At 48.3% G+C, this 117,499-nt stretch overlaps 5 protein-coding genes across 7 annotated transcripts in view; 3 read left to right on the top strand and 2 right to left on the bottom strand.

Annotated features, from left to right (window-relative positions):
* Window positions 1-3,461: 3,461 nt before the first annotated feature.
* On the bottom strand, window positions 3,462-25,547 carry LOC130159638 (radial spoke head protein 9 homolog). The gene is made up of 2 exons (XM_056361454.1): window positions 24,642-25,547; window positions 3,462-3,622 (listed from the first exon to the last, which is right to left on the bottom strand). The coding sequence occupies exons 1-2, from the start codon at window positions 24,856-24,858 to the stop codon at window positions 3,462-3,464; spliced, it is 378 nt and encodes a 125-aa protein (XP_056217429.1). The 5' UTR covers window positions 24,859-25,547.
* An 18,281-nt stretch (window positions 25,548-43,828) lies between these two features.
* LOC130159630 (epoxide hydrolase 1-like) lies at window positions 43,829-50,995 on the top strand. 3 transcript variants are annotated; one of them, XM_056361444.1, is made up of 7 exons: window positions 43,829-43,945; window positions 45,252-45,275; window positions 46,175-46,388; window positions 47,055-47,340; window positions 48,109-48,339; window positions 48,688-48,817; window positions 50,011-50,993. In XM_056361444.1, the coding sequence occupies exons 1-7, from the start codon at window positions 43,917-43,919 to the stop codon at window positions 50,258-50,260; spliced, it is 1,164 nt and encodes a 387-aa protein (XP_056217419.1). In that variant the 5' UTR covers window positions 43,829-43,916; the 3' UTR covers window positions 50,261-50,993. The 3 variants fall into 3 exon arrangements, with proteins under 3 accessions (XP_056217419.1, XP_056217421.1, XP_056217420.1); XM_056361446.1 differs by having other exon boundaries at window positions 47,160-47,340; window positions 50,011-50,991; XM_056361445.1 differs by lacking the exon at window positions 45,252-45,275 and having other exon boundaries at window positions 43,830-43,945; window positions 50,011-50,995.
* Window positions 50,996-57,049: 6,054 nt separating this feature from the next.
* On the top strand, window positions 57,050-61,092 carry LOC130159869 (heat shock factor protein 5-like). Its single transcript, XM_056361899.1, has 4 exons — window positions 57,050-57,193; window positions 57,292-57,485; window positions 60,322-60,696; window positions 61,088-61,092. The coding sequence occupies exons 1-4, from the start codon at window positions 57,180-57,182 to the stop codon at window positions 61,090-61,092; spliced, it is 588 nt and encodes a 195-aa protein (XP_056217874.1). The 5' UTR covers window positions 57,050-57,179.
* Window positions 61,093-103,183: 42,091 nt separating this feature from the next.
* Window positions 103,184-107,865, top strand: LOC130159636 (ankyrin repeat domain-containing protein 26-like). Its single transcript, XM_056361451.1, has 3 exons — window positions 103,184-103,318; window positions 105,263-105,476; window positions 107,651-107,865. Exons 1-3 carry the CDS (start codon window positions 103,192-103,194, stop codon window positions 107,841-107,843), a joined length of 534 nt encoding a protein of 177 aa, XP_056217426.1. The 5' UTR covers window positions 103,184-103,191; the 3' UTR covers window positions 107,844-107,865.
* A 6,899-nt stretch (window positions 107,866-114,764) lies between these two features.
* Window positions 114,765-117,499, bottom strand: part of LOC130159868 (vigilin-like) — a 13,845-nt gene continuing 11,110 nt past the window's right edge. Inside the window, exons 6-11 of the mRNA XM_056361898.1 lie at window positions 117,294-117,499; window positions 116,978-117,079; window positions 116,306-116,353; window positions 115,572-115,658; window positions 115,277-115,408; window positions 114,765-114,974 (exon numbers count right to left, since the gene is read on the bottom strand). The exon at window positions 117,294-117,499 is cut by the window's right edge and continues 1 nt beyond it. Of these exons, the coding sequence (XP_056217873.1) occupies window positions 114,765-114,974; window positions 115,277-115,408; window positions 115,572-115,658; window positions 116,306-116,353; window positions 116,978-117,079; window positions 117,294-117,499 (785 nt within the window). The remainder of the gene's footprint in view (window positions 114,975-115,276; window positions 115,409-115,571; window positions 115,659-116,305; window positions 116,354-116,977; window positions 117,080-117,293) is intronic.

The following is a 117,499-nucleotide window of genomic DNA, read 5'->3' as shown; positions in this document are numbered from 1 at the left end:
TCGATACCTTTTCCCAGATCCCTCCTGCTGTTGCTTCTAGGTGTTTAGTTAACTAACATAAACTTCTCAAAGCAAAAGCAAAGCCTTTTGGAAGTGGCTTCGTTTCAGTAGCAGGTACTTCCAAATATGATTCTTTTTTCAATTTGTGCTGTTCAGGATTGCTGAGGAAGAAAAGTGCTAGGAAAACGGGCTTGCTGTTACATAGTCTGCGGCTGCCTGGCATAGCAAGCTTGCTTTGTAGTTCTCAGGAATGTGCCAAATGCCTTCAAACAAATGCACTACATGGTCTCTGTCCAAAGTTCCTAATATCTCAAATTTGCATGATGCAAAATAGAAGGTAACAAAGCTGTTTGGGGAGAGGATGACTGACTGAGGTTACATTAAGACCATGGGATTACTCAACCAGAGGCATGCAAACATTGCTGGACAAAGTTTATCAGTCGGTTCCAAATTCTAATTTGTTAGAGCATTGTTTGTGCAGATTATGCTAGGGTTTTACTTTGGATCTTTATTGTCTGAAAAGACTCCTCTTTCTCTAAGGACCTCTCTTCCCCTCTCTACTGATACAAAAGATTTAAAGCCTAACAAAACTCTGGGCCACCCAGCCACAGGGTAAGATTTCCAGTAACTGATTCTGGATCTGAAATCCCCTGCCTGTTTGCAAAGCCAAGCCTAAAACTTCAAATGGTAAAAAACAGAGGATATTTGCCAGACATTGCTCTTCACAGAGATTTGTAGTTTTGTGATGATAATTCCATTCTAGTACCTCTTACACTGTAGGTTCTGACTTCCCGCACCAGCAAGCTGCAGTAGTATTGTACAGAGAACACTAAAGCAAAGCTGAATGCATGAAAATACAAGACTAGGCCAGAAACCCATCACATGCAGAAGAAATAACCGATTATCCACCAGAAGTAAACTAACCCTTTTTTAGAGACTTTATTTCTCACAGAGTTTAGCCTTTGTAATTCGTTTACCTTATTGAGGCCAGCTGTTGAAATAGCACCTCCCATAGAGGCTGGATGCATTCAGTCGTGGGCTTAGTTGCAATGAAGGGGTTTGGCACTCCAGTTTCACTACAGGTGGACAACTTGCCAGCAGCCTGGAGACTACACCTGATTTGTAAGACTGGAAGTCAAGCAGGTGCCAGGGGGTTCAGTGCAGAGGTGCAGCTCAGAAGTTCCAAAACAAAGAAAGATTCCTTTCCAGTGGCCCCTTCTGAATTGAGGGGGCTCTGCTCATGGTTATTCCTTTTATAAAGAGGCATGTGCGGAGGCAAAGGCTACAGTGCCTGCTCCTGCTTCAGTTGGAACCTCTTCTCTGTGATCACTCTCAAGCTGAAATGCATTTGTGTTTTTTTGACAGGTATCTGACCCGCTGGTCCGTCAGATCTGCAAAGCTTATCTGGAAGAGGGGCCCTAAGTGGTGCAAAAAACCTCTGCCAGCCCTTTGCTGAAGGATAATGTCAAACATACACACAAGCCTCTCTGTTTAAACCAGTAATGGACAGAACTGGCATAGTCAGTAAGCACAGCTGTTCCCCACTGCTCTGCTTTTTTTGCAAGGTTGTCAGTATCCCCAATTTTCTTACGCCAAAACTGTCATTAGTACTCTATACTGTCTCCAGTGAATGAGCTGCAACCTGCTCCTCTAGCAGAATACAAGATTTAGCAAAGCAAAGTCCAGTGTGCAGAATGATTTGGAGAAAGGAGGGGCAAAGACTTTTACCTCAAAGCTGGAAAGGATCTGAAGGCTTTTGTTTCATCGTGGTTCACGACTGGGTTTGGAAAAGCATGTTTCCCGCTTTTTCCAACAATGAATGGTGATTCCCCATTAACCTGTGTTTCAACTCAGATCTGCCTCATTTGGGCTTTTATACCTGTGACACTAATGGAAGAAAAAGTCTCCTGCAGAACTGTATTTCCTTGGCAGTAACAGAAATTGTTATGGCTACCGAAATTAATTTTTTTAATTATCTGTCCTATCCATAATTTGCAGCAGAACACCTATGGCAGTGGTAAACAGACGTGTGTATCTTACACGTCCCCTTAAGGATTTCTGGCTCGTGCTTCACTCCTGGATCTAGGAAATACAGAATGTTGACATCCTTGATGACTTGGCCTGTGATTTTTTCCCCATGGAAATACATTTGCCTTAAGTCGTCCATATCGGTGGTACGGCTGCTTCCTGGGATAGTTTGGGCCTGATGGATGCGCGTAATTTTCCACGCTCTAACTAAAAGGTGGCACCATTTCTCTCCTTGTATAGTAGTACATGCATGTACCTTGCACCTACTGACCACTGCTACTTGAGACGTGCTACTTATGGGCCTGGTATGAAAAGGTCATTACATTTATCAGGGTCATTATGGCTTTGGCTCCGTTTCTTTGATATTTGTCTGGGGGCTACAGATCAACACAGCTTATTTATATACGACTATGCCACTTAACCTTGTACTGCTTTCATCAGAATCATCTGCATGGACCTATCAGCATGGACAGGAACAGAGAGTACGGATAAACACGTTTTACCCAGGAAACCAAGTTATAATGCCTCTTCTTAGCCTTACTTTGTGAAATGGAAGCCCTACATTCAGCCCCTTGAGCTGGCCAAGATCTTTTTTCTTTGGGAGGCAGAGCTAAGACTTCATTAACTATACTGAGATAAAATCTCTGGCTGACCGTCTATTTTATGAAGCTTTGAAACCTACAGGCCTTCAGAAGGGAAAAGATTTTTCTTTCTTCTCCTGCATACGGAAGTTACTATGTCTTCTAGCCTAGGTAGCTCTGCTCAATGAGCTTTACTAATGGAAAAGTCACTGGATTAAACCACTGCCTTGAGATGAACCTGAATGAGCACATTTTGCAAAAGACCGGGTGATGCCCACAGTTAATGTTTTCTACAGTTTAGTGCCATGAGCTGGAAAGCCCTCTCTAATTTTCATGAAACCTAACATTTGAAAAACAAAATACTTTCTTCAATATGCCTTTCTTGAGCTCAGGGTTTAGTACAGATCCCTTACAGTATGCATGAGCTTTCTACTCTGAGTGCAGCCCTGTTCTGTTTGTCGTTCATGGGTGATAGTAGGCATTCATTCATGCTGTCTCCAAATTAGTTTTTGTGTAAGCATGGTGTCAAGGAAGTGTCATGGTTGTGTAAGCACGTGTAACCAGATGGCCTAGGTTTGATTTCTAACCTGGGGCTTCACCCATCGTGGAAGAAAATGCCATCTGTCAGTATCTAAAGGATCTTCAGTGACACATAACAGGGAATTCAACCTGGAGCTGAAAGAGGATCGCACACAGCAAAGTCCTAAGAAAAGAACTGGGGCCAGAATCCAGGCACAAAAGAATCTTGCTCAAAGTGCAGAGGTTTCACATATTTATTAGAACAAGCGGTAAACAAAAGTCTCCTAAGTATAAAATCTAAATGTTCTCGAGCCCTCATCCCAGACAGGCGAGTCACAGCATGAAGGGCAGATCCAAGTTCTTCTCGCCAGTGCCGAAGCAGACATAGCCGTACTGCTCGGTCATTGGGACGTGGTAGAACATCAGTCCCAGCCGCAGCAGGCTCCGCAGCACCACCACAGTGCCTCCCTTCTCTAGCTGGACAGTCCAGGAGCCTGTGCAAGAAAATGCCATTTGTCAGTATGTCACAAGTGCAGTCCCTGGAAGGGAGAAAGAGGCAGCATTCCTGGAGCAAGCTGTCCCTAAGCTGAGAGGGGGGCTGCAGTGCGTTCTGCCTGACCAGTTAACAGTGCACAAGGCTGCACTGGAGTTTGTGACACCTGAGAAAAGGGAAGTGAGGGAGACCAGAAACCTTGATACCTTTTTATCTTTTGTCAGTTCAGCGTTACAGGCTGCCCTCAATTCCAGATGTCTGTGTCTAGCTTCACAGAGTAGCATATTCCATGGCTATGATAGTAACGCCATATGCGCCACAGGAAGGGACCCCTGGAGCTCCAGACTTGTATACTTGATCCCTAGGAGAGGCTAGAGCTATTCTTGGATGCTTCTGAGCGGGCAGCAGTTACTCTACCAAGCTGCCACCTACTTGGTCTAGCTACTAGCTATAGAGAGCCAAGACTAGCTATAGCAATCCTGCATAGTATGGAATTTATTTTTAAAATAAACTTGTAGCATTAGTAGTGAGAAGAGGAAGAAGACACTTCAGCTCCAGAGAAGACTGGTTTCCCTGATGCAGCAACTGGGAAAGAGGAAGAGAGCACGAAAAGCAGGGTATTTCTTAGCTCAGAGAATTTTGCAGAAAAGGTTAATTCTCTTCAGTCTTTCCTGGCTCCATCATTGAAGAGGATGTGCGTGGTAGGGGCAAAGGGATTAGTTTCCGCATTGATTTTGCTTTGGCTCTGCGGAGGAGGTTCAGAGCCAGTGTGAAAATGCAATTTCTCCTGGATGCAAGGAGCTCTGAGCCACTGAGTGTTTGTTTTGCATCTGACACAACAGCCTGGGAACAACACAGGAGGGGAGGGGGCTGGAGCATCAGCCTGGATTCAATGCCAGAGGGCAAGGAGCTGCCAAAAGAAGAAAATACCAGCTTCAGCACCAAATCAGTAACGCCTAGAGGCTACAATGTAAGGAAGAAGGTTCCTGCTGAATCTTCATCTAAAAGCAAAAGCAGCAGGCCCAAATAAAAAAGTGCAGTTGGAGCTGTCATACTACTACGGGCCTGGAGTCAAGCGGTCAGGCTGTCTGCACCCAAAGTCAAAATCTGCCAATTCCAGAGTAAGCAGAAAGCCCATAATGTGTTGGGACAGTTAGACGGTATTCATCCTTGTAGATAATTTTAGGCTCATCAATTTATGCTGTGACTCATGCTTACTTATGTCATGGTTAGCCTGGGGAAGGGCTTCTGTGATTGCTGTCAGCTGCCAGTCCTCCCCTTCCCACTCACTTCTGACTCTTGGCCAATTTTAGTGGCATCCGACAAAGGGTTGAAGTGTTTTAACACCACAGGTTCCTACAACAGGTCTCCACAGGACACGGCCCAAGGGTCGCCTGCAGCTCCTGAAGCTATTTGTTTATCTGCCAGCAGCTGTGGGGAAGCACAGGCTGTTTGGCTCGCCCGGCAGCAGCTATCTGGGCAATCAGTGCTTGTAGCTTTGGGCTCTTGCACACTCACTTGCGGTACATGTAGTCTCTGAAGCAGTTCATGGCAAACTGCAGTAGTTGAGGGCTCGATGTGGGGGGGGGGGGAGGTTGAGAGGAAACAATATATATGGTGGCTGCAGAATCAGAAAGGAACACCGCAATTCAAAGCCCTGTAAAACCAGGTGTCGTGAGTTCTGCTGCTCACCTGTTACCTCCCTCTTCTCTTTGTATTTCTGTACTTTTCAAAAGTTTCTTGGGCACCACTGTTTCCCCTGTCTCCTTCAGTAGCAAGTTCCACAGGTTGGTTATATCATAATATGCACCGTGTCGTCTTTGATCTGTTACCTTTCAAAGTACCCTCTTCAGTTACGTGCAAACATGGAACTAAATGGACAGCAACACCTGCCTTCCATGGCAGTCACTGAACTTTCTAACAAAGTGACTCTGGCTGCAGGATAGAAGTACAAAAGAGACATTCACATTCTTTTAAGGACTCGGGAGATTTCCATACCGGAGAGCTTACTTCTGACTCACTCAGCTCCATGTTGCCACTAAAGAGAAACAGCTGGAATCTCGGTAAAGCAAAGCGCTACTTCATACAGAGCAGGATCAGTACAGGTGTGTGCCATCTTCCTTGCACTGTGACATTCCTTGCACACGTCCTAGTTAGAGCATGAGCTAGTGTCTTCACACACAGTGGTTTCACAGACAAGGCAACCCCAGTCTCCCATGCAGTCTCTCCAGTGCTACTCATGTGGACACAAACTGAACTGGACCTTGGTCATAGCTGGAGTAAAACCACATATTAATGGTTCAGCCACTGGGATTACAAATTCTAACTGACTGGGTCTCTGACAAAATCTGCATGTTCTTAAGAAACTTCACTACTTGGATAGCATGGAAACCCAGGTGAAGAACGTTTCATGACGAGCCAGATCATCCAGTGGCTGAAGCACTACAGCCATCTGCTGTCAAAGGACAAGCTTTCAAACAGTTTATTGAACTTTGCCTCTAAAAATTTTCACCATTTGCTCGTGGCGGTAGCTAGACTATGCATAGGGGAGTTGAGCAACAAGTGGCAAGCAAATAGGTCTGAATATGTGACAAATAACTTCTTCCATTTCTCCTTTGAACACCGACTCTGCTTTCAGTGCAGGGTTCTTGCAGCTTGCGCTTGCAGAAATGATCTGCAAGCCCTTTATCACGTACTGGTGGTTCTTGCTGCGGCTTTACACATTGGTTTGCAGGGGGGTGACTGTAAACTTTTGAAAGAGTTTCTCTGACAAAAAGCTAATGGAACGAGGAACTCTCATTGTCTTTGATTTAGGACCAGTCCTCTGAGAAGCAAGTCTGTCACGAATAGGACTGTGCCTTGCCTTGCTGGGTGGTGAGAGCCTCTAGGGATTATCTGGTTTGCTAAATGTCTCCCAACATACTGGAAGCATCCAGCAGCCTGGGTTGTGTGTGTGTGTGTGTATATATATGTTCATGTACACAGATGAATCCTCTGCCCAAAACTATTTACAAAGAACAAAAAGAAATGCCTGGAGCATGACAAGTGGGAAAGGTGAGAAGGAAAACATGTATATTAATGCTCTCATGAACTATATCTGGATTCAGACTCCTTTTTGCTGGACAAATTCAGAGAAAAGCTAGAGTAAATACAGTTCAACTTGATTTAATCCCCTTATCTATGCTCTGGGGCAATACAGTACGTGGATCCATAGTGTCACACAGGCTTATCTATCTCTGCAGAGTATTCATCAGCAGTTAACTCTGCTGATCAAAGGAACATCCCATGTACCTTCACACCTGGCAGAAATGGACAGAAGTAATTGAAGACAGCTCCATTCACTTTTATGCTTGATCTCCAAAGGCTGTGATGTGCAGCTGTTTCATTTCCCCACTGTCTGTCCAAGCTGCAAACTCCCAAAGGGCTCAGATTTGTCATTTCATAAATGTGAGACCTTTGGGGAATATTAAATTGTTACAGCTTTCTAGCTCTTCTCTGATACTTGATTCTGCATCTAATTCTATGCAAATAGGGACAATAAAGTTTTGCTGATGCTGCATAAGTCTTCCTGTGAAATAAGGACCTAAACAAAACAAGCAGGTTACTTCAGGGCAATCCCACCTGGACTGACACAACACTCGTTGAAGACAGGAAAAAAATTACATGAAACTGTCTGAAACTGTAATGTCATTTTCACTCAGATCCTGTTTTCAGCAAGAATTAGTCATAGAGCTGCTCTTTATTCTGCAGAGCCAAAAAAGCAGCAGCCATGCCACCTTCTACCTTTTACTAACCACATCACTGGGGACATATTTCTAACACAGCAATCAAAGGTGATCTATTCAGTATACTTTTCCAGGCTGGACCTTTGCAACAGACAAAATCAATTCAGAAACTGCACTGATACACAGTGCTGGTGTTTGCCTTCTAAGGAGGCAGCACATTAAAGTTGTGAAACCTAACCACTTATTTTGGTCCTTTTAGAGCCCATTATCTCAGTGTTTTTTCCCATACCTCACCACGTTAGCAGCATTTGAGGAGATGGTCCAGAAGACAAAATTATTTGAACTCATGAGACACGGAGCAAGTTATTCTCCTTGAAAGCTTCAAGACAATTGTGTTCTCTTCCATCACAGCTCAAATCTCACTATATTAATAAAAAATGCTTTTTCAGGCCCACCTTTCTTGTAGGAGTTTGAAATAATGATGTCATAAACCACTCTAAAAGTACTTTAATCAGAAGCTAATGAACAGCACGAAATAATAGCTTAAAATGAATATGCCTTCTTTCCTCCTTCAAGAAAATGCCTTAGAAATGCATTTCATAATAAAATATAAAAAGAGCTGAGAACTGCAAAAATGAAATGCTGTTTTTATCCTTTTTTTTTTCTTTTATCCTTTTTCTTTTCTTTTAAACCTCCCTGCTATTACAAATGGTTCTTGGAGTAAAATCATTGCATAGGTAGCTGTAGGTCTCTATTACTATAAAAATGCAGGAGTGGGATGCTGGGTTCAAATCCTTTCTAATATTGGCTCAGAATACCCCATGGCAGTCCCCGTACTGTTCATTGCCCCTGTGTCAGACAACATGTCTCTTGCTGGGAGGCTGAGAAACTCAGAGTATCAGTCTGTAAGGTACACCAAGACTCCTAGATAAAAGTTGTCAGGAAAAAAAATTTACGAACTATTATTTGCATTGGAGGGAATACAAATAGAACTAAGAGACAGCAAGTAAAAGCTGGCTTTCCTAGAGTTAAATACTGATTTTTACTTGCATCTACGTGTGAGCTGTAGCCTATGTTATCCCTAAATCAGACAGCAGAGTTAACTTCACTCATCATGCTTGCTAAGGTACAGGGAACCAGAGGTCATTGCTCTCACACCAGAGATTTCTAACAGTAACACCGCTCTGGTAAGATTTCCATTCTTCAAAATACATTTTTTTAAAAGAGCAAATTAATTCTGAAGCTGCACCCAGCAAACCTAAGGAAGCCAAGCACTGTCTGTGTTGAAACTATTGCCTGTTGCTGCTCCAGAAGGGAAGGGAGGGAGCTGCTGTGTGGGAGGAAAGAGCATGGGAAAAATATCCGCTGGATGAAGATCTGGAGCTTCCTATTCCCTCTTTAGAGCAGGCTGCAGCCTCCACCCCTCCAAACGCAGACAGGAATTCTGAGGAGTTCCTTACATCTTTCCCAAACAGGAAAGTGCTTTGAAGATTCTGATGCTCACCCAGTGTTAAACCACTGCCTTTTTTATGGCACTTCAACAGCTGCCAGGACACCAGAGCTGAATTTCAAAAGTCAGCCTACTTCTCAGCTTCTTCTTCCTTTCCAGTTGCCAATAGAAATCCCTGTCTCATCCCCCATGTCTGTCTCAGCTATGGGCTGAATCTTCTAACTCACAGAGGCAACAGTGTGCGTGAGACATTAGCTTTTAAACAAAAGCCTTTTAAGAAGGTTGTTTGCAGAACTTTCCTGTGGGAACTGGTCCACTTTCAGTATGACCTCTCATAACATTGCTGCTTCGGAGGTGATTCAGCAATGCCTCGTTTCAGTACAAGCTTGAGAAGAAACAGCTTTAAGAGCTAGACAGGCTGATAGAGAGGCTCCATGTCGCAAAAGCTCACAGAGGGTCATAAAAGTGACATTATCAATTCCTCTTCAAAGGAGAAAATGTCTCAAGGGAAAAGCAGCGTCAGCATGGTTGCTCTTACCATTAACGCAATATGCTGCCACATGAGCAGGTTATAACCTACCTTGCTGCAGTTCAGTTCTGAGTGAGGGTGAAGTATGGAGTTATAGCACAAATATTAACACCCACAGAGGGGTAACATAACCGCTTCCCTTTGCAAAAGCAGCCACTGCTTGGCTGCGTGACCCCAGGCACTTAGCTCTGACAAAGCTACACTACACCCATGGGATTTAGCTTCCATTTCCCTCCAACAGAAAATCTAGCACTGCAAAGAGCTTCCTACTTCTAATTTGCTGTCGATAGGAAACAAAGACAAATTGCAAAGCAGAGCAGCTGTAAGGAAATTTTGCTGCACAGACATTTGAGGCACAGCCTACCAGCCATAAGGACACACATCCAAACGCTCTTATATGTGGGGCTCAGACTCCTTCATGCCACTTACTGGCTACAAACTAAATCTCTTTCATTTGCTTGACACACCACTTGCACCCCATACGTTAACACTGCTGTCAATATTTCCAATTCCCCATATAACTATTTCATAATAATTAAACAAAAACACAGACTGGTTGCAGGTTCGGTACTATTTTTAAAAGCCTCCAGAGCCAGGAAAGCACAGTTTACAAACAGTCAGATGCTTCCAAGTGGCTCTTGCGTGGTCCTAATGCCTGCCACATCTTTGACACACAAATACAACCATGCCCAAACCTCAAAGTAAAATGGTCTCGCTTCAGAGGGTTTTTCTCTCCATTATCCTCCCCCACTGGGGATGCCTCTGCAGCACAAATGATTAAGACAGCCCTGGGCCTTCCATTTACGCACAAAGTACCTGTTTCCTGCTGACAAGGAAGACCCAGGCATTGCAATGTTGTCCCAGGAGCACAGTATTCAGAAGCCTCCAAGTACTGGCTGAAATGAGGCCGTACTTAGACATCTGACAACAGTGCTGCTTAATCCGGTTAAGCAGGCTCTGCCCCCAAACCCTTATTCCCCTCCTCATCACTCTTCCATCACAGAGACCACAAAAGTGTTTATTTACTGCTCAGTGAACCAGGTCAGGGAACGATCTGGCTGAAAAATAGTTTAGCCAAAAATAAAGTTATTTTTCCAGCTGAAATCTGGCTGCACAGCCAGCAATGCCAACACAAAAGAAGGGACAATACACAGACATAAATGAGCAGCAAAGGATGGGAAAGACTGAAAAAGCTAGCACAGAAGTAACACACATCAAATTACAGCCTCCCTTATAGCCCAGTTAGTTTGCCCTTAAGTCCTAAATCCACCTGATAATTAGAATAGAGCTAGAATCCTTTTAACTTTTGTTGTTGTCCTTGAGAAAAAGATGCAGACTTTGCACAGAAAGCATCCAGAACAAAGATTTGGAACAGGGCTGTGCACTAGAGGAAACAGCAAGACAATATACAATCAAAACTTAGGAGTAGAAAAACTGGTTAAAATCTGTGCTATTTGGATTCTGACAACTGTAATACTGATCATTGTATCTTGGGTCTTCTGTAGTAAATTTACAAATCTCTCAGAGAGGCAAAGCACCCTCCTTCCAAAGCACAAGTTTATGCTGGATCTTGTCACACTCTGTATTTCTTGTTCAGCTGGTCGCTGTGGAATCGTTTTTGGAGCGTGGCATGAGTCACGTAGCATCTACCTGGGGAGCCCCTGCATTAATCCGTCACCTTCGTGGGCTTCTGTGAGCCCATTGGTTGGTAGGAAGAAAAAGAAGGACTCTCGCCCCTCCCTGCTCTGAATGAAAGACGCTTCCTCTAAATCTTGCTACAGGATTTCAGGCTCAATTCAGCTTCTTTGGGGCTTTTGTCACCAAACAAATGTGATGTCTTTGAAAGAAAGATTAACAGTTTGATGAAAGGATGCAATGGACAGCTTTGTTCTAGCCTGCTTCCCCCTAGAGCTTTCAGTCACTGTCACTTTCTTACCCACGGAGAGTATCTGTCTGACTCTCAGAGGAGATTATGGCCACCTTGTAAGATTTTGCCTCTCCTGATAACAAAGCACTGGCCACTTTGAGGAGGTGATAATGATGAACGGGGGCTGGATTAGGGGCAAAGAACCTCACATCGATCTCTGAATTCTGAGAGAACACAAAGCAGTCGATGCTGGGATTCAAAACCCATCGAATGCTTAGAGGACATCCAATTCTCTCTCCTGCAGGAGGGGCAAGGCTACAAGCCCTGTCAGTCCCCCAGTTGTACTTCTTACCTCATCATCAAATTAGCAGGACTAGTTAAAAGGGCTTAGGGTGAGGAACAGATGGCATGGATTATTAACTGTTGATATTCTCATACTAAACTAGATACTAAATTCTGGCCCGAATTACCTGAAGAGCTTACCAGTTTCTGAGAAGACTGTCACACTGAGCGTATCCACACAGCACAGTGCAGTTGTGTTGATATTCAAGCTAATTCTGAACACTAAAGATGGCTAAGCGTCTTCTAATGCCTGGGATATCTTAGCTGTCTCTGCACAGCACAACCTGCACAGCACAACTGCCATACAAATATACCCATAGATGAACTGTCTCATCCTTTTCCCTCTACACACAGCCACGCACCCATTCAGCATGCAGAATTTCAATCTATATGACATTTGCATACAGTAAAGCAAGACAACGCCCATTACTTCCTTCCTGCAAATGTTCTATGGCCAAAGGGGCAGCAAACAGCAAAGCAAAGCTATAAACAGGGCTGGCACCAATGCCAGCTGCTGCACAGGCAGGAGCTGCCACTCAGAAATAGATCACTCCTAGCAAAAGCTGACCTTGTTGTGACTTCAGTGACATACAGACTGCCCTGGGCTTTCCCCTGCAAGTAATTTTTCATCATTCCCTAGAGAAAGGGCTAGGCCAAGGCTGACCGATGTGGTGATAAAACTACAACTTCTGGTTCTAAGAGGCTTCACCTGCATTTCCCATCAGTTCAGCAAGAAGTTCATCTCCTTTTCATGTCCAATGAACCAGGAGCTGAAATGGAGACAGGGTGGGCCATGATTTCTTTTACTGAGAAGGAAAAAACTCAAATACAGTCCCTGGAAAGTTGCTACGGAAGACTCTGCTTCTGTCCTCCTCCTTTCACTGCAGCAGTCAGGAGAGTGAAGGATTCCACCACAGCTCTCGGTTGATGGGCAGCCCTGCTCCAGTATAAACTCATCCAAGGTCTCTGACTAAGCAAGACCCCTGCGGTGATACAGACCTAGGACCCAAAAGCAGTGAATGCACGGCTTTATTACCCATGGACACAGAGCCCAAGGAAAACAGACTCCTTTCCAGAAATCAAAGCAGACCACAGACAGCCAGTCAAAAGCTATAATACCAGCTGGCTCTGGAGTCCTCACGTGGCAACATAGCAGGAGAGGTTCCAGTCTGATCTTGAACTCCTGAGCTGGCAGCACCCCAGCTTGTAAGAGGGACAGCATCTTGTATTGCTCCCAGGCAATGCTCTTGGGTCGCTGCAGGCGTAGCCTTAACAGCCTTTAAAGGCTCCTCAGTCCAAAAACATGAAGAGTGTCTGTTGCGACGGAGGGAAGACGCAGTCACTCAATATGAGTGATCAGCAGACTTCGTTTATTGTCTCTTACAGTCACCTTTTATGCCTTCTTATAATTAGCTCATACATATTACAAAAGTTAAGCTCATTATTGGTTAGTTGCCTAAATACCAAGCCCACCCCTAGTTTCTCTTCTGTAGTTTTCTGTTCCCACCTGCAACATTCTTTTCCCACCAAAATCTTCCTGTTATTGTGTAACAAGGACAGCCAAAGACAGTGTATTTTGCTTTACTTCAGATAAGCTGAGAGCGATGTGCATTTTTGTCCAGCCAGCTGGACTATGCCTATGTGAACTTTTTCAGCTAGCCAGTTATCCACAATTCCCCCGTTTTTATTTTGGGCGACATAGGCTTGGTTGACAATCTTCAATAACAGCGTTTTAACACAAGAAAACTACATATCTAAGCACTACTAAAACTATTACCATAATGATCAAAAAAAAGAATAATAATAATCCCGTTTGCTATGAGATTGTATCTTTGCTGTCAAAAGTTCGAGTTTTTCATGCATGGTCCTCTGTGTGTGGGATTGGAACAGATGTCGAATAGATTCCAGAACAGGGCCCATCGCAAAGTGCTGGCAAAGCAGCGTTCTCGCATCGAGCTCCTCCAGCGTGCTCTACAGCAGGTTTTACCCAACGGCTGGGAACCCAAATAGTGCCTGAATTGGTAGAAATACAGACATAACCACGCCCCACATAAATCACCTCCACAGGACCTACCCATTGTCCTGTTTTTGCATCCTTATACAGTACTTTCATGTGTGGTGGCCTGGGGGGTTCTGAGCCAGCGTGGTGCCTTATTATAGGCGGCTCATTACTGTCCCCAAACACACACAAATGATTAAGCACAAAAAGGGCTTTCACCACCCTTTCTCTTACATCCTGAATCTCTTTGAACTTTTCTATATAGCGTTTTAGCGTCCCGTTAGCCCGCTCTACAATTGCTTGTCCAGTTGGAGAATGAGGGATTGCAGTAACATGTTTAATATTCCACATTTGCATAAAGCGTTTGAGTAGTCTGCTACCATATGCAGGACCGTTATCAGTTTTAATAGTAATAGGCACCCCTAAAACAGCAAAGCAACTAGTTAAATGCCGGCGCACGTCCCGGACCTTTTCCCCGGGCTGTGGTGTGGCCCATAACATATGGCTATAGGTGTCTATAGTAACATGCACATATTTCAATCGACCGAATGCAGGAACATGAGTAACATCCATCTGCCAAACATCATTAGACTGTAGTCCTCGCGGGTTGACCCCGCAACCGAGCCCTAAGCCTGAGTTATGGTGACTACATATAGGGCAAGCCTTCACAATGGCCCGAGCCTCCTCCATAGACAGTTTGTAGGCTCGTGCCAATCCCTTCGCATTTTGATGGAAGATCGAATGGGCTTCTCGGGCTCGACAATGTGGTGCTAATGGGGGTTCAGTAGTGATTGCGACGAGACGATCAGCTCGAGCATTGCCCTCTCCGAGGCCTTCTTCCCACTGGTGGCTTCGGATATGGATCACCGCATACGATTCCGATCTCTGTGCGATTGCAAGCTGCAAGCTCACAAGTAGTTCTGTCAAGCGTTGATTCTTTAATTCACGCACGCTTGCATCTTCAATCCAGCTGACTATGCCGGCAACATAGAGAGAATCTGTGACTACATTCAGTGGGACATCTCTCCATCTAATAAATGTCCAGACCACTGCATAGAGTTCTAGCGTCTGTAGAGAATCCTTTGGCTGCGCTTGTAGAATTTGGTGTTGCCACCCTTGCTCATCTTTCCATGTTATGGCAGCGGTCCTAGAGCGTCGACCCGCATCAGTAAAGGCCGTGAGAGCGTGTGGGATAGGCTGGCTGGATCGCTTCGGCTTAACAATCCAGCCCATGTTCTCCATCCACGACAGGATGGGCGATGGGAGTGGTTTCACTATTATTGCTGCTCCATCGTGGAGTAATGCAGCCTGCAGTTCCTCGGAGTTCTGCAAGTACCACTCCAAGTCGATCTGTCTCATCGGCACCCATATCGTGCCAGGAGGAGTGCCATCCACCTGTAAAATACGACAGCGACCTTTCTTGATCAGCTCCGTCAGCGTCGAGATCTTGTCTTGTATTGTGCGTCGTGGTTGCAGTGGGGGAGCTATCCATTCCAATACGATGGTGGAGTACTCCCCTTTCTCCCCCGTTTTTATTTTTTGCTGTGTTAGAGCACCCATGAGGTACTGAGTGCCACACAAGATAGTCAAATCGATGGGTAACCCTACAACACGCCGATGCGTGGAGCGCGCAGTCACCATTGAAGCTATTTGTTGTAACGTTTGTTCTTGCTGTTCAGTAAGCTGTACTGGGGTTGAAGGATCTGTCCCTCTCAACAGGGGGCGTAGTTGATTTAACAGTTCATTGGGGATGCCCACTACAGGCCGGAGCCATTGCAGATCACCGAGCAGTCGTTGGGCGTCGTGAAGGGTTTGGATATCCAAGTGGAGTGACAACTTTTGAGGCTGAATTGTTGTATCAGTGATGCGCCACCCCAGATACTTCCAGGGGCTTGATTCTTGCACCTTTTCGGGTGCTACTACCAATCCCCTAAGCTTGAGTTGTTCAATTAAAACCTGTTTTTGTCGTAAAGAGAAGGGTGTTGGCTGGGCTAACAAGATGTCATCCATATAATGGTAGATTAAAGTCTTAGCCCAGTGTTGTCGCAAAGGTTGTAGTGTGGCAGCAACATAGAGTTGACACAAGGTGGGCGAATTTCTCATTCCTTGCGGGAGGACCGTCCATTCAAAGCGTTGGTCCGGTCCCTCCCGGTTGATCGCGGGTAAGGTAAAGGCAAATCTGCGCTGATCATCTTCATGTAAAGCAATTGTGAAAAAGCAGTCTTTCAAATCTACAATGAGTAAAAGCCACCCTTCCGGTATCATAGCTGGGTTGGGTAATCCAGGTTGTAAGGCCCCCATATCATGCATCTGTTTGTTTACCGCTCGCAGATCATGAAGCAATCGATATTTTCCAGACTTTTTCTTGATAACAAAGATGGGGGTATTCCAGGGGCTCGTTGACAGACGCAAATGACCTTGTTGATACTGCTCTTTAACCAGTTCATGCGCCTGTTCTAGACTTTCCCTTTTTAACGGCCACTGCTCTATCCACACTGGTTCCTCTGTCTTCCATCGGAGTGGGATCGGGAAAGTCCAAGCAATGGCCGCCCCTAGAAAGGGAGGTCTGAAGTGAGGACCATCCCCATTTGGGCCAAGATATCGCGGCCAATCAAAGCATGCACCCCCTCAGGCAATGGAATAATTGAGACACAACAGTTTATAACTTTGTCAGCTATAGTCCATCGCAGAAGGGGGGATTTGCGAGCGAGGGTCAATCCCCCCACTCCTGCAACTGTAGCATTGGTCGTACAGGTTGGCCAATGCGCCGGCCATTTGTGTGCACTGATTATAGAGACATCAGCGCCAGTATCCAACAGCGCAGTAATCGAGAGAGTCTGGTCTCCATACTGCACTGTGACCGATCGCCGTGGTCGTTGTTGCAAGCCAATAGTCAATAAAGCCATTTGCCCTGTAGACCCAAAGTTACCTTGTCCTCGAGGTTGTTCTTGCAGTGGTTGGAGGGTGCCTGCAAGATGCGGTAGTGGAATCAGCTGGGCTATCTTGGTCCCTTTAGGTATAAAGAGTGGGGGAAATAGCGTCTGAGCCATAATATGAATTTCTCCGTGAAAGTCCTTATCAATCAGTCCCACCAAAACATTGAGTCCCAACATGGTGGCTGATGAACGCCCGATGAGTAATGCTCCAACAGCTTGTCCGCGTATACAAACTGGGCCTTGTATGCCAGTAGCAAGTTTTGTAGGCTTTGAGTCCAAGAGGGTACAATCTACTGTTGTTGCCAGGTCCAAGCCGAGGCTTCCGCTGGTTGCAGGTCGGAGAGGAAAGGATTTTGTGCTGCTGGGCAGGCAGCCGCTTTTTGTGTCAGCGCGGGGCGGCTCTTCCCGCTGGGTTGCCCGTTTCCCGATCGACGACAAGCAGCTTCATTGTGAGTGTCCGAGCGGCAGTTTCGGCACCATACGGAGTTGGCATTGCAGTCCCGTCTCACGTGTCCGGTGGCACCGCAACGGAAGCACCGTAGACGAGATGGGCCGCGGTCATTTGATCGCCCAGCAAAGGCTTGCAAAGGAGCAAGGGCTGCTAAGACCTGACTCTGGGTAGACTGCGCCTGCTCTTTTAAAGCACTCCCTAGTTCTTTTATTGCCTCGACTAACATAGCCTGGGGCCCGACTGGCACTTGTGCCATTCTTTCCAAAGCTTCTTCTATGGTCCATGTCCCTGGTAGCATAGCTAGGATGTTACGTGTGGCTGGGTTACAATTCTGTATGGCACACTGCTTTAAAATGGAGCCTTTGAGATAGTCTTGCACCCCAGCCGCCTGTATGGCGTTTGCTACCCGATCAATAAATAACCCAAATGGCTCCTCTCTTCCCTGTTTGATTCCCATATAGGAAGGGATTCCCCCGGGCTCCTTTATACGGTCAAGCGCTAGTCTAGCTAGCCTCATCGCTTCCTTTGCCTTATCCGGTCCCATCAGTGCCTGCGCTTCGGTTCTAAAATAGGGTCCTAAACCCATCAGCTCCTGTAAAGTAACCCCATGCAGTGGGTCCCCTGGCTGTCTAACCACTGCTACCGATTCCTGACAAGCAGCCTGCCAATGAGCGTTAAACAGAAGCTGCTGATGTTGGCTCAAGATTAACTTCATTATACTGCGTATGTCACTCGGGAGTAAGATATTAGTTCCCCAAAGATAATCTAACATTTGCCTGGTGGGTTCCCCTTTTAAACCTGACTCACTCACCGTAGCCCGTAGCTGAGTTAATAATTTCCAATCTAGGTTAGTGAGAGAAACCGTGATATTCCCCTGCGCATCTGGCTGTGAATACGTGACCGGGAAAGCCTCATGCACGATTCCCGCGGCAAAATCGCGTTCACCCTCAAGCATAGCACTGTCTGCTATCTGCTTCCAGACCTTTTGCCTATTTTGGGCAACCTGAAGGCATTCTGCAGAAGGATTCGTACATTCCCTACTCTCTACGGGGTTTTTACGGTCTAGCTCCTCGCTTACGTCATCATTCCCCGACGGGGGCGGGGCTGAGGGATTCAACGAGGGCGGCGACGGGAAGGGCGACTGGTCCCAGCTTGCCGCAGCCCCCTGCTGAACCGTCAGCGTACGCACCGAGGGAGGCAGCGGGCAATCGGGGGGGGAAGCCGATTCCCCCTGCCGTGCGGCTACTGCAGTCCCGCTTGCAACTCCCAGCCGCCCAGAGGCAGCAGCAGCCGCTCTCTGTTCGGCTCGATGTTGCAAAAGGGCATTAGTGACAGCCTGCCACGGTTTCATCAGTTTTTTGGCAGTTTTATTGTCGGCTATTACTTCGGCAAACAGCGTGTCCCCATAATTACGCCACTCTGCATGCTCGAAAACCGTATCTGGATTCCCAAAATGACCCCTCGCTACCCCATAAGCTAATAACCCTGGTAATTCCTTTTTACAATCTATGCCCCGAATGCTCCGCTTTTCTAAAAAGCCTTTGAGCAAATCATACGTCGCTTGTCTCTCCATGCCGTGGTCAGCGCTGTTGCAGCCTTTGCGAGACTTCGGCGACGCGTGGCCGGCGGGACCCTCTGTAGGTGCTCCCGGGCGCGGGGACTGTGCCCTTCCGCCTCCTGCGCTGCGTTCAGGACCGGTACCCGAATCTCCGTCGAACCGTGGCTCGCAGGTTCAGCCCTCTCTAGGGTCCCTGTTCGGGCGCCATTTGTCGCGACGGAGGGAAGACGCAGTCGCTCAATATGAGTGATCAGCAGACTTCGTTTATTGTCTCTTACAGTCACCTTTTATGCCTTCTTATAATTAGCTCATACATATTACAAAAGTTAAGCTCATTATTGGTTAGTTGCCTAAATACCAAGCCCGCCCCTAGTTTCTCTTCTGTAGTTTTCTGTTCCCACCTGCAACATTCTTTTCCCACCAAAATCTTCCTGTTATTGTGTAACAAGGACAGCCAAAGACAGTGTATTTTGCTTTACTTCAGATAAGCTGAGAGCGATGTGCATTTTTGTCCAGCCAGCTGGACTATGTCTATGTGAACTTTTTCAGCTAGCCAGTTATCCACAAGTGTCTCTACTTTTGAAGGATGTAGGAGACATGCTTACATATTTGTGTACATCCATTGCATGCCTGTAATCACTAAGGGTGCGAAGAAAGCTATTGAAAAGCCCCAGGACCATTCCAGAAATTGCCTAAGCTTGGAAGGGACAGAGTAGCTTCTCCATACCTACAGTTCAGAAGGTCAATATACCACACACAGCCTGGAAACTCAGGCCATACCTTCTCCTCAATTTGATGCTGCTCTCGGTGCTTTTCTTTCTCGTTTTGCTGTTCTATAGTTTCCTTTTCTGTGCTCAGCACTGACAACGCCTGGACCACAGTGCGCCCTGCTGGAAAGCAGCAGCTACGGCCAGCCTGGAACTATTTCTAGGGATGGATGACTTCAGTTTTAACAGAGAACTTCAGGTACCAATGCTTTAAGTAATAGCCCGCTGAGCTAACTGGTTCGATTTTTACATCCAAAAGCCGACTGTTCTGATGCACGCTAATCTGTTTTACTCCTTCTGTACTACTGTGTTATGAAGTTTGTCAAAAACACTTCTATAAATGTCAGGTAACTCCATGGGATGCTGTAGCTCAGTTTCACACATTTACCAGACATACAGATCACCTCTCCTAACCAGGAATGAGGATAGCTGTGAGCCACACTAGGAGTTTTGTTCTATGTTTTGGCTACCTCTTTTTATCCTTGCTAATATGAAGCACTACCCTCTCATTCATTATGGGTCTTTTAGTTTGAATTTCAGCCAGACAGCTTGAAAAGCCTTGTCCCCGTGTGGCTCTTGGCAGGCTAAGAAGTAAAGTGCTTTTGCTCTCAGTTTTCACAGAGCTGGGGAGGTGCTGCTTATTGTTAAGCAATGAAAGGGGAGGGCTCAGGTCACATCTGTGAAATGTTAGCGGAGAAGGGAGGCTGGGTGAAAGTAGGTGGCCAGCACAGCATAGCACTGCTGGATTTTGCAAGGCCACTGGGGAGATAGCCATTTGCCTTAGAGCCCTGATAACGGGCAGGCTTGCTCTCTGCTAGCTAGCTGGGGGTTGTAAATACCTCTGCAGACACAGACTCTTCAAATGGCTGGAGACTAGGCTGATAGAGGATTAATCGCCTGGAGGGTGGGTCGAAAGGGAGTTAATTAGCTGTGTTAATGCATGGAGATAAAGCAGGTTCGTGCCTCCTGGCCGCCTTACTTCCAGCACCTGGACTTTTGGGGCAACCAAGATGGAGCTACCAAAATGGGCCTTGAGAGTGGCCAAAGGAAATTATCTCCCACTTAGAAACGCAGCCTCTCTATCTTCAAGGGCCCATTAAGCACCAGCTGTTGCTAAACCGGTAAAAAGCGTGCCAATGAAGCTCAGAGAACAGGAGGTTATGAGTGTTCTAACCCAGGCTACTGTTCAGCAAGTTTGCAGAAAGGCTAGTGCCCAAAGTATTCAGCCAAGGAAACAGCCACAAATCCCATTGTCTGCAATGCTGTGTAAGGAATGCCTCAAAATCACTGCACTTTCAGGTGAAGAAACGGAGCTACAGACTGAGTGGCTGTCACTTCTTCCGCAGTCAAAATGGTAAACGATCTTCTCTCTAGGCACTTCTCTGGCTGAATCATGAAACAGCAACTAGACAAGACCCACTATGATCCACCCTGCCACTGTATACCCGTTTAGAATGACGCTACGAAATCCCAGCATAACAGAGCCAGAGCAATTACATCTGAGAGGTCTCAGCTCCCCAGTCTACCCTACACAATGCATGGCAATGTCAGGAATCTCCTCAGTCCTCTTTTGAGCCTTCGTGTGTCATAGCTCAGAGTGTAAAGCCAGCTGTACTGAGAGTCCTGTGCTTAGAGTCGCTGTCTCAGGAGCACATTGCCACCTTTGCGTTAATGTCACTGACAATGAAGAAGCCCAAACTAAAAATCACCCTCTATGGCTGTCATCAAGTTTACAGCCAGGCATATCAGGAAATCACCTGTTCTGTACTCCTACATTAAACTTAACTCAGTTACTCATGTCTGGGACTAGCAACTTAGATTTGCCTTTGGCTAAAACACAATTCCCAGGAAGACATCCGGAATGATGCTAAGATACCAAGAGACACGAATTCCTCCATTATCCTTGTTAGCCGGTAGTAATTTTACTGTTAAAATTTGTACCTAGTTTCTCATTTTCATTTTTCTGGCTATAATATTCAGCTGCTGATTCCTGTTACGCCTGTCTCTGCTATACTAAATAGATCTTCAATAATCAATACTTAAACTCCATGGAGTATTTACACAGTGTAATACAGTCATTCTCATGTTCTTTCCTGCAAGATAAACAGATTGAACTGTTTATGTCTCTCACCAGCCCTTGAATCCTTTTGTGGCTCTTTTCTGTAACTCTCCAGTTTTGCCATGTGCAGTAATCCAGTCCTGATTCCACTAACAGCATGCGCAGAAAAAAAATCACCTCCCTGTTCCTATTTGCTACACCCTTGTTTATAAATCTACAGATCAAATTAGCCTTTTAAGTTTCAGGATCAGACTGGGAGCTGATGTTCAGTGGGTTGTGCCTGGATTTCCTTTCAGAGCCACAGCTTCCAGAATACAACTCACAGTCTGGCTTCCAGTCCCTGCTCTTAGGTCTGTGACTTTGCAAGTAGCTACATCAAAATGTACTTTCTTTAAGCAAGCCCAGTTTACCAGATCTCTGTAGCTGTCCTGCCCTTGTCATTATTTGCCTCTCCACCAATTCTTTACTCCTAGATCATTTATAAATAAGTTGAAGAATACCAGTACTGGCACTAGTCCCAGCTGAATCCCCTTCTGACCCTCTCCAGAAATATGCCCATTCAGTGATTTCTAAATCACAACTACTAATTAAGATAAGTTTAGGAGAATATTTCTGCAATGCTGGGATTTATTAAAGGTTAACATCGTAAGTATGCCACAAGTCTCCTGAGATAATGATTTCAGCAGCAACTTACCTGGCTCAGCCATTTTCATTTTTTGACACACAGTAAAGGTTGTCTAACTACCCTCCCATAGCAAACAGTCTGAAAACTGTCTGAAAGAGTATTTTATTGTCTTCATTTCATGTGAGTCCTTATTCTTCCCCAAAACAAACCAGAAAAAAAAATTGAGCATTTCTGCTCTTCCACATTTCTTATCAGCCTTTTTACCTTCACCATTTAGTGACAGTTTCCAGTACCATTACTATGCTTTCTTCTCCTATCAATATAGTTGAAAAAGTCCTCCTTATAGTTGTCAGGGACTACTGCAGGTTATCCTGGCTTCCTTGTCATTTTCTACTCAATATAAATTCCAAATTATATCAATCATTAATTGTTCCCAACTTTCTGTATTTCTTTTATATTGCTTTTTAAATTCTAATTCCTACCCTTATTCCACCAGTGAACTGTGGTAGGCTTTCAGCCAGAAGCAGCTCTTTATTGACTGGGAGTCATGACTTGTGAATAAAGTCTTCTTTTATAAATCCTGTTTCCACTCATAACTTTTCCTATCCACATTTTTCTTTTCCTTTGCCTCCAACATACCTCCCCTCCCACATCAGTTTTTAACTGCATCAGTTTTTTAACCTGTTGGTGTCCCTTATCTCCATATCAAAGTGATCTGAGTCAGCAATCTGTAACAAAACTCAGAGTCAATTTATTGCTTTTCTGAACTGTACTTTGAAAGCACCAAAGACCTGAATTCTGCATCCCCTGTTTTAGTTCCTCCCAAGCTTTCCAGTCTATGCTAGTACCTTAGGCTTTCTCCCATCCCCTTTCATTTGTCCTTGCAGAATGTAGCATAGCCTGATCTGATACTATGGTGACAGTAAAATCATCCTTCCCCCTCCATTTTCACTTTTCCCATCATGTCAATGCTTGACAGGTGACCATTATTTCATACCTATGCAACATTAGGTCATCAAGTGAAAATGCTGTAGGCATGCTAGGAATTTCTGCTATTTTTTCACCATTCCATTACCTACAAGCACATGTAAAACTGCCACAACTCTAGATCCTGACATGCTACCACCCAGGGTGCCAAACTCCACGCAACAGAAAGGACCACACTGGCAATCTGCCAGCAGCTGAAAGGCTATATCTAATTGTGCATAAAGTTGAGCAGATTGTCTGCTTAGACTAGAGCAAACAAGCTTATCTTTAATGCAGACATATGGCCAGCAAAACCTACAGATCCCAGCATGCAACATTATGGCCAGCTGGCCACTTGGATCAGAAAGAAGCATTACATGATCTGATACTGTGGTGACAGATCAGTATCACAACCCCTCCATGTTCAAAAATCATGAGTCAGGCCACTCAAATTCATGAGTTTGGCTCAGAGAGCTGGCGACTTTAGAGGGGATAAGCCAATTGAATTTGCTTTTGAGACAGGGTTTGCATTCTCCCACTTTTCTCTACAATCATTTACAAAAATGTATTTTTAAAGTAAAATCTAATTTACACAGTCACTTGTCTCTGGGAGCTGAGACACCAAGAAAAACCAGACAGACTCACAGTATGATTAGGGGAGGAGCAGCAACATAGTCTGAACTCTTGAAGTGCACAAATAACCCAATAGACAGACACACGGACAGAATCTGGAACCTGCAATCACCACAGATATCACTGATAAAGATGAGGGTGGCAGACAGTTTTGTTACAAAACTCCAGGTTCCTCAATCTTGCACTAAACTCTCTGCTTTTACCGTTGTTTCCTTTATTCAGTCTGGTTTAACTTCCTTTCTTCCCACCCCACAGCTGTCATATAAAATGTTCTCTCTGCCTCCAATTTTCCATTCTGTAAGACACCTCTGCTCTCCTATTATGACACCCCATACATTTGATGACAGTTACACCCTTGACAGCCACCACAGATGTTCAGTTTCCAATTAATCAAGAAAACTATTCCAAAAGAGTTGTTACTTTTAGACAGGTTAAAATCAGCCCTTAATCTCTCAGTCCTGTTCTTTAGGTCTTTTAAGGGAGAATCCTAATGCACGCTGGGAGCATCACTCACATGTTACTCAACCCGGTCAATTTTTTGTGTATTTATTGAGGGCAGAGATGATTTTGGCTTCGGTCACAATTCTAGAGTCAATAGATTTGGGAATTCCTACTTCTGCTCTGACAATAACTGTTCAAGAGTGGATCTAGCCAAGAAAGACAAGAAAAGCTTCGGGTCAAAATGAGGGGATTGGCCAGAGCTATGAACAACATGTCAGGAAATAGAAAGAGCACTGTCTGCGCTGGGTCAGGACCAACATGAACTGGCAGAATTGAAAGAGGGTAATTCAAGACCCAGAGTTTGAGTACCTTGCAACCTGGAGTGAGGGACATTGGCAGAGCCGTGCAGATAAAGTCAGCAGAAAGCCTGTGTCTACCTCCTGTTCTTTTTTTTCCCCCTACATTCTCACAAGCAACCAGTACTTCAGGCAACCTGAATGCTTGTTAAAGGGGGGTGGATTGATCTTTCTTTAATGTCAGAGCTCCTATCTGCATGTGATAGAGTGCAATTAGAGAGGCTACATGCCTTGCTGATCCTGTAACCTCAGCATTTCCCAGACTACTCAAGACTGCCTTCCCTTTCATTGCATCTGTTGATTCTTCTACCTTTACCTTGTGGGATATCATGCTCCAGAGAGTCTAGAAAGTCAGTGGATGGGTCGAGGTCAGCCTTTTCCAGCAGGGTTTTATTCTTCAGGTTAACAGGCTCAGTGAAATGGAAATAGGAACTTAACTTTTTTGCCTCCATCAAAGAAAGACCTGCAAACAGCCATTGATGACCATTAATAGAGTGAGCTAGGCTAACGTTCGTCACACCATAGAGTATCATATCATTTCTCTAATGCCCACAACATAGGAAAAAATCACAATCTTTCTTCAGTGGACTCCACAGAAGACCAAAGACTTGCCGGAAATGGGTGGCATCAGTCATCAATGATGTGCATTGCACGCCATGCTAAGTGCAGTCCTAGCTGAGCAATGGGCACTGAGTTGAGACCAACCCTCTGTGCCCATTTGGTTACACCCTATATCTAGAGAACTCACTGCAGCTATAAGTGCTAACCGCTGACATAAACTATGCGCAGCAATGGCGGGTCCCACCTTCCCGGTGGCGCCGGCGGGCGCAGGCGGCCGGTGTGCCGGGGCTGAGGGCCCGGGCGGGCCGGGAACCACGCGGGGCCGGTGTACCTCAGTGCCTGGCGTGAGGCGGCAGCCGTTCCCACGCGGTGCGGGGCTGAGGGGAGCGGGGTGGCCGCGGCCCGGAGGCCGTGCGCAGGCCTGGGGCACTGCGGGCTTCCTGGGCAGGCAGGGCAGGCTGTGCCGGGCCTGTGGGGAGCCAGCCCCGGCCCTGAGGGGCAGCAGCCCGCTCGGGATGCGGTTAGGGGTGGCTGCCCTGCCTAGGTCAATGGCCTCCATTTCAAGAGGCCCAAATCCAAATGTACGTCCAAAAGCAGGAGGGCATACAATTACACCAGAAAGGATACCACAAAGGGCTCCACCTTCCTCATTTGTTACATGAACGGCAGCAAAAAAAAAAAAAAATTAAAAAATCCAAACCTCTGAATCTCACTACTTGCGGTGTCTTTTTTTACAGTTCTTACCTAGCTCGTGTACTTCTATAATCAAGTGGCTTGTTTATAAACAGCAGCACTCTGTGCTTTCACTCTTTGTGATTGTCACTCTTTGGGAGCTCATTTTGCTGAATCCCATACAGACAGCCATGAAACAGTCCCTGCCCCTGCAATCTGACTTAATACAAAATGCAATAAATAATGAGATTGTGTGGCTGTTTAAACAAACAGAATTTGTTTGACATCTTCAGGAAGTTGAAGCTTTTATATGTGTGCATTATATAAATAAATATATGTGTATGCACTTACATTTAAATCCATTGTCACATCATAAATTCTTGGGTTTCTTTTTCATATGTTTCCTGTTCATTTCTAAGGAAAACAGTGATCCTGGAACTGCTGCCTGTAACAATCGTCACCTGCTGATCTGTCACGTGAAATCTTTAATGAGCTGTGCAGCACACAATCTGACCCATTAGTTTTATGTACGCCACACAAAAAGTGACTCAGATTCCTGAAGATTAACCACCTCTCCTAGACACGAATCAGGCAGAACATGTAGGAGTGACTGCAAACTTTTTGTCCATGCTGTCACCTACCACTGTGCCATAGTCTGATTTTCTCTATGGGAATTGGCATTTTCAGGCTTTGTGAGCTCATTTAATCACTGATGTCTCTAGAATCACATGTTAATATGCTATGGCTATCTGGCTAGTAAACAGAACTGCAAACCAGTCAGAGTCAACCTGAGATCTTAAGTGATTTTCTGCCACTGTCAACCACAGCTGGATTCAAACCAGCTGCTAACAGCTGAGAGGCTCTTTAGCCTGTTATGGATCTTCTAAGCCACCCAGTGTCTAGTTTTTGCCAGTCCTGATTGAAGATTATCAAAAAGGAAATCTATAGCTTAAGGAAATTCTTCCTGGTTCAGTGAAGTCTGGTGGGTAACTGTACTCTGCTTTGCTTTGTCTTGACCCCAATTACTAAACACTGATAAGGATCAGGAAGTAAGTGGTTGCATTATTTAACAAATGAAAGGTCAAAAGTGCTGCTATTCACTAAGGTCAAAGGTTACCATCACTGTTATTAAACAGTTTGAAAGCAGTTTCTCCCATCCGTTGCCATCCCAGGCTGGAGCAGCACTCGGGCAGCCAGGAGGGGAGAGAGGCACCAGGCATCATTCAGCCGGCTGCTGGCTAGGCAGCTTTGCGTGGACACCTGCTTCAGGGAGGGAAGGTGCCATGCTCCAGCAATGCCCAGCAGCTCCAGTCAGAGGACTGAGCTCTCCTGCCTTTGCACAGAACATGTGTGTACCTGTGTGCCAAACAGCTTTAGCTCCTCCCAGCTCCACTCATTTAGAGCTGGCATCATTTTGGGTGAGAAATCAAACTCAGGTTCCCTTCCGCTCATCTTGAGCAAGGTACTGAAGCTCACAGAACTGTTTACAGCATCAGAGTTAAAAATCCTGAAGTACCTGTAAGTTAATGCTGAGTGCACAGTGACTCCTGTATGCTTGCACAGCTTTATAAAACATTTGAAAAAACTTTCAGTGATTTAGGAGGAAGCTAGCTCACCTTCCTTTGCATTCTGTAGTATACCTGATCTCAAGAGAAAGAAAAATAGTTATTAATCCATGTCAGCATTTCTGCTGGTACAGATTAAGAAGGCTACCCTCAAAATACTCTTGCAGGACAAACTGTTTCACTGTCCTGGGCACCCATTAGACTGACACTGCTCACGAGTTATACTGCTATCCATCATCCAGGTCACTTCAGTGTGGTGGGGACAGGCTGCAGTTGGTTCTGATGCACCAAGAAATAGATTGGGGTTATTCCTCCCAGGTGTGTTGAATATAAGGTCTGGTTTTCCTTCCAGTTAACTCAAAAGTTTGGACTGTCTGGCTTCAGAAACAGTGTGGTTTTGAATCATTTTCCTGCGTGTAAGTCATTACTGTGTAAGGATAGTAAAAGATAGGAAACCAGAAGGAAAAGTACAGTTTTTCTCAATAAGAAAGGCATGATAGGTGGCTGCTTGACAGAAGGGGAGGAGATTGTGGGTGACGAACAGTTGGACAAACTTCAAGAGCTGCAAAATGAAGCCTTGAGCTGTGCTGAGCATGAAGTAAGGAACTGCAGCCAAGTAACAGTTTAACAGGAACGGAAGGGACCAGGGGTGTCCCTACCTGGTATAATATAGACGCTTTCCTCTTGTTTGGAGATCATACTGAATACAGCAAAACTCTGGGAATACTTTGACTACAAGCTGTCCAAAGAATGTGGGTCTTTTGGCCTGTCTGGGACCAGTGCCATTGTCTCCATTACTGAGACCGGAGCTAGCTGTGTGCAGTCACTGGGAGACTCGGAAAGGAAGGGGTGAAGGTACAACGTGTGCTGTGGGCTGGGTTCCTCCACATCTGGAATCGAATCCCTGCAGTAGCATTCTCAGTAAGAAGGCAGCAAGGAATCAGGCTAGTAGGTCAGGATGGGAACAGCTGTGCTGAGATAAAAGAGGAATCTGTGGGATGATTGTGACAAGTCTTCCCTGGAGATTCTCTTTGGCGTAATCCGGGGCAGACATTATGTGTTATACTGCCCTACTCAGGAAGAAGGCACAAGAGCCAAAGCGCTTTGTCATTTTGTGACATGAAGTTTTCTATGTCTTTAAGGTTCATTTCATATTTTTCATCACTCCCCTAATAGCCTCTGTCTTCCTGACTGCTCTTGGCACAGGGGACAGGTAAAGAGTTTACTGGGGTAAGAAGTACTAATGTGCTGATTATATCATCTTGCCCAGGCATCACATGAGCAGCTGTGATTCTTCTAGCTGGCAGCTGAACACACACGTCTGTCTTTGTGTTTTTCAGGTACCCAGAGGGGTGAGATGCAGCCCTCTGACCTTGCAGCCACCATACTGCCAGTCAAACTGCCAGCAGTCTGAGTAGGAGGATGCTGTTGAGGAACCCTGGGAAAGACAAAACAGGACGGTGAGAAACTGCTACGTAAGTGTAGTCCTGGCTGTGATTAGGCTTCAGCAGGATTTAATGCATTGGTATAGGTATTAGCCGCATTTCAGGCTGCCCATCATCCTAGTGTCTCGGCACTAGCAGTTAATATATACACAAATATATACTCCAATATAATAAAGGGGTTTTTAGACATCCTAAGCAAGGACAGGCACTGCATGAAATACTGCCAAATTGTTTTAGTGATTCCCTGGAAGCAGCTTGCTGACAATGATCCCTCGTCATTGCAAGTTCAGTTTTTATGACTGACGCTCATCTTGTCTCTACAAGCTGCAGTTGCTACAGCAAAGTGGTGGAAGAGCATGTCTTATAGTGGCAGGGACCTGAACGATTTAGGTTTTTCAGAGCCATGACCAAGATTACATATGACAGAGAGGAATGAATCGGCAGCCATCAGTAAGCACAGTCTTGGTATAACAAGGTTTAGTCAACTTGTCCTTGAAGAAAGCCCAACAAGTTTGCAGCTTGCAGATGGCTCCAGGCAGAACCTCTGTAAACCATTTAAGCACAGGGGCAACAAAGACCTGGGTGATGCGTGAGAAAAGCATGCGGCAAGCTGATGATGGGATAAGTGTTTCTGGCCTACTGCCTGAGAGCCCAGAGCAGAAGTAAGGAAGCGAATCCAGGGGAGCTCTGGGATCAGAGTAATCAACAAGGCAGATCTCATTAATTAAAGATGACGTTTTCAGAAAACATGCTCCTTCTAGTTAGCTTTGCTTTTATCTAGGCAGAGGTTATTCCCGTTGGAGATATCTGCATCCCTCCCTTTGCCAGATAGTCAGAGACCACTGGCCTTTTTTCATGTCACTTTCTATAGTGATTGCCATTTTTTTTTTTTCTCCTCAGGAAAATAGTTCCCAGTCTGAAATTTCTGCTCAGTCTCAGGCACCTGCTTAGAACTATTAATCTTTAAAAATGTGCAGGAGCCAGACACCAGCTGAGGTGGGGTGGGTGGCTTCAGATGACTGTCTGCACCCTCCAAGCATCAAACACGCAGAGACCTCTCTGCTGTGTTTGCATCCCTGTCTCTGAGGCACTGACTTTTGTCAGCGGAGCTCAGTCATCTCCTCAGCAAGCCTTTTGCCTTTGTGTGGATTCACTCCTCCAATCTGCTGCTGAATTGCTTTGTTTGAACAACCCAGCTGCATCATGCTGATACTTTCATGTGGTTTCTTTTCCCAGTAATGGAGTGGAACCAGGTAAATTATATCTGAAAAGGGGAGGAAAAGAGGGCTCCCTGCACAGCATCTGCTGCAGAGTCTGTCCCTCCACATGCACTGTATGGCCCTCACCCTGCCAGCCTTGGAGTTGCTTAGCGCTAATAAAGGAGGGGTTTCCTCCTTTTTACCGCAAGACTGAAAAATATGTTCTGTCTAGTTCTGGAGAAAATGTTACTCCTCTGAAATTTCCAGCCTTTCTTTGCTGCCTGTACTCAGTTCTGGGCAGAGATTGAGGAAATCTGAGATGACCCAGGAGAGAGAACAGCAGAGACCTCTGCCTAAACTGTTTGAATAGCTAATACCCTTTCCAAATACTGGCACCTGGGAATCCTTTAATGACTTGGATGGTGCTTTGGGTAGACTGAATATCTCCTTTCAGAAACAAAGACTTACTATTATTATTTATTTGTCTGACTTAAATCTTACAAGCAGTTAGAAAGTAACCCTTTCTTGTATTATATTCCTGGCCCTGTGCTAGGTACCACGAGGCCAAAGTGTCCTCTCATTTACTCTGATTTAACGACAAGGGTAAGTCTATATTAGGGCAGATACTTCAGATTTACATCAAATTTTCAAAGAGCAGAATTTGTCCCTATTCCTTTAGTAAAATCTTAAACACACACTGATCATTCAGAAGGGAATTATATGTGAAAAATTCCAAATACTAAATGGATGCGTGCCTCCAACATAGCTAATGAAAAGCTAAGGAATTATTTGTAACTGAGAGGAGAAGGGTTGTCACTGAAAGAAGTAATAGACCACCCTGTCAAATTCATTTTATCCTCTGTGTTGGGCAATTGTTTTAATCAGCTGAACCTTTATTGACATTTCTTTATTGACAGAGCTCCGGTAGGAGAAATTTTTCTTTCTTGTCTGCTTAGAGACTCCTACTTGATCTAAAGAGAGAATGCAGTCTGTGGTTTCATGGGCATGCATGAGGACTTCTCTTAATAACCCAAGTTACGATCTTTTGACATTTATTTCCTACCTCTCTCCTTCTTGCCTTGATTTGTTTATAATTGTCTGCATCACTCCCAAAACCAGATTAACTCTATAAAATCATAATTTGTAGGCTTGATCCACACAGCTCCTTGCAGACTCCAGCCTTTCTTGGTTTGATCTCTTTTCAAGTTTTTGGTCTTTAAGTAAGTGAAAGTATTCAGAGCAAAAAAAGCGAGCAAGTAAATGCTGCAACTTTACAAATTTTCCTTTACGTAAGCCTGGTTTACACCTGTAAACTGCAAGGGTGGAGGGTCACTCTGGGTTTGTTCAGCACCTAGGAGAATTAATCCTCCCCCCAGTCTCACTTGTGGCCTTTAGTCTGTATGAGAATACAAGTGGTGTCACACATAATAATGACTACCAATTCGCTTTCCTGCTGTTAGATGTGCCTTTAGTTCTGCTGGCCTCTACCTCTGAATTTCCTGCAACACAGTAACCTTGAGCTTGGCCAGCAAGGGCTGGAGGTCATTGTAGATCTGAACTAGGGAAGTTTCCTCAACAACAATAGGAGAAATCACATGCCCAAGCCCCCACCGTGAGTTTGTCAATGCAGCAGCACAGCACTATGCCAATGGAAAATGGGGTGGGTCTCACACAGTCAGTTGTTCAGGCTTTATAGCCAGCCACAGGGCAATTTCATGCTCACAGCAACCTTTGAGGCATAGAGGCACACTGGAACTGTGAGTCGTGGGACCGTTTTCCAGCTCAGAGGCCCAGATGCGCACTGCAGTCACATCCTGGTTGCTTGACAGGATGCAGCCTGGATGTGTAATGGTCTGCCTTCTCTTCCCTGCCATGCTTCCAGCTTTCCATTCAAAAGAAAACTGGGACTGAGGGCAGGGGAGTGGGTGTTGTGGTGGACTACTGGTTTAGACAGCCATAGTGTGTCTTACAGTTCACCTCAGACTAGTAACAACACATTGCAAAGCTTGGCCTGGCACAGTAGAATCGCTGTGGGATGGGCTGTTGCCAACTTCTGAGCACCTGAGACATGCAGACTTGGACTACGGTGGTGCTTGTGAACCAAATTTCCTTTCCCAGAGAACCACCACGAGGCAACTTCAAGCACCATTTTTTTTACAGCTACTTTTACACTACCAGCAGGGATGAGTTAAGGTGTAATTATTTTGGGAGAGCGAGAGAGCTGTTTGGGCCAGTACTGACTGATCTGGATGCCTAGTTCTAGGACTTAAGTGGGTCTCTCTGTACAAATGCCTAATCAGTTTCAAAATACGAAACAACTTAATGTTTCCTTCTCATTTGGTCATAGCTTTATTTTTGCCCCTGTTAACCCAGAATCACATCTTGGCAGCTTGAGTTCATTTATCTTTGAACTGATGGGCCACAGCTGTATGAACTTGGCTGAGGGTAGGTGAAAGCTGCAGCCTATTTCAAAACATTATCTACTTGATGTAAGCAGAAATAGGAGCTCAAGTGGGCTGTTAGATGTGTGTATTGCTGAATGGTTAGAAGAATTGTGCTGTGAAAATATCTGAAATCAGAAACAGTATCTGGGTTAAGATACAGGTTTTGTGACAGCCAGAGGCTACTAGTTGAAAGCTAGGTCTGGCAGAAGTCAGTAGCAAAGCTTTCGTTGATTTTGCTGGATCAGGATTTCATCTGTGGAGTGCAAATGAGGAGCCAATGGAACGGCAGTAGCAGAAATGGCAGTAAAAGAGTTGTGGTAAAGTTGGGTATGATGCTGGATGTTTTTTTCCTAACATCTTCTCACTTTGCAGGATAGGGACCTGTCTTACGGGTTTATGTGCTCCGCCGGGTCCCAGCTGCTGTGCCATGGAGGCAGGAAAGCCTTTGAGGCACAGAGCTGCCCACACCAACTACCCAGAAGACAGAAAAAGAAATTTGTCCTCTTTCCTGGGAACCAGTGGTTCTCAAAACAAATGAACACTCGCTTGGTTTGCTTTTGCTTAAACAGAGATTCAGGCTTGAATCAGAATTAGTCAAAGCAAAAGCTGTTTGCTCTTTGATCATTAATCTTTAACAGGAACCTGAAAACAGTGGATGGTAGGGATAATGCTCTAGCAGAGATAGTGCATTAGTCTGCCTCCAGGGTCTGAGATAGGCTGATGTATTTGAGTGTTAACTCCTTGATCTCAGGGAAAAATATTGCTGCAGACTGTAGGAAAAGGATCTGGTTAGCCATATTTACAAATAAGCCTTCTAAGAGGAGACAATAGATTTGCCAATCTTTTTTTTTTTTTTAAAGGCCTGTCATCATTGGTGCAGTTCAGTCCTATAATGGGACTGTTAGAAGAATTAGGATTTTCTTTCTTAAGTAGGGGATCTGTGAAGGGAAGGAGGAGTTGCTGTCTTTTATTGCTTTCCGTTTGGAGTAGTTACTTGAGCTTGATTTGCTTCCCAAATTTTCAGGCTCCATCACACTTAGGGCATGCCTACCACAGCATCAGTGTTTAACTGCAGCGTAGCAACTTTATTTAAACTCTTAACAAGGATGAAGTAACAGCAAGACAGACTTCAGGAAGGCCAGTCAAGTCTAGTCAGGGGCTTGAGCAAGCTTGTTAGACCACACTGCAGCTGGCATCCCAATGACTTGGAGCTAGATGAGTCTGCTGGTGTAGCATTCCCTTCTCCAATTGCATTTTAAATAAGAAACATCTTGTGGATCCTTCTGCAAAGTCCTGATGTATAACAGGGCACTCCACATGCTGGACAGGTCCAGAATTGCTCCTTTTTCAGGGCTCTCCAGTGGCCCCAGATCACCCTGAAGTTTTTGGCTCTGTGCTTTTTAAGCAAATGAAACCCAAACCCACGCAGGAAGCTCTGCACAAAAAGCTCATTTTCATGCTGGCATGTTCCAGGGGCTGGTGTGGTCCCATCACTGGCTAAAGGAGGTAGATGGAGGGACAGAAAGGGAAGAAAAGGAGAGCCTGATATGGGGAGGTTTGAATTTGAGTGCCAGGTGGGTGATTGACAGCTGGCAGAGGGAAAAGTAGGGAAAGAGATGTCTCTCAGCTATACCAGTGTCCCTCAGACCTCACCAGCAAGGGATACTGAGAGGGGAACAGAGCAGGAAAGCTGGTGTGGTAAGAGTTAGTAACTGCAAAACCTGCACAAAAACACCCACTTGGTGCCACAAGGGAGAAGGATATGGCAGAAGTACAGGCTGGGCTTGGACAAGCAGACAGGAGGTGCCACCCCTGTACTGCCCTGGTTTGTCACACTTGCTTTACTGAGCACTGCTAGCCTGGGCAGGCTGGCACCTCCTACCAAACGATGGGTCATGCCTCTGTCTTAGCACCATTTCCTCGTGTTGTGCTTACAGCAACACTCAGAGCCTCCCCTCCCCCTGAACACTGCGTTAAGCTTTTCCCTTCCCGAGCAAAGAATGGATACTAACCTATGCCCAAGTGCCACAGCTTTAGCTCTGCGGCTTAGCTCTGCCTTCAGCCCCGGCACAGCATGATCCTGCCGACTATGTATGTTCTCAGGTTGCTAAATCCGCTCTTTGAAGAGGCTCAGGCAGCACCAGGGCTCGCAGTGTCACAGCTCTGCTAGCTTGCCCAGTGCATCCAGCTCACCCTGCCTTATCCCTCTCAGCCCCTTACTGTGACTCCTTGTGCCTCCCTCCCACCTGGTCAGGCAGCTGGGGAGGGCTGCTTGCCCCTGAGGAGGGACCAGGCTGGACGACTTCCATCATGGCCATCCTGTGGACCATTGGAGGTGCTCAGCTGTGTGCACGCTGCACAGTGCCCAGTTCCCAGTCCCCTTGGGTCCCTCCAGCAAAGCCCTTCCAACCCACAGCTTGCTCCTGGTTCACCTGGACACCTCATCAGCCACTGCCATGAGGCTCTGCCAGTGTTGTGCTATGGTACACAAACCCATGCAGTGAAGAAGCCAAACCTGGACTGCAGGGCAGGCAGGACTTCTCTGTCTCCTCTCTAGACCTCTCTGCACACGTAGGTGGCATTTCACATCGATACTATAAATTCAGCGCTCCCTTCCACTCCGTGTTCTAAGCACCAGCTCAGTGTTTGCACAGGGCAGGATGCCTCCACTACCCTCTCCACCAGAAAAATAATTGTCCAGAATCAGAGCATATGGTGATGTGTCCCACTGGCTGCCTCCAACCACTGTCATGCCTGATCAAGGGCCCCAACACCTGCTTCCTTGGAAAGGCATGAGAAGGTGAAGTATCCCTGTCCTGAAATCAGTATTGCTCTAGAGCACCCCCACAAATATGTCGCAGGCTGGCAAAGAAGAAAGATCCTTCTTGGGGCCATATGTATTTTGAAAGTTGTGGATGGGGGAGAACAGCTTGGATTTCTTGGGACTTTCTTGAAGGAATGACTTCTCTTTTGTAAATAATTTCTTACTTCGTGGTACCCCTATCTTCCTGCCCACACAACAGTGGTCTGCTTTACTCACTAGTCATCTCCTGACTGTCACGTAGACTGTGAGCTGATCTCCATGACCAAGGGTCTGTGCTCCTGGCCCGCACTGTCCTCACCCTGATCTTTCATTAGAGAGTCAGAATATGAATACTTCCAATTCACAACCCAGTATCTCACAGGTAGGAAAAATGTAAGAGGAAGAGCAGGCACATTTTCCTTGCCTCATTTCCACCAGTTACTGGTAGTTCTATCTCCCTTTATTATGCTAAATAATTTCTCTTCACTCTTCAAATATTTGAAGGCCAGGATCCTGCTCCTAGTCAGTCATCCCTTAGGCAAACTAGATTTTGCTTTTGTAATGTTTTTTCTGCATAGTAGCTCCAGCCTCCTAATCATCTTTGTTGCTGTTCTTTGAGCTGTTTCCCAGTCATCACAATTTTTCTGGTAATGGGGTTACTCAAAGTGAGCGCAATATTCCAGGCACAGGAACCCTGTGTGTCCCGTTGCATCTGTGATGTTGCCCTCAGGTGGTTACCCCAGAGAGAAGATGCAGCTTTAAAAAAACCATCCAGTGTCTTCAGGACAGAGATTTGCAACCGCATGAGAGCTGTGGAATGGATAACTCTGCACTCTTTTAAGTGATGCCTTTGTGCCAGAAACCAGGATTACACTGGCTTTTTCTGGCTCTCCATCCTGAGCTCTAACTCTCCATGTTTAAAGTGTATTTCACCATGTGGATGCTGCTGTGCTTAAAGAGCAGCAGGAATAATCTCAGCTTCAGTGAGACACACAAACCTGAATGGAAATCCTAAAACAAGAGGCACAAGAACTGACGGATTTTCACCATCACCAACTTTATTAATACTAATTTTATGATTACAGCTACTTGCCTTGGTGACATTTTTCAGCAATTCTTTTTATCTCAGAATTCTATGCATCATAAAATTACATTTCCTTTCTTTATTACATCAGGTGTTGTGTAACTCCCAGATTATAATCCATGTCAAGTCACGAAGGGTGTTCAGCAGGTGACAAGAGACTTTATTAAAGGTCAAATTAGATATTCATTATGTTAGTCTCTCCCCTGACTCAACTCTTCATAAAGCTAAACTGTCCTGCTCACTCATTCCCTTCTCCCATTACAGCCTCCACTGTCCCAGTGATTATGGTGCCAGGTTTTTTTCTGCCTTTTCTATTCCTCTCTGCCCTTTTGTTATGGAAGTGACCATACTTAACACTGATTTCAAAGTGGGGATGCATAGCTGATTTATTTTGGAATTGTTACGGTGATATATACATTCCTGACCTATTTAATACACGACATCTTATTTTGGCTTTGTTTTGCTCTGCACCGAGTTTTCTCTCTCAGCACTGTGCTGTCCACAGAGGTGCCTGGAGTTTTTCCCTGAAATCAGCTCTAACTCAGAATATTTCATTTAAATATTAGGTCAGTGAAATATTTTTTCCAGCTTCCCTTAACTTATATTGGCATACAGAGAGCTCCATCTGCAATCCCTTTGTGCCACTTACCCAACTTTTGGTTCATTCCTGCTCCCACTGAAGGCAAATGCCAAAACATGAATTAGATTTCAGAGCAGCAGCCTTTACTAGGGCCCTTTGAAGTTTTTCCCAGTCGTTCTCTATCTTACATAGATTTGGCTGCCTCACTAAACACTTCATCCTCTGGATGTGGTGCAAAAGCAAGCGGTGGTCTCGTCAATGGCACTAAGATTTCACCATTAAAACCAAATGAGCTGGACTCGATCATTCTTGGCTACCATATGTCTCAGCACTGATCATGGGGGATGTTCCTTCTGTGAGCCTTGCAACTCCTCTCACTGCAACACTGCTAAAATATAGGTGCTTTCTCCTATGTTTTCTTTCACAACTTCATTTTTGTTCCTTGCTTCCTGCAGAACCAGTGCTGGTGCAATCACTGGGTATGTCTATAGATGTGTCCTCTCAGTAACTTTTTGATCTGTTTGCTGATTTCACCAACTTCGGCAAGCAGACATTTCAAAATTAGTTCTGAAAGGTGTTTCTACACATTTCATGAAAAGTGATTTCTTTGGAAGTGCAGGGGTGATTTTATAAACATACCTAAAGGAAACAAAATCTTAGAACAATTCAATTGTTAGAAAGTTTTTGTGTTTGTACTTGCAAAATACAAATTCTTTGTATTTGCAGATAGTAGCTGTATTTTGCAAATACATGTAGGAAACAAGGCTTCATTAGTTACACTGCTTGTGGAACTGCTTATTAATCTTAGGCAAGGATTAATCCTGCAGCTGTTGCTGCCCAGTTTTCTTAACAGCCACTTGCAAAGGGCTTTATCCTTGTACCTTTGGGAAGGGCCAGTCAGTTACGTATCTGGGATTTTGCTTAGAGAAGTCTTTCCAAGAATGCTGAAAAGCTGGAGGAGAAAAAAAAATTACACTTACAGATTTGTTGATAGAATCTTGTTTACCATATTCAGACCAATATCTTAAAATACAATACCTAATTATTTTCCCAATTGTATTTGTGGGTCCTGATATAATGCTCAAGGTCCATAGTGCTGCTTTCTTTAGGTGAGATATCTGCAGTGCTGTTATTACATTATACTCAAACGTCCCTCGTTTTCCAGACTAGATGTTTTTAATGAAAAATGAAAATCATATCCTTATGTCAGAAGTTCAGCTGATTCAGTCTTCATTCTCTTAATGCCTCTGGACCTGATGAGTCTCCTCATATTACTGTTGTTGTTGTTGTTATACAATGTAGGCATAACAACTAATAATGGACAGTAGGAAAAACCATAGAGAAATAAATAATTTGGAAAGAAGGCCACAAATATTTCCAAACAGCTAACACAGTTCCCCAAAAGGGAGGTAATAACACACAGGATCATTGCAGAAAACTCTCCAAAATTTCCAGTGAACTGAATACATCATGAGACCAACATCTCAAAAACAGATCTCTTCTTGCATGTTTCTTCAGGCCTGCAAAGGGGAGCTCACACACTCCAGCAGCCCTTCAGCTGCCTGCCATACCGACTGTGGGAGCTCCGTGAGCGCCTAATGCTCAGCTGATGGCACTGCAAGACGCATGCTTAGATTTGGGCTTCTCCTTTTCCCTCCGAAGCCCTTCGTTGTAAGAGCTAGTTTCAGGAAGGTGGCTGTGCAGAGCTACAGCAGAGCGGTGGGACAGAGACAACCCGCCCCACTCTGCAACACAGCTACCCCTCGCAGCCACTGAGCACTCATGCCCACCGAAAGCAAGAACAGGAGTTTTCCAGGGTAAGGATGGAGAAAAGCAGCTTGGGATCTGGCCTGTCGTAATAGCTACTGTTACAGGATCCTCAGCAGCAATCATTGTTATTGAGAAGGATGGAGATCGTTCTCTAGCATTTCTTTCTGCCTCAGCCAAATACTTCCTGTTAACTGCTTTTTTAGAGATTTTTTGTTAAACTAAATAAATCATTGAGTATAGACCCTCTACACATACTAATTTATATGCAGCCCTTTGTTGAAGATAAGGCCTTTGTTTCTGCCACCAATGCTTCTTCACTACATTAATGACAAATCACCCAGCATATTCTTTTCCATAAGACATTTATATCTATATTGTCCTACAAATCTTAAGACTAGTCCCTCTCTCAAGTACCTTTGGTCAGCTGCATCCTTTTTTAAAAAAAATGATTCTTGCTTTCTTTGCAAGATGATAATTTTACATGGCTTGGAGCAATGGTTGCCGGAGATATGCAATGCAATCCTAAGATTGTAAAACAACAAAAATGGGATAACTGAGCAGAGTTGAAAGTTATATCTGTACTGATTGTATGAAGTTCCCTTCTGTATAAGAAATTCCTCATGTCTGCTGGGCACCTGGGTTAGCTAAGCCAAGCCTGCAAGCCTCCACCACACTCACCTACCAAAACTCCACAGTGTGTCCAAGCCCAAAAGGGCTATCCTTCACATTACGTTCCAGGATTAACACTCCTAGCATGCAGCACAGCAGTACCCATATCCTAGAGCACAGAAAGGTCTTGTACACCCGACTTTCAGTCCATGGCCTGGCACACATGCAGGAGCTATCACATTTTGTGCATCCAGGGTCTGAGCACAAGCTTCCAGAGCCTGCTGCCTGCCTCCCATCACCAATATCCCCAAGATTATCCCTGGGGTATCAGTGACCTAAATACACTGGTTTGGATTTGAAAGTTGTTTTTGTTTTTGATGTTGCTGAGTCTCTAAAACCAGCACACGTAACAAACTGCCTATTTCCAAGCAGCGGTTGTGTAATTTTGCTCCCCACCCCCAGAGATGTTGCCTGCCATTCATTTAATGGGCTCAGTTTCACTGGGAAGTGCCTGGAGGAACCTCTTAGCTCCCTAATTAGCAACAGAAGGGGCCAGTCCTTGCCAGAGGTAGCAGTGAAACATTTGTGAGGTCTTCCGACAATAAGGGAGACAGAGAAGGGGCCATTTCCAGCTGGGAAAACAGTAACTTTTCTTCAGCATACAGTGCAGAACAGAGGACTAAAGAGATGTTAGGGGGAAGGTATATTCAGAAATGAGAATGGGCTTTCTGCGCAAGAAAGGAGCATTTGTGGAGGGGGAGGAAGAGGTTGGAGAGATTGTCCTGGGCTCTCCCAAGCTGTTCGTTGCTCCTGCAATCCGACTTTTATGTAATATACCATGGAGCAGCACAGAGGCCTCATGGACTGGCTACCGGTGAGGGCAGGAGCAAGGTGTTGGTGCCGTCTGCTCTCAGATGTTTGAGCTGGCTCTTGTTAGTAAGATTCAGGAATTAACAGCTTGGAGGTGCTTAGGAGCTCAGTGTTTCCTCCAGGGATGTGATCACTGAGGCTGAGCACAGAGCCTGCCATTCAGTGCCAGAGTAGACTTTGGTACCAAACAAATCTCCCACCAACCAGCTGAATGTCCTGAGACCTCACTGGAAAGGTGAAAACTTTGCTTGTCCATTGCAAGTAGGGCGATGTGCTGGGGGCTTTTCCTTAACCCCAAGGACACAGCCACACGTGGTAAGATCTCCAATTTTTCCCATCTAATCCCATCTCTGGGCATGGCTTTTTTCATGCAATACCAGTTGGAAAGAGTTGCATGTGCATGGACAGTCCCAGCTTGGACCTGTTGGACCATGGGGACCATTTTCCTTCAGAAGTCATGCAGGGAAATACAGCATTCAGTGTCTTTGGCCTGTAGGAGCAAAGATACAGCATAACACATGAAATCCTTGTTAGCCTTAGGACCTTCCTTAAAAGCAAAGGAAGAACATAACGTTCAAAGACAGAGTGATGCCATGGGGCAAGCAGGGTTTCGGGAACCTGGAAGAGCACAGGAGAGATCTGAAGCTTCCAGTTGTCCTGCCCTGCAACATCACTGGCCAGCAGCTCACTGGTAGTGGCCACCGACCAGAAAAAAAGAAGAGAGCTGGTCCCTGGTATAAGTCAGGAGACCATATTCACAAAGATCCCCTGTTAATGAGCACCATTTGCTTTCTAGTAATGCTTAAGACAGTGAACCTGATTTTGTGCATGCAAAAGGAAAATTACGCAGCAATGCCTTCATGCTGTAAGATGATGACTTGATGATCTTAAAAGGTCTTTTCCAACCTCAACAATTCTATGAATCTTATGATTCTGTGAAGGGCAGTGCATTACAGTTGGGGCCATATATCCCAGCAAGGGCCTTGCAACGGCTCTAAAGGTCCGAATAATCATTTCCAAGTTGCCACAGCATCTCAAGCTATAAAAGAGCTACGTTCAAAGGTTTTGTGCTCCATTCTTACCCCTGTTCAATAGCCCATTTCATAATGAGAAGTCACCAGCTTTCCTCCCCGTGTTTCAGGTTTCAGTATTAATGGCATTGATGAGGCTTGGATTATGATTACGTGAAACTGGCAACGAGAAACACATAAAGTCCAAAATAGAAAAAAGCCCAAATAGAAAAAAAAGTTGTATTACTGGTGCTGCGAGCTCCTCTTTCCCACAAGAGGGCACCCAGTATTTGCAGAACTACTGCTTGGCCTTTGGGTGCTTTCTCCAGCAGCAGGTCACACCGTACCAGCAGTAGCGAACAGTCCGGGAGAGCTGGCAGGTTGTGTTGTGTTTGGCTCCTCCTGCTTGTATCCAGCTGTTAAACCAGCTGAAAAAATACATTACGGTAACATTTCCATGTCTGTATTTTCTATCATTGCTGCAGGGGTGATCCTGCAGATCAGTGACAAGAGCAAGAGAAAAGCATAGGAAACAAGCTTTCTGTTAGTATGTGATTTGTGCACTGGGAACATATGAAAGCCCTTTATAAAATGATGCCTGTCACACAGGGACTGTGGGATGGCAGCATTTGGAAGTTTAGACAGAGGTGCAATAGTGAGATTCAGTGTATCAAATTTTATTCTCTCTCCTTTTGGTTTTGTTTTGTTTTTTTTCCCATGCCAGAGTAGCAGCTGAACCAGCAAAAGCACAGCGCTGGGACAGAGGTAGAATTTTTTCTAATAGTGCTCCGAAGGGGCTTTTTAAAAATGGGTTTGCTAAGACGTCTGCCATTAAGAATAAGGGATCCTGCCCCAATGCAGGGAGATGCTCTGAGACATTTTTGCAGGTCCTTTCCTGTGGGATTCCCCTTTCCATTTATGAGACATGCATCAAAATCTCGTGGGAGGCAGTCTTGCTGTCTCCAGCAAGCAGTTTCTGCCTGAATTTGTGCATTTTGGCCTCGAGAGGTTGTAAGAGAGGAGGGGAAAAACCCCTTGCTTTCCACTGCTGCTGCATCCCAGGATGGAATTTCCTCTGGGAACCCTTTGATCTCTGCTCACCAGCACTCACACAAAACTCCTGCACATACCCTGCATTTCAGTAGATAGGATCCTGGCATCCCAGCTGTTTCAGATTTATCGGGGGTGAAGGTGGTGGTGAGGTTTTGCCTTTTAGCCCCAGGGTATTAGTGGCCTTGGTGTGTCACCTTGTATCTTAAGTAAAAGCCATTCTGACTTTCCCAAGCTTTTTATACAGAAAGCAGCAACTTCTGTCTTTTCTTTGTAGCTGTAACTAGCTCTGCTGGCTCTTCTCCCACATTCCTGGTATAGATAAATTCACTCACAGCTGTTTAAGCCAGTCCTTCCTCCACCAGCCTTTATGCTTTTTCCCAGTGCTAAGTAAGAAACAGAATTTCCTCGAGGTCTCTTTTGTCTACTGAAGACATCACAGCCTGCAGTACCTCAACCTGGCTCTTTACAGGGTCCTCAGCTACCTTCCACATGGGTTGTAGTTCTTTCCCCTTGTTGCTAATAATTCTCTTGTCTTCTGACTATAGTCCCTCTGCAATCAGCGATATCATCTTCCAAGAGGCCTCAAAAGAGCTGGTTTTGTTTGGGAAATAGAACCTTAAAGCTAAGTAATCCCAGACGGATGTAACCAGAAATAGCTGTGGTGTAGCAATAAACTGAACTTTGACCAAATGAAGGATTTACAAGCTTTTCTTCCTGATGACTCTTTTTTGATGGCACAGTGGCTGCATATGAAGTCACGGTATGAGACCTAACCATCACAGAGCTCACTGGTGGTGGTACTTCGCTTAGAGCGTTGCATGGAGATAGGAATCATTTTCTCTCACAGTAAGATGTAGTTATTCCTGGACTGAAGCACAGCAAGGACACAATTTAGGAAAGAGAAGCCTTTACCTAGTAAGATTTTACTAACCATGAAGGAAATGAAGTCTAAAAATGAGCTAAAACAAAGCATTGATTTCTGTGGAAAATGAAAAGCAACTTTTCCTTTTTTGTTTGGGCTGCTGCAGATCACAGGTGCACATGGAATAGAGCCACACGATGCACAGGTCAGAAGGGGCACATGGAGGTCAGCTCATCGCAGCTTCTGCTCAGAGCAGGTCCAGGTAGATCAGGTTGCTCAGTGCCTTGTTCCTGTCAAATTTTGATTGCCTTTAAGGATGGAGATCCCACATCCTCTCTGGGCCCCTGTCCCAGTGTCTGAATACCTCCATGGTGAACTAATTTTTCCTCACATCTAACCAGAATTTCCCTCCTTGCAATTTGCGTCCATTGCCTTTTGTTCTTGGTCCATTTTTCCTACACTCTCCACTAGGTAGATGTAGACAGCAGTAAGACCCCACCTTTTGCCTTCTCTCCTCCAGGCTGAACAAGCCCAGGTCTCTCTGTCTCTCCTTGTACACCACATGGCTCCAGCCCCCCAGCAGCCTGGTGGCCCTGACCACCAAGGGTGGGCAGCCTCACTCCAGCCTTTCCTCTGCCAGCAAGGCCAGAACTGGACATGGCACTCCAGATGTGGTCCCACAAGTGCTGAAGAGAGCGAAGGATCACCTCGCTCAGCCTGCTGGCTAACACGCTTGCTGTCTAGCCCTGTACGCACTGGCCTTTGCTGCACCTTGTTGACTCAGGCTCAGCTGAGGACCTCAGGCCAGGCTCTGCAGAGCTGCTTTCTGTGCATCTGGCGTCCAGCCTGTGCTGATGCACGGAGCTATTCCCTCCCCGTGCAGGACTTGGCATTTGTCTCTTGCTGAACTTAATCTGCAAGTGCACGCTTAGGCAATAGGTGGCACTGATGGTTGGTGTAGCTTGCATTGTCACCAAGAGAGTGTCGCTGCGGAAGAGAAAGCCAGCGGAGGAGACACCTGGGTTGTTTCGCTGGGAGCTGTGGCTAGGCGAGGAGGAGCGGACATGTGGCAGGAGATGCTTCCAAACGCCTGGTGAGATCTCTTTGGCACAGGGAGGAGGGACTCTAAACAGGGGTCCCCAGGGTTGGGGCAGGAGAAAGGCCCTGTGGGGTCCACCAGGCCATCGGTGGGTGGGAGCATGCAGCTGAGCTTCCCTGAGCATGGGTAGGGAGGAGGCTTTGTAAGACTGAGCCTTGTTCTGTGCCACTCAGAGAGCTGTTTCTGGGACATGCTTGCTTTGTTAGCAGTGCCGAGTTTGTGCTGTTGCCGTGATAACTGGTTTCATGCCTCTGACTCACTAAAATCCAGGATGTAAGTGCAGGGGATTGTTATTACTTGTTGCATAAGCTACTCAGCCTCCAGGGAGGTGGAGGCTGACACTGTTTACTCTTAGGAGCTCTTGGTCTTCTTTGTCTGGGAGTGGTTTCAGGAGATACTTCCTTAAAAATCACATAGACTGTCTCAGAGATCAATTACCCAATTGCCTTCACTACTGCTGGGGTGTCCAGTACAGGCACTGTGTTCTGCATCACAGGTAGCAGTGGGAAAGGGTACTAGGCAAAAAGAAACACCCAGTGAACTTGGTTTTTCATGGAGTTTCCTGTCCTTTTTAATTTTTTTTTGTCTCAAGGCATCATAATTATGACACCAAACAGCTCCCTCATCTAGCTGCCTTCCACAAGGCAGAGTAACAAGACTTTCTCTGTTGCTTCTAAGTTTTTGGTAGATTTTAGATCCTGCTTTTCTTGCAAGAGAATCTACCAGGCTAAAAGAGAACCAAAGAGGATGTTTTCTTTTTCTTGCGGGCAGATGAGACCTAAAAGCTTGGTATCCAGTCAGGAGTAGTTGGAAGTAGCAAAGGTACAGCAGCTCACTGAACCTGAACAGGGAAGGGTCCCACAAGCTGCTCCTCATGCCAGCCCTGGGCAGGACGAGTACCACGTGGCTGGCAGCAGAGTAACCCTTGAGCTTGGAAGTCCCCTGCCAAGGCTGGGCCCCTATCGCTACACAGCTGCCAAAATAAACTATTTACTTGGCTGAAGTAACACAGCCCTCTGTAGGATGAAACACCGCAAGGACACCTACCCAGTTGTTCAGTGCCTTTTATCTAAATTGTGCTGAAGGAGGGAATATTATGGTGACAAACTATCTAGCTAAAACACAGCCCAGAAACACTGTCTCTGTTGCCAGCCAGCTGAACAGCTTGTGATCCCATGGCTGCGCAGTAAATGGTGCTGGCAGGGGATGTTCCTTGCACCATCCCCAAGGGATGGTACCATTCAGACAACACTATCAGACTAAGAATCTTTCCCACCCCACCCCCACCCCCATTTTCTAGGGATGGCATCTTGTCCCGGATCAGGTAAGTGAAATAGCTGCTCTGTGCTGAGGAGTTCACTTTTTATTAGCACCTGGGTTGGGGCACAGCATAGTCCCTTCCATACCCTGTATGACAAAAAATCTTCATTCACAGTCTTCTTTGAGCCCCCTGCAATAGCCCCAGACAGCTCTGCTAATCCCCAAGGGAAGCCGGAGAGCTTGAGGCACAGGTCAGAGGGATGGGAAGGGACACTACATTTAGGACTGATTGCTGAAGGGTTTGAACGGTTTTAAAACATTGCTGTCTGCCTGTTACATCCAGCTCTGGTGCCTTAGCTCCCACACCTCAAGAAAGTCTGAAACTTTGCTGTCTAGGTAAGAAAAAGAGGCACCAGACAGGCAAGTTGAGACCTTTACCTATGGACAGCTATGGTGGAGGGCTAGCGTTGCCCTAAAAGATGACTGAATCTGTAGGGGAGCTATGTATATAGCACAGTCAAGGGGCATGTCTAGCACATCCAGCTGTCTCCAGCAGCTGAAAACTCTTGTCTCTGCTCCTCAGCCCACTCTGTGCAGTTTTTATTCCTGAAGCTGTCCAGGTGCTACTATCCCATTCACTTCAGTACCTGCCTTAAAACAGATAGATCCATATCCTACTGATCCTTGTCTCCCAGGGCACACCTGGTTCGTAAGGAGTGGGACAGAGAAGCCTTGTGATTAACAAGTCCTGATCAGCAAAGGCTTAAGGTCCCTAAGAAACACTGGTAGATGTAACCCTGCCACAAATCCTGCCTGCGATCTTCAAAAATAACAGAAACAGCCAGCCCCTGCTGACTGCATGGGGTTTGTTACTCACATCCAACCAATGTGACTACAAGCCTCAGCATAGTCCCTTTACCCTTGACACTTCTGTTGGGCGCAAACAATTTTATGCCTCCCCAGGTCATTTGAATGTTCTCAGAGGAATGCAGTCCTGGTCCCTGTGGCCGCTCTGAGCGTTGGAGGGATGCTGGTTTACTGGCTGAGGTCTAGACACAAGATCAAGACTATTGAAATGGGCAATGGATGGTGGGGCTCAGATGAAAGACCTCTAAAAGGGAAAGAAGATGAAAGTATCTGTCCCTTCAAGATTGAAACATCTGACAAAGAACTTGAGGTACCCGTGGCTGGGAGGTAAGGAGGGGCAGAAAGTTGCAAGGTGGAGCCAGTTCATCACCCACCTTACTGCTTTGAGGTGAGTGATGTCTTGGGGGCAATAGCCAGCGCAGGTCCGTTAGATGATGCTCTGGCTCACTGCCCTTTATGAATGGGATTTGAGCTCAGATTCACTGCAATGTCTTTATGCTTTCTGAGACCACAGACTCTCAATGCAACCTGGGGCTGCTCCTGCAGAAAGGCCATGCTTTGAGCAGCAGAATTTGACAGCAGGTCTGCAGTGGTGGAATGGGGTGGGAGGGCACCGGGATAGCAAAGGCACCAGTAGGGCAGGACTGAGGGGCTTCCACAGAGGACAGGGTTGGAAGGGTGAAGAAGGATGGGGTCCTTCTTCCTTCTGTCCCTACAAGCCTGTCACTAATTATCTGGCCAACTAGCAGTCGGTAGCACAGGCTAAGCTGCTTGTTCTTCTCTCAGCTGGCAGTGCTGGCAAGTTCCTAGTGCCAAAAACCCTAAAGCGAGTTAGCAGTAAGGCAAGCGTAGAACCCACTACTCCTGAGTGCCCTAGGGGAACTGCTAACCTGTAGAAAAATATATTCTCCATATAAATGATTCAGGAAGTTATACAGAGTATGGCAGTGCTTCAGGAGGGCTTGTGGTGTCCCAGAGAGAGACACAGAAGCCGGTGGAGCCAGAAGAGCCTGTTCATGCCTGCCTTAGCATAGGGCACATGCAGGCATCTGGCCAGCCTTGCAAGAGCTCCTGTCCGCAGGACCTGCATCGCCGCCTGGAGCAGGCCCGCTACACACCGCAGCTGGAAGGGGCTGCCTTCCGCTACGGCTTCAACTCCATCTACCTGCAGAAGGTGGTGGCCTTCTGGAGGAACCAGTTTGACTGGCGCAAGCAAGTGGAAATCCTGAACAAATATCCCCATTTCCGAACCACCATTGAAGGTGAGGGAGTCTCTGTGGCTTGAGCAGGTCTCACTCTGAAATGCACAGCGAGAATGGGGGGCTTTAAGAGGTTACTATATTAAGACAACAGTACGCATAACAGCTTAATGAAGGATCAGTAGTGGAGGCTATGTTATTAATAACCCTCTATAGATTAAGGTCATTGCACAGTGGTGATAAGATTAGATCTGCTTGAAGATGGGCTTCATCTGGCTCTGAACCTGCACTAAATAACAATGAGGTTTTCTTCTGCTATTGCCTTGAAGCCACCTTTGAAAACTGTAAAATTTACCCAGGCCCTGAGGTTGGAATATCCACCACCACCACCCAGTTTAGCCAGACTTTAGATAAGTGATCTGCAGGTTAAACTTACATCCTGCGCTTACTTTTTCCATGTTTCTCTTTTTATCACCCACACATTTTGTAATTTAGTCATGTTTTTGCACGTGTCTTAGCTGCATTATGCTATTCATTGAAGTGCAGCTGTACTTATATACTGTAAGACCAATTTCTCAGGAGGTGGATGCTCAGTCTCCTGTGACCCCAGTAACTGGGACTGGGATCAATACCTCTGTCTGTAAGTAAAAGATGAGACACAGGTAAAATACCAGGCATGTCCTTTCAGCTAGGCATCTTCTTGCCATGGGTGGATTGTGTACCTTCTGCTGTGAATGCTAATCACAGTTTTGCCACCCTCCTTCTTCAGAGTTCGGAACAGAAACTGTGATGGAACTAAGGCTTTAATTTATCTGTCTGGATGTGTGGCAGGGATTGATATCCATTTTATCCACGTGAAGCCCTCCTATGTCCCTCACGGTCGAGCTGTTCAACCTCTGCTGATGGTCCACGGCTGGCCTGGCTCCTTCTACGAGTTCTACAAGACTATCGCTCTACTCACAGAGCCAGCTGAGCATGGCCTGAATGAGGGTGACATGGTGTTTGAGGTCATCTGCCCATCCATCCCAGGATATGGCTTCTCTGAGGCACCACACCAGAAAGGTGAGCGATGAAAAGGCGCTGTTGGAATTGCCAGGTTCTTGGAGCCTCAGTCATCCCTGGCCCTCACCAGGGAATGCAGTTTGTGAATGCAGATGCTTGGCTCTGCACTAACACCCATGTGGCTGAGGCTCTGGGGCTGCCTGTGGAGATCTGGAAGGTAATGGTAGCTGGAAACCAGGTCTGCTTTCCACTCTATCCACTTTCCACTGAATTTCCATCTTGTGTTCACTGTATTGCCAAGGAGCAAGGCAGAGCAGCATACTCATGTGCCTCTGTCAGACCATGATCTTTGGCCAGGGGATGATACACCAAGACAAACAGGTTTCCTCTCTTTCTGTTTACCTACAGGCTTTGACAGCAAAGCAACTGCTCGGAAATTTCATAAGCTGATGAATAGATTGGGCTCCAAAGAATACTACCTACAGGGAGAAGACTGGGGATCTCTTATTACCACAAACATGGCCCAGATGCTGCCACAGTGAGTAGCAAAGGGAATCAGTGCAGAGAAGGTTTCTCCAGTTCTTACCCTACCTTCTGGCTCCACGGTCCGGGTCCTGCCTTCTGTTTGCCCTGCCTCTCATCGCCTTCTGCTTTGTTTTCTCCAGGGGTATCCCCACCCCTGTGCATTCAGTCATATTCATGCGCTTTGCATTGATAGTGGTATTTGCATTCTCACGCTTTCTAAATTTCATAGAATCATAGAAGCATTTAGGTTGGAAAAGACCTTTAAGATCATTGAGTCCAACCATAAACCTAACACTGCCAAGTCCACTGCTAAACCAGGTCCCTAAGTGCCACATCTACACACCTTTTAAATACCTCAACCACTTCCCTGGGCAGCCTGTTCCAATGCTTGACAACCCTTTTAGTGAAGAAATTTTTCCTAATATCCCATCTGAACCTCCCCTGGCACAACTTGAGGCTGTTTCCTCTCGTCCTATCACTTGTTACCTGGGAAAAAGCGACCAACACCCACCTTGTTACAACCTCCTTTCCTGTAGTTTTAGAGAGCAAGAAGGTCTCCCCCAAGCCCCCTTTCCTCCAGACTAACAAGCCCAGTTGCCTCAGCTGTTTCTCATAGGACTTGTTCTCTAGACCCTTCACCAGCTCCGTTGCTCTTCTTTGGACACATCTTTCTTGTAGTGAGAGGCCCAAAACCGAACACAGTATTCGAGGTGCAGCCACACCAGTGCTGGGTACAGCATCACTGCCCTTGTCCTGCTGGCCACGCAATTTCTGACACAAGCCAGGATGCTGTTGGCCTCCCTTATCTAGGGAAGAGTTGTACAGAGAAAAATGGAGTGCTGTTTGGCTTCTCTTTCACTAGGCATGGAAGTAAGCTCTGCTGCATTTTGATTTGAGACCTCAAGGATCATCATTCTAAATCAGGAAGGAGATAAATTTAAAATTGGCAGGGAGAAAAGGAAGGAGCTCAGCCTTTCAGCAGCTGATCAGTACCATGAAGTATAGGACTTTCCTGGATGGAGATGGCACCAGCTGTACCATTTTTAACTCTCCCAAATTTTTTTTGAAATCACGATAAATGTGAAGGGCTTATGTATTTGGCTTAGTGAAATGCTTCTATTACAGCTCCTGTCAGACTTATTTTCTAGAAAATTTGGAAACAGAAAACTGCTTGATTTAACCTTCTATTCATTAACTTGATTTCAGATCTGTGAATCTTATCTTCGCTGGCAGAGAAGGTTTGAGAAGGATGATAACCGTGATGCTTGGGGCTTATATACCATGGCTCATAGGCTTTACTAGGGAAGATGTTCGACATATGTATCCTTTCATCCAGAAGAATATACATGAACTATTGCGAGAGTCTGGATACTTACACATCCAAGCCACCAAACCAGACACTGCAGGTAATGAACCTTCTCTATATCACTATGAACTTTGTATACTGACTGCTTAAGGCATATAAAAACATAGTTGAACAAAAGCCAACCATGTTTGAGAAGCAATGAATTCTGGTGACTGAATGCAAGACATGGGGACAAGAGCTGTGTAAAAGGAAGTGAAAAGGAACCACTTAAAAAAAGATGGAGACTACAAATATCACTTTTCAAGGTCTTTTAAATGGCATACCACTTCTCTATGGCAAAGAACCCCTTTGCAAAAAGCCTCTTAAAGTAAAGCACAGGACCCTGAAATTGAAGCTTCTAGAAATAAATGTGGGTGAAAACAAGAAAAATACGATAAGCAAGTGCAATGTGAAACTTGCAGAAAGGTAGACACAGCCATAATACCTGAAGCCAGAAGCAGGATGTAGTGGGACCAGTAGATAAGGAGTCTGAAGAAAGGTATGGCCATCTCAGAAAAGTTAAATGATTTATTTGTATAATATTATCAAAGATGATGGGGTATTCCTTTATTGAAATAAACCCTCATCAGGAAAGACAGCAGAGCTCTCTCAGACTGGCATCAGGTATGGAGACCATAGAAGGAATAGCACCCCATCCTGGCATTTAACTGGAAAAGAGGAAACTCAAAGTGAAACGTCAGCTAATGCCTAGTCTGTTGCTTGAACTGATTGCAGTATCAGAGAAATAAAAGGAGACAAACCAGATACCAGGTTGGGGTTTTTTGGGTTTTCTTTTCAAAAGCCAAACAATGAAGACAGCCCCCAGAAAAACAAAGACCAGTATGTCTAGTGTCTGACCAGAAAACTAGCAGAAATGTTTTTAGAAGGAGAATTGATTTACAGGTGATAATATCACAGGGAAATCATGCTTCAAATATCAGAGCTCTGGCAGGATCAAGAAGCTGTGGATCTAGTAATGGAACATATTTAATTTCCAAAAAAAGTTTTGTTGAGGTTTTTGGGTATAACATTCTCATACTCAAGGAGATTCAAATACAAGCAAAGCTTTTCAGCAGAGTACAAACCACAAAATGTGTCGCTGCGGTGAAGCTCTGCCAGCTGACTGTGGCAATTACTAGAGTCAGGAGGTTTTTATAGAATTTCCCCAGGACTTTTTTCAAAAAGGCACTTAATTAATGTCCTCTAGGTTTGCAGTGTATGTTCCCACAGGGACTGCAGCTTTTTCCTCAGGAGCTAGTACATACACCACGGGTCTGGGCAAAGGAGGTCTTCAAGAACAACATCACTTACTCTTACATGCCACGTGGAGGGCATTTTGCTGCCTTTGAGGAACCAAAGCTTCTGGCACAAGACATCATGCACTTTGTCAGAAAGGTGGAACAGCTGTGAACATGCACTTTAGATACATATATAGAACAGAAGCAAGTTGTTCTGCCACCAGCAGAACCTTTACTTTGAGGGATCAAATAAATCCAATGTAATCACATAGAGAAAACAACATTTCATTTTGATAATCATTACAGTACTAAAATAGTTAATGACGCTCTAAAGCTTTTCTAAAGAATAAAAGAAAAAACCCCAAATTAAGCAGCTTGCCTTCTTTCACTCCCGGCACCATATCATTGCTGCACTCATAGTTCAAGTGTCACAGAATACATAAACAGTTTACTGCAGTAACACTGCACTCATCTGGGGAAGAGAGTAGAAAGAAACCGGCCCCTTGATCCTTTAGAACTAAGGCTTCTGTTTAAAAGCTTCTTTAAACACTTGAGTGCTAGCGTCTGAAATATGCATTACAAGCAGCTTTGGTGGAAGTGTAAAGGGTTTTGTTCTCCTGAGCACAAACACTCCTACGTTCAAGTTATATTTCATTCAAGAGACCAGGAATTACATATTCAAGTGGGCAGCTGCACACAAGGCAGCTTTCTTCATTCTAACAGTTTTTCCCCCTATGGGTAGCTTTAGCAGCTGCTACGCTATGTAAACAGATGTTTAATGGATAATAAGGCAGAGACAGCATTCCTAGTGTGCTCCAAGCTCAAAAATACCAACTTAATTTTCTCTTAGTTCTTTATCATTCCATTCCAAATGGTAAAGTTAAAATATGCACCAAGCGTAGCAGGTTACTTCAACCTTTACCCTCATTTCAAATGATTCTTATCACACCATCGTGCAATTTTTGCTAGCAAGAAGCTGCAAGCAACCTTGCTACCAGTAGGCTCGAGTTTCTCTTCAAACGGGATAGAGCTGTTTGGAGCTGTTAAGCTCACTACATTACAGACACGTCTAAGTAGCTGACTGAAGGTTAAGTCCAGCAGACACCTAGCTTTGACACACTGTGCAAAGCTCTCAAGTGTTTCTCACCCTCCCTCCTTCTCCCATTCTGCACTAGACACCAGGCCAGAAGAAAGGGCTCGAGTTCTGCTCCCAAGTAATACGTTCTGACTTTGAACAGGAATTTGACAAGTAAAGATAGCGCTGAACTTGATCACACTCGCCTCACCGCCTCTTCACATTTCATAAACATTTAAGAGTCTAAGACTTAGAAGTAAAAGCAAGCAAGAAACTAACTTTTATTGTTGTTGTCTTAAGTGAGAACAAGCTAGCATATTGGGACAGGAGTCCTATGCAGGAGCGGGCTGGAAACTAATGAGAGAAACAACTAGGTATTGTGAAGGAGAATAGGAAAGATAAACATGGTTATCTAGTGTTTAATAGGTGTCTGCACGCTTGTAGAGATATATAGCTATGTAACTGCATGAATGATTCCTGCCCTGAGCCTGGTGGCGCATACAGCTGCGGTTTGTGTCCTGGCTCAGAGATGTAAATAGGGGCTTCTCTGTTTTGGTGAAAGTGTTTCTCTTTGCATAAAAAAAGAGGGAATGAAGGGAGTGACCCCAGAGGTATGTTCAGAGAAGGCATGCTATGTTTCGAACTTTTTGACTGAACCAGTTCTTGTTTGGTGTGCCCTTCCACCTATGTATAATGTTAATCCAAAAGAAGATGATACTGTTTACACTTTGAATGTCGATCATTGTCTTTCTGTTGATGCTAATGTAGTAGGAGGCTATGATTGGGAACGTATTGCAGCGGTTCTTCTCTTATCCGGAGTAACAGCAGGGAAAGCATTAAAGAGTTAAATCACCTTGTTTGGTAGGCGGTTAAGCATGTGAGTCAAAATTGCCGCTGCTTTTTGTTGTTGGTTCAAGGACATGGCTGTGAGGATTTTGATGGTATGCGCTGCGTGGATTTTAGGCACCCCATTGCAGCAACATGTTATCAAAATCTGAGAAAATGTCAGCCTTTTTGGCATCCATTCACTCAATTGGCAGTATTGTTTGTTTGCTATTACCTTGGTTGCTGTCATGTTTGCAAGGGCCCTGCAGAACATGGCAAACCTGGTACTAGCTGTTCAAAAACAAAAAGGGGAAATTGTAAAATTGTACGGAACAGAGACAGTGGGTTATTTTGCCATTGATAATGTGTCTTAGTTGCTTTTTTATTTGTTCTATTACTTATACCTTGTTTTTACTCGTTCGGTTTCAAAGGTTCTTTTTGTGCAACAGGAAGGGGGAGATGCAGGAGCGGAGCGGGCTGGAAACTAGGACCATGCGTGGCAATCCGTTAGCTGAGGGGAATGTGCTCGAGCTTGTCTAGACAACGATTAACATGATGAGGCATGTTTACAGAGCACAGGGGAGTGGGGGACAGAAGGCGCCAAGGATGGCGCCAAGGAAAGGTAACACCTTGTTGTTAATTGACGGCAGTTAACCACCAATCGGGGATTGCCTAGTATGCAAGGCTTAGCTTCAAGAACCAATTAGTTTAAAACGCGCAGCTTCTGAAAGTGTATAAAAACGCGTGCTTCTGTACAATAAATTGACATTTGCTTGCATCAAGCTGCGTCCCATCTCTTCATTCGCCGCAGGGGCGTGTGGGCTAACAGCAATTTCATGGGTGAAAAAGAAGGAAAGCACTGAGTCCATAACACAAATTAGTAATAAGCTATTTCTTCTTGCAGCTCCCATCACCTTTGGCTAATAACAATCTTTGACAGCAAAGTAACGATTAAAGTCCTCAGGACCAAATTTAACCCACTGACCATGAAGTGGCAAATGAATCCGCTCTTGTGGCTGAAGTCAAGAATGGCCAGTGGTACCAAAGGGACCGATGTTTCTGTGTGTTAGTTCTAGGGAATCATGCTCTGCATTTCAGTTATGGACTACGTATTGCTGGCTCTGCCCTGAGTTACGGATGATACACTAAAAACTTCACCTGTCCCACCATCAGGTAGTCATGGTCTTCTGGCACTCTCGCTGCACAGGGGGAGAGAAACCCAGATTCATTTCACTGAAGTAATGCAAAAGACAACCTCAGGAATGCCGAGAAGAATTTTTTGTGAAGTGGACATTTTTCTGGATTTTTCAGATTTGCATTCAGTATGCTTTACTTAAGTTTTAGCTGTTTACACTGAGCAACATAATTCTTAATAAATTATTACCGAGGGGAAAAAAAATGCAAAGCCTCTTGGGAAGACGACAGCATGAGGTTACTAGAATCGCAGGCCGTTAATTCCTTGGGTAAAGCAACATCCTTCTGTGGTGCTGGATTTAGCTTTGATGACAACATTGACAAAATTTCTGCTTCTGGTTTAATTTGAAGTGTGAAACTCTGTTAGCCACCCCGCCCAAACACCATTTTCCTCACTTCAGCTATGCGGAAGAGCAGAGGGATATTACTTTCAGTTTAAAAATAGGAACGGTTTCCCATCAGTTTATTCAATTTTGCCCCCTTTCTGGAACTTACTGCGCTTTTACTTGCCTTGGTGGTTAGGGGCTGTGCTGTAAACCAAAGCAATAAGGACGACTTTAGTTAAAGAAGAGGTTTGGGTTTGTACCTTCTTGCTAAGAAATTTTACGACAACTCCAAGATAATGTATTTGAGGTCACGAAACACACAGGTGCTCAGTCTTCTCGCTACTGTCTTGCTTTGAGGGCAGCCAAGAGAGAGGAATGTCATTTTCTTCCGCCACTGCTGGTGACCTGTGGGCAAGATGCAAGCAGAGAGAGAGATCACCGCACTCTTCCTTCCCCGGCTCCCTGCTCTTCTTTGCCTGTTGGTTCGTAGCAGATTCCTGTTCTGCAGCGGTAAGGATGGTTCTGCTGGTTCCTGCAGTCTGCCTGCAGTCACAGCTGGCAGCACAAGGCTGAGGAGAGGGCAGATCTGCACCAGTGCAGCTCAGGCACCGCCTCAGAGCTGTGCCAGCGCACAGTGCAAGCACTCGCAGTGACAAAGGTGCCGCTTAAGAGTTCTGGCCTTTGTGAATATAGCTAATCTTGTTCTTTTTCTTTTTTCCTCTCTCTTTTCTTCACACACACGCACACCCCCACACCCTCCCTTAGCCAAGTAACATTGTGGTACCCAAAACATCCTGTGGCAATTAGTTCCCCGGTTTCCCTGTGATTAAGTACCTGATTTGATTTCTCCTATTTGAAAACCTCCATTAGTCGTGCTTGCCTCCTTTACACTAACTACAACTTTACTACCTATGTTTTTATACAATAACCGCCCCTCTGAAGATTCCTTCTTCAGTATTTCCTTCCGCTGAAGCTAGCTCTTACCCTCGCTGCTGATTTTCTCTGCCCCATTTTAACCCCACCTGATCTGTTCTGGCGTGGGGATCAGAGCTGCACAGGTCTGGGGGGGTTTAGGGCAAATGTGACACAATTCCCGATTTGTTCCGCGTTCCTCTGCGCTCCTCATAAATTTGCTTTTCCTTTTGTGAACTGCCAGTGGTTTTTAAGCCGACACTTTGCAACACCTGCTCTGCCGGCAGCATTCCTCCCGGCGGGGTAAGCACCAGCCCGGTGCACCCCCGGCACATGGAGCAGCTCCCCAGCCCCCCGCTGCCCGCGTCCCCCTCTGTCCCCCCCGTCCCCTCCGTCCCCGCCACCCGCGCCCCCGTCCGTCCCCTCCGTCCCCGCCGCCCGCACCCCGCGACAGCGCAGCGGCCCGGGCAGGTCCGGCTGCTCAGCAGAACCCGCCCCCGCCCCGCCCCTCCCTGGGATGCGAGGTGTCACGTGGCCCTGCGGCCCCGCCCCCTTTCCCGCGCGCGGTCCCGGTGCGGCGGGCAGCCGTGGCGGGGCGCGGGGCTGCGGAACGCGTGCTCCCCGCTCTGCCCCGCCTGCAGCCGCTTTCCACGGCCCGGCGCCCGCCCGCGCCGTGGTTCGAGGACCTCCAGGCTGCCGCCGGGACGGCTCCGGGCTGGCGGCGGGGCCGCCCCGAGCGGCAACTTTCGGCCCCGGGCCTCAGCCGCCCGGTCGCTCACGGAAGCTAGGGGAGATGCTGGTGGCAGCGGAGCTGAGGGGCCGGCGGGGTGAGGGGACCGGCGGGGCGGAGGGGGTGGCCGAGGGGACCGGCGGGGCGGAGGGGGATGGCTGAGGGACATGGCCCGGCTGAGGGGACTTGGGGAGCTGAATGGACGGCGGGAGCTGAGGGGGATGGCGGGGCTGAGGGGGGCGGCGGGGCTGAGGGCACCGGCGAGCTGAGGGGGGGCCGGGCTGCGGCCGTGCCGTGCCGAGGGACCGGGGCGCTGCGCGGACCAGCGCCGCGGCGGGGCTGAGGGCCGGGGGCCGCGCGCGGCGGGCGGCGCCTCGCAGGCGGGGCACGTGCCGTTCGGCGCGTGGCGGGGGAAGCGGAGGAGCGGGGCGGCGGTTGAGCGCGGCGTTGGCGCCACCTACCGACACGGACGCGTCGCAGCAGCCCGGCCCCGTCAGTGCCGACACCTTCCCCGCCAGGCTGCGGCGGCTGGTCAACAGCCCGCGCTGCCGCTCCGTTCGCTGGGGCGCCTCCGGCCGGGGGCTGGTCATCAACCGGCCGCGCTGTGAGTGCGAGCTGCTGGGCGCCGGGCCGGCCGTCGCCGCGCAGCCGGGTGGCCGTGGGGCAGCGGCAGCCGCCGGTTTCTTCAAGACCACGAACTTCAGCAGCTTCATGCGACAGCTCAGTCTCTATGGCTTCCGCAAGGTGGGGGTGTTGCCGGGGAGCGGTGTGCTGGGGCCGGGCCCAGAGGGTGGACAAGGCAACGGTGGCAACGGCACCGGGCCCCTGCATCGCTTCCGCAGCCCCCACTTTTGCCGCGACCGCCACGACCTCCTCGTCCACCTGAAGCGCCTGACGAAAGGCAACAAGGCGAAGATGGCAGCGGGCCTGGATGTGACCAGCCGCCCACCCAACCGCTTCCAGCGCTTGCTTGGCACGCCACTGGCCGGGCAACCGCTGCTTCCGCCCTCGACGCTCAGCAATGCCAACAGGCCTGGTGAGTCGGAGTGGGCCGTGTGGGGCCTTGGTGGGTTTTTGAGAAGCGCTGGGTGGCATGGGATTTGGAAATCAGCACTCCCCTGAGGGAGAAGGGTTACCTGTCCTTGCCGGTGGCATCTCAGTTCACCTGGTGTAGGGAAGCTGTCGTTGTTTATGCAGGTAGATCTGCTGCCAGTAAGCATGAGTAGCATGGTTCACATGTATTTCAGGCTGCCTGTAGACTATAGTACAGTCTCCATTGCGTACTACACTAAGAACACCCTTGCCTGATCTCTGTGGAGCTGGCACAGCTCTACCAGATGAACGTTACCGCTTCTTGCCCGTCGGTAAGGATGCCCATCAGTAGGGGTGCTTAATAAGCTGTCATTAATTGTGTGCGAAACAGTGAGTCATGTGAAGTGATAATTAGAGCATCGTGTTAGTTTTGTGCAAAGGAGGCAAGACCTGGTAGTAAGATTTTTGTCGGTTGTCTCCTGAAAAAGAATTCACAAGCTATGCAGTTTTTAAAACGGATTGCATGAGTAGGTGAGAGCTAATTAGAAAATAATACTGCTGAAAAGCCCTAGAACGTGTTTTCTTTTTTCTAATGCTCTTTGAGAGGATCTGAGTTTTCCCAAGACAAGTCTGAGCCCTCAGGATTATTCCACACGTTTTGTATCGGCCGGAAAGCTTTGTAGCTGGCGCTGTGTAAGGCAGATGTGAATATCTTGCTTTGCAGTGCTCTTGGGCTGCTCTAACTGTGGGCTGCTGCCAGAAGAGCACTCCTGCTTCCCATTCCTTTGGTGGCGTGTTAACTGTCATCTTCCTTGCAGCTGATACAGCAACATGTTGGTTCAGCGCAACGATCGGAAAAGACTTCAACAGCCTTTTTGTGGCTGGCTCCTGGACCCGGGTGATGCACCCCGTGGGTGCAGAGCTGTAAGGCGCGGTGTAGGAGGAGCGGCAGGACTGTGCGACCAGGAGAAGGGGAGAAGCAGTTGACGGTACTGCTCTCTGCAGCACCGGCTGGCATTTAGAGCAGAGTAGGGTATCACCATGCTCGTGGTTACTGTGTCAGGGTAGGGACTGTCATCTAATTCAAGTGGTGTTTTCCGTGATGTGTGTGGAACTGCACGTGCAATACCAAGAAAACAAAATGAAGCATCGGAGAAGGGATGGAACTTATTTCAGTAGGGAGGCTAGGAAGCATTTAAATTAATGATTTGATGTGAACGTTGTTAACGCTAAGATGAGTCATTGCAGACTTCAATGACATGTGGTTTGATGTAATGCAGACCATTGGTAAAGGAAATTATTAGAAAGAGATGACCTGTTCATTTTTTGTCCTCTGTTTTGATGGCTGCAGTTTCAGAGTTTTTGCTCTAGGAGTCTCATTTTCTAGAAAGACTGAACAAGGAAAACACTGGGGTTTCTATGCAGTCAAGTTCTGACAGGCTGACAATGCACTGTTGCGCTCTGTACTGACTATTTAGGGACACGTCTTTGCTGTAAATGTGAGGTAATTTGATAGATAAGAGATACTTGTGTTTGCAAAGCATCAGTCTGTTCCCAATGTCTTGCAGCATGTAACGCTGTGTTAAACATTCAGGAACAATTCCTGGACAGCAACGGGAGGTGGGTAACTTGGCATCCTGTGGTGTCTTGTGTATGTGTTAGAACTAGATGATCTTCATGTCCCTATCCAAAGGTAAAATATAAACAAAAGGATTTTCATACCCCTGTTCCTTCTCTGTTTATAAATGGTGAAAGTACTGAACAGGAAATAAACGGTCCTATACGTTAAGTCTTAGCAAATCTTCAGGGTCAGCTGGTATTTATTTAGTGATTCTTAATGGTTAAATGTGAACTTGCAGAATAATGACTGTATGTTACTGATTTCTTGAATTAGCTTCCGTCAGAGGAGTGCCAGAGGTAAATGTGAGGCTATTTTTAAAAAAAACACCTTTTGAGTGAGAATTGGAAACTACAGGTCTGAGAAAGCCTGGCTTCTAGATCAACCCTATTGATGTGAACTATCCTGAAACTTGTAATTCTCATGGCTAAATGCAATCCTGCAGGGGAGTCACAAATGCAGTAGTTCTTAGAGAAATCAATGAGCGCAGGCGTTCGGGGTGTTACTGTCAGTGTTTCAAGAAAGCCACCGAAACAGAAATTGGGCTGTCATGGTATAAAAGCAAATACCATTTCATGAAACAGTAACTGTCTGAGAGAGGAAACTGTAAAATAATAGAGAAGAATAAAAGGACTATCTAGGAAATAACAAAATGGCAAAGTCTGGGATATTTTAGTCTGCACTGAACTAGTTGAGCTGACTGAGGAAAAACTGGCTTTGAATTTTTTTTCTTGACCAAATAAATGACTTGTCATAAAGTACTTGCAAAGTCCTTTGGAGGATTTTGACATTGCCCTTCCCTTAGCTGTTTGTGAGCTGTCAGTAGTGGAGTTTGGTCAAATCTTGCTTTATGATGTCCCTTTTTTAAAATGTATTGTCTGATTTAACACACAGTACTTTCAAATTGCTTTTGTTTGGTTTAGTAAGTTACTACACTTTCCGATGTATGGCACATTTCTAAATATGGGTAACTCGTTACTGCCAGTTTAAGGAGGTTGAATGCTACGCAGACACCTGTGTTGGCGCTTCACTCGTGTGCCGCACAGCAGTTACTGCATGCTCGGGTCTAAGAGTACAGTCTCCTTTCTGGGTTAAGTATGCTGGAGCAAAGGCAGTCTTCCCAAATCATGTTGTAGAGCCTTGGCTCCTCATATTGCCTTTCTTTGCCTGTGAAAACTCCTTTCCTTAACAGTTGTTTCGCTTTATTTTGTACCCACTGCAGGACTGCTGACTGGAGGACAGTTTCATCAACTTTACGGTCAAGGTGTTTTCCCTCCTTACTCCTACACGGCAACCTCGTGCCGAGCCCCCAGCACTTCACCAGCACAAAGATTAGGTCCGACTCCAGTCCCTTCCACTTGGATCCAGCAGGGACCACTTGGGTTGCTGCCAGGGCAAGGGGCTTCCCCAGCTTTTCCAGATAAAGGGGCTGCCTTTCCGGTACTCCAGACGCTTCCAACGGGAGCCACGTACACACTCCAGCCTGTGGCTTCTCTTCCGCCACTTCAGCAAGGGACTCAAAGCGTTGCCGCATCCATTGCAAATTGTAGCAGCTCTGCATCTTCAGTGCCGTACTCACAAACCTGCTGTCCAACAGGTATGGAAAAAAATTTCTGCATTTGCTTTTCAAAAATAGATTTTAAAGTGAGACTTTCAAATATTTTTCTATAATACTCTGCCATGTGTATATCTCAAGTGAGAATTAGAAAGTGTCAAGTCTAAAAGGAAGATGGACCTTTAAAGCAAAAGGAGTTTCTGTTTGCTATTCGTGTCCTTCCTCCAGATTTTGCGTGTCCCCTGGTGATTTTCTGGATAGCCTTTCTGTTGAGGTGAAAGGGCGAGGAGAAAGACATTTGTCCAAAACTAGTCGGTGTGAGGCTAACTTTCATTTTTGTTTTTTCAATTAAGCAAAACTTGGACAATGATATTAAAGCACTGAGACCTTGTTAAGAAGTAGTATCCTAGGCCTTGGTCTCATGTTTTTCCAGGTTAAGGTTTTAAACCTTAAAGATCAGTCAAACGTATTGTGTAGAACAGGGGTCCTCAAACTTTCTAAACAGGGGGCCGGCGCGCGGATTAGGTGGCCGGAAGTCATCTGCGGCTGCTTGGTTTCCCCCTCCCACCCCCGGCGGGGGTGGTGGTGGTGTGGGGGTTCTGTAAATACGGGGGGGCGGATTGAGGACCCTGGGGGGCCATATCTGGCCCACGGGTCGTAGTTTGAGGACTCCTGGTGTAGAATATTTCATTCTGCTCGTACTGTTTTTGTATCTAAATTTTTTTTTCTTGCTTAGCTTCTTTATGTTGTATTTTTTTATGCACTGAAGACTAGAAAGTACAAAAGTCTTGGCTCCTTTCTTTTTTCGAAATTATTTCTGCCACAATTGTCAGTCTCACTTAATCACTTGATTACAAAATAAATCAGTCTCACTTCAGTGTTTTTATTCTTCAGAAGAGGAGTTGAAGCAAATTACTGTTCTTTTCCTTGCCCTTACCTTGAATTGGAAAAATCACATGATAGGTTATTTTCTGGGGAGTGGTGGTCTGTTTGTTGTTGTTTTGTGGTGTGTTTGTTTAATTTCCCTAAAACTTCTGAAATTCAGAACAGTGACCCTTTCCTTGAACAAACTAAAGCTCAGTTATTATTCTTTCCTTCTGCCTGCTCCTCCTTTGGCAGCCGCACCTTCACAAAGACAGCTATCTGTCCCTGTTTAGAAATCCTACACAGTGAAATCATTACATCTTTTGTGCATCTCTTCTGAGACCTCTGCTGAGAACATTTCAGGCAATAATCGCTAGTTTCCATAACGTCATTTTTGTCAAGGAAGGGTTCTGAGGAGCTGGGCATTTCTTGTAGACACACTTAAATGTTTAAGAGACAGGCAACTTCTGCCACGTGCTCCTTGCCTTGTGCCCCTTATGCAGAGATTACTGTGGTGGCCAGAGTGTGGAGCCTGCCTTACCAGCTGCTAACTATTAAGTCTTCTCCCAGGAGCAGGTGTCCTGAGAATCACAGAATGGTTTGGGTTGGAAGGGACCTTAAAGATCAGCAAGTTCCCACCCCCCTGCCGTGGGCAGGGACACCTTCTATTAGTCCAGGTTGCTCCAAGCCTCGTCCAGAATACTTGCTTCATTAGGGTGGGAGGTGGGAGGTGGTCCCCGCTTTGCGTTTCTATGGTTACAGAGCATAGGCTGAAACTCATCATGATGAATTGTAGTTGTCTCTGTCTCAGCTAAGGCCCCAGCCCTCTTCCGTAGTCAAGGGAAGGAAAGGGGCGTCTCGGGCGCGGTTCACGTAGCTCGGTTTAGAGTTTGTCTTGGGGTAAGATTCCTGGTGTCCTGGAAGTGCCTGTTTTGAAGTACTGCCTGTAGGGGAGCTGAGGGAGACCAGCGTAGATTTAGACATGAATATGGAGATCTCTCTCGCTGGGTGACGCTCGTTGCTTTAAGTTTAAAGGATAACTTGGCTATGTTGCTCAGGTAGAATCTTCTGGGGTGGGAGGTGGGTGTGAGAATGCGGTGAAAACATACCAAATTTTGCAAGGTGTAATCAAAACTAAAATGCAGAAACTTAGGGAATCTGAGGCGTTTGAAACCCCCAGTGAATTAATTAGCGTTTCTGAGAGTGTAAGTGACATTTCACTGGAGTATGATAAATCTTTTAATTTTCACTGTCGCTCTAGGACTGTCTCAGCGGTTTTACTTCTGTGCCTGTGTATCTCTTAATCTCTCCGCTATCCTTTCTTCTGTATATTATAACATACAGCATGCTGAAAGCGTGTTTCTTCATATGTCCACATGAAAAAGTCTGGTTTCCTTCATCATGAGAGCACAGCAGCAAGATTAGTTTGTTTGGAAAGTGATAGTTAACCTTAAGATACGTATTTAATAAGTGAGAGAACTGAAGAATGTATGTTCAATCTTATTCTTGACTCTCCATTTCACTTTTGAAGTCCCATTAAATGAAATCAAAGTAGAACTTTCTGAAAAGATTTCTTTTTATGTGTATTCAAACTTGTTTGTTAACTTCCGTGACAAAAAAATTCCCTGGTTTTTCATTATGATTCTTATTGAAAAGTCAGTAAAATAAAATATGCTCGTCTAAGTCTCTTTTTCCCCACTAGCCTTAGACCATAATTATTGTAAGGATTTAGTTCTGTTTACTTTCGGCTATCTGCAAAACCTTTGACAGTAGTAGAATCGGGTGAAAGAAATGCGTTGAAGCTTCATTATCCGAGAGTGTCTAATAATGAAAAATCAGTCATGGAGACCATGTGAGACATATTAGTTATTGGTGCCACCTGACAGTGCAAGTCCAATCGCGCCTTTGGCATACATCTGTGCCTGTAGGGTTCATTTACATATGAAAACCTTTCTGGTGAGTGGTAGTTCAGGAGTAGTCATGATATTCTTCGGAATGACACACTCTGGGTTAAGATAATTCATTTTCTTTGTAAGTCTTAAAATTCACATGGTCACAAGTGTGTATGTGTGTATGAACACCTAGGCTCAGCTATGTGAATGCACTTTGTGGTGTATTGTGACAAGAAACTCAAGCAGCCAAGTCAAAAAGGTGATATTAAGACAGAAAAGACTGATGATGAAGTTTCTGCATGTATGTGTGTGTTTTATCAATTTTACAATATATATTTTTAATATATCTATACATATCTTAAAATAAGTATTTTTAAGATTAAGAAATTGGTCTTAAAATGACTTGGGAGGTAACAATAAATTTCTGGAATTTCGCTTACTGTGTGATTATTGAAATGTTTAATCGAAGTAAGCAATAGAACTGCACACCAGACACAAGTTCCGGCAGTCTGATAGCTGTGTTTGAATTCTTGCAGCCACACCAGAGCTGTTCAGCAGCAGCCCACACAGATCCTCTGGCTGGCTGTGCTGGTCCTACTGCTTCAGCGTGCACCCACGACAGCTTTCTCCAGGTGAGCGTAGCCTACTGAAAGGAGGTGAAAGCGAAGGAGACTGTATGAATGAGCTGCAGGTTTATACACTTGTGAAATTAAGGATATAAATTTGAAAATTGATCTGCTTGATAAAGTGAAAGTGATGTGGTTTACAAATACCTATTTCAAAGAACCACTGAATGTTAAACGGGTAGTTTTGTAATTCAGGTTAGGTTTCAGGGTAGCAGCATAGTGGGCGTCCTCATCAGTGGAGTGGTTTTTTGCTTGACTTCACCAGAATCACTTTTAGTTAATGAGCCTGCATTTGTATTGGAAGAATGCTCTTGCCTGGACAAAAAGAGATTCTTTAATATTATGAAAATACTGAGAAGCAGCTCCACTTCTTTGTCCCGGACAGCTTCCTGCAGTCCTGAGTTTCATTTGTTGAACGAGAAAAACTAAGGTGACTTTGTGGAATGGGCCCCACCTCAGAGATCTCTTATTAAAGATAACTCCAGTACTTCCTGTAAATGCGTTATGTAATTCTAGTGGAAACTGCACCTTATTTGGAGGGCCTGGCTTATCAGATATCAGAAGATCTTTAGTAAGAATGCAAGGGCTTCCTTTTCTATTACAGCGTAACACATATACTTTTTTCCCCCCTCACAGAGGACAAGCGAAGCAAGTTATGCTTATGTGTGTTGAAAAAGGGTTGACCTACCCAAGCTTGATCATCCGGTTTCCTATCTTGCAAATATCAACCTTTGTCTTTTATTCATGAGTTTTTTTAAAAAATAAGCTTATCCAAGATGGGCAGGTTATGGCCTGGATAACTCCAGCTGCTTGCCAGCAAAGATCAGCCGCTGCTGGTCGGGGGGAATGCCTTCCTTGTCCTGGATCTTGGCCTTCACATTCTCAATGGTGTCACTGGGCTCGACCTCAAGGGTGATGGTCTTGCCAGTCAGGGTCTTCACAAAGATCTGCATGCCGCCCCTCAGACGGAGCACAAGATGGAGGGATGTCCCTGTTCGGGCGCCACATTGACGAGCGAGGGGAAGCAAGCAGCCGACTCAATATGAGTGATAGAGCAAGCTTCGATTTATTACGGCGCGATTATGTCATATATACAGTTCCAGTTAATTATGCCTACTAGTCATCTGCTGATTGGCTAAGCTCTAAAGGGTTACATTTTCATACGTCCTCCTACTTGCGGTTTCTGCGGATAGCTAGCTACATTTTTTTTTTTCCTCTCTTGTCTACGCAAATTCCTCAAAGTTGTTTACAACATTAGGCACAAGGTCAGTGTTTTTCTCAGCTTCCTTATCAGCATGCCTCAGCATAGCTGCAAGGCCTGCTTCAGCTAACTTACGCTAACTTTGTTTCACAAAGATCTTTAAGGGAGTCATGGCCATGATCACACAGCCATTCTGCAACAGATAACACGTTAGTGTAAGGCTATAAATAGCCAACAGCCAGTCATGCCATCGATATTGTAGTATTTATTTTTCGCGCAGTGCATCTTTGTCCTCTCACTTTGATCGTGAGCTGCTTTTTTCATCCAGGACGCGAGGATCCATCTGAGCGATGGGAAGTCACAATTAAATAGCTTATCTCGGAAGGCCGAGATCAATGGGATAGTAAATCATTCCAAAGGAGTTGTCAAAGGTGGTGTTGTGGCTAGATTGAAGGGTAATATACGGTGTCCAAAGGGTCTAGTAAAACTCAGTTGTTTGGAGAAGCAAGTCCGTGGGCAGTGTGTGGAGTCAGAAGAGCTTTAGGCCACTTGCTAGTGGTTGCTTTGTTTCCTGGAAACCCCCAGCAAAAAGCTGCCGAGCATCTGGGCAGAGACTGTGGGAAGGCGATCCTCTGCGTGAGAAGGCCAAAGGGGAGCAGTGCCCTGTATCAGTTCCACCAGGTCAGTAACCGGCTGTCTCTGAGCAGGGTAACACAGCTATCGTACCGCGTGGATCAACGGGACTTCTAGAGATTTCCGAGTCTTAGCATAGCCTAGGTCATTTCTCCTGGAACGTGGTGACAGGCTGTGCAGGTGGTACAGAAGACAGCAGTTTGCCTGCGGTTCTTGCTGAGCTGTGGGGAATAATCAGTTTGCCTTTTGTGTGTTCTGGGGCATATACTTCCCCAAACTTCTGCTGGGGGATGTGGCAAGCTGCAGTATTGAGCATCCTGCCCGGCTGGCGTATTGATCATCCATCAGTAACCACTTGCACAAATCCTCAAAAGCGGTAAAATTCATCAGCCCTGGCTGACTAAGCATTTTTATTGTTCCTCACAAAAAATAGAACTATTGCATGGTATATTTCCTATCGTTCCACTCAATACCTTCCACCAGTTGCAGGAATTCAGTGCGATGCTGTTGAAGCGTGGTTTGCGGGGCGTTTTAGGCTGTTTGGTCCCGCTGTGCGCTGCTAGATAGGAGTGGCAAAGCCTATACGAAACTGCCGGGCCAGTCCCGAAGACAGCGAACCGTATCGGCGCACTAGCAGTCAGCAAGCTGGTTACCAGCCCCGTTTCTGTTGGATCCAGACGGTGCTTTGTGGTCTCAGAAGGAAAAGCTGGCACTCTCGGACAAGGAAGCTTAAACCTTGTGCTGTTCCTTACTGGGTCTTGCAGAGAGCATCACTTTTTAAGTTTAGGAGAGATTAAGACAGGTGGAGTTTCTGGGTCTTGGAGGCCAGCTGCTGGGCTTGTACAGTACGCACCTGAGCTGCTGAAAGTGTTAGGTGACCCTGCCTGGAACACGGGCAGACCAGGCCGGTAACTAACTGGTTGGTTGGCTGCAGTTTGCTCTCCAGAAAAAGCTACAGAGAATTACTGCGTGGAATGGCAAGGGGGCAGAGGTGGTTATACCCAGACATGGTGGCTGATGATGGTGTATCTCACCAGGTTTCTGAAATCGGGGTTTCAGAGGTTTGTATTACACTCTCATCACAGTTGGTTACAAAACAGGGAGCTCGGGTACAACTTCTTACCCATTTTTCATTAGGGTTCTCTTAAGTGGGGTTTGGATTAGTGTGATGAATCGGTATCCTTGGGTAGGAATGAGTCTTTTGAGAGACCTCCTGCTATCTTCTGCAGCAGCAGTGCTGGCAGCTCACAACCATTAGCTCAATACTTCCCCGCTGCTTTATCATAGATGTGAACTGAGGCTACATGTTGGATTTCAGCGATTTTTTTTTTTTTCCTGCCCTCACCTCATTTTTTTTTCTTTTTTAATAGCAGCCCTGCTGTTTGATTATTGCTATTACCATGGTTATTAAGCTGTCAGTATTTCCTTGTGGAACTGAAGCAAGAGGTAACAGGAAATGGAAGAAATAAACGTGCAAGAAAAAAGAAGAAAAACTTTCTGACCTTAAAAGCAAACTACTTAGGACTGCTTTTATTTGTAATAAGGAATGATAATCAGCCATGTTATTTCAAAAAGAAATCAAGTCTGAACTAATTCCAATTGCCCAAGCACTCAAGCCAGATTTGTGTAGTGCTAGCAGTCCCTGAAAGTCCCATGTAACTCTGTTAAACATTCAGGAACAATTCCTGCACAGCTTCACTTCACCCGCTTCAGCACTTCCTGGACCATGGCCTCAGCCATCTCTTGAAGCTCCTGGTCTTCTGCCACCATAGTTCAGCAGCCTAGGCGGTGTGCTCTTAGATGCTTTTTGTCCGGCAGGCTTGGAACGCTAAAATGGGGAACAGCTGATGAGTCAGTGTGTTCCTTCACCTCGATTTGCTTTCCTCTTCCTCCCAAGACCCACGTCCAGACAAGTCCCTAGCAGTCAAGCTTGAAAAAATCTGGTTTCTCTGTACGCCACCTGGCACACGCAGGTTTTGAGAGCACAGAAGGAAACGATCCTTTTCCTTGCATGACCTGGCTGTAAGCCAGGAAGTGTTCTTGGGACAGGAGGCGCTCTGAAAGTCCACCGCAGGCTGCCAGCCTCACGCAAAGTGGGGAAGAAGTCACGAGTCAAGAACAGAGCCTGGCAGCAGCCCAAAGTTGTCCTCTCCCATCAAATGCTCTTTTGCAGCTTGACAGCTTGACTGCCATGGCAGAAGGAGCCGAAGCCTTCACCCTGGCACAGATACCACCCCACACTATGCAGAAACACTTCCAGAGAGGCTCTTGCAGGGCATGGAGCCAGGCAGCTTTTAACGGGCACCCTGCTAAGGAGAACCGGGCAACAGCAGGCTCTCCACTAAGCTGATCAAAGACCTCCTTGAAGAGAAAACCAACTCACAAATGTCCCATCACCGGCACTGTCAGGTTCAGGGGTGCTGCACCTTTGGATGCAGAAGTCTTTGGATGAAAACCAGAGTTTTCACCCGCATGTGAAACCAGCACCATGGACGCTAAGCCCATTGAGTGCAGCTCACAGGTTCATGCTAAATGTGAGTCTGTGCACAGACAGGACCACTCAGAGTGCCCAGGCACGCTTTTGCATCACAAAGGGCCTAGTGCCTCATGTCCAAGACGCACAGGGGAAAAGAAATGATAGAAGGAGGGAGACGAGCTAGTCCCCGGCGAGGCAAGGAACGGGTTACAACCCAGTGGGCTGGCAGAGCAGACCCAGGATCTGACAGCCACCCTCAGGTGAGGACACATGGCACACCAGCCAGTTGCCACCTCCTCAGCAGCCAAGCACTTGTCGCAAGCCCCGAGCACCTGTGTGCATGGCAGCACCTTCTCCCAAGGCCCGGCTACCAACGCACTGCTGCACAGCAGAGGCAGCCCCCGGCATCCACCCGGCTCCTACTCACTGGCCTCCCTTTGCTGGCAGGCTTTTTGGAGCTGCTCTGGCTGCCTGGTTGTCTCCTCTTTCCCTGCTGCTGCTGTTCTTGGCCCTCAAGCTGCTGGAGGCGGCGTCGCTCTTTCTCAAGAGCCTCCAGTCCTTCAATCCGCTTCTCGATCACGGTGAGATGCCTGTCAAGAGAAAGGCAGGCATCTGAGAAGGAGCCGCTCTGTCCGTCTTGCACAGGCCATTTTCTGCTCAGCCACTCCTGTCATCCTGCTACGTGTTGCGCTGCTCCAGCAGTCCCTGCAGCAGCTTACAGCTGCCTGTCCAAGGCTCCAAACACAGACCCCACCGATGGGTTCGCAGCCAGCACAGGCTCCTTCCACCGCTGGGCTTCGTGTGTTTACTGGAACGTGAGGCTCCAGGACTTTGATCGGGGATCACGGGCCCCCTTCAAGAGCAAGCGTTACTTGGCCTTTTCTTACCTCTGCCTCTTCTTTGCAGCTGGCAAACTCCTCCTTTGCTCCTGCAGCAACCACTCTCGCAGGCAAGAAACATCAGTCCGTCCTGGCAGTTTGGAGGTACCCTCTAATTTGGCCAGGTCTTCCCAAAGCTTTTTCTGAAAGGTGACACCAAGTTGTGGCTTGCTGTTGCCTGGATGAGCACTCCTGCCCGCGTGTGCTAAGGCATCCCACAGGCCCAGGGCAGCGCTCTGCTCCAGCCACGCAAGGAGGGCAGAAGAGAAACGCGGCCCTCCGGGCTCTGCATGCTTGCATGTGACTTTCCTGCCTGCGCCCTGCACTAGCTCAGCCGCTGCAGAGCCCAGCCCGGCAGCACAGCCCTCACCTCTCCTGCACTGACCGCCTCCCCAAGGTGCCACAAGTAAAGCCCCAGCCCTCGGCACCATGCATCCACAAACACTCCGCTTTGCTCTACCTCCTCTCGGATGAACATCTTCTCTGCCTCCAGCTTGAGTGTGGTCAGATACTGCCTGTAATCATTGAACTCCTTCAGAGTGCAAACCACCTATGGAGAGATGAGGGGAGACATCCCTCAAGAATTTGCCAGCCAGCTATGCAGACTGCCTTCCCCAAAACAGCCCAAACCCAGCAGGAGGGGAGATGCTCCTCTGCTCACCCTCCCCTCCCCTTCCCGGCGGCAGGGCCCCTGACTCTTCCACCACGCCATGGCTGAGCGGTGCTCCTAGCTGCAGCGCCAGGCCTCGCACCGGCTGCCTCCTCAACACTCAGGCAGTGCAAGGCGGCCTGAGAAGAGCCGGAGTGGGACTTGCCAGAGGGATGCTGGCGCTGCTTCTGCTCCCAGGGAAACGAGCCCCACAGCCCTGTGCTCCCCACCAGCAACAGGCAGCTGCAGCAAGCGCTCTGGGAAGCCTGCTTGAGGAGGGCTGCTTTTATCAGCCCCATGTCCAGACCTACTTTGTTGTCACTGGTGATGTAACCCTCTCTCTTCAGCCTCTGCAGGTTGTCCTGGCGCTGGTGGTAGGCCCGCAGGTGCGGGTCATGCAGGCTCTTGTATTCTGTGCTCAGTAGGCGGCAGTACGGATCTCCCAGATTGAAATAACCAGAGGGCTGGTGAAGCTGTAGGAGAGATTTTCCAGAGTGTAAAGGAGGCAGGAGACCACAGCTAAAAGGTGCCAGGTGGTGCTTGTGAAAAGGTAAAGGTCACTTGAAGACCAGCGCTCTGCTCCATCCTTCTGAACGCACAGAGAGCACCACAGCCAGACTGTGGGGGCCAGGCTGGGCTGGGCTGGGCTGGGCTGGGGGAAAGACCTGGACACACTGCAGACAGGGCCCGGGCCACACACTTTCACAGTGCCAGAAACCGGTCCAGAAAACCCACAAGTCCTCCTCTTGATCACCACACCAGGGAGTCAGGAGCTTCCCTCTACTCTCCAGTGCTGCCACATGGAAGGGCTACAGCACTCGCTGTCGAGCAGGTGGCCACAAGGACTTCTTGGAATGGTGGGGACACCATCAAAGCGGAGAGCTTTTCTACCCCTTTCTACTTTACCTTTTCCCCCAGCCTTGTCCTGTAGAAGACAGGCCTGGAGCTAGGTGACACGGGGATCTTGACCCCAAGTGGGAGGTTCAGCAGCCTAGTAGCTCCTTCTGCCAGTGGCTGTCTCCTGTTGCCGAGCTAGAAAGAGGGAGACGCGGGCACTGAGGCACTATCTCCGTAAGCCTGCTGCACAGCGCTCGCAAGGTTCTTGGAAGACTCCAACCACGGGGAGCGCCAAGAGCAGCCCAGTCAAAAGCTGCTCTCTGCTTCCTTGCCCCCCTCCCCACAACTCCCATCCCTTCCGCAACCCATGTCTGTGTCCTTTTGCAGCAACCCCTCCCGCCTGCTTAGCCGTAAGCCACGCTGGGCAGAGAGGCAAGGCTGCCTACAGACCCTCCCTGCTTCCACCCAGCTTTCGATCCTTGTCAGCTCCCCAGGCACTTCCTGAGCCCCTGGGGCAGGCCTGCATGTTCCAGGCTCCCAGGCTGAGCCCTCCCCATCGGCTGGTTGCTCACCTCTCCCCTCTTCCTCAGTGCGCTCAGCTGTGCATCTACATTTCGCGCACCACCAGAGAGACGGTGCTCCATGGCTCCTTCCAAGAGCTCTCCTGGAGCTCTGATCCTGCGCTGGCACCCCTTGCTCCAGAGGCACCCAACTGTGGCCACCACGGCTGGTCTCCCAGCAAGATGCTATATAGAACAAGTGCACATTGTTGCATCATCACGTTGTCATGACACCACATTCTGTACACCTGCATCCTGGGAGGACCCCACGCCAGAGCAGGATGCCTGAAGGAGGCTGTGACCCCACGGGAAGTCCACGCTGGAGCCGGCTTCCGACAAGACCTGCATACCCATGGAGAGGGGAGCCCACGCTGGAGCAGGTTTGCTGGCAGGACTTGTGACCCCACAAGGGACCCCCACTGGAGCTGGGGAAGGGTGTGAGGGGTCCTCCCCCTGAGAAAGAAGCGGCAGCATAAACAACATGTGATGAACTGACCACAACTGCCCTTCTCCCTCCCCCGGCGGGAGGAGACAGGGAAATCGGGAGTAAAGTTAAGCCCGAGAGAAGTGAGGGCTGGCAGGAAGGTGTTTCAGATTTGGGTTTATTTCTCATAATCCTGCTCTGATTTGAGTGGTAATAAATTGAACTAATTTCCCCAAGCTGAGTCTGTTTTGCCCACGATAGTACCTGCTGCGTGATCGCTCCATCCTTACCTCGACTCATGAGCCATCGAGCACCTCCAGCCCAGAATGCGGCCCCAACAGCGTCCCCTTCCACAGGCTTCCTCCTGTGTCTTCTGTGGCCCTTCCTGCATCTGCCTCCCCATGGGTACCCCCTGCCGTGCACCCCCACATGTCTCCCCCCACCTCCCGCCCCAGCAGCTCCACACAGGCCAGAGCAGCGGAGCCGGGCGCTCCTCTGACTGGTCACAGCACCCATGCCACGAGCTCTCTGTTTTGCTGATTGACTGCATACCAAGCACAAATGAATTCCAAGTCAACTATAAGAATGAAGGCCACTTACTAGATTACAGTGTAATACAGGAAAATAGCATGCAGTATGATAAAAGGAAACGGTACTGGTTCCGATGCACAATATCATAGAAGAGCAACAGGAGCGAAGCATCAAAACATTACTGCAAAGCATGACAGAGTCTGAGAGAAGGATACATCACCAATTACCACCTGAACGTCATCCAGGCCCGCCCTTCGGCTGGGAGCCCCCTTGCAGCCAGTGCCACAAGTCTCTCGGGAACTGGGACAATTTCTACATGGTGCATCCGCACATCCGTGAGGCTTCTCGCCCGGGCCCGCAGCTTGCCCGCCTTTATACTCAGCAAAAACCAAAAATACCTTACATGTCTGGCGTATGTATGTCAATTTCTAAGTTTAGGCTAAGTGCAGGCGCGCACTATCTCATGCTGCATAAGGTTCACACACGCCGGGGCATCGCCCAGACGCCCGAGCGCGGTGGAGTGACCACCATGACACAGCTGCGCACAGTATCAATTGTCCGGATGGCGCTGCTCACATCTCGCTTGTTCAGGGGCTCAGGACAAACACCACCTGCTCCTTACAGTTGTCCTGGAGCTCCCCGAGTTCACTGCCCAAGTGAAGCCGTGCCTAGTTAAAGACTTTTTCATAAATATATTTTACAGTATTTCTTAGTGTAATAATATCATCTTAAACCTCAGCTTTTAAAAAGTTTTTTTTTTTGAAAGAAAATGGGGAACAGCTGATGAGCCAGTGTGTTCCTTCACCTCGGTTTGCTTTCCTCTTCCTCCCAAGACCCACATCCAGACAAGTCCCTAGCAGTCAAGCTTGAAAAAATCTGGTTTCTCTCACAGCAACAGTGTGATTAGAACTGTAGCACTCTTCTTCCTTCCAGACTTCAGCCATCAGCATCATGCATCTCCACCCCACTGGCCCTACTATATCCACCGATATTAAAATATTTCCTCTGCCAGCTGAAGTAAAGCTGATGTTCCACACTCTTCTGTGAAAGCAGAAGGACCTGAATAGAATGCACTTGGAGAAGTTAAACAACAGAGTGGGGGTGGCCCTGGACCAGCTGTGGGTGCTGAGCAGTGGGAAGGAGGCAGCGCAGGAGGAACGAGAAGAGGAGGAGGGAGGCAGTGGCAATGACAGGACCTCCATCATCCTTGCCATGCCCAGTGGCTCCTCCGTTTCCACTTTTGGGTGAGCGTGGTGCCACATCCCACGGCCGGGCAGGAGAGGTTCCCAGCCGTGCCCACACCATCCCATGAATGGCCTCTGCCCCCCATGCAGAGCATGGGCAGGGGGCAGGATGCACGCCAGCAGGGAGGGAGGGAGGGGCAGATGTTTCCATGTCTTGCACCCACTGGTCCCCTTTCGGTTTCCAGAAGGGAAGGGCTAAAGCAGCTGCTCAGGCAGGACGGAGCAAGCCAGGCCTTGGGAAATGTCTCTGTCCCACCCCATGGGGCTTTGTCCTGCCCCTGTGCCCTTCCCCATGGGGCAGGGCCGTGCAGGCACCTGCGTCTGCCCAGGGCTGGGGGTCAGTGGGGCCTGATGCTGTGTCTCCTCTGCCTGCAGCTCCTGGGTGCTGAAGGAGCTGTGGGTGGGCACACTGCTGGGGTAACTGGGGGGATGCTCCAGGCACAGCAGGGGGAACCCAGCCCCGCAGCTGGGCACAGCTGCCCCTGTGGCTGCAGGCAGCTCTCGGGCAGAGCTGCCTGACAAGAGAGAAGAGGTGACTTGGGGCTCACCCAGCTCTCTCCCTCTCCCTTCCCACTGCACAGGCCACCAGAAGGAGCCAAGGGAGCCCGGGGCGACCTGTCTCCCATCAGTCAAGCTCCTGGAGAAGGAGCTGAGCTGCCACTGTGCCATGAGTGTCTCTCTGCTCTGGGCCCTGTCCCCAAGCACTGCTCCTCCAGCCGAGCAGCAGACCCGTGGCTGCTCACCTTCTTCCCCTCCTTCTCTCCCCGCCCAGTGGAGGACATGAAGTGCCAGGAGCCTGGAGAGGCTGACGGAGGCACAGGCAGAGTTGAGAATGGCTGCCTCGCACCTGCCTCTGGCTGCGCTGTAGATGTGCAGTGAGTGGTATAACCCTGCTTTGTTTGGAGGGAGGGAGGGTCCCAAGGTGCCACTCAGGGAGCAGACAGGGCTGGGGAGCCGCCAGGAGTTGTGGACGACAATGAGGAGTGAAGTTGAGCCTGGGAAGAAGGGAGGGGTCGGGGGAAGGTGTTTTAAGATTTAGGGTTTTTTTCTCATGACCCTACTGGGATTGGGCTGGCTATCAATTCAGGTAATTTCCCTGTGCCAAGTCTGTTTTACCTGTGATGGTAATGGGTGCACGATCTCTCCCTGTCCTTCTCTTGGCCCGCAAGTCTTTTGTTGCCTTTCCTCTCCCCTGTCCAGCTGGGGGGGAGAGTGATAGAGATGTGCTGGCAGGCACCTGGTGTTACACTGGGGTGAAGCCAGCACCGACTCAAAGGCTGCAGACCCAGGCAGAGAGGCTGGGTAACAAGAGGAGGCTGCTGTCCTGAGGGAGAGGTCCCCACACCCCGGGACAGGCCACCCACACCCCAGGCACAGGCACTCGGCACCCACAAAGCAGAGCAGGCGGCCCGAGGAAAGGCTGCCAGGCCTGGGGAACAGCAGTGCCAATGGGTATCTTTATCGACAATGTAGACGAGGGGATCGAGTGCACCCTCGGCAAGCTGGGCCAGGGGATGTTGATCTGCCTAAGGGTAGGAAGGCTCTTCAGAGGGACCTGGACAGGAGATCCGTGGGCCAAGGCCAATTGTATGACGTTCAACACAGAGAATGCTGAGTCCTGCCCTTGGGTCACAACAACCTCCTCCCACAATGTTACATACAGGCTTGGGAAAGCTGCCTGGACAAAAAGGACCTGGGGGTGCTGGGGGACAGCTGGCTGACCGTGAGCCAGCAGTGAGCCCAGGTGGTCAAGAAGGCCAACAGCATCCCAGTGTGTGTCGAAAAAGTGTGGCCAGCAGGGCCAGGGCAGTGATTGTCTTCCTGTACTCAGCACTGCCAAGGCCGCACCTCAAGCGCTGTGTTCCGTTTTGAGCCACTCACTACAGGGAAGGCGCCGAGGTGCTGGAGCGTGCCCGAAGACGGGCAGTGAAGCTGGTGAATCAAGCACAAGTCTGATGGGGAGCGGCTGAGGGAGCTGGCGGTGTTTAGCCTGCAGAAGAGGAGGCTGAGGGTGGACCTTCAGACTCTCTACAGCTACCTGAAAGGAGGCTGCAGGCCGGTGGGGGTTGGTTTGGTCTCTTCTCCCAGGTAACAAGCAATAGGACAAGAGGAAATGGCCTCAAGGTATGCCAGGGGAGGTTTAGATTGGATGTTAGGAAAAATGTCTTCACTGACTGGTTGGTCAAGCATTGGAACAGGCTGCACAGGGAGGTGGTGGAAACACCATCCCTGGAGGTGTTTAAAAACCCACCTAGATGTAGTGCTTAGGGCCATGCTTGAGTGATGGACTTGGCAGACCATCAAGTTAATGGTTAGACTTGGTGATCTCAAAGGCCTTTTCCTGGCGGGCATGCCGGGGCGTCTGAGCAAGGGGCTCTGGGATACACTGGAGGTCAAGGAGGGGCCTGGAGGCACCCCGAGAGCACCCAGGTGCCCACGGCTGAACCAGCCCCATGCCCCCCCTGGGGGCTCCGGGCCCCTCCCTCCTGGGCCAGTGGGTCACAGTGAGGTCTTTGTGACCTCATCTGGTGACACCACACTGCAGTGCATGTACTCACCACGGCCGTGGCCCCAGCCCACGGTTTCCATCAGGACAGCAACGGGACAGGGCAGGAGCATGGAGCGGGCGAGGAGCCCCCGAGCACAGCCCACGTCTCTCCCTGCTGCACCCAGCAGCCCCACGGCGCCCAGGCGTCTCGCCAAAGCTTCCCTTTTCCCCACACCTACCCCTTTCTGTCCTGCAGGATGATGAGGAGATCCCCCAGATTCCCCAGTGTAGCCTGGGAGAAGGATGGGGCTCCCCAGGAGAGCAGGTCTCCACCGGAGCCCCACGAGGTGTGCGTGGTCCAGCCACTGGTGACTGGTGAGTGAGGGGCCCTCTCGGCCTGGGCAGGGCTGAGGCCAGCGAGCGCCCCATGCTCAATGCCATGATAATCTTTCCGTGGCACACTGGCAGCAGGGGTCCCATGGCTTGGGGACACGATGCTGCCTGGGTGACAGGGCTGCTCAGCGCTGGAAGTGGCCCCAGCACAGCCTGTCCCAAGGAGGGAGAGAGCAGAGGGGGGGACCCAGCTCCTGGCCTGGGGCACAGGCAGCCAGAGGCAGCGGTGCTGTGGGATGGGGACCTCTCCTGCCCGTCTGCAAGCCAGTTCCTCAGCCCTGGGCACCGGGGCTTTCCCCACCGCACCGTGCCCCAGCATCACAGCCCATTTGCCAGGCACCCTCCAGCCCTGACACACACGGGATGACTGGGCCAGGGGAGTGGGCACGGGCTGGACACAGGGCACATCTTCCTCTGCTCTCCTGCCACCCGCAGCCTCTCTACAGCCCTCCCTGCTCTCCCCCTTTATTAGATGCCAGCTGGTTGCCTGTGTACACACAGGAGAAGCAAAGCGTGGACTTCATCCAAGCCTTTGCCAGCAGCCCAGAAAAGGTAACCACGGCCCTTCCGAATGTGGCTGTGCCAGCCTCGGCAGACAGGGGCTCTGCTGCCGGGCTGGGCAGAGCTGCTTCTGCCAGCTCTCCTGCACCCCCAGTGCTGTGGTGCTGCTGCCCCTGTGTCCCCCCCCTCTCACACTCCCCGTTTGTCTCTCTGTCCCCCCGCTGCCAGGAGGAGGGCCAGGAGATGAAGTTTCTTGAGAGCATCTGCAGCCTGTGCAGAACCGCCAAGCACCATGGCTTGTCACAGGGCCTGGATATCTTCTGCCACGGATACGAGCTGGCAGAGAAGGTCAAGGTGAGGGGACACCCGGTGGCTCTAGGGAAGGGGGCAAGGACCCCCGGCACTGGCACCCTGTGAGGACAATGCTTGGCCACAGCAAGGGGCTGGTGGTGCTGGGTGCTGGCAGCTGCCAGGTCCCATCTCGGTTGTGCTCTGTAGGAGCTGGTGGAACAAGAGCCCAGGGACCAGCTGCGCACAGCAGTGCGGCAACTTGCCATGCTTGCCATCGCCGAATTGAGGTACCTACCCATCCCTGCTGGGGACCCCTTCCTCAGAGGCCTGTGTGCACCCGCGCGAGGCCTCGAGGCACTGCTCCCAGCATCGGTGTCCAACTGGCCCCTCTCTCTCTTTGCAGCTCAGTGCAGACGGTGCTGGAGGGCAAAGAGAAAAGCAGTCTACATGCCTGCTGCTTGAGTGTCTTGGGGCTTCCTCCAGCAGAGGAAATGGAGGGACTGGACACTTCCCTCTACTTCAGGGTACGTGCTGGGTACTTCAGGGACCTGCAGGAGCGCCCAGTCCCTCTGGGCTGCTCCCTGATAACCCTGTGCTGCCATACAACCAGAGTTCTGAGGCAGGGCAGGCTCTTGCCTTTGCTTTCCCACCCTCGTCCCTTTGTGCCCTTCCCGTGGGCCTGGCCCCATCCAATGCCACAGGTTGCTCTGTCGGCAGCACACTGTCTGCCCCTGGGTCTCTCCTGGAAACTGCGAGGCCGTGTGGGACTCCTGCCGTGGCTCTGGGAGTTCAGATCAGTCTCCTGGGGGTGGAGGAACAGTAGAATCGCTGCCACAACTCTTTGTCCTCTCTGCAGACCCTGAATGCCATGGACACCATGCTGGAGACAATGGTGCTCAGCTCTCCTGCCTCCAGAGTCAGCAAGGAGAACTTGCAGAGTATCTTTCAGGTCTGGCATGGGCCAAGAGTGGGCTTCACAGGGGCCATTCCTCACCCTGGAGGGAAGGGGGTGCCCACTCCTGAGTGGGTGGTCCCCACGCCAGCGCCATGCAGAGAGACAGCATGGCAGGGAGGGTGCGCACCTGCCTTGGGTAACCGGGGGCTACCCACCAGGCTCTTCTGTAGCACAGCGGCTGCAGTGGGTGGCATCTGCCTTCCTGCCTGGCCACAAGGCAGGCTCGGGGCATTTGTCCAAAGCCTGTGAAGGACCCTAGGGGCAGGAACGCCACTACAGGCTTTGCCCCAGATCAGAGGAAGCATTGATGGACTGTGCAAGTCCAGCCCTGGAGCTGCAAGGCACACCAGCAGCTTTTCTCTTCCAAGGTGCTGTTGGCTTTCACCAGCTCTGAGAGACCAGCTGTGCTTGAGAGGACCGTGGGCAGGATTAGGATGCTGAGCCATTTGCTGGCCAGCTATTCCTCGCTGGAGGTATGGAAGGACCAGGTACTCTCCAGCCAGGCCACCTCCCATTCCCTGCGCGCCAGCACAGCTGGCAGCTTTGAGGCGCCTGCAGGGCAAGCCTGGGCACAGGTCTGGGTGCTCTGCCAGCCTCTGTGCTGAAGTGGGGGTCTTGGTGCCTCTGTTTCCCATGGGCTTCTCTCCCCAGCCCCCTCTTTGCCAGGAGCCAGCTTTGCCCCCAGTCCTGTGTTGGACGGGACTGCCCAAGGAACATGGTGGGAGCCCAGGCCTGGCAGCTCTCCCTGTGCGGGGCTGCCACCCAGCTAGCTGCTTTGGGAGCCGCGGCCAGCATGGTCCTGCAAAGCTCTGGCACACCTGGGTCCAGCCCTGGCCACGCTCTTGGGGCCGGGGCTCTGGCCCCAGGCGCCTGCCCTCAGCCCTTCTGCTCTTCTGCCTCCCTCACCCAGGCTGCTCAAAATGAGGACAGACATGCCTCCTGCAGAGAGATCCTCATCCCAGTCCTCGGGCAGCTGCTTGGACGTCTCCTCCTGCTCGTGTCATCTGGGGAAGAAAAGACCAGCCGTGTGGCTTTGGATGCCCTTTTCTCCCTTTTCCTATTCACCCGCCAGCAAAAACGTAAGAGAAGCAGTGGTGGGCTGCCTCCCCCGCCCCTGCACAACGACATCAATCGAGCCGTCTGCTTGTCTTCCTGCGCGTTGTGGCGGGCCCTTCCTGTGCTTGCTGGAGGCACCACCATGTCACCAGCACCGCCTCTCCCCTGCTCCTGACCCACGCTGTGTCCCACACAGCTGATCGTCCCGTGGAGCTGAGCTGCTCCTTCACTCAGGAGGCAGCCCCACTCCTCATCCCCTCTTCCTTGAAGAGCTTGTACCACTGCCCCACAGCACTCCATCCATGCGAGCCGTACCCCACGTCACTGTTATTCCAACCACAGTTTAACTGTGGGACTGCATGCAGAGCTCTAGGTCCTTGGAGTTGACCAGGCCAGGAGCATTGGCATAAATACACGGGAGGCAGGTCACCCTTTCATTTACATCTCTCTCCACCACCTCCTCCTTTCACTGTGGGTCATCACCTCCCTTCTCAGCCATTCCTAGATCAAAGCTCTTCTCAGGAGCTGGTAAGCTTGCTGGCAAAGCAGCTGGGTCTCACGCACTCTCCTGTGTTTGCCCTGCTCTTTAGGCACGACACTGTCAGAGGAGAATGCACAGCTGCCAGCGGCTTGGGAAGCTGAGACCACCTCCTTGTGCTGTTCACCCACCGCCAGAGACTTTGCCATGGTAAGGAGCTGCCCCCGTGCCTTGCCTGTGGCATCAGCAGGGCTCTTGTGTGAGAAGGCATCCAAAATGAGCGGGGCTGGCGTGGCCTCCCTGTCCCTGCTCTCAGCAGGGTTTCTGCTGTCCCCAAGCAGGGACAACGCGAGGGCTGCACTCCAGTGCCCAAGCAGCATTTTCCGCCTGGCCAACAGCAGGCCCTGGTTCTCTGTAGGGCCAGCACACTGTGCCCCAGAGCCCAAGCCTCCTCCCTCACCCTGGGGGCCCTCTCTTCTCATCCTCCCCCATGCAGTGACTGCAGCCTCTGCTACCAGCACTGCTGTGCATCTCTCACCAGGGCTGCTCGCACTGTCCAGCTTAGCAGCACCATCAGGGCACTCAACGTGACATTCTTCACTCCCTTCCTTCCTGCCATAGGCCTTTGCAAAATACCTTCAACCATCTGAGAGGACAGACATCGTCCTCACAATCATTGATACCCTGAGAGAATTAAATGCCAAGAAAAAGCCGCTGGGCAGCAGTGTGATGGACGTGGTCATGGCAGACCCTCACGTCTGGCTGACAGATGTAAGTGGCCTGTGGCTGGATTACCCTGTCCTTCAGCCCTGGCCCGCCTTGTTCCTCCCTCCATCCCTGCCTCCCGCCCAAAGCCAGGTGTCTCAGGCACCTGAAGCCACCTTAAGGCAGGAGAGGGACGGCAAGGGCAGCTGGGGCAATGGCTGCCCTCCAGTGGCAGCACCACCATCACTTGTGTCCCCTCCAGGTGCCAAAGATCATGAGCTGCATCTATGAATCCTGGGAATACGTGACCATGGAGTCAGGCCAGCGTAGCATGGAGTCACTGCTGCTCCTGATGGCTAACCAGTGCCCTGGGGACGTTGTCACCACGCTGCTGAAGATCGCTCCACGAGGAGACAGGTAGCGGTCCTGACAGCCAGGAGGGCTTGCTCCTAGTGGTGAGAGGGACCCGGAGACTCTCTGGCTGCCAGACCCAAGGAGTACCGCAGGACACCCCCGAGGAGCGGGGCCCTTCCCCCGTCCCAGCACCCATTCCAGCCCTGGTGGGCTGGCCGCGTCCCCAGCACCAAAGCCAGCCCAGAGCCTCGCCACCACCCTCTGTCCCACCCCATGGGGAGCACAGCACCTCAGCCCTCTCCTGCCTGCCCAGGGAGGAGGGTCTGTGTTACGCAGGGCTGGCCCAGGCCACAGTACTGGGGATGGGGTCACCCTGCTGACAGAACGCTCTGGCTTGCAGCACTGCCCTGGCACTGTGGGAGGTGATGCTCTCCACAGCCCAGACCTTGGAGAAGGTTCTGAAGGAGCTGTTCATCAAACTCCAGGACCGGCAAAACAGGCTCTTCTACACATACCAGGAGGACACCTGTTTCGTTCGCTTGGCTGTGAGTTACCAGAAGAAGCCCCAGTGCTCTTGTCCTCAGCTGCTGATGGGAACAGCTGCGCGGTGTGGGGAGTCATGCTGGCTCTTCTGGTCACTCACCGCTGGCTTTCTTTCAGCTGCTGACCTGCACTGATTTGGAGGATGAGGAATTCTCTCCAATGTACAAAGTCTTGAGGTTTCTGAGGGATCCAAGCCCAGCAGTGCTCTCATTGGTGCTCAGGAGCCTCATGACGCTGTCAGAGAGAGCTGAGATGGTGAGCAGGGCATCATCAAAGGGAGCCATATTGGCAGCCAGGGGCTGGGGCAGCGGATAAGCTGGTGGATTGGCCTTGGCTGGGAGTCAGGAGGTTGGGTGACTGCTCCAAAGGCCCTCCTGGCCATGGTGGGGCCTGGTGGCTGCCTGGGGAGCTTGCTGGGCATAGTCCTTTTCAGGAAACAGAAGCTCTGTCTTTCATGCAGGCAAGAAAAATGGAGGTCTTCATGCCAGACATGATGAAGGTCCTGGAGGATGGCAACACAAATATCAAGATGAAGTCCCTGGTGGTCTCGCGAAACGTCATAGGTCACCTGAAGACAAAGGCCAGCCCCATCGCTGTCCAGCTGATGGAGAAGCTCCTGCCCCTCTTTGCTGCGGTAAGGCTGATAGGGGAGCCCAAGCCTTGTGTCCAGGCGCTGGTCGGGGACAGCTACCTACAAGGACGCAAGTCCTACTCTGCTTCTCTCTACCAGGGCTTCGGCGAGGTGAGAGAGCTCTCCATCAGCCTCTTCAGAGACCTAATGAAGACTGTGGTGAGGAAGAACAAGAGGCAGATGAAGACAAAAGTGGAAATGGGCTTGCTCCCTCTCATCTTTCACATGAGTGACCAAATCCACAGCGTGGCCAAGGTACAGATTCCAAAGCTAAGCAGTGATGTAGGGATGAAAACCTGAGATGTTTGGGCCAGGGTACCTCCCAGCTTCCTAAGGGTGGGATGACCCCAGGAAGAAAGGAAAAGGCAGGGAGATGCCAGGTCTCCTTCCCCAGGCCGTGGTGCCATCTCCCAGTTTCTGCTGTTCTGCAGGCCTCCAGGGAAGCCCTCCTCTCTGCAGCAGAGCTCCTCAAGTGGAAAAAGCTCAAACACCTGCTGCAGAGCCATCAGACATGGAGGATTGCAGAGTGCTTGGTGAGGACAACCACTGGAGGAGCGCTGCGCCACGGGTCTGCCCTGCGCGCTCTGCAGCTGTGCCTCACCTGCCCTGCTGCAGCCCGCAGCCCACAGCCTGGAGCTGCATCCTTGTTCCCTGTCCTCGAGAAGAGAGCTCCAAGGGCTCTTCTCCACACCCCTCTCCCCGCACCCAGCGGGAGGGAGGGCTCTGGGCAGCGGCGGGTGCTGGCAGGCGGGACTGCTCCGGCCAGCTGGGGAGGCTGTGTGACATGCCCATACCCTTGTGCTCTCTCCAGCTACAGCGGGACAGGCGCAGGACCGAAGAGTACTTGAATCAGAGCCTGCCGTACCTGGAGGATGCTCAGGCCACCTTGCGAGCAACGGCCGTCAGGTTCATCGGTGAGCCACAGCCCCCAGGGTCCCGCTTTTGGCAGCCCAGCCCCAGTCCCGCCGCTGCACCGGCAGCAAGGAGCAGCCCGGTGTCTGCCAGAGCCTCGGCTGCCCCGTGCAGGGCCTTGGCCTCTCTCTCCCACCCTTGACCATGCAGGTGGGCTCGGTGGCTGCCTTGCTCAGTCCCACCCGCCTCAGCTACTGCTCTTCCCTGGGGTCAGCCTGGTGAGGGGGAGGAGGGCGTGCAGCCCAGCCAGCTGCGCTGGGGGCTTGCTGGGAGCATGCTGGGGAGTGGCGGGTCTGATGAAGCTCTGTCCCTAGGGCTTGCTGGGCAGCTCCTGAAGGACCAAAGGGAGGAGAAGCTGGCTGAGATCTGCCACAGTGAGTAGGGAGCATGGGCTGGAGGGGATGCCCGGTGGTTTTCGCAGACACGGCAGTTCATCTCTGCTCCGTTTCTTTCCATCACAGCCCTTCAGACCTTGGAGGAAGACAATGAACCCTCCATCTGTTCCCTGGCAGCTCAGACCACCTCCATCCTGAGCACTCCAAGGGTGCGGCAAACGTCACGATGCACCCTGCGATCACTGTGCTGCTGGTGCTGCTAAGCCAGGCAGAGGTGCAGCTCTTCTCCAGAGAACGGCTGCGATTCAATAAAGCTGGAACAAGAAGCCTGAACCCAGGGTGTCTTTCCCAAGTAGAACTGACGGGCAGCGAGGAGAGGGCATGGGATGGGTGGTCCCAGCTCTGACCTCCTTGTAGTTCTCCGGGCACCCCAGCGACACCACAGTATCTGCTTCTACTGCACTGCCACGTCCCTGCACCATGATGCACTCGGGAAGGTTTCCATGCAGAGTACAGAGGTGCTAAGGGGGCCAGAGGGACCCTGCAGGGCTCCCTGAGGGACGGGGGGACAAACAGAGTGCCTGGGTCACCATGACTGCCTCGGGAGGGCTCCCAAGGTCTGGCTAGTCGAGCAACAGAAGGCTCTGGGGCATTACAGACACCTATGGAGGAGTGCCGCGGGGACTCGAGTGGAATGGTCAAGTCTAGGGACCAGGCCCCCAGTCCAGCGGGCTTCCTTTGAGTGCTTGAGGCTCTGCAGAGGGGTCTGGGGTGCAAGGAAGGTCTCAGGACCTGGGTGGACTAGCGCGAGCCTAAGACAGCTCCAGGGCAAAGACAGCTCCAGCGCACTGCAGGGTAGAGGGTGCCCAGTGCCAGGTGGCCTCCACAGCCATCAGGGACCTGGCAACAGGCACTGTCATGCGGGGAGGCAGGGAGCGTGGCATGGGCTTGTGCTCATCATCTCCTTGCCCCTTTGCAGTGCCTTGATGTTGCAGCTAGTCCAGGCACTGCCCCCCACCAGCACAGGGACCCTTGCACAGCACTCCAGCTTAAGATCACTGGCACCGGCTGCCCAGAGAGGCCTCTGGAGACATTGCAGCACCACCTGCACAGGATTTTGTGCAACCTGCTCTAGCACAGCCTGCTTTTGCAGGGCGTTGGACTGGATAATCTCCAGAGGTTCCCTCCAACAACGACCATTGTGTGATTCTGGGACTCGCGGCACTTTGGCTGAGGAAGAAGAGGTCAGGACCCTCAGGCCACCCGACACCTGACTGCCTTCCCAGTGTCTGTCCAAGAAACCTGCCAGTCCTCACTAACAGAAGTTGGACCTGCACACATGGGCTTGCACATGTCCATGAGCACTGCAGGGCAACAGCCTTCTCTCTCTTCCCCGTCCTCCACTGCAGGGCGAGTGCAGATGTTCTGCCAAGGGAGCACCAGTCCCCACGGGCCCTGCTGCCCTCCCTGTCATGCACTGGCCGTTCTACCTGGGCTCCCTCTACTGTGTCCCACACCACTGGCCTGGTGTGATGGCAGAGCCAGTGGCACTGCCCGGCACTGCACCTTCCTGGTCCATCAGGGCAACCTGGGTGCCAGTGGGAAGCTGGGAATTGCCCTTGGCCAGGGCCTCTCCCTGGAGCTGCCAGAGGAGGAATTCCTTGTGGGTGGCAGGGATGCCAAAGCATGAGGAGTTCCCCATTGGATGGCAGGGACAGTGTGTAGAGCCCCATCGATGTGGAGCCACCCCCGGCAGCCCCTCAGCCATGGCCATGGTCACACAGAACCTCACTGGGGAGCTCATCCATATCGTCCAGGACACCCGTATAGTGACCAGGCAGTACCAAAAGTTTCTGCAAGTAATGATGGCCAAGTGGCAAGAGGCGGTCTGTAGTGGGACACACACCACGCACACCGCCACCCCACAGCTGTCTCCCTCCCCCCTGCCAGGAAAGAGGAGCAGCAGGAAAGAGGAGCAGCTCTATCCAGGGCTGCTGGAGGCCAGAGGGTGGCCCCAGGTCCTTCGAGTGGAGCTGCTGGGGGCAGATGCGCACATGGAGAAGATGGCAGATGGGGACAAAGGCCAAGGGGAGGACACGGGGCCAAGCAGAAGCAGCCCTGTGCAGGTGGGCAGAAGGAGCCCAATGGGGATGAGGAAGAGGAGCCCCATGACACCAGACAGAATCAGCTCCATGGGCCTGGGCAGCACCATCCACGTGGGGCCAGGCAGCAGCACCCCAGCAGAGCCCAGGCCCCAGCACCATGTCCCCGTGGGCAGGGCACGTGGGCAGGCAGCCTCAGGACTGTGCCGGGCAGGACTGTGCCTGCAGGAGGGCTGCTCCCACCTGTGGGGCTGCCCAAAGGCTTGGTGGAGATGCCACTGCCGGCTCCATTGTGTCCGTTTCTGCAAGCCCCGTGGTGGCAGCGCTGCTCCCACAAGAGCAGTGGGTTCCCCTGCCAGTGAGCAGCTGGTGGGGTGCAGGGCTGGGACCCCCCTGGCCTGCCCCCTCATCTGAAATGTTAAATCTTTCCTCTATCCATGGATCTATCTGTGGAGCTCATCCATCCATCCCGCAGCTGGGGCTGCTTCACCCTCAGTGCCTGAACCCAGTGGGGATGGTCTGGCATTGAGCACTGCTGGCACCCACAAAATGGGGGGTGGGGGTGTCTGGTACCACAGTGGGTGTGCTGGGAGGTGGGGACCCAGCTGGGCTAGAGAAAGGGGCCAGCAGGAACCTCATCAGGTCCAACAAGTGCCAACTCTGGCCCCTGGGGATGAACAAGCCCAGGCCCTGGCACAGGCGGGGGCCACCTTGCTGGAAAGCAGCTTGGCAAAGAAGGTCCTGGTGGGCCCCTCAACGAGCTGCCTGCTGGGCAGGGGATCTGTGCCCCTTGCAAAGGGGGGATCCAGTATGTATTGAGACCCCACGGTGAATCCATACACCACAAATAGAAAGGCATGTTATCCCCAGGTTGGCATATTCAAATGGATAATAAATGGGGTATGGGCTTGGTGCCTTAAACATTTTAGTCCAAACTAGATAACAGAGTTGAAACATGGGAATAAATCCCCCACCCCATCAGAACACTCCACTCAGGAAATGTTCATGAGCGATTTGTTGTGAATCGTGGAATAGAACCATGGCATACCCCAGACTTGCGAACCCTTATTCCAGGCATGTGTCCTTGTTGGGGTATCCAGGCACCAGGGTTTAAACTGCATAACACGTTTGCATAACAGGTTTGCAGGTCTGCAGATCCCACGTGTTATGCAAAAAACTACCAATCAAGGAAACACATTGCAATATGCAGTTTTGCTTACCCACAAAACAAAATGAAATTTTGCGTGAGAAGGAAAAAAACCAAGCTACGACCCATCAACACGCTCCACCGTTCAATATCCAGCCCCTCAGGGTCCTTTCTGAGCATGTTCAGATGGGAAGATGTACTTTGTACTACCTACTTCCTCAAAATTATTTACATATGCATAAGGCACTTGCATATGTCACTTTGTTCCTGGGGGCCTTTCTTGGGGTCTTTAGAGATCGTTGGTGGTCAACAACCTGGTGAACTTCAGCTGAACTTTCCTGGGGCACCTGCACTCTACTTGTTGTTATAGAACTTCATTTATTCTCTGTGCTGTATGGTCTTGAAGGCAACACACCGTTACCGCACTACCCTCGTCTATTGGTATAGCCCAGGTACCTCAGAAAGCTTGCCACCCCTTACTGAGCTTATTCAATAGGTGGAGTTAATCACTGCTTTAGCTGCAGCCTCTCCTAGTGATTCTTTATAACTTAATCCTGTCAGCGAGAAGTGTCCAGCTCTGCCACTGAAGGCAGCAGCCTCAAGTCACCAGGCTGCTCCCTACAGGAAGCAATCCCGACTGCCTGGATCTCGCCGCTGACAGGCTGTATTTAAGAATGGAGTGTTTTCCAGCAAGGGAAACAAGGCTTGAGCACTCATACTCCGTCTGGTGACTCTCCCAGGCAGCTGCATATTGCCAGTCCCTCAGCAGGGCAGGTGTAGCCAGGGCCCTGCCGGAGTCAGCAGAAAAACACGCTAGCCCTATTCCTGCAGGAACTACAAACGCCGGGGTGGCTCTGGGGCCTCTTTCCCTCCTTAGCTCTCAGCTCACCCCCAGGGCTGCCCCGGCCGGGCCTGACTCCAGCTGCCCCGGGGCCTGGCACTCCAGGGGGTTGGAGCCTCCCCACAGAACCCCCGGGCAGCCAGCAGGCAGCAGACACCCCTGTGCCAGCCCAAGAGCATCCCTCATCCCACGGCCAGCCACAGGTCCCCTCAGCCCGGCCACAGCCCCAGCACAGGCTGTGCCTGCCCAGCCCAACATGGCTGCCAGGAGGGTGAGGGTGGGAAATGGCAGCTGCCAGCATGCCCTGGGAACAACATGGCTGCCAGCAGCCCCGGGCCTACAGCTCCCAGCATGCCCTGGGAACAACCTGGCTATGGGGCAGCCCTGGGCCTACAGCTCCCAGCATGCCCTGGGAACAACCTGGCCATGGGGCAGCTCCAGGCCTACAGCTCCCAGCATGCCCCGGGAACAACCTGGCCATGGGGCAGCCCTGGGCCTACAGCGCCCAGCACACCCTGGGAACAACCCGGCCATGGGACAGCCCCGGGCCTACAGCTCCCAGCATGCCCTGGGAACAACCTGGCCATGGGGCAGCCCCGGCCTACAGCTCCCAGCATGCCCCGGGGCATGGTGCCCTGCAGTGGGGCCCTGGGGGACACCAGCCCCCAGCCCCGGCCCTGCAGGCCCCATGGCCACTGCCCGGGGCTGCCCGAGCACAGATCCTGGCCCCGGAGCCCCCATGGGGCAGGGATGAGGGGGAGAGAGGCACCGAGCGACAGGGAGACGTGGGTCAAGGCGGAGGGGTGGCCGGAGAGGGACAGGAGGGGGCCAGAGGGGCAGGGGGAGCGGGAGGGGCTGGGCAGGGATGGAGAAAGGACAGGGACTGGCGAGGAGCGGGCAGAGGGATGAAGTGGGACAGAGACAGAGGGGCAGGGGGGTGCCCCAGGGAATACAGGATCAGCAGCAGGAGAGAGGGACAGGGAGAGGAGTGGAGGGGCAGGAAGGGGAACAGAGGCACAGACCAGCACAGACAGGGTGAGGGACCAGGATGAGCAGGCTGTGACTTTGGCAGTGGGCGGCAAAGCTGCTTCTGTGGTGTGCCTGCTCTCGTGAAAGGAGCTCCTGCACCAGCCTGAGGGCAAAAGAAGAGGGGCAAGGAGCAAGGTGTCGCAGTCCTTAGTTTGCAGGTTTAATGTATCGGCCCTGTTCAGAAAACACAGCGTGTATGTCTGTCAGTGGTGCCGGCAGATTTTTATTCTTTATAGCAATTTCTTTAAATACCGGACTTCATGCAGAAGGTTCACACGGTGCCGTGCTTCTAGTAAACAGAATTCTTTTATGCATGCTGCAGTCTGGAGGTGGCAAGTGCCAGGTTAGAGATGAAGATGGAAATGAAAGCAAGTGACGCACACGCAGTGGTGATCCTGCCACAAGCATGCTGTGTATTGACCTGGGAGAATGCTGCAGGGACTCTCACAAGTCAAGGTTTTCAGTGCTGTTTCTGTGTTTGATACCCAAGGGATGGTTTCCCTCTGCGTGTGTTTCTGTGCAGGCATGTGCATGGAACATGGTTGTGTCCCTGTGCCATAAGTGGGACTGATGGCAGCTTTTCATTTCATTCCAACTCAAAAGTAAAGAAAGACTGTACCTGCAAAAGAATTCAAACAGCCGTCTTTGTTTCCCAAAGCGAGCATAGAAGTGTGAGGGAGCGGTTTACAGGTTCAGAACTTCAACCAGCTCTGGATGGTAAACCCTCAGGAGAGGAAAGAGAAGCCCCACTTTTTTAACTACAGCTCTGCTTCCCTTAATGTGTCTTCTTGTTAGATTGTGTCAGCAATCAGATTAAAAGCACATGATTAAATTGTGCTTGTTTATGGAGATATTTGAGGGTTATTTACTGTCTTAAATCCTCTTACGAAGTGAGGCACACTGTTGCCCTGTGGGCAGTACAATGTTGTGGCTGGTAATTTTCCTTTTCTTCCCTAGTGTACGGATGCATTTATGAAGGCAAGTGTTGGGTCTTATTGGTGCCGCACAAGAAACCAACGTGTGAAACCCAGACATTCACTGTTAGAAACAGGAAGAAGCTATGGGCCCTTGCTGCAGATTCTGCAAAAGATGTACCAAGGCTGAGGAAAGTGGCAAAAAGGGAAGAAATGCCGTAGCATAACTTTGGGATGGCAGGTGAGGTTTCCATCAGTGTTCCTCAAATGTAGCAGCCTCATTTTGTTTGCGGATGTGGTGTTGGACTCAAAATGCGAGACTAGTTTCCTTTATTGTGGGTGATACTATAGCGCACGTACCTTTCACGTCCCAGGTTGCCAAGGCTCTAGTTAAACTTCTGCAGAACCACCTCAAATTTTCCTTAGTGCGTGATTTCCTTCAACAGTCAAGTCCAGGTCTGTGGCACACAATAACCCCTACCCCATTTGGGATCTGGATGTGGCTGATTTTTAATTTAGACTTATCTGCTGTTAGAGATTTTCTTTTTTTGGTCCAAATAGGAAAATGCTGATTGTGTGCATTCTTTTGCTTTTTCATAGTATTGTTCCATGTTTAGTCATTTGTTCCTTACAAAAATAATGTATGGGTGTCTATGAAGCTGGAGGTGTTTACGTTCTTGTGGCTGAATGTAGCAGTGGAGCTATCTTGCTGTATTTAAATCAAGAGGAACATAATGTAACTTCACTTAAAATCTGGTCTTGGTAGGCAGATCCTACCCTGATAAGCATTTAAAAAAAAAAAATTCAAATCTGTGACGAGGTATAGGTGGAGCACCTGAACTGGTGCAAGGCAGCAATTCTCTCGCTGATATCCACACATTGCAGAACTGTTGCCATCATGACCTTGAAATAGTGAGCCATTAATGTTAACTACTAGCAGCTTGTGAACCTAACAATCAAGGTAGAAAATAATTTCCCACTGCCACCTTTTTTAAATTTTCTTTTATGTTTTAAAGTTTCTGATTTGATACTTTCTGATGTATTTGAAACCTGTGTCATATCCTGTGTAGTTTGTGACACGTGTGTGGCAGATGGGACTTTTCTGCTTGGAGAGGTGGTGAGATGGAGAGTGGAGAATGGTTTTATGGCACAAGTGTAAAAGTATAAAAAGGGATTAAGAGGCTTGTGTACCTTGCTGCCAGTTCAGTGGCATGAGAATTCCTGTAATGACAAATTCCTTCTGGCTGAGTTTCCAACCAGAGCAACACTAGCAACGGATGTCGTTCCCAAATGGTGAGGTGGTTGTAAGCTTCATCAGTAGTAGAAGCTGTGGAGAAAGTCACGAATCACCTGCCGTTCTGCAAGTCAAGTGCTTGGCTCTTTTGTCACTAGTGTTGATTTAAGGGTACGTTGCTTATAAATAGCACTTGACCTTTGTAATTCTTCATACTGCTAAGATCTCGGTGCCATCAGAGAACCATTGTGCTGTGAAGGCCCTGTAAACATACGGCAATGTTTGTGTTTATCCATTTTGCCCTCCCTTAGGTGGATTATTTTATAATTTGAAACCTTAGTGGCAGGATTTGGGGCTTTATCCTGATCAGCCATCTAAGGGCCAGCTTTCGGCTGCAGCTGCAGCACAAGTATTCAGGTGGTTTGAGCACCAAATGAAACTTCCACTTGGCTGTCATTTTGGCTTTTCCCTTCCTCTTAATTTTTATATTTTAATAAAGAGTTTTAAGTATTTGGCTTCCTTACAGAAAAAAAAAAAAACCAACCCAGTGCTATCCTTGTCCTGTTATGATAAACCCCTAATCTGGAGGGCAGAAAGCTGAGACCACCAGGAAGATGTTGAGAGGAAGGGGAAGAATGTTAGAGCCATGAGTTGGGTGTTCTTCAGCTGGCCAGATCTGAGGAGATGGAAAAGGTGCCTCAAAGGTAGCTAGAGGGAAGCACGGGAGAGCAGCTGGGAGCCAGAAGTGTGGTGTGGGCATACGGAAGTGTTACACTGTGGTGTGTCAGGCAAATTATTTTCAGGAAGTTTCACATTTGTTGTCATTTCCCAAGCTCCTGAGGTGCAGGAATGCTGGAGGCAAGAAGCTGCCAGCATCAACTATGTGGAGAAAGAACACTTCTATCTCCATTTTACTTTCCTCACTTCTGTGTTGCGGTGGCAGGGCAGTAAAGACCCTGACCCTGACCCTGACCCTGTGAGTACGCAGGCAGCTTGTGTGGCCAGTGCCGGTGTGGTTCTGGCACAGAGGATCAAGCGCTTCACGCTTCAGAGCTGTCAGGCTGACACTCTTCAGCACTCAATGAAGCTCTAAATTACAGCTAAAGGAAGAGAGAAATTTTGCTTCAGAGCTTCATAATGTCGTTCTGATCCATCCTTTTGCTTGTTCAGTGGCTACAGAAGGGAGCCACTGCCTTGGTAGGAGCATCCATTGAGTTCTTCCTGTGTGATATTAGAGAATCATTGTGTCTGTTTATGCATGAGACCATTACAGTAGGTGTTTTGAAGATGTTCATGTGTGGTACATAAAACCTTTGCCAGTAAAACAGTAAATCCACGCAGTGGGGTCTAAAGCACGCAGATCCAGTGCAATCCTCCAAAGGGCTTTGAAAGTCTCTCCCTGAGGGTACAGACCTGGCTGTTGGTGATTCTGTTGACCTGCCTTTTATAGCAGGTTGCTTGGAGAAGTTGCTCTGTCAGAAGTCGTCTTCTGCGGGCTGGATGCTGCAAATGGTAGGATGTTAAGGAAGCAAATGAATAACCTTCAGACTTGGTTTTATTCTTTTAACAGATTGTACACAAATGAGTAGGCTGCTTTTAGCAGGGGAACATGACCTGACTGCACAGGAGGCAAGGAACTCTCTTCTTCTCACTGACCATGAGCCCTCAGTTTCAAGGCAGATCTGAAGAGGAATATTTGACCCATGGGAAATGCAACTTCAGATACGTAACTCAGGTGGGACCGCCGTGTGTGCCCTGTGATAGGAGCCGTGTATCCCAACCGTGAACGTAGAGACTGGGCCTGGTTTTTAGCTTGGTTCAATATGATCTCTGCTGACTGATTCTGTGATCAAGAGCAGGCAAGTCTGCCCCCTGAGAGGATGTTGTCGTGGGTGGAAGGGTTGAAGTGCAGTGACTGCGTCAACAAACAGGTGGTTTGAAAAGTCTTTTGGGCAAGGGTCTGGTACGCTGGTGTAATGCCTTTTCCCTTTACAATGGTGTCCAGTAAACACAAGTGTTCCTGCATGTGTCCAGTAGCGCAGAGACCTCTGTACTTTCTTTGGACTGATTGTTGTGTAAGATCTGGGGGTTTTTGGACAGCTCTGAAAATTGTTCAAAAGGTGTCTTGTATGTTGGGTGAAATGGGTCATCACTTCCATAAACCTCTAGCCTGTAAGGAAGAGCCGTGGAAGTAGGGAGATTTTCTTTTTTTTTTCTATTTTTATTGTTACTGGGAGGAAAAGCAGTGATTAACTATTTGACCTGTGATACTCCCAGATGCAGGCTGTGCAGTGCATTTGAGGTGGATCACTCCTGTACTGCCAAGACTGAGCCCAGACTCCTCAATGCTTTGCACACTGGCAGTGGAAGTCCTTGTGCAACTGTGGGTACTGGCTTTCTGTGCTGTAGCGTGAAAAATACAAAGCACTGGGGTTAAGGTTTGCAGAGAAGTGGGAAAAAGTTGATTATTTTGTGCTAGGAAGAGAATGTCCTGTAGTTTTCAAACTTTGAATGTCTCCACTTGGAATTTAAAAACTGCTTTTAACTCTGCTGCTATGTTTCAGTGGGCGGGAAGGTGTCTTGTAGTTACAGATGATCCATTCCCTTAAGAAGGATCTTTGCCTTCTGAGCTGAGCTTTCTTGGCTTTACATGAAAAGTGCCTCAAGCTGTATGATCTCACATGGCAGTGAGGGAATTACATCTCCGTGGGGATTTAGAGAGAAATCCAGAAGTATGTTGCCTTATTGTTTCAGTATATGAATTTTTCTAAACAGGATTTTCTGGGTTTTGAGCAAGAGACCCACTTCCCACGTGCCTACATAAACCCCGTTTTCTCAGACAGACACATGCATTATGGTTTGTGATGCAATACTGACTTGATTCGTAAGCCGTACTGTGCTGTGCATTTCTGGGCTTGTCATAGTCCTTTGAAACACAGCCCTGCGCATCAAAGGGGCAAGCTGTGTCATCTGCTTTCCCCCACAACAGAGAGCAATGTAGCTGTCGTAAGTACAGGCAGAACAAAACTAGTTGAGGGATTTGTGGGCTGCTGTTCGAATCATGGTGGGCCAGGAATCAGCCCATGCTTACTAATACGTTTAATTGTCCTACTGCCACCTGAGGGGCAGGACAGTGTCAGGGCATTTTCCCAGGGAATAAAACTGGACATGTCTGCTTCTCTCCGAGGGTCCCCTATGTAAAAAAACATCCTTCAGCACCATCTGGGTGCTTGGTGTTCTCAAAAGGACCCAAAGGGATGAAGTTCACTCCTGCTGCCTGCGTGACAGCAGAAATTATGTCTGCAGCTGTGCTTCTGCGCACTTTGAAACTGCCTCCGTTTCTTTGCTTGGCCAACCAGAAAAAACCAAAAAAACCTAAGCTGAGTTGGCAACAGTGTCTTGCTGTCCTCTCTGAAGGAAGTAATTTACCATCATCTCGCAGCTTGTCAAACGTGCACCAAGTGTGAAGAAGAACATGACGTGCACTGTCCTAAGCTCTCAGCAGGTCAGGTTTTGCTGTCCTCTGGAAACTGTCTAGCTCTTCAGCTTTTCTCCACGAAGGTCACATTGTTTGGAGTAGTGATGAGGTGCCCTCCCAAATGCCCCAGCTTTGTTTCTAAACGCTACTGAAGTATTTTGCCTCCTGAAGAGACTGTGTTCCTCATGAGGAACAGTTACTTCTCAATAAAGTGACCCCCTTTCCGTCTAAAGGGATGGGGCTTGAGACTGTGGAGGTGGAGGTGCTTGGTGAGGGAGGCAGTCAGGCAGGGCCAGTCTGGGGTGCCCAGCTGCGCAGGGCAGTGACGGCACCCGTGTGCCTGGCGAGCGCTTCTCTCGCGGTGTTGCAGGGAGAAGGTGTGAGGGTGCTGGGAGAGAGCCGGCGCCCCTGGGAATGACAGCAGCTAAAGGTGAGGGCTGGCTGCGTGGGCAGCAAAGGGTGAGCCAGCCACTCCCTTTGCAAGTGCAGTGGAGAGGGAGGGAGCCCCTCCATCAGCACAGCAACGTCTGCTGGGGCAGGGCCGGAGGCACCGGCGCCCAGGGCAGGGCTGGCAGGGGGTCTGAGAGAGCCACTCCGCCACCACCTTGCTTACTGAGCCTGCGGGGAAATCGCTTTGGGGGCAGCGATTAAAAAGTACATGCAAAGTTTTTAGGTCCAGTTGGAACACTGAGAAGGGGTTCAGGGCCTTTCTCAGAGCGCCGCACGTTGCATAGTCATGTGTCATACACAGGTTTGGTGACTGGTTTCTGGCTTCTAATGCAAACGCGTACGCATCCTCAGTAGCACTGCTGAAGTGTTTTACGGACTACGCATGCTCCCCAAGCGGGATTTTGGCCTCTTTGGGGCAGAACTATTTCAGTTAGAGGTCACCATCTCCCACTACCACAATTATCTTTGTCCTACTTTAAACTCATTTTCTGTTGATGTCAGTGGATCCCAAGACCTGATCAGCTTGTGTTCTCTTGCAGCCAGAACTTTCCTCATTGGAAGTCTTCCTCCTGCGCAACTTAGATAACGGTGCTCTTTTCGCTACCTGGTCTTTTTTTCTCACCCCTGCCAAGGCTGCCTCCCTTGATGAGAAGTCCCTTCATTTGTAAATACTCTAGAGAGTGGGTCAGCTCGGTGGAGGTGTCACCTCGACAGAGGGGAAGGTGGAGCGTCAGATCTCTGCATGTGGCAGGGGCTGCATTAACCCTCATCTCCCGCTGCGTGAATGACCGCAGGCAGAGGCACTGTGCAAGGAACATCAAGCCTTTAATGAATTAAGACAGACAGATCTGGTAGAGGGCTGGGGTTGCAGTGGGTGGGTCAGAGGGATCTGTGCTCCACACCTTCTCTATCAATATATCAACGGCGACTGGGGCAGCGTGGAGCACCTTGTCTCCTGGTGTTCCTCAGGGTTCTGGCTCGCTTGGTGGGCACATAGTCACTATTGGATGCCCTCTGCTTGCTGCTGCCCCCCTGCTCCCCACTACAGCCCACCGCCGTGGCATCCCTGTCCGGCTTCCCCTCCCAGAGGGTTTTGGAGCTTTTTGCCACTGGGCACACCACCATCTTCTTCCTCTTCTTGGGTGGCATGCTGCCCTGTGGGGACGTCTCTGGCATCCTGAGGGTGTCAGCCAGTGTGGGGCACTTGGCCTGTTTGCCAGCAGCCTTGCCTGATCTGGGCACCACCCGGCAGGAGGAGATGCCCGGTGGTGGTGGCAAGTGGGTCAGAATGACCCGGGGCTGCCTCCGCAGCACCTCCTCCACCAGCTGGGCCATGCGGGGCGGATGATGCTGGGGTGCAGTCGGGGGGCTGGCCAGGGGACTATTCAGCAGGATCTGCTGAGGACTCTCTGGGAGACCCTGGTGGGGACCCTCTGAGCATCCCTTCAAGGGGCTCTCCTCTGAAGTGTCCGTAGGACCCTCCTGAGAGGGCTCCATGGGACTCTCTGGCAGCCGGGTGGGGAAGACCGCTGCCAGCCCACCCTGCTTGCCTTTGGCGTCCAGCAAGGGGGATGTTGCCACCCTCTGCCAGGAGGGGTTGGTGTCCTCCTGCATTGCAGCCACCACTTGGTCCTTGGGACAGTCGCCCTCCATCATGCACTCTTAAGAGGTCAGGGATCCTGTTGAGGGTGGTGGTCAAGACAGGGACATCAGGGACACCATGGTTGGTGTCCTCGCTGTCCCCCAGCCCTGCCGCCAGTGATTGCTCCTTAGAGCAGCCACCCTTTGCCACGTACTGTGAGAGCTCTGGGAGCTTGTTGAGGATGGTGGTCAAGGAGGAGCCACTGAGAACTTCAGAGAGCTCCAGGATGCTGTAGAGCCAGGTGAGCAGGTCACTGCTGTCCATGGTGGCCGAATGCTCATCCTGAAACTGCAGATTGTCCTCTGCCAGCTCAGGAGAGGCCTCATTGAAGGCATCTGGCCCCAGCTCGGGCAGGTCCAGGAGATTCTCTGGGCTTGCCAGGGTGGTCACCACTTCTGAAAAAGCAGACGAAGCCAAGCCACCCCCAGGGTGATGCAAGCCTTCCTTGGTGCAGGTCACCCCCCTATGGGCTCTGCCACCCTGCAGACCTCACCTTGGTGCTTGGTCCTGCTTCTGCCAGAGAGCATATCCAGGGCGGGCTGGCAGGAGGTGGCAGCAGGGATGCCATCCTCACTGGCCACCACGTCGTTGTTAAAGGCCTCCAACAGCTTCTGGGCGCTGCCAGGATGGGTGTGGAGCACAGGGGAGACCTGCACGCAGTGCTGAGCCGCAGGGTGTTGGGGTGGCAGGGGCCCAGCATGGGCAGGGACGTTCAGCACAGTGCAGCCCGTAGGGTAGAGGGGCTGCCCCTGGCCCACGTCCCATGGGCCCAGCCCCACTGGCTGGTGGGGCACAAGTGTCCCCATCACCACTTGCTGTCCCCGGCCATAGGCAGGGGGACAAGGAGCAGGCAGAGGGGGCAGCTGCACACCGCTGGGGAGCTGCAGCACGTGTGGCAGCTGCACAACCTGCCCCGAGTCCCCCAGGGGCCCCTGCACACCCTGCCAGGTTGCCTGGGCGGGCTGGTGGGTGATGGTGTGGAGCTGGGAAGGCCGAATGGTGATCAGCAGCCCTGGGACAGAGGGCAGCACACCAGCAGTGACCGGTGGCGGCATGGTCAGAGTGGTGAAGCTTGTGCCGGGCACCTCTGGTCCTGTCGGCAGCTGGAGGGGGAACCTCTCTGTTGGCAGAAGCGAAGGGGGGTGATGGGGTGCGATGCTGGCCGGCACAGCTGGTTGGGGGTTACCCGGAAGGCAGGAGCACCCCGAGGAGCGTGCTGCTCTATGCCGCGGCAGTTGGCCAGCGTGGCGTTTGTTGGGGCAAACAGTGTTCTGGGGTTCCATCTCCACGGCGATCATTCCGCCAGCACCTGGGTCAGCCAGCGTTGTGACAGTTTGACTTTTAATGACAGAACAACTTCCCATTTCAATGGTTTCCCATCCTGCTGATGCTTTCCTGCCCCCAGCACTGATTTCCCACCCCCACCATAGTTTCCCATCACAACTGTTTTTTGTTTGGGGAGTCGAGTTTCATGTGAAAGGGGAGTTTTCACCTAAATTTCTGTTGATGTCAGTGGATCCCAAGACCTGGTCAGCTTGTATTCTCTTGCAGCCAGAACTTCCCTCATTTGAAGGCTTCTTTCTGCCTTCTTTCAGCCAGGGCAGGGCTGGGAGGGAGTTTGAGAGAGCCACTCCTCCACTGCCTTGCTTAGGGACCCTGTGGGGAAATTGCTTTGGGGTGGGGGCAATTCGAGAAAACTGGGACCTCAGAGAAGCATAGTATTACAGGAAGCTTTTTAGGGTAAGAGACAGCTGTTGCTTTCAGGATGGCCGGCATTCACCATCCTAAATGTGTGCTGCCACGGCTCCCTAAGCAGCGCAGCCTGCAACCTCAGCACGTGCTGACAGGAGTAACGGGGGCTGGAGCGGAGTGGAGACCCTGCGGCCAGGCTCTGTTATGCTCCTGCAGGAAGGGGGACTTGATGGTACCACAGAGCTGATGAGATGTCCACTGCCATGATTTTCCCTTTTATAACAAATTCTACCAGGGACAAGCAATGGCAGAAAAGGCAGGAATATGGTTACGCCAGTACTTCACAGTCCCTTGAACTTGTTGTAGTTCCAGCGTACTGGATGGACTGTGCCCAGATTCGTTCTTTTCCAGTGTGTCTGGTGGAAGAGAGGCAGCTCCTGCAACCTCTGGTAGACTCCTTGGAATTTAACTTCTCGTGCTGGCCCTTGGCACTTTGACTCTGGGACTTCCAGTCCCAACTTGATTAGTGTTGCCCAAATGTTTTTCATTGCACCTGTAATGCTTTCTGGCCCTTCTGCCCCGCTGAGGATGCCATCGATGTATCGATACACTGTGAGGCCAGGTGGAATGGTGATCTGTGCTAAGGCTGTGGCCAGAGCATTGTGAGCGATAGTGGGGCAGTGTTTGTATCCTTGCAGAAAACTGTTTGAAAACATACTGAGTCCTACTCCAGGCAAAGGCAAACTGGGCTTTTTCTTGTGCGTGGAGCAGAATCACGAGGAATACATCTCTAACATGTAAAGTGTTGGGGCTCTTGCTGTATTGAATGATTATACTGAACTCTGAAGCAAGTGGAAAAATACTGAAGAGATAAGACGAGGTTACGGCCAGAACAGTGGGATGAAGAAAAAGGAGCAAATTGCAGATGTTGGCATAAAACCAAGGCCAACGGGACGTGATAAGAGGAGCTGGGAAACCGCAGAAAGGAGCCTACGTGCCAGAACAAGCAGAAACAGAAATCTTCCCAGTAAACAATTGTTAACCAATCATATTATTATACGCTTGTAAAATAGCCAATCACATTATTGCACGCTTATAGAATGCCTTATAAAAGTCTACCTGGTTTGTACAATAAACGGATCAGATCTTGAACTCTGTGAGTATTTGAATCTGACTCTCGCTCGCCCGAAATGCCCGCAGCATCTGGTGACCCCCGACGTGATCCGATGAGGGTCGACAGGATCGGTTAAAAGGTCAGGAGGATTCATTAAGGATCGTGTTACGAGCTGCGGAGCCGGCGAGGATCCTGCTGCCAGCGAGAGAGAGCTGGGCGCCCGAAGAAAGGCGGAACGTGCACGGCTGACCGGTGAGTCAGGAAATTTAAGCAGGATGGGAATCACTGCATCAGTGGTGGAAAAAGCAACTGTAGACAGTTTGATGAAACTGGCAGAAAAAACTGAAACGCCAGTCTCACGGCAGGCAGTAGTTGATCTGCTATGTTGGAGTCGCCGCCGTGGTTACCTTGCTTCTACGCAAGATGTATATAATAATGAAACATGGAAGAAAGTAGGAGAGGACTTATGGGAATCTGTGCAAGTTGGGACTAAGGGGGTAAAGACTTTGGCTCGCACGTATCGAGCTGTACGGGGTATGGTCGCGCAATTACCACCCTGGTGTCCTGAAAAGGAACAAGCGGCGAGCGGCGGCGTGCGGCCCGGCAGGCCCCGTCCCGGCCGCGGTTTCTCTCCAAGGCGGCACCCCCCCCTCCACCCCCCCCCCCCCTCCGATCGGCGCCATGGCAATGCAAGCGGCCAAGCGAGCTAACATCTGGCTGCCCCCAGAGGTCAATCGGATCCTTTATATTCGGAACCTGCCGTATAAAATCACAGCGGAGGAAATGTATGATATTTTTGGGAAATACGGACCTATTCGACAAATCAGAGTTGGAAACTCTCCTGAAACAAGAGGAACAGCTTAAGCTTCTCAAGGAAAAATACGGACTTGATTACAAACCCACCCCCCCCAAAAAAAAAAAAAAAAAAAAAAAAGAAGGAAAAAAAAAAAAAAGAAAAAAGAAAAAAAAAAAGAGAAAAAAAAAAGAAAAAAAAGAAAGAAAAAAGAAAAAAAAAAGAAAAAAAAAGAAAGAAAAAAAGAAAGAAAAAAAAATGAAAAAAAAAGAAAAAAAAAGAAAGAAAAAAAAAAGAAAAAAAAAGAAAGAAAAAAAAGAAAGAAAAAAAAATGAAAAAAAAGAAAAAAAAAGAAAGAAAAAAAAAGAAAAAAAAAGAAAGAAAAAAAAAGAAAGAAAAAAAAGGAAAAAAAAGAAAAAAGAAAAAAAGAAAGAAAAAAAGGAAAAAAAAAAGAAAAAAGAAAGAAAAAAAAAGAAAGAAAAAAAAAGGAAAAAAAAAAGAAAAAAGAAAAAAAAAAGAAAGAAAAAAAAGGAAAAAAAAAAGAAAAAAAGAAAGAAAAAAAAAAAGAAAAAAGAAAAAAAAAGGAAAAAAAAAGAAAAAAAAAAAGTGCTTCAGATGTCACCTACAAGAAATGCGTTTCTGCTTTGAACTAGCTTTTGAGCCTTTGGGAGTAAACTATACGGCTATAAATCAATCATATTGGGGTTGGTTAGGTAAGAAGTATAATGACATGAATCATGGCCTTGGAGATAACTGTACCTGGTGGAATACTACACTTGTTAAAAATATGTACAGTTGATTTACCGTTTAAATGTATCAATTTATTTACCTCAACAAGAATTGAGGGTGGTTGAGGGATTTATTGAAACAAGGTCTGTCTATATTGTTGTTTGTTATTCTTTTGTTACTTTTAGTGCCTTGCCTTTTACAATGTTTTCAGAGCTGTGTGGAACGCAGTATTAATGCTGTATTTAAAAAGAAAGGGGGAGGTGTTGGGGCTCTTGCTGTATTGAATGATTATACTGAACTCTGAAGCAAGTGGAAAAATACTGAAGAGATAAGACGAGGTTACGGCCAGAACAGTGGGATGAAGAAAAAGGAGCAAATTGCAGATGTTTGCTCAAAACCAAGGCCAACGGGACGTGATAAGAGGAGCTGGGAAACCGCAGAAAGGAGCCTACATGCCAGAACAAGCAGAAACAGAAATCTTCCCAGTAAACAATTGTTAACCAATCATATTATTATACGCTTGTAAAATAGCCAACCACATTATTGCACGCTTATAGAATGCCTTATAAAAGTCTACCTGGTTTGTACAATAAACGGATCAGATCTTGAACTCTGTGAGTATTTGAATCTGACTCTCGCTCGCCCGAAATGCCCGCAGCAATCTCTAATTCTTATTTGTAGTACTATGTAAGTGTCTTAGGTTTTCTGATACTGTGGTAGTTGAAGTAGTTTCCTCAGTGGTGAAAGCCATAGTGAGCAGTCCACTGCTTCTCAAAAAATGAAGAAAAATCCTTTTTTGACAAAATGAAGCGCACGATGGAGGTTCAAATTTATGGCCTGCTCTAAAAAAAGAAAAGGGGAAACCAAAAGAAAACCCCCACCTAAATTCCTGTGATTTCCATGTTAACACTGAGGTAAAATGCATCTTCAAAACCAGAACTGAAGACTGGAAAAAGCAGTTATTTTTGTAGGAAATGGCCACCTAGAAAAGAAAAGTAGGAACTTGGGGTTTGCTACTACTCCCTTTTCTAGGTGATTTTAGTGATCTCCGTGCAGTTGGTGTTTTCCTTTTCATTAAGTTAATATGCCCTTTGTCAGGAGAGGGGAAAAGATGATATTACCAAACCAATCTCAAAAGTCTAAAGAAGGCACACATATTTTTATGCAGACCTAAGCAGGAGCTTTTTCTGTCTGTCCTTCAAAGGAATCTCTGCTCTAGGTGCTTTCTGTAACGTGGCTATTGGGTATAGTCCAGCTTAACCTGGATCTAGCTCAGATTCCACGTGTCCCCCGCACTCCTAGGGGAAGGGTTTTAAATACTTGGGCATATTCCATGATCTTTACAGTCAAGTCTGTGATTTTATCATAGATATTTTTTGTCTCAGTTGTTTCTGGACATCATCTTAATGTCTGTTTCACAGAAATATTTTTTATAAACCTAGTAACTTGGTGATTTCTTTCTTTCTTTCTGTGTAATGCAGTAAAATTGCCCTGAATGCCAAAGTTGCAAAGAAAGGTAAAAGACAGCCTTCAAAGCAGAGGGCTCATCAGCAGATGAGCTCTTCCAGTGGCAATCATGGTCAAGTACCGGATGAGAGCACTTCCAGTGAAACATCTGAGGATGAAGGAAGGTATGCATGTAAGGAATGTTGAAAATAAAACTTACTTAATGATAAAAATTGGCCTGAGAGCTAGAGGCAAGTTTGGGTTTTTGTTGTGTGTTTAGGTTTTTTGTAAACCTGATGCATATGAAGATTCTTGTTCTTTCATGTGACCGCCTGATGTTCTTTCTTGTTCTTTCTTGTTCTTTCCTGTGACTGCCTGATGCGCTTTGTGTTGACAAACAGTTCACTTTTGTTTAGAGTGCTTTTGAACATGCTGGCCAAGTTAACAATAAGGTCACGTGCACAAATTCTGATTCATTACATGAGTGTGTGTGCACAGGCATAGAAGTATTTCATGTGTTTAAAAAGGGTGAGGTATCTCAGTTTTTTTCACGGCAGGTATCTCAGGATTTTTTGCCCTGCTCCCCACTCCACCTTTTCTCTTGCAGCTGCGTACCCTCCTGACTTCTTGCCCACCCTGAACTTACTTGTGTGGGTTGTGGCAAAGTGAGAAAGAGCAAGTTGTTGACACTGTTCAGCCCTAGCTAAAAATCTGGTGTGTTATCAACACTGTTTTGGTCAGAAGTCTAACACACAGCCCTGTGTGGGCTGCTGTGAAGAAAATAAACTGCATCCCAGCCAGACCCAGGACACCAGAGAATCCAAAATTACAGTTCTTTGACCTGTAGGAGAAGGATTCTCGGTACTGAAGAGAGCTAAACCCCTGGTATTAAACAGGGAATGCACGTAACCGTATAGCTACATGTCTGTAGCTGTAAGATTTCTGTCACTTTGCGTGAAGTTTAGGGAACAGTTATTTCAACTATTTGCTTAATATCTTGCGGAAAAATTAGCCTTCCAGTAGACATTAATAGTACACAATAATTGTTTCAGTCTTGAACTATATCTAGCAAAGTTGCTATACCAGATTTTAGTTTAATTCAGTTCTGCAATTAAGTTTTCAAAGCTACTGTAGGTATTATTCATAATGCAAAGTAAGCATTTCAGTACTGAAATATATTTCTGTTTTCTAGACCTGCAGCAACACCCAGGAGTGAAAGGAATGAGGTACTGTAAAACTAGTTTCTTGGTAAACAGTCTCTATCAGCTTTTAATCACGTAGATGGGAGCAGTGTTTATGTAGTGATCAACCAGATGTACAAATTGCTGCTGGTATGCAGCTTTATTGTATTTGAGACAAATCTGTGGGCTGTGAAGGAGAGAATGAATCATTCATGCATTTGTAATGGTCTGTAATACTAGACAGTGGAATTACAGAAAGTACTGTATTTTTTGTAGGTCAGCATACCAATGGAAGTAACTGATGGCCCTGGTTTAACTCACTCATCTGACCCAACTTCAGAGGATGTCCGGTTGGAAGCTTCAACCTACAAGGAGACTATGCTGCTGTTGGAAGAGCTTGGTGTGGTTCATATGGGTATGTTTTCAAGTCTCTGTCTTCAGCTGTTACAAGTTCCCCTTAAAACATGATTTCTTTGTATGCGCTCCTAAGTATTTTAATTTCATATTTTGATATAGTATCTCTTTGTGACTAGAGATCCCCCTCAAAAGCTGTGAAACTGTCACCTGACCTGAGATGTTGCCTGCATTACCAGCCGATGTGCCTTACGTTATCATTGGTTCTCTGTCTAGTCAGAGCTGGAGAAGCAGTTTCTTGCAAAGTACAGTTCAGCTCCTTCTAATGCGGTCATCAAAAGTCAGCAAGAGCTTTTTCTTCTTTATATCCCCTTGATGTGGTTTACGCCCAGCCACACCTAAACACCTAAGCACCACACAGCCACTCACTTGTTCCACCCCAGTGGGGTGGGGGGAGAGCATCGGAAAGGGAAAAGTGAGAAAACTCATGGGTCGGCATGAAAACAGGTTAATAGCAAAAGCCACGCACGCAAGCAAAGCAAAGCAAGGAATTCATCCAGCACGTCCCATGGGCAGGCGGGTGTTCAGCCACCTCCAGGACAGCAGGGCTCCGTCACGCATAACAAATACTTGGGAAGACAAAGTGCCATCACTCTGGATGTCCCTCCCTTCCTTCGTCCTCCCCCAGCTTTATATGCTGAGCATGATGCCGCGTGGCATGGCACATCCCTTGGGTCAGCTGGGGTCAGCTGTCCCAGCCGTGTCCCGGCCCGGCTCCTTGCGTACCCCCAGCCTGCTCGCTGGTGGGGTGGGGTGAGGAGCAGGAAAGGCCTTGGCTCTGTGTGAGCGCTGCTGGGCCGTAACGAACACATCCCCGTGCTACCAACCCTGTTTGCGGCACAACTGCAAAACATGGCCCCGTACCAGCGACTGCGAAGAAAATTAACACTATCCCAGCCACAACCAGCACACCCCTCAACAGCTAATGACAAAGAGTACAGCAAAATAATGGCTTTGCTTAAAAATAGTAAGTACATATATATAACAAATTTCAACTGTCATAAGATGCTTGCATATATGCACAAGGCATTATATAAACATAAGCATCACTTACTAGGGCTCTTAAACTATGCTAAAATTTCATTAGGCAAGTGTTAACCTTGGCCGAAGGCCAAACTCCCCCCCCAGTGCTGCCACTGCCCGTCCTTGACAAAATGGGGTGAAAAAGCTTGTGGGTCAGTGTGAAGGCAGGGCTGTCACTTCCCAGGGACTGTCACTGGCAAAACAGACTCCACGGATTAAAATACATTTGGATAGTGAGAAACAAAGACCCCAAACCTGAGAAGGACACATCGGCACCCCCCCTGCTCAAGCTCTGCCGCGCTCCTTCCCTGCCACCTCCCCAGGCAGCGCGGGGAGGCTGCGGTCGGCAGTCGGGACGTAGCAGTTTCTCTGCTGCTCCTTCCTCGTCCCTTTTCCCTGCTCCAGTGTGAGTCCTCCCCCAGGCTGCAGTCCTTTGGGGAAAATCTCCTCCAGCCTGGGCCCTCCATGGGTCGCAGGTCCTTCGGGAAGGATCCGCCTGCTCTGGCACGGGGTCCTCCGCAGCACTGCGCTGTGGGTATCTGCTCCAGCATGGTTCTCTCCGGGGCTGCAGGGGAATCTCTGCTCTGGCACCTGGAGCAGCACCTCTCCCTCCTCCTTCGCTGACCTGGGTGTTCGTTTGCGGGGCTGGTTTTCACATGCTTTTCCCCTTCTCTGCCCGTGTGGTGGTTTCGCCCTTTCCTACATTTGTTTTTCCTGAGGAGCTGCCAGCACGGCTGAGAGGCTGAGCTGTGCCCTGCGGTGGGTCCATTGAAACCGTCCATGTCCAGCACGGGGCGACCCCTGGCTTCTCACAGGGACCTTCCCACTAACCTGCCACCTGCACCTAATACAGCAAAGCACTGAACAGCTTATACATTGGGCAGTATTTGTGCAGCTTTGTGTCTTTTCTGTCTCAAAACAGGTTCTGCTACTTTGTTGAAAATGCAAAACATACTTCTTGAATATGAACGGAGAATAGAACGTCAGAAAAATCAGTATAAAGCGCTCTCAAGAGAAGTAAGGAAATTGGAAGACGAAAGGGAGGAGTCACAGTTCAGAGCGGAGAAGACTCAAGATTTGAAATCCGTGTTGGCTCACCAAGAAGCAGAATGGAAAAGGGATATCCAAAGCCTTAAGTATGTAAATTGTGGTCTGATAATGTATTATCTTGGTAGTGGTTTTGTTCCGAAAGACACTGATGGTGCAGGCAACAGGATGAGAAGTTTCCAGGCTTTTGGGTTTGGGTTTTTTGAATCCCGTGGGCCAGTTATGCTATGAAGTACATAATGTGAGAGGGGAAAAACGTCCGGATACCAGCTCCATGTACAGTCTTCTGGATGTTGTTCTAACTTTGTTTTCTAGCAAGAAAAGAGCAAGAGAGTGTGTACGGGGAAATCAGATTTATAAGAGAGATTTGAGAGATGGTTGGGTGTTTGGTTTTTTTTCATTTTGTCCTTGCAGCTTCAGTTGGCCTATAATACTAGGATTTCTGGTAACTCCACCCAGTGCAAGTCAAACCAGAGCTTAGAGCATTTGTTTGCTTACCTGTTTGTTTGTTGGAAGGGTCAAGTTTGGGATTGCCCCTTTCCCCACACTCCTGAGCTAGACCCGGAGGCGTGAGGTTTCTCATCGCTGTTGACATCACGTCCGACAGGGGTGGCCAGCAGGCACCGTAGGCAGTTGAGCAAGGACAACTGCAGAGCCCTGGCCTGGGAGGGGAGATCTCCTCGTGGTGATCCCCGGTGGGATGGCGTGGCTGGGGAGCTGGCCCAGCAGGGCCAGGCGGCCCAGGCAGAGAGCGAGCTCAGCAGGAGCCACCGTGAGCTGGCAGCTGGGGCGGCCCGCAGCGGCCTGGGCTGTATGGGGGGCAGCAGTGCCAGGGCACTGGGGGCAGGCAGTGCCCACCCCTCCTCAGGGCTTGCTGAGCTGTGTCTCGAGCCCGGGGTCCGGTTTTTGGCCGCCCAGCCCAGGAGATCTTGCCCAGCCCGTGTGAGGTCGGCAGGGAGATGCCGGGCTGGCCCGGGGGCAGGAGCACCAGCCCTGTGAGGGGAGGCTGCGGGAGCTGGGCCTGGGGGAGTTGGGCCTCCCAGCGCGGGGGAGGGGAGTACGAGGAAGACGAGGCCGGTCCCAGCTTGGCCTGGGTTTGACTTCAGCAGGTGTTCAAAATCCTCAAGCATCTGTCAAGTATAAAGAAGTAGTATTTTCATTCTAAGTGAATTCTCCAAGCAGCGTTAAATTTATTTTTAATTCGCAACTTTTTGCGAAATTACACTAGAAATTACATGTAAAGCTTTTTCCTTGCAATATACACCATTCAAATACAAATGCTTCTGTCAGTCTTTCAAGTAATTTTAGTGGTGGTTGATTCTTGTTTTGCAGAATTTCTAAAGCAGGCTTTCAATTGGCAGTTCTTCCCTTACGTTGACGATTTTTTTTAATTTATTTTTTTGTTCACTGTTGCGAGTATATGGGAAAAAATAGTCAAAATAATGATCAAACACAAAGCTGCTTGCTTGTTTGGGTACCGTGGGCACACCATGGACCGTTTTTTACCATGTCAGTGCTTATTGCTGATTGTTTCAGTTGGTAAAGAAGCTGACCTTCCATAAGGCTTTCCTTGTAAGTCAGCTTCAAAACGGAATTGCTGTAGTTTCTCCCAGAGGTAGATCCAACTGAGGTTTAAAACTGTTTTTAATCGTATTCAGCTTAAACCCCATGCATTTCTGAATCTGGTTTTGAACACTGACATCCTTCTGGAGTAAACAGAAGCTGCTTGTTCTGCCTGTGGTCAGCAGTTGTTTTAGACTTACAGAAGGCTTGCTGAAAAATTGTTGGGTCTGCCACAGATAAGTGGCGTGCTGATTCACCAGTATTGCTTCTGGTCACTGAATCCGTAATGTGTAGGCAATGCTCAGTATACTAAGAAAATGTATACTAACCATAGTAAAAGTTTGCGATGCTTTGATCTGATGAGACAACAAACTCCTTTTTCAACAAAATGGCTGTAATATGAAGATGGGTTTTTTTAATTTTATTATAGAAGTGTGCACACTGGTGTGTGTTTCCCTATACAAACTTACAAATAACTGATAAATCACTCAAAGTTTTTTTTCTGTATCTTGTACAACTGATACCGTGCACAATGGAATGAAGTTAGAATTCTTTAAAAAGTTGAAAAGTACAGTAAAAATATGAACTCTGAAAACGTTTAACATTTTTTATGGTTTGAGTTGTCTCTGCAAGTCCATCATGTGGAATATCTACTTTTATATCAGTGCTTTTGTTTCTCAAATACTCCGTTAAATCCCAGATGTTCTTTGAAACAAGAAGAAGAAAAGAGGCTCAGAGTAGAAGTGCTGTGTGAGAAAAGGAGAGAAGACCTCCGAAGGAAAGAAGATCAATATTGTAAAGAGATGGAGGAGAAACAGAAACTTGAGTTACAGTCTAGGAATTTAGAAATGGAATTAAGAACACTGAGAAAGCTCTTGAAACAGGTATATTAAATAATGAATTAAACTCTTTGTCTTATTTTCTGCTTCTTTTCAATTGTATTCCGGTATGCCTAGAGAAGGAGGCGCTTTGTTCACGGAAGAGGCGCTGGATAACAATTGTCAAATTTTGAGAACAGTAGAGTACAGTTGGTTCACAATTGGGTTGTTCTTTTTTTTTTTGCTTTGCAGTTTATTATTCCTTTTTTCCTTTTTCAAAATTTAGGTTTCATTTGTATTTCAGGCAAAGCCTGACCTTTTTTTGAATTACTACAAAACATCCTGTATTTTGCCTTCTTAAATTTTCCTAAGAAAATTTAAATTTATTTATTTATAGGTGGATTATCATAACGGTGGGGAATCAAAAATGTTTTCAAGTATGCAAGGGAGAATGGGAAGATGTATTGCTAGCTCTGTTTTTTCTTAAGATGCAAGCAGTTTTATTGTATTACTGTAGGCTGAAGAGGAACGTGATGAAACACAGAGACAGCTCTCTCAGGAAAAGAGGGCCAGAGCCCTTCAAGAAGGAATTTTGAACAACCACCTTGGGAGACAAACGGAACTAGAAGAAGAGACAAGAAGATCTATAGGAAAAAAATCAGAGGTAAGCAGATTTTTTTTCTAATAAATCAAATTTCACCATGTTTGTTTTAAAGTCATAATAAATCTTACATAGCTTTTTCTGTTTCTTGATGGTTTATTTACTGTTTACCCGTGTAACTTACCTGGGTAAATACCTTTCTTGTTTTCTCTTATGTCTAAAAGTTCTGGAAAGCAGCATCACTCCTGTATGTACCTGAATTACTTGTGCAAGTAGGAAACTAATAGAAGACACTATTTACCCCGTTTCTTAACCTATCTGTTATTTTCCATTTCATAGACATTTTGTCATCGCTTTTTAGGCTTTCTAGCAGTGAAACACCTAGCTACCTATGGCAAGGTTGACCAGGAAGAAAGTTGTTTGACAGTGTTTGTGTTTCCATTGCTTTTTTTTTTAAAATTAGTTATTCCCTTATTGAACTTACTTCAAGTATGCCTTTCTTTGCCACCTCCACATAACTAAAATTTTATGATCGACTATCAGCAATGAATTCAACTCTCTGTAAGAGTCAGAGTAACTGGAGGAGAAAAAGCAATCATAAACACTGTATTAAAAAAGATCTTGAAAAGAGTTTACTGAATTTCCTAAAGAATGTGCAGTGCCTGGAAGCCTTTTTGTTCTTGGCTGTGCTGCCCAATAAATGTAGGGTGAATGTGTTCAAGTGGAAAAAAGTTATACATACAATAAAGAGGAAATATACAGGACTATTGCATTCCGGGGGTGATTGAGTCTTATAGCTAACTTTCAGTAATACAAAAGGATAAGTGTTCAGAAGACATTTGAGAAGGAAATTACCCTTTCTAGCCTTGTTTTTACCAGATCTGTAGCACAACTAATTCAACCTTAAAGGCAGTATTATAAAGGCATGCACATACAAGAAAGCGCTGTCATTTTAAAAGCTTTGGTTGCTGGTTTAAGGGGGGAAAAAAACGAAACTGTGTATTTGGGATGTTCATTTAGGTTTTAAGGATATGTTGCACTTCTGTTGTGTACGTACATTGTACATGTGCATGGGTTCACAGAGTAGCTTATTGCCTGAAACTTCATCTTTGAAGTCATGCTTCAGTACTAGAAATGTTAAAATGCAGTTTATTGCTGCAGGTTTTTTGTAGATTCATTTCCCAATTGGCTCTTTATTCATTTTCCCTGTCATTCAGGAATCCAGCACTGATAGAGAACAGGATCTGTTGTACAAGAATCAGTTACTACAAGATGAGATTGCTGTGCTAAGGCTAGAACTCACTCAAGTAAGACTTAGGCACCAGGAGGAACAAGGAAAATATTTAAAGGAAAATGAGACCTTGAAAGAAAAAAATGAAGCTCTCAAAAAGGAACTTAAACTGAACAAGGAAGCATTAAGACAAATGTTTTTTCAGTTCAACGCGGAGCTGGACTTAGTAAAGACAGAATCTGCAGTGCTGACTTCCAAACTTGAGCAGACGAACAAAAGCAAAGACAGACTAGAGACAGAAATTGAATCATTTCGTTCCTCCCTGAACGCTGCAGTTCAAGAACTTGAACTTCATTTGTCATCAAAAAGCAATGCTGAACGAAGATTTCCCAGAGAACGTGATGAATGCCTTTGCTTGCAAGTCGAGCTCCATCGTGACCTCTCTGACGTGCAAGAAACCAACAAGAGCTTGTCTCTGCAGCTGTGTAAAGCTAAAAGCAAAGCTAACAGGCTAGAAAATGAGCTTCACCAGTTGAAGCAAATGCTCAGAGAAAAAGCTTTGCTTTTAGAAATGACAAAAAAGAATTAAGTCAAGGCCAGTGTCGGGCACAGGAATGTGATCATGCTCGACAACTTGAGAAAGATCCAGTAAGCGAACCTGTAATAAAACAGGAGTCCTTGCAGGAGCGATTGGCCCAGCTCCAGAGTGAAAACCTTTTTACTCCATCAGCAATGGGAAGAGATGCAGAACAAGGGGATCATGAAAGAAAAAATAGTGGATTATGGGCAGGACCGTTTTAATGACATTTTCAACAAACTTAGAGCTGATACAGAAAAGCAAGTTTATCTAATAGAAGAGTGAAACAAGGATTTAAATGCCAAGTGTACTGATTTAAGGGAACAAGTCTTTAAATATGAGACTGACGTAGTAGAAAGACAGGTAAAGTATATGCGTAGAAAGAACAATTTAAAGTTTGTCCGTTCTTGAAATCAGTTTGTTCCTACAATGTATCCGGTGCAAGTTACATGCATGGGACCAAAGAATACTGATTTGTTCTGGTTTGTTATGTTTCCCTCGGAATTGCGGAAAGTTTTGGCAGCGGGGATATTAGTCCTCAGATCTAAGCAGAGAACAGAAAAAAGGTATCCAAGTCTAAGCTTTGATCAAGAAAGGTGATTCTTCTCTAGAACTTTTTTCCATCTATTTTCCTTAGTCCATGTTATGCCCTATAGAATAGTCTTAAGTATTGGATGGTTTTGATGTAAGTATTGCACTGATGACATGAATGAGAGTGGTATAAAAGGAGGAACCATCCAATACACGAGGGCTGAGAAATGAAGATACAGAGAAGTGAAGTGGTTGGGGATAGATTTATATGAAGCTTCTATAGAGGGGAAAAAATAGGTTCTCTGTAAGCTGCTATCAAGACTGAAGAGTATTAGTAATGTCCAGCTGTTGATTTCTGTATGTGTTTTGAGAGTTCTGAGGGGCCTGCCTGTTCCTCAAAGTTCATGTCAGACGGTGACCTTAAGCTTTCTCTTTTATGATGTGTAGCCACACTCCAGCAGTACTGTCAATCATTGTGAACTGTGACTTGCTTTGTATTCTTACTACCAAAATAATGGGTTCCTTTTGAAGATCATGTGAGAGAGTGTGTGTGTGTATATGTATATAGCTATATATATATATGAGCTATCCAGATTTTTGTAAACCTAATCTATCAGTATTTCTAAAACGAGCTGAGTAAGAAGACTACAAGAGGATGTGATTCAACATACCCTTAAAGTGTATCTCAAAGGAGCTTTCAGATATTTGTATTCATTTAATTGTATTTGTATAGTGAAGAAACAGAACAAAGAACGATCTAACACAAAGTCCTGCCTTCAGTCACCAGAGTAGTATTTGCAGTCAAACTGTGGCTCTTGGATCACAACAGATTTCTTTGGGTTTTGTTAGGAAAAAATACCCGATTGCAGTGTGTTCCTGTGTATTGTTCAAGGAAGAACAATACCTGAGCCTTTTTTATGTGTTAGGAAACAGAAATCCTCATGAACAGCTGCTGATAGTCAAAGGTGCTCAGCTGAGAAAGATGACGAGAGGTCATCATCTGTGCAGATGCCTGCTGGTGGCAGGCAAAATTTCATACTTTTGGGTTCAATCTAGACAGGTCTAATTGTATAACAAAATAAGTTAAAGGCGTATTTCATGTTCTTAGAACTTTCTTCATGCTAATTTAACTGTTTCGTTAGGGCATGTTTGGACAACTGCAGCAGGAGCAGTGCCCTCGATTAAAAAAAAAAAGCCCAGAACTGCTTTGTGCAAGGAAGTATGTAAACTCTGCCTATCAGCATTGCTGCTTTGAGCAACTGAATTGTTCTTCAGTTATCCGACAAGCCGACACGCTGCCCATCAAATGAGAACCAGAACGTATGCCATTTGCAAGATGGGGCAGCCATAAGCTTTCAACCACTTTCCAGCAAGATCAATTCAAGCAAGGTGGTGTATTCATGGATCTTCTCCTCTGCAGAGCCATGAAGAAAACATGAACCGCACTCCCCAAAGGCAAAGGAGCAAACTGAGGGAGAGCAGCTCACTGGCGCCTTTCAGAGCTTCAACAGTCTGGAGAAACGGGAAAAACACCCATGCAAAGATAAACAGCAGCCAAGAAGCACTTTTATAAAATTTATATTGGGGCCTGTTCCAGATCTCAGAATGACTTTATTGCTTTGCATGACTATTAGACCAAGGCCTAAAGTGGAGTGATAGCTTCTGCTTGCCGGGGCATGGTAAGATCACTCAAACGAGTGACCTGAGGTTAAAAAAGTGCTCCATTTCAGTGACACTCCCCAAGCTGCTTTCACCACCAAACAAAAAAAGATTTGCTTTCTCCAGTATGGTGGGAATGATGCCATAAAGTCGGTCAGGGAGAAAAACCCTCTAAGCCTTGCTTGCAAGTTTCAGAAGGCCGGCATTCTTTATGGCAGTGCTGGGAGCACGGGGGAATGTTTCCTCTGAGCGTGCTCACCCAGTTCCTCGAGCGTACGCACTATGGACAGCAGAGCACTTGCACACTCATAGCGCATTACACATGCATTTTCAGTCAGGCACGGGATGGGTTACAAGTTGCTTGCTTTAATGCAAACGAGCACACACCCTCAGACAGCACTGCTGAGGTTTTTTACTAGCTCCCCGTGCTCCCCAAGCGGGGCCTTGCCCTCTCTCGGGGGGTATCTGAGTCAGAGGTCACGATCTCCCCCTCCAACAATTACCTTTGTCCGAATTCCAACCAACATTCTGCGGATCGCAGCACTCTTATCGGCTTGTCTCCTCCTGCGACCACAACGTCCTCACCCGGAGGCTCTTTTTTCCCCCACCCATTCTTTGTTCCCCATCCTTCCCAAGGCTGACTCCCTGCATGAGAGGTCCCTTAATTCGTCACTTCTAACAGCTTTAGAGAGTCAGCTTGGCCTAACCTTTGTGCGCAGGTGTGTTTAACGTAGAGCTACACAGCAAATCAGAGCGTGGTAACTGGGGAGCTCAGACATCTTGTCCCTTTGCCGAGCCAGCAGCCTTCCCTTAACAGAATCCCTGGACATAAATGTATATACGGTGGAATCTATACAGTGGCATCAAACGTCCCGCCAGACACCACATCCGTCCCTAAAATCCTTCCCCCCAAACAACCCTGAAAGACTTCCCTTGACCCCCTCCTCCACCCCAGGCTGTTCCTGAAATCATCCCCCACCTCCACCTCCCCGCCCTGGCCCTAAAACATTTCCCCCAGACCCTGGTCCAGCCCTAAAGTCCCTCCCCCAACCTCCGTCCAGCCCTAAAGTCCTTCCCCCAACCCCCTGGTCCTTCCCTAAAGGCCTCCATCAAACCATCCCTAAAACCCTTCCCCCAGACTCCCCACTCTGTTCTCTAAATAACACACACCCCCCCACCCTACCCCACCCCCGATTTATCAATACACACCCCCCCACCTGCCTCCACCTCCCCCACCCCCCATACACCCACTCCCACAAACACACATCCTTGCCCCACCCCCCACCCCCACACACCCTGGTCCATCCCCACCCGTCCCTCCCTAAACCCCTTCCCCCGCCCCCTCCCCTACTCCCGTCCCTCTGTCCCTGGCATGGCCCAACTGCCCAGCACCACCAGACCACTCTGGCCCAAACACCGCAAGGCAATGGTTCCCACCTGACAATAGCCAGTCGAGGAACATTTTTTTTTTTCCTAAATAAAGACATTTTTGCTTCATATGCTGCCCACTACACCAAATTATGTCTTGCTGACTGACTGGATACCCAGCAAAGATGAACTCCACATCAAATCGATCAAACATATCAATCATTGAAACATATCCAAGGCAGTTTCTTGTATTATAATACAGGAAAATAGCATGCAATATGATAAAAGGAAACAGCAGTAGCTATTGTGAGCGATATGATAAAAGAGCAATAGGAGCGAAGCACCAAATTGTCACTGCAAAGCCTTAACGAGACTAAGGAAAGGAGACATCGCCAATTCCAACCCCAACATCACACAGGACCACCCTTTATCTGGGAGCGCCCTTGCAGCCGGCACCAGCAGTCTCTCGGGACCTGGGAAATTCCCCTGGAGAAGGTGCCAGAAAGGAATCCTCTTGCTGCTTCTCAACCTGCCCTGGCAGACATATGACGCACATCATAAAAGTTCTGCTCCCTGCTTTCTGTGGTGAAAAATTGGCACAGCACATTTACACCCATACAGAACCAAAAAACATGGCTTGGGAAAGCGCAGCACTGTTCCCCTGGAGAGGGTTCCAGGCAGGAATTCTCTTGCTGCTTCTCACCCTGCCCTGGCAGCCATGTCAGGCACAGCACAAAAGTGCTGCTCCCTGCTCTCTGGGGTGAGAAAATTGACACAGCACATTTGCAATAATACACAGATTTGGACACCCGGTCATTCTATTCATAATAGATCTAGGGGGATCTAGGTGGAATAGACCTTTCCATTTTCTTTCTTCAACGATTTCCTGACTTGATGGCCTCCTTCCCTCCTTCAGGTGCCCACCTTTTCTTTTCTAGTTAGTCAGACTAGATGCCTTTCTCAACACAAACAGAGCATTGCCATTTATTTATTTATTGATTGATTGATTGATTAAGACCTTGTGCTGTTTCACAGGTGCAGCAGCTGTTTCTTGGCTTTCTCCACACCCTGGGCTGGGCCCCTGATGCTCACGGTGTCACTGCCAGAGCCCTTGGTGGGGAAGTGGATGTGGACTCCACCACACTCCTTGACGATGGAGCAGACGAAGCGGCCTTTGGCACCAATGAGGGAACTGTGCAGTTTGGAAGGAATAGAGACCTCCACCTCTGTGCTGTTGGCCTAAGGGAGGACAGTACCAGCCTCTTGAGTCAAGCTGCAGAAATGTGTTTGCACCCACTCTGCTTACCCTCTGACTCCCACCTTGCTAGGAGCTTTATACAGCTGGAAGAAATGCCTGAGCAGAGGGCTTGGAGACTGGCTACTCCTGACAGGAGCAGTCACAGACTTTGGTTTACGAGTCACGAACAGACCGACACGTTTGTCTCCACCCTGCCCTCATCCATTACAACCACGTCTGTATCTGTGTCTTCTAGCAACATTGTCAAGTCCCTCAACCGCAAAAGGCCAGTCGCTTCACTTACCAGCTCCTTCTGGATGGCAAGAATCCTGTGGCGAGCAGCCTCACAGTTTGCCCTCTTGCCTGTGATAACAATTGTCTCCGAGCTGCTGTTCTTTGCTGGGAGATCAATTTTGGTGTTGCTTTCTTTACGGATCTGCCACAAAGAAAAAAAAAATCATCTCAGAAGTGTCCCATGTCAGAAGAAAAGCCCTTGCAGGCTATATTTGACATCACCAATGAGCAGGAGAGAGCATCCAGTGGGCTTTTGCTGCAGGCAGCGATCATCACGAGCACTTGAGTTAGGAGCAATATCTCACCTTCTTGATGTTGGCACCTCCTTTCCCTATGATGTTCTTGTGGAACTGTTTGCAGATGGGGACAGAAATAGAAAAGCTGTTTTCAACCTAAGGGAGAAAGGAAGGGAGAACTGAAGATTACACTGTCGTGGCAAGGGAGGCCTGACTTCAGGAACTCTGATAAACGAGCTTTTGAAAATAGGCTTAGACCCAAGGAAGTTCTCTATACGAGGGACTTGTAAGACTAAACAAAGGCAAGGACGTTCCCCTATAGCCTTCACATAACAGGTACTACCCCCTGCCTCCATTCAGCCAAAACAGCGTCGACAGCTCCCTCCTCTTGAGGTGTTTTAGCTCTACCCAAGCCAGTAGAGCTCTGCTTTGCCCCAGGGTTATCCAGGCACGTAGGAGGGAACAAGCACTTCTGCTATTAAGCAGAGCACAAGCATTCCTCTGCTTTGAGAAGAGAGCATTGTGCTCATGAAACATTGAAAAGACTTACTTACATGCCTCTCCAGCTATAACAAAGAGAATCCTTCCTTCTCTGCAGCAAAAAAATGAATGCTGACTTTTCAAGAATGCTATGGATGAGTTTCATAACCAAGGGGTGTCATCCACCTGCCACACAATTTGTCTTCTGCAACCTCGATTAAGCATGTCAAGACATCCTATGGATGTGATAAACACCTCATCACCTCTGCTCTGTTGCCCCTTCTTCCCCCAGTTTCTTACTGGAACTAGTAACTCCAGCTCACCAGTTCCTTGACCATGGCTTCAATCTGTTCCTGAGCCACATGCACATCTTCCGTAGGTCCTTCCAAAGTGATGTTATCCTCTCCTCCAGTGAATTTGATGTGAACCTTGAGGTGAAAGACAATGAACCTCTTAAGAATTTGCCAAGATCCAAGCCAGGCCAATGCTCTTGGTCAGGCCTACACCATCGATCCCTGCCACTAAGAGATGTGCTCCTTCCCAAAAAGCCCAAACCAAATCCCCACAATTTTACGAGTCAGTAACTTAACGATTTCGGCCATATGGCAGTGCCTAGAGCCCAAGGCTCTGGTGCTGTCCCAGTTTCTGCAAGGGCTTTGGAGAAGTTTACTCATCTAGCCTTTATCTAGATACCGTCTAACTCACCAGGGAGAAGCCTCGCTGCACTCGCCATTTCCAGGTATCCTACTACATCAGTTCTCAAAACAGCACCACATAAAGCTTCCTTGGAAGGGCTCAACCCATGACAATAACATAGGATGAGCAGTGTTTGCAGCAGTAAAAGAGAGGGTTCCCTTGAACAGCAAAGATCTGTGTCATTTCCCCCTGGGTTTACCCACGCTAGAAGACACCTCTCTCTTCCGTGACAAGTGATCTGGACTAAACCTTTTTCTACGCCGGGGGTGCTAAGCTAACCAGCTCATCCATACCTTTGGCATCTGCTGAGTTATTTTGGCCAGGTTCTGTCCTTTCTTTCCGATAATGAAACGATGAAGCCAAGAGGGGGCAGAGACCGAGGAGACGGTAAAACTGTTGGCCTGAGAGACAGAAAAACAGAGAAGCTGTTTGATGGACAAACTGGGAGAGGCCTTCACAACAATTCAGTTCCAATTCCCATGCTGCACCTCCGGTATTGACTTCTAAGCTGCACCTCTAATGGCCCAAGAGAGAGCACCCCCGCTACACCTGTCAGTGCTCACAAATGTATCTTCGCGGGACCTTCAAAGGAGGCCTAGCCCATCTTGTCAGTACCTTTGCATAGACTTCAGTCAATGCTTGCCCAAGTTTCTCAGGCTTGCCTCGCAGTATCAGCGTCTCCGAGCTACTGTCAGTGGGTGGGATCTCGACAGAGACTCCAGTCTTCTCCAAGATCTCCTGCAGGGAATTCCCCTTGGGGCCGATGACATACTTGTGCTGGGACTTCTTCACCTCCACTGCAAGAGTAGTAGTCTTCTTTT

Source organism: Falco biarmicus, chromosome 16 (assembly GCF_023638135.1).
Source record: "Falco biarmicus isolate bFalBia1 chromosome 16, bFalBia1.pri, whole genome shotgun sequence".
NCBI lineage: Eukaryota > Metazoa > Chordata > Aves > Falconiformes > Falconidae > Falco > Falco biarmicus.
This window is presented reverse-complemented; position numbering and strand designations above follow the sequence as displayed.

Bases quoted from the DNA above. Each gene is read 5' to 3' on its own strand.
- LOC130159638 (XM_056361454.1), bottom strand. From the start codon at position 24,858: ATGATACTCTATGGTGTGACGAACGTTAGCCTAGCTCACTCTATTAAT. The intron at 3,623-24,641 runs GTAAAGGTAGAA...TTTCTTGCACAG, and splicing joins GGAGCATGATATCCCACAAG to GCTCCTGGACTGTCCAGCTA.
- LOC130159630 (XM_056361444.1), top strand. From the start codon at position 43,917: ATGTGGCAGGAGATGCTTCCAAACGCCTG. The intron at 45,276-46,174 runs GTAAGTGAAATA...ATGCCTCCCCAG, and splicing joins GGCATCTTGTCCCGGATCAG to GTCATTTGAATGTTCTCAGA. The intron at 48,818-50,010 runs GTGAGTAGCAAA...ACTTGATTTCAG, and splicing joins ATGGCCCAGATGCTGCCACA to ATCTGTGAATCTTATCTTCG.
- LOC130159869 (XM_056361899.1), top strand. The intron at 57,486-60,321 runs GTGAGTCGGAGT...TACCCACTGCAG, and splicing joins CAGCAATGCCAACAGGCCTG to GACTGCTGACTGGAGGACAG.
- LOC130159636 (XM_056361451.1), top strand. From the start codon at position 103,192: ATGGAAGTAACTGATGGCCCTGGTTTAACTCACTCATCTGACCCAACT. The intron at 103,319-105,262 runs GTATGTTTTCAA...GTCTCAAAACAG, and splicing joins GCTTGGTGTGGTTCATATGG to GTTCTGCTACTTTGTTGAAA. The intron at 105,477-107,650 runs GTATGTAAATTG...GTTAAATCCCAG, and splicing joins AGGGATATCCAAAGCCTTAA to ATGTTCTTTGAAACAAGAAG.